The 144,179-nt window shown below is 40.7% G+C and overlaps 6 protein-coding genes across 7 annotated transcripts; 2 read left to right on the top strand and 4 right to left on the bottom strand.

Moving 5' to 3' along the window:
• Positions 1 to 44,299: 44,299 nt before the first annotated feature.
• Positions 44,300 to 98,865, bottom strand: galt (galactose-1-phosphate uridylyltransferase). Its single transcript, XM_035535919.1, has 11 exons — positions 98,643 to 98,865; positions 97,992 to 98,161; positions 97,222 to 97,297; positions 96,827 to 96,875; positions 94,423 to 94,552; positions 92,733 to 92,789; positions 84,655 to 84,777; positions 66,057 to 66,189; positions 62,878 to 62,961; positions 46,946 to 47,100; positions 44,300 to 44,801 (listed from the first exon to the last, which is right to left on the bottom strand). Exons 1-11 carry the CDS (start codon positions 98,677 to 98,679, stop codon positions 44,712 to 44,714), a joined length of 1,104 nt encoding a protein of 367 aa, XP_035391812.1. The 5' UTR covers positions 98,680 to 98,865; the 3' UTR covers positions 44,300 to 44,711.
• A 357-nt stretch (positions 98,866 to 99,222) lies between these two features.
• Positions 99,223 to 101,977, top strand: sigmar1 (sigma non-opioid intracellular receptor 1). The gene is made up of 4 exons (XM_027031129.2): positions 99,223 to 99,569; positions 100,170 to 100,370; positions 101,091 to 101,183; positions 101,384 to 101,977. The coding sequence occupies exons 1-4, from the start codon at positions 99,425 to 99,427 to the stop codon at positions 101,611 to 101,613; spliced, it is 669 nt and encodes a 222-aa protein (XP_026886930.1). The 5' UTR covers positions 99,223 to 99,424; the 3' UTR covers positions 101,614 to 101,977.
• Positions 101,978 to 102,195: 218 nt separating this feature from the next.
• Positions 102,196 to 108,116, top strand: katnal2 (katanin p60 subunit A-like 2). Of its 2 annotated transcripts, XM_027031134.2 has the most exons (16): positions 102,196 to 102,301; positions 103,325 to 103,395; positions 103,496 to 103,662; positions 103,786 to 103,822; positions 103,914 to 104,034; positions 104,178 to 104,276; positions 104,409 to 104,468; positions 104,667 to 104,744; positions 105,008 to 105,106; positions 105,708 to 105,771; positions 106,151 to 106,269; positions 106,615 to 106,706; positions 106,902 to 107,012; positions 107,129 to 107,291; positions 107,379 to 107,481; positions 107,574 to 108,116. In XM_027031134.2, exons 1-16 carry the CDS (start codon positions 102,251 to 102,253, stop codon positions 107,711 to 107,713), a joined length of 1,575 nt encoding a protein of 524 aa, XP_026886935.1. In that variant the 5' UTR covers positions 102,196 to 102,250; the 3' UTR covers positions 107,714 to 108,116. The 2 variants fall into 2 exon arrangements, with proteins under 2 accessions (XP_026886935.1, XP_026886936.1); XM_027031135.2 differs by lacking the exon at positions 103,325 to 103,395 and having other exon boundaries at positions 102,215 to 102,301.
• On the bottom strand, positions 107,867 to 110,952 carry hdhd2 (haloacid dehalogenase-like hydrolase domain containing 2). The gene is made up of 7 exons (XM_027031136.2): positions 110,679 to 110,952; positions 109,997 to 110,104; positions 109,696 to 109,904; positions 109,422 to 109,506; positions 108,861 to 109,077; positions 108,641 to 108,704; positions 107,867 to 108,525 (listed from the first exon to the last, which is right to left on the bottom strand). The coding sequence occupies exons 2-7, from the start codon at positions 110,095 to 110,097 to the stop codon at positions 108,413 to 108,415; spliced, it is 789 nt and encodes a 262-aa protein (XP_026886937.2). The 5' UTR covers positions 110,098 to 110,104; positions 110,679 to 110,952; the 3' UTR covers positions 107,867 to 108,412.
• Positions 110,953 to 111,717: 765 nt separating this feature from the next.
• On the bottom strand, positions 111,718 to 113,551 carry ier3ip1 (immediate early response 3 interacting protein 1). The gene is made up of 3 exons (XM_027031132.2): positions 113,424 to 113,551; positions 112,371 to 112,472; positions 111,718 to 112,263 (listed from the first exon to the last, which is right to left on the bottom strand). The coding sequence occupies exons 1-3, from the start codon at positions 113,512 to 113,514 to the stop codon at positions 112,208 to 112,210; spliced, it is 249 nt and encodes an 82-aa protein (XP_026886933.2). The 5' UTR covers positions 113,515 to 113,551; the 3' UTR covers positions 111,718 to 112,207.
• A 342-nt stretch (positions 113,552 to 113,893) lies between these two features.
• Positions 113,894 to 122,011, bottom strand: skor2 (SKI family transcriptional corepressor 2). Its single transcript, XM_035535780.1, has 9 exons — positions 121,864 to 122,011; positions 118,863 to 120,696; positions 118,181 to 118,244; positions 117,752 to 117,829; positions 116,000 to 116,065; positions 115,716 to 115,814; positions 115,419 to 115,486; positions 114,807 to 114,869; positions 113,894 to 114,458 (listed from the first exon to the last, which is right to left on the bottom strand). The coding sequence occupies exons 2-8, from the start codon at positions 120,660 to 120,662 to the stop codon at positions 114,810 to 114,812; spliced, it is 2,235 nt and encodes a 744-aa protein (XP_035391673.1). The 5' UTR covers positions 120,663 to 120,696; positions 121,864 to 122,011; the 3' UTR covers positions 113,894 to 114,458; positions 114,807 to 114,809.
• Between the last annotated feature and the right edge of the window lie 22,168 nt (positions 122,012 to 144,179).

Here is a 144,179-nt window from a genome sequence, read left to right as displayed (position 1 = left end):
ATTGGGCAACAAGCGCTCTCCAACGGGTCCTATCGGCTGCAGCGTCTCTGGCTTCGTCCAACGAGCCTATGTCAATAGTTTTTAGGTCGGCGATGAATGTTGATCTCCAGGTGGTTTTGGGTCGGCCTTGCTTTCGCTTTCCTCCTGTTGGTGTCCAATAATAGCTATAATAGGTATTTAAATGCAACAAAATGGAGAACAATAAAAAACATTTAATGGCATTTTGCAGACTCTATATTTACAACTCTTCTGTCATGTCCTGATCTAGACATTTCCAGACTATGTGATGAGCCATGTTGATTGATGCCAAAGAGATCTATTAGGTCAGTATTGGGACTATTGAGCTGCTGTGGTTTCTTCTAAGACTGTATGTTGGACACTGTAGGGCTTTTGCTTGGAAATTGCTTCACATCAATATGATGAGTAAATCTCTTCCAAAGAGTTCATTTTTCCCGTAGCAGCGTAAAGCTGTTTTCCAATCTGTTGTCTATGTCTGGAGTGAACCACAGGATGGTCAAGAACCCAAGTGGAGAGACACAGAGACAGACAGAGGGACACAGAGGCAATAAAAGACATGGAGAGCTGTCATTGCTCTGTTGTTGAAGGAAGCAGCCTTGGTGTTGGGTAGAAGGCAATACGGCTCTCTGATTTCGTCTCGTGTTCACATTTCAAAACAGACATGTCCAAGCCTGAGGTGAGAGACTCAATTCACAGCATGAATTGAGCTGTCTGAAGATTCAAGGGTCAACAGAGAGGAAAGAGAAGGGGGCAGTGGGGAGGGGGGTTTGGAGGGGTTGCAGTTGTTGACATTCTTCTGTCAACATTATTTTCTCTTTCACAATGTATTCTTCAAGCCATAAATCAGTTTCACAAATGCTAAATAAAAAGGCACACAATTTTAATGTAAGCATAAATGATTAGTCTCTGAATTGACTCATTAAATGACTGATGAATATGTGAAGCATAAACGCCGACACATAGTTAAGAGCTTTATATCCTCTTAAACCTGCCATGACCACGTTAACAAGAAGTGTAACAAGAACACGTTATTATCCTGCCAGTCGAGAGGACATTTTTAAATGCAAGAGCACGATTCACACAGCACTCACAGATTTCCTTTGTTTGCATGCAAAACATACATGTGCTCACTCATATTTACTCTGCTCTCTCTCAGATTTACTTTGCTACAAAACTACTCATGCACTCATAAAAATAAATATATATATATATATATATATATATATATATATATATATATATATATATATATATATGTTCTCACTTGAACTTGCTCTGCTCTGCACTCAAACTCATCCTGCGTGTTCGCAAATATTTTTATGCTCTTGCATTTTTTAAATGCTACAACATTACCAAAAGTCATCAGCCAATCAGAAAGAAGTAGCAGATTTTGATCAATGAAACTGTTCCTGATTCTCCTCTACATTCACATTAATTGGGAAAGGTATGATGAACACATTTTCAATCTATACCTTGTTTCACCATGGACCGACAGTCAACGGCCCCAAGAAATGTGATGAATTGCTTTGATTAATTAATGTAAGTAAGTAAACAGATATTGTGTTCTAAATACTTTTTGTTTTCTGTAGATGATGTAGATGATGTGGTTTTGGGTTGTTTTTTTTTTTTGGGGGGGGGGGGGGGGGGTTGTACTACAAAAATCAAGAAAAGCTGGTAAGCCAGCCCTATATAAGTAGTCCTCTAGCTAACTATAGTTGAATAACCCATCCATTTAGTTTATGCTGCTTCCTGCAGGTGACTGGGATGTGACATATGGGATACATTTATTTACTGTCACTTCGCATATATATGGCAAAGCCTATATGTCTATGTGGGTGAATTATATTTTGTGATAACTATAAAAAGTACATTAATTTCTGGTTGATATCCAGTATAAATATGATAAATGTAGTTAGTCTCTGTAACATGTACAGGTAATAATTATACTCCTTTAATCCTACAGGGCATACTTAGGCAGCAGGTTTTGGAGGGTTTTGACTATCTTAGCTCCCCTTGACTCCCCTTACAGGTAGAGACTTTCTAAAATAGCACAGAAATGATCAGTGAAATCACAACACAGTGAAAACAGACATGCATTAAACAATTAAAACAAGCCTTTATTTCACTATAGCACAATATTATTTCTGTATAAACTGATGTATCATATGTATCATAAACACCTACATATGTATCATAAACACCTACAATCAGCCATCCGACTATCAAACAATTATGCTTGAAAAATAAGCTTTCTAACTTTGCAATTAACTGAACATAAAATAAGACCACAAGGCAGATGTTACTACAGTATTTTTTCCTAAATATAGATAACCTGTTCATTTCTTGCAGCACTGTACTGCTGCTGTATTGTCGGCTGATGACTACTCATATGTGTCTACTTAAGTAATCAGATGATGTGTTTGTCGTTGGAGTCAGTCTGTTAAAGTATAAAATACATTTTAAATTCACCATAAATTAGGAGCAACCCATGTGTTGGTTCACTTTAATCATATCCTTAGGGCTGCAGCTATGCTCACATTAGTCAAAAATGCATTATATAAATTTTTAAAAATGATCAGAGACAGAGGTTTTTGCTTCCTACATAAATTTTGCATCCTTACATGAGGTATCACCAAAATATCCCGTTTGTTGCAGTGATTAGCTAGATAGCATATTGCCATGCTAATGAAACAATTTTACCAAAACACAAGCTATAGGTGATAGTGGACATAAAATAGGCAACTTTTGCATAATTTTCAGGTCATAAATGTGATATCAACATAGTAATATACATATATATACCTAATTAGTCACATTATTTGGGGCCATTGGCTCTTTCGGTCTATGGTGAACCAAGCTACAGAGTGCAGATGTATTCATAAAGCATTTCCCAACCAATGAGAATGTAGAGGAACAATTTCATATTTTGCATGTAAGCAAAGGAATTCTGTGAGTGCTGAGTGCATCTGGCTTTCGCAATAAAAAAATGGGATCTCGAATACTGGCAAGATAATACTCCATAGATGTGGTTATGTTTGGTGGTTACTGGGCATGCCCCCCAGTTACAGCAGCCCTCCATCACAACGCATAGGATAAGGAAGCAGGCCTTAGATTATCATTTTTATTTTTATGCCGGGCATGTTAAGAATCATTCAGAAACATGGAGTGGAGAACTTTAAGGGGTTGCTTATGGTGCATCTGCTGGTTCACCAACATAATCCTGTTAATGTATGAATCAGGCATATGCTCAGTACTTGAAGTGGTCAGATTCTGTATCAGTATTCAGCCTACTCAAAAAAAAAAAAAACCACCCATAGCTATGTCGAAACTGAATTAATGAGCACCAGCCATTTAAAGGTCTATCAGATATGTTAATTTATACGAGCATTAGTTTGCTAAGTACAGTGCTTATAGCTGTAATATCCCATGTGATGAGATAGATGCATTTCCAATCTACATCATGTGAATAGGGCTTTTTCCCTCAGATGTTTACTCTGTGTCTATTCTACTTTATGTGAACAGGGCTTTGTCACTCAGAGGTTTACCCTTCAAAGTGTAGAGATCTCAGCTCAACTCCAGTGTTTGAACTGCCATAAGAATTAATACGCATTTCAGGCAGCTCTACAAGATGTGCAAGGGTCATTTCACAAAGAAGTCACTATCTCCATAATGGAATGCCTCATAAACCACATTTGGCTTGGTTAGGATGCTCTGGAGAATAGCATATAATTGTTGTAGATTCTAAACTTGTAGAAAATGTATATTCAGTAACCCTCCCCCCCAAATAAATGAAATCTCATGTTCACGTTCTGTTGTAATAACTGCTGCCTAAAAGATAGGTTATTCTTCCACACATTGTCCTGGGAATGACCACAGTGTTTTTCTAGGAGCATAATGGAACAAAATATAAGCCAGGTAATACCACTATGGCATCTAGCTGCCATCTTTTGAAATACATTATATAATCTATGATATTCCTTGCCCCTTTTGCTACTGCAATTTGTCAAATTTGTTTGCACACACAAACTTACACACACACACACACACACACACACGTTTGCACACATATGCACAAAACCACCATTGTAAAAGCTCTGGAGAAATGGTGACAGTTGTGCAACGAAAAGCCACCACCAAGCCCAACCCCCGCCCCTAGATAGCATCGAAGTGCTCTCATTCAGACAGATGGGACACTCAATTAAAGCCTTGCCTTGATCATAACTCCAATTTGAGTAGACTTTTCACTGCTTTCAAGACTTGCCTAGAAAGAAGTGCAGCAGTCTAACTAGGTGGTGGTGGGGGGGTTCTTTACTTTCGACATACTAAACCATGTCCAAATCCAGACAAAGCAAATAGAGTCCTAAACCTGTTATTCCCCGAAATTACTTTATGATGAAATATGTTGAGGGTCGCTGCCACATCACTGAACCTAAATGGCTTCTCTGTAGAAAGTGCAGATGAAACAATGTGCAGTTATAAACACTATAAATATGCCCTGAAAGATAAAGGAATGTTCTACTAGCTTACACTGATCTTTATTTGTGCTGTACATTGAGAAAACACATCCACCATCTTTCTTTTTTTTAAACAGTAGGAAAAAGAGAAATAAGACAGCAGCTAGGACACTTCCACTGAAGAAATTATGCCTTTCTGCCATCCTGCACTTCTGCATAGTCTTAGAAACAAGCCCAGTGCACACAGTGCCACGTCGTAAACCTCCACAACTTTCTCCAACACCAGAGGATCAACATGAATTAATAATATTCAGCTGTTTTCACATGTTCTTAGTTAGCATGACAAGACTCAAACGAATGTCAAGGCTATTTTTAACCATTTGTGCACCACTGTCCTTGGTCTTTTTGTTGTGGGTTTTTATTTCTTCGGGGGCTCAGAGTAAGTAATTACTGAGAAATATACATTTAAGCATGTGCATTGTTCATAATGAGAAGTGCTATGCTCATGTCATTGATTCAGCAAAATTATGAATGGCCTTGACCTTACAGGGCACTGTATTGAAATAAATGGTTGAATCGACTAAAAAATGAGAGTCAGTTCATCACAGAAGCTAAGTGTCACATGCAAGTACTACTGTGGATCTAGGTCAATTAGCATTCTGCAGAAAGGCATTTCATTACATGTAATGAAGTGGATAGACTGTACTCCATTTTTCATTGTATTCTTTATTGGCCAGGTTTCCTGTTTAAGTCTATTCAGACTTGCTGCTCAAGCAATTTAGACTGTCCTTATTCTCTCTCTCTCTCGCTCTCTCTCTCGCTCTCTCTCTCTCTCAAGATGTTATGCAGCAATTCACCCAGCTAGAGCTGTTACAATGAGATATGACCAAACCTGCAAAGTGATTCACACTGTCTATGTACTTTAAAAGGAAAGAATATTTAGAAACATTTAGAACAGGGCCTTTTAGCAGTTTTGAAGGTTCCTGGTGACAGATGGCAAGAGTGTCTGGAAGCAGTTATTACTAACTTCAAGACAATTCATCTCTTCTGTTACAATGTAACACCAGTACAGTGGCAGGTATAAAAGCACTGTGGGGTCTGCTTCATACTTTACAAGGGGGACCGATAAGCAGGTCAAACTAAGTACAGTGACATTTAAATTTTCTGTGTTTAAATGTAATTTTAAAGGAAACTGCTCTTAACTTTCAAATTAATATACCTTTTTGTTTAAAAAAAGTAAAAGACAGAGTGAAGCTCTTCTGAGGTATGCTGAAGTATAGGTAGCTGTGACAAACAGCTGTGGACCCTGTGGGAGGAGATGTGTGCTTCAAATGCAGCAAGTGAAATGTAGCAACACGCCTCTCCTACACATAGGGTGTGCATGACCTTCATGCTTTGCTTCTCTTCACATCTGCAGTGAAAGTACCTGCACCGGTACGCATGCCAGCTGAGCATTGTGTTTGCTAGGCTATATGTCTGGTTATGCTTTTAAACTTTGAATTGTCACATTGTCACCTGTGCAAAGCATGAAGGTAGGTAGCCTAATATAAATCCACTCTTCAATACTCGATTGACTGGTGCACTGTGGCGCAAAGCAGGTGAGCTCTTTCAATGAAGGGCGTAACCTGGATAAATGCAGGAGGTCCCTGGTTTCTTCTGCATGAGATTAAAAAGTCCCTATTGGCGTCTGCTTAGCCCACAAATGCCTTGGCCATCTCTCTGCCACATGCATCACCTTGTGTTTCACTCCTTAGTAAACAAAGCCAGCCGCACACATGACATGGGGAACGAGGCGTGGATGCTTCATAAACACAGTTCAAGCACATGAAATCTCAAAGCGGTTCTAATGAGCAAATATTTACTCCATAATTAGTCAAGCCTGAAACACAGAGATGAGAAGACTGCCAATTTAAGCATGTGTACCCCGAGAAGGCTATAGCAGCCAGAAGCTAAACGGACAGCAATTCTCCATATGAAGTGTAGGCTTGAGATGGCTGATAGTGTTTGATCAGTATCTGCAATGTCAGCAGTGCAAATAAAGTTTGATGCCTCAGGAATGACAGCTGCGAAGCCAAACGTGTCAAGCTTGGTATTAACAATGAAAGAACGGTACTGAAAATGGATCTATGGTGTTGTAAAGGCTGAAGTAGTTTTGAAACAATGAGTATTGGTAATGGAGAGGTTGTCAAGCTGCATATGGTGCGCAGCTACTTTGCTGACTGAGCATAAGAAGCATAGAGTTTATGGCAGGAAAGCTCTAATAACTGTTCTTATTGCAGCCAGCCCACACTTTACATCTGGACATTTTCAGTCCATTTAATATTAGATGCAAATTAGTCACAGAGCAAAGCCTCATCAAATATAAGGAGCTAGCTCAATTCACACTTTCTGAGAAAGTAACATGAATGCACATATGTTTAGTTTTAACAACATATTTAGAACATCTCATTGACTTTTTGATCTCTGGAAGATTTATGCTGAATCCTGTCTCCCCAACAATTTGGGCTTTTTTGTTGTTGTTGTTGGGGGGTTTTTTGGGGGTTTTTTTGGGTCCTAAGCTACTCTCAGAAGTACATGGAGTCGTCCACTCTTTACAGTGTCATTTTGCCCTGGAGCAGATGCTTTCGCTGAGATGAAGCTTACCAGGGGCCCCTAACAACCTACAGAACACAGTGCATGGGCAGTAAATGAAAGCAAATGGTTTTAGCCACTTATGGGGTGATGTCTGCAACGTTTTTCTGGAAAAGGTTAGCTCCGCCTGCTTCAAATCCATGGCTAAATGAACAAATCGATGAACGCCTGTGTGTGTGTGTGCGTGTGTGTGCGTGTGTGTGTGTGCACGCGCGCACAGGCACGATTGCCTAGATTTTAAACGAATCATTAAGCTGTAAACAGGCATGATGACATCTCATCCGTCTTCACTTGTCACAGTTTCAGTCAATTTCATCTGGTTTGGCTGCCACTGTACAGCCATAAGGCTTGGTAGGATCAGTCTGAGCTCTGCATCATTTTCCTAGATATCAATCATCAATCAAGCACCTTAAGCATTATGCGAATGGAACTTAAATTAGCCACTGCAGCTTAACCAATAGCTTACAAAAAGAAATATACACCATTTTTGAATTTGCTTCATCATGGACTTTGACTTCTTCAGTCTTTTTCTTGCATAAAACACATCTCTCTGAGAATATTCAAGAAGCTGCCTATAATAAGAGAATAAAACTGGGAGCACAGCAGACCTTTCAGATTCTTGTATTACTAAAAAACAAAACAACATGATGTTCCTACTGTTGTTCCTGTGATTTCATTCTCTGTTTGCAGAATAATCTATGCTCAAACTTCTTTTCATTCACTAATTAATTAGTCATTTCATTAATATCTGACACATTAATCTTCATTTTTTTTTACATAATTTATATTGATTCAATTACTAACATTACAATATTTTCATAAGCTCTACAGACATGGTTCAGCAAGCCTAACTGGCCCAGAACAGATATTGATAGGCTACTGTTTAACCAGCAATTTGGTACCCACAGTCTATTGTTCTTTCTTTTCTTGCCTAGTTCCCCAGCTGCCAATTTACTCTGACCTCTGGTGAAACCGATATTTGACTCTTCCCTAGAGATGAGCAAGATGTCCCCTGCTCAGGCTCTCTCACATGGGTCTAATGTGAGCAGTCTTTCCCTTTTGGAGTCTGTGCACTTGAAAACACCTGACTGTATGTACCTTGGTATTTCTAAGATACATGTATATAATACAGTATATAATTAACCTTTCATAGCTGAAGGAATGTTCCTTGATGTAGCTGAATCCTTCTTCATGGATGTGTGTCACTGTGAAGTAGATGACACCTCAAAAGAAAAGATCTCTCTGAGGAATTTTCACATGCATTTTCACACGCAGAGATCCTATGTAATGTAATCCCCTGCATGTAATGAGCTGATAAAATCAGCGTTAGGGTCGCTGATGCCATTGCACCTGTTTGCATTTAAACACCATGATATGATCTGAACGCCGTGTTTCCATCAGCTCCTTTCCCTGCTGTAGTCCTCATGTATTCAATGAAGCATGTATTCATCAGGCCTGGCCCACGGGAGGCTGAGAGGGGAGAAACAAGCCAATGGGATTAAAATATGGAATTGGATAATGCTGTGTTTAGAATTACACATGTGGGCCCTGGCAATGTCTGTGCGAGAGACACCACCTGCAGTGGTCTCCACCCCTGAAGAAAGAGTGAGTCTGGTTGTTGTGGGATTTTTTCTTTTTTGCTGCTCAGGTTGTTATGAAAGCGATAGCATGGCTGGAAGCGCCTTGGGGCACGGCTCTGGGTTTAGACTGTGGGAGGAAAAGCGAGGGGGATCGAGGGAGCTTTTGTAAGTGCCTGGGCTAAGCTGACATCCCTGGATAAAGAATATTCCCTTCAGTGGACACTTCAATGGCAAGCGTGATAAAGATCATGAAATGGCTGGGATGCAAGGGAAAAATAAACAGTATGAGAGCAAAGGGAGTGCCTGCTCAAGCATTAAAAGGAATTTTATGCTACTAAAGCCACAAGAAAACAGTACTGAAACTACTAACCCTCAAGATACTGGTCAATTGCCAGCTGGGCTCAATTTTAACTTTACAGAAAATAATAAACATGCCTGCACTTACCTCGTATATATACAGTGTTTATTGAAAATTAAGCAGCCAAGCTAGACTATTTCTGGGTTTTAATTGTGCTACTGTTAATTTTGCTGTCATTACTTGCAAACTGGAAACATAAATGATAAAGTAAACTCTTTTACTATGCCTAGGTGGTACACAACACATCAATTTAAAAGAATTACCCTATACAAAACTATTTTGGGCAGGGAACCTCTTGCTGTGTTGTATAAGATTCTTTGATGGTGAATGTGCATAAAGACTGCAAAAAGTGGCACCGTATGGTTCCAAATGGTTCTCTACACCCAACCTCTCTAAAAGGACATGTTTGTCTGTCTTCCAATGAACAGTGTCTGTCTGCAGTACCCAAACATGGTAAATGGGCAGGAGTGCAAAGCATAATTTCCAAGATATTTTCAACCACATTTGGCTTGCTTGACCTTGCCAATAATTACCAAAAAGAATATAAACTTTTCCACAGGAATCCTTTGAAGTTGTTGTTGTCTTTTGAATCTCTTGTAATTATTTATTGTTAGTACTCTCTGCATGTGGATTTGTGTTTTGTGTAAGAGTAGAATGTCACATTCACTTGTCTCTATTAGGCCACCGGGTCATCACGGTCCTGTCTCTAGCTTAGCCTGAGGGTAAAGTTCACATGTTTCCCACCATTATCTGCATAGGTTGATTTTTACAAGAAGTTGCTGGGATAAGACAAGGCCAAGGGCCAAAGTGGAAGGAGGGTTTTATGGGCAATGTGTTGCTGGTTACTCGTTTAAAAAGAGCACATAAAAATGGTAATACTAGAAGTTATGGAGTTAAAGCATTTGCCTTGTCACACCTTATAATGTGCCAGGGCAATGTTGGCAAAGCAGATCCCTATTTTTTGCTAGCAGTATTTCACAGTTATATTCAAATTTAACCATACCTCCTAGTACTAGCAGTTCAATGTATGTGATATATTGCTCCATAATTCACTGTAACCTTTCTGATTGATTGCTCCCACATTGTGTCTGATTACTTTTGTGTTAAAGCAGACCTTAAACGACTCAGCTTGGCAGCCCATTCACAGCATGAGGCGACAGGCTGTATATATTAATGCAGGTAATTAGCTATCTGTGGTAGTGCACACATTAGTGGCAGCAGGCTTGGAGGTCTTGCACTACGGGAGCTGCCAGTGAGGGGGCCACTGCCAGATGCGTTGTACAGGACATATGCGGGAGCTTTTCTGGTGCCTTAAATCAAGGCGGTTTGTTACCAGCTGCGCTACTCCAGCACTGCTAAGAAGTTAGCCAGCCCATGAAACAAAAAGAGAATGAGTGAGTGAGAGAGAAGGAGGGGGAGGTAAACTGCCACCTGTAACAACACGAGGAACATGAAAAGACCCAGGCATTTTGAGTAGTGACAGACAGCCGCTCGACACTCCTAGGGAGCTGGCACCAGTCCACACTTAAGGTGGAATTTCATCAGCCACCACCACACACGGCAGCCCTTGCCTTATGTGTGGGTGGAGAGCCATCAACACCTTGATGTAATGCCAGTGCCATCACTACCATTCGCTCAGGCTCCCTGCCCAGGAGAACTGCCCTGGCTCCTCTGAGCAGTGGGTTTGAGTAGCCAGTGCAAACCATGGCAAGGACGTTGCTTTACACTGTGTTCCAAAGGAGTAAGTGCATTGCTGGCTTAGCAAACGAGGCATTTACATCAATCAAATTTAGAGCTAAAATAGATTTTTAAGTTAGCATGCCATGATCGAAAAAGGACTTTTTCCCAGCTTGAGCTAATGAAAGTGGTAAATGTATCACTTCTAAAGGTAAACTCTTGCTAAACTGGCACAACAATGAAATTTCATAGCAACAGTGAATAGTTTGGAGGAGCATTGAGGAGCTGAGATTTCATTACTTTCTGAGGTGTTGTTCAAGAAGCTCCTCAGTCATTGACAGAATGGAAAATGGCTCATTAGACATAATTTCTCACTCTTAGTGTGACATCATGAAAAATATTGTTATGGCAGTTTCCTAACTACCATTTTCATCAGTCAACAGTGTTTTCAGAAGAGTGCATTTTTACAAACCCCTCAGCAATTGAAGTTAATACCAAACTGCCTGATGGACATATGGCCAAGTTATAACATTTTGAACTTGCACCTGTGGACTTTTTTAAATTTATAGTTCAAAAGTTAAAGTATAATGATGAAAACCTGGACTCCTGATTATTTTACTTTTGCACCTGGTACTAAATAGTAATTTCAGTAAGTCAGTCTATTTGCAAGCATACTATAGCTTTAATCATGGCCAATAAGAAAAGCCTACTAGTATAACAAGTAGCATAGTATAGGAATTCAAAATTAATACATACTATAGTGCTGTATCCTACAACTTATTCAATCTTTTATCTACCAAGATTTGCCAGGGTGTCTCAGCAACATGTCATAGAGGTCATATTATCATCAGAATCTTCCATGGCCTTCTTTTCTAATAATCTACAAGCCTACTGCCTGTTTAGGCTTAACTCTGGAACATCCTTGGTTCATTTACACTAGGTACACTGCAGCATGCCAGTCCAGGCCTATCCACCTCCAGTCAAGCAGGCATACCACGTGCCACCAGTAGGGCAGCGCTCTCTGAAATCTCACCTGCTTGGGATCCTCTATCAGCAGGGGTTGGGAGTGATGACAAGGAAAGTAGCCAGGCTGCTTTAACCAGCCATCCTCCATCTCCTTCGTCAGTGCGTTTGGAGGCCCCAGGCACGTGCTTTATGAGTGCTGACCTTTGGCCTCATTAACAAGGGACTGCTGACCTTTGGCACTGTGAAGTACTGAGACACATGCACCCTCAAGGTGGTCATATAGTTGTCCGGAGGTCCACTCCAAACCTCCCTCGGCAAATGGCAGGCAGGGATTGTCAAGCTGTAGGAGGAACTTGTCCTCAGCAACTATCCTCAAATGACCAGCATTTTACTCCTTTTTCAGCTTGTCTGACAGACCTCTTACCCTTGTGGGCAAGGAGGAATTTGTGGTATGGGGTGCTGGGTATAAATGAAAGGCAGACATAAGGTTGATGGAGGCTAATGGGTGTTCTACAGTGTGGAGCGGTGCTCTGCCCAGATGTTGTCCATTTTTGGAGCATTGCTCAACATTTGCTATATCGTATTCATAAAACTGATGCATTGTGAAAATGTAACATTTTAAATATACAGAGTGACATAACAGATGGCTAAAGTACTTAATAAATAGGTAAATATTTTTTAAAAATACTATGTAACAGAGGGCTGGTTAGTCTAATTTTGGAATGTATGGTGTGTTGAAAGTACTTGAGTTCTTGAATTTCTTTATTGAGAAAATTAGCACATTAGAGATAACATTAAGAGTATTAACATGACATCAGGCAGCTACCTAGAGTTCAGAACAACCAAGCCAAAAAAGACTCTAGAATCCTTTACACCTATCCAAGAGCCTGAACTTACATCTCTGATCTCATGCTCAAAATCTTCTACTTGCTTACTAGATTCATTGCCCAAATACTTTCTTAAGGAAATCCTACCTGAAGTAACTGAACTTTTACTAAATTTAAGAAACTCCTCCTTGAACCTTGGTTATGTTTCTAAATCATTCAAATTAGCAGTAATCAGTCCACTTATCAAAATATCTAACCTTGACCCATGGCAGCTGTCAAACTACAGGCCGATCTCAAACCTTCCATTTATTTCCAAGATCCAGAAAAAGCTGTAGCTCAGCTGCTAAACTCATATCTGAATCAGAACCAGATTCATGAATGTTTCAGTCAGGGTTTAGGCCTAATCACAGAATGGAAACAGCACTAATAAAAGTAGTTAATGATCTGTTGTTGGCTACTGGCATTGAGAGTTATGGTAAACTGGGATGTTATGATGCTTTCACTTCACCTCTTTTTTTTCACACAAGTTTGTTGACTGGGAGCGGCAGAGTGCTGATGTTCCAGAGTGCCCTCATGCCTCTGTTTTTTTCTGGCTTTATTCTTTTAGCTGTGCTGCCATAGCTAGATCTGCTGGAGTCCATCTTTGCGCACTATAGTTCTCTAATTTACACCCCCTCCCCATACCCAGACATGCATAATAATCTAGTCTCTCTTTCTGCCGAGGTACACCTACCCCTGATGTCATAATGTTACTGAGCCTCAACCCATCCCAGCTGCCATGGTTACTCCCACCACCCCCTGATGTCCCCTGCTGTAGCCCACCACACCTCCATCCTAGCCAACTGCTTCTCTGTTGCCCTCAATGGACATTCTCTTGGACCTCTAGAAAATTGGAATAGACATTAATTGCTCATTTTATTAATAGTTATTTATTTTTCTCTTAAAATTGTTATTATTGTGGTGACCATTGTCAGCCAAAGGAGGATGGGTCCCCCCTTTAAGTCTTGGTTCCTCTCAAGGTTTCTTCTTTATGATCTTTCCTTGCCACTGTCATCCTTGGCTTGCTCACTCTGGGCTTGGACTTGGACAATTGTAAAGCTGCTTTGTGACAACATCTGTCATAAAAAGCGTTATATACATAAATTTTGATTTGATTTGATTTGATTTGCTAAAGCCCAAGCCAGGAATTATAGTATTGTTGTATTGATGCAAGTATTTTTAGTACTAGTACTTTTAGTTGTAGTTATTGTAGTCAAGGTCAAAAACAGAGACAATTCAGACCATCCTGAATCACAGGTCATTAGCATACATTTCACAGTCATTTACATACAATCTACTGTGGCAAAGATTCCAATGACTTTATTTTACCTAAAGTAGTCAGCTGAGACCCATTTAGGGAAGAGTGAATCTTGCCAAACTTAACACTCTTTAGCTGTTATTTTATATTGACAGCCAGCTCCGTCTCATTTGCAAGAAGTCCTGCAAATGATAAGAAGTGCACTGTAAAAATCTCACCGACACAAACCACCCACATGATCATAGCATAAATAAAAATAAATCTGTGTGTTTCATTCCTCTCATTATCACTGGCATGCAGTTTAAAGGAGATAATCTGATGGTAGGGGTGATATAGACCAGAAGTTTTTTGGTCATACAAAGAGTTACTTATTACCATATCCAATTTAGAAAATGAATGGGATTCATGTGTGTCTCCAAGCCACTGAATACAAAAGATAATTAACATTCAGACAATCAGTACTTTAAACACCTCATTGAATAACTGGGGAAGCACACTGTATTAGAAGCAATGATCATATACCAAGAGATCTAGGCCTTATTAACAATAACGATTGGCTCAAAAAGACGGCAGCTGCAGCAAGTGATAATTGAAGTGTAAAAGATGGTCAATTACAAAATGAATAGGAAAAATTTTGGCCCAAAACCCACTAATGATGCACTTGTCAATAATTAGCTTGAGTGAAATTACTTTTCTGGCAAAAGTGAGCTCTTTTGTTCTCAGTGATTCAAAATATCTTATTCACATCACATCCTCCCCAAATCCACAGCTGGAGTAGCTCTGTAAGGCATCTCAGACCAAATAAGCATGGAACAGTTTCAGCAGGTTTTGAGAAGCCTTTTGTAATTGAATGTAGATGAGCACTGCATGCTGGAGGGAAACACAGTCGCAAACAATCTGGGAAATCCAAACTCTCATTTCAGGGTATGTGCGCAATGTTACCCTATTCATACAGCACCCCAGGAAGGCATTACATTAAGAGTCAGTCTGTAAACAACCACTTCTTAAATGTGACAGTAGAGGAGCTGTATCAATTCCAGAGCATTTTTTTTGTAGGGGGGGTTGGGGGGTTAGACTATAAATCATTGTGGTGGGAGAGCACATCCCAAGAAAAGGCTCACCGTGAGTCTGCAGCCATGTGTTTGAGACGGAGCTTTATTTGAACATCTGTGGCTGCAGGTTTTATTTTGGTGACTGCAGTAACTGGGGCTGTTACAGACTGGGGGCTGAAGGAACCGTAGGTCACCAACCACAGTGCCAATGCAGTGTGTTCGAGTCTACTTCACTTTGATTGTGCGGTGGATTGGGAGCTAGTGACTTCAGTGCCACCACCCAAGTCAATTTCATGACTGACTGATCCTCCCCTCAACCATATGCAGTGCTCTGCTTAGCACACTGCCCCACTCTCACACTAACGTCATTGCTTTTCAATTACTGCAGTCACTGGGATGGCATCTCTGCTGTACGCCATTAAGTGCCTAAACTGGAAGAAGAGCCCCACCAGGGAGGAGAGAGTGCCTGGGACCTATTCAGATGTGGAGCCAGCTCTGCCTTTTATGTCTACAGTCAGCCCATCCTCCCAGTAGGAAAACCCAAATGTTCCAGTGACCCTCGAGCACAGGATCAGGGCCCACATGACAGGTGGCCGAGGCGGCTTTACCCAGAGTGCCTGAGCAGGCATCAGGAGTTTAAACTGGCAATTGAGCTGCAAATCAGTGTTTCTTCTGCAAAAGGAGGAATATGTTTAAGGGAAATTAGAAGATCTTTGGAGAATGGATTCCAACATGAGCTGATGTTGGGAACTATGGGAGAAGCAGTCTTGGAATACACGGGATGAAGATAAATCAGCCCCACCTGTTATATAACTGTAATGTCACGAAAGCCCTTTCTTTCAAAAGCACATCTTGAAAATAATAATAGGCCTCCCTGATGCTCAAAGGCAAGGGTTTGGGTGGAAAAAAAAGAGAAAAAATCTAGGATGACAGTGACATATGGCTCCACAGTAATACTTCAATTTAGCAATTAACTCTTATGTGCTTTTGAAGCATCCTCCATGGGGACAGACCCGTCTCACAGTACCCCACTCCATAGCCTGAGCTACATGCTTAAACTCATATATAATTTATGTTATAAAAATTGAGTGTAAATTCATAGGGAGTCAGTTCTTGAGCAACAACAAAACAGCAGTTGGTCTGAATGAATATAATTAGACTTTTGTTCAGCCACAAAATATTTGAATAGTGCAAACATGACTCCCTATGTACTCCTCACATTAATGGCTTCACATCTGTGTTCTTTCCCATGTATAATACAATGGCACAGTGTGTTTACAGCATGTTTCAGGGAACTAGGTTGATGTAACTTTTCCTTTAGGGCCTTATATGTTTATTTTTACTAATTCTTATCACTTCCAGAGAAATCCTCTAGCACATTAGAGGGAAAAAATAAGATTTGCTGCTGGAAACCAGGGGAGGGAAGAATGGAATGGTGTATCTCTCCCAAACTGCTAAGCGGGGCACCAACCAAGCAGTCATTCAAGTAATCAGATTCAAATCCAAGTGCAAAAGCAATTAACTGCTCAAACCATAATTGTTACCATTAGGGGTGAGAACTAAGATTGGGCTAGTGATCTGTGTCACTGACAAAACTAGAAGAATTAATGAACAAAGAAAAAAACATTATTTATTGAATAATACTTCAGTTAGGTAAGTAAGGCTATATGAACCCTACATAAACCCCCAACAGACGTAAACCTACATGAACAGTTATAAAAGATTCCAAGGTGTGAGCTGCTTTAAAGTCCAATTTAGTCAGTTCTGAAAACATTCATATTAAGTGGGTTTTGGGGTGTTGTTTGTTGTTGTTGTTTTTTTGGGGGGGGTAAATAAAGCATGTTAGTTTGTTTAGTAAGTTGTGACATAGCACAGTAACAACTAACTTTGGTATGTGATGCTTCTGGTACCTTACAGTGGCTTAATTCTTATGATGTGATATATCTTGCCAAGGTTTTTATCTATAAAATTAGACAAAAAGTAGAAAAATATTCAAGAAATGTTGTGAAAATCCCTTGTACTTGTCATCTGATGGTAACATAAAAAACTGATGTATAGTATTATGCTTCCACTGGGAATATGTCTTAGCATGACCTTATGTCATCAAAGACCTATGTCACCTGACACAGGTGTTATGTCAGCTAAGCATCAAAATTGACAAAACCAGTTTTTATGACAGAAACTTGTAGGAATCAGCCTTTATAGATCTTACTGTAGGTTGTCAGGTGTTGTGAAGTGCATAAACCAAATTCTGGTTTCTTCTACATTTCTATGGCACTACTGCTGTGCGTAATGTGTTCATAGTGGTAATACAAATACTAACATTTTTGTTAAATTACAATATAACAAAAATTATATGTATTTTTAATTGACTGAACCCCTTTATATCAGATTATAATGGCCATCAAACTAAAGCCTTGGCCAGGCTTCATCTCAACCACATATGTGGCCAGACATATAGGGGTTGAACTTGAGGGCTTAAAAACAGCAAGCTGAAAGTCACACATGTGGACTTTAAGAGCTGCAGTAGTCTGAGCTTCCGACTCCCTTTGCCTGTCCCTGGGTTCCTGCAATCTCCCCCTGCATCCTGGTGATTAATGGTGTGCTGGTGGTGTGAGACAGCTTCTCTTCTACTCCAGGACACCTCTGGCCACCTCCTGCACACCTTAATAGTCACCACAGTAAAACATATTCTGACAATGTGAAGTGCTCAGAGGAAGCTGTCTCGTACCTTATTCTGAATGTAGATATTTCAGCATCTTTTATAAGTGAGAACTAGCAGCAGGGTGTAAAGGTGTCATCATATTTTACTTTGTGTGTGTGTGTGTGTGTGTGTGTGTGTGTGTGTGTGTGTGTGTGTTTGCATCTGTGCATACATATGGTTATATGTTTCCCACATTCTCCCACATGACTCTGTTGAAAAAGGCAACTTGTACAAGTCAATAACTACAGTGAGAAAGAACTAAAGTGTAGGATATATCTAGTGATAGCACTGGGCAGTATCATGATGCGTCGACACATTTGTATATGGACAAGCAATAGTTTTTGGTTTTTTTAATCAAATAGAGTTCCAGTACACTTCTACATTGTAAATATTTACAGAGGCACCCCTTTCAAACTTTTTAACTTGACCTTTCTACACAGTTAACACTGAGTAATGTGGAGTGTTCCAAACTTCAGCCTCTCATATTCCTTTAGCGAGAACCAAAAGCATTCAAACAGCTCAATGGTGCGTGATTTATTTGTCATTTTTTAAAGCTTTCCCCACCTGCAAGCAATAGTCTATTCAGTCTTAAAAACAAGCTGCAGCCAGCTATAAAATTTGCATTCATGACTGTCTGACCCTTTGGATGGTAGGGGTTTTTGTTTTTATTGAACTTGTCCCCAATTGGGACAAGAGCCAGGTGCCTTTGTGGGGTCACAGTCTTTCGCAGATGATCCAATGGTGACCTGATGGTGTTTGGGTTTTGGATGTGGATGAGGGTGTGCAGCTTGGGGCCTGCACTGCTCAGAGCTCTGTGGCTGGGGGTGAATCAGCAGGACTGAACTCACTGGAGCTCAACCTGTTCTCTTAGATTAGGGAACTGTCTGCATATTTTCTGTCTGTTTGAAAAGAGCCCATCCATGACTGAATGTTTTTAAATACCTCATAGGTAGGTAACAATATGCAACAGTGTGTCATAAAGGGTCATGCTTTAAATGGCCCAAGAACATGGTGAATAATCTAGGAATTATGGTGATTAAACTAAAAATAAGAAAAAAAGTAAAATAACTGAATTATGAATTTTAAAAATGACCCTGAATTACCTATGTTAATATCACTAAGATTTTTTAACTTTACAAGCTTTTTTTTAGCTTAACAAGTAGCTAGCCAGTATACAGGCAATCAGAACAAGACTCTTAGGATGGCCCTCTAGAATTTTCAGCTCAACCTCCACACATTTGTCATGCCTTTTCATGTCTTATATTTTTATTTTTTCCTCTGTACATAACATGACTGGCCTGTATCCTACAGATGCTTACAAACAGTAGCAATAGGTCTGTCATTAATAGTTTTTCTATTCCAAGCTAAGCTTTGAAATGTTTGCAAGCATATGCTTTTTACAGGGTATATCACTAATATATGCAAACATGAAATAAGAGCAAAGACAAAAGGTTTTAATATGAATGGAACTTAATATATTCTTTATATATTATAAATGATCTGTAATTAATTGTTTTATATGCATTTCTTAAGATTAACAATGAAGGTTTTATAAAAGCACCAATTTCTCACATGGAACATTTAAATGAAACGTAGTATTTGATTAAGATTTTTAATAATCTAATTCATCAAAAGTGTAAGAACAGTGCACTCTATTAACCCTGGAGTGTGAGAGAATGTTCCAGAATCAGCAATCCTCTCTCCGACACGCCGCAGCCGCTTAGCTCCCAAAGGCTTCTGTTGGAATCTGCCAGAAAAAAACGCTTTCAGGCATTTGCACGTGACACTTTTTTAGGGTGGGATCACAGGGTCATTTTAGAGAGCAATTGCATTCATATTGCTTTGTAAGGAATGTACTACATTTTCTGAACTAGGGGAGTAAAGTGCGGAAGCTGAGTGAAAAAGATGTTTTTTCCTGTTTGAATAAGTGGCATTCACACATATGGAGACACAAATGCCATTTTCTTGGGTTGCATGATGGAAAATTTTGTGGGAAGTGAAAGCTCTGCTACTAATCACCAAACAAGTAAACAAATGTTGCAGCTGGTTTCCCTTGTAGCATAACCCATGTAAACACTGCCCAGGACCCAAATGTACAGTAAACCAGTGGAGGAACATGGGCCACTGGCACAATCTGCTTTTCACTGAAATGTTGCAGTATAATCATTAAACAATCATTACAGCAATCATCACAGAAGTGCAATAACTGAGAAAAGATAAGACTGATTAGGATATGAACAAAAAAAAGACTCTTGCACATCTGTTTTACTTTTTTATTTTACTGATCTGTCCATCTCCCTCTGTCTGTGTGCTTCAGAGCGAATATGGATGCTTCCACAATTTGCAGGCAGCAAGGATTATATTAAAGATTAAAGAGTCATTCATGGGGTAGTTTATACTGGGATCTTTTAGGTTATTTGGATGTGATATGACAGCCCAGAGTGAAATATATTTATTCCAGGTGTATTAACCACAAAATGGTAGCTGGGGTTTTATAAAAGCCCATTGGGTTGCCAATATTGGCTCTATAATTTGAAATGCGGGTGTATTCACATTGAGGTAAAGAAAATTCAAAGAATCAGAACTGAGAGTATTACAAATACATGAGGATATGAGCCAGTATTGACTATTTTCCACTTTCCAGGGTCATAACCATAAAATGTAATTTCTTTCTCAATATGTCGATGGATTCTCAGAAATCTCTTTCAACAAAATGGAGATAGTTCTCTCTAGAGAATTTTGATAATGTCCCAATTGTTTCTGACATTAAACAGAAGTAGTTCCTCATTACTGTGTGCTGCGGTCTTTAAGATGGTGTCTATAAAAAGGTGCATCAAAAGCCTGAGAAAACTGGGCACAGGAGAGAAATGCTGGGTAATGTGTTGAGTGTATTGGAAACATGGCTCTTTCTGATGTGGCTGGACCTGACCTCTACTGTCCGTAGAAAAGATGAAACTCACTGCACACAGTTTAAAAACAATCCTTGCTAGAGTAGGCTGTGGATTTGTGTGGTTAAGGAACAGGCATGTTTTGAGCTCATTTGCTTTGGTAAGGTTTTGTTATGTGACATATGTGAGCCAAAATGTCTCACTTTATTATTTTTCAGCTGGTTAATTGCAGTAACAATATCACTGTTACTGTTATAAAATATACATTAGAGTGGTAATGTACCAGTTTAAAATGGATTCTAAAAGTTTACAAATGTATCAATCTTGTAATATGTTTATTCTGCATTAGACATTGTATAAGTGTTTTAAAAAGTATCTTTAAATTAGTTAGAACTAATCATACGCATATTTAATCATAAATTCTTGTCAAAAGCACTGCCTGTGCTGGTTAAGTCATTGTCGTCCTCAAAAATGTCCTTGGATTGGTTCATGACTACACTCCAAACTGTGTCCAACGTAGCTTGCAGTGATTCTTTGAGCCATAAATAACTACTCCTTATGCACTTTATTTCACATAATAGCAGCCTGTGTATTGGTGTGGGAACACGCAATTAACCCGGGCACTAAAGGGCTGTGTGTCAGTGGAGATTGGTGTGGTGGGTTTGTATGTGTTACACTGCACGAGAGTTAACCACATTTCTTCAGAGAGGCCTCTGCCATTGGGAGAGTTGTGGGAACTGGTTGGGGGTTTGGGGGGATGGTGAGTTGGGGGCCTACTGTAATCTTCACAGAAACCTCACAGCAGTTTCAACTCTCTTGGTAGAAGGACCATGGAACTGACAGGCTAATTGCTCTGAAGGAGGCAATGCGCATTGCAGAGTTCAGATGGTCTCTCCCCACATAGCCACTGTTCTTAATTAGGCATCTACGCCACTATGCCACAGAGCCATTTTATGAATCTGGATTGTCTGTGTGAAAAACTTTTTACCCCTTCTGCTTCTTTTATTTTTGAGGTTAAACTACACATATGAACACACATGCATGCACAGTTAAACAAGCTGCATCATTTCTGGGTCATGAATAAAAACAAAGTACTTATAAAATATAACCCCAAAGAACATCTGCCCGATGCTACGAAAGGGCAAATTCAGCAGTGTCTCTCATGGATTGTTAATGAATTAAACAAAGGGATTCAATTGAAGTTTCTTTAAGCAATAATTCCTGAAAGTGGAACAAATGCTAGTGGACAGAAACTCAGACTGAGATACAGTCAGGCTTTCAGAGACTTACAATTATCGGACTGAGGCTAACTAGTACCTGTACTGCAGACAGTTAGCACAGCACAATATCATCTCTGTGCTCTCTTAAATGGTTTACTTAGGTGGCAGGCTCTGATGACCCAGCAGATGTCCGTTACTTTTTAAGCACTATCTGAGAAATTCAAGCTAAGGCGCTGTTGTTGGTGTTAATAGTTCAACCCTGGACTGCTGAGAGCCCTGTGCTCTGGTTTCCATTTCGGAGTGCTGCCCTTGCCTTATATCTTCCTCTTTCTTTCTGCTTTGAAGTCTGATGGGTTTATTTAGAAGCTTAGGGAGTAATGGACTTTACAATGGCCATGACTTTTGCTTTGCTGAATGAAAAAAAAAATTTTCACCCTTTACTAAATGCCACATATTTGGCCTCATCTCAGAAGCAAAGTGCAAGACAAAAGTGCAAAACCAAGCACTACTGAGTTGGGGGGGGGGGGGGGGGGGGGCAAGAGAGTGAGAGAAACGGCATATTTTGTCCTTATTTGTTTAAAACTGCTGTACCAGAAAGTGTTAAAACACTATTTCCTTTTTTGTCAACAAACATTTTATATTAATTTAATGGCTAGAATTGACTCCATCATACTGCAATTCATCTTGACTACAAAACAAAAACAATATGTTTGCACATAAAAAGGAAAATAATTTCTAGTCATAATGGCAGTTGAGATCCAGTGCCAACTTTTTCTTTCTAAAATTATTAGGCAGCATCATTTGTAATTTTCATCTTCTGTCTTTGATTGTAAAACTTTGTAATAAAATCTAAAACACCAAGGCAGATTGGAACTTTGAGCTTATTCATTCACGGAACTTCAGACTGGAGGCTTGAGTCTCTTTTCTTCTAACTCTGGGCTCCACATTTACAAAGAAGAGTAAGTGCAAGAGAGTTGGGCCAGTTTTGCATTTTTTCACACAATACCAAGATCTATAAAGAATGCAGGGGTGCTGATCTGAGCTCAGCAGTGTTTTCAACTGTTTGAAATGTCCTCCTGAGAGTCAGCCTGATTCTCACCACTCATACACATCAAGGATGCTGGGTTTCAATAGGGACAAGGGGCACCAACACTGCATATAAGAGCAGCTGTTAAACTGGAGATAACTTTCAGTACTATAAACATGCTTTTCATCTAGTGCCTAATCTCTTAGAAGGATTGACTCTTCTGATTTCTTAGTTTGTGAACACAAGTGTGGCACTTAATCATTTGGCACTGTGTAACTAATGATATTACTGTATAGCTGCACAGTACTTGGGTACAAACCACATCAGTCCAACTCAGCCCAAGGATGGCTGAAAAACATTAGTAGTTTAAGCAGGTTTAAGCAAACAATTCAGATGGTCTCACTTAGCTGTTTTTCTTCTTTTTGGGGGGCTCTGGTTTGCACAATCATATAGGAATGAACAAGTAATGTCAGATTGATTAGGTTGATGTATCAGGAGGTCTTGTGGGAAATGAAATGGACAGTAACCACCCTACATTCCAATGTCTTTTCCACATGCATGTGTGTGTGTGTGTGTGTGCGTGTGTGTGTGTGTGTGTGTGTGTGTGTGTGTGTGTGTGTGTGTATTTGTAGGACACGCATTGGTTTCACATTCCTTCATCACACACAGATACATCTTTATGAGAGCTGGATATTGTCAGTAAACCCTGGGTCCTCAGTTCCTCAGTGACTCAGACAGAGAGGCTTACTGGACAATGAAGGAAAGTTATCATTTAGAGGCTGGAACACTGTGTCTGTGAGAGCTTTTAAAAGGGGCATTTCACAGAGGGATTCCTTATTTACTTTCATAAAACAAGTGAGTGGTAACATCCATGAAGGACTAGACAAAGGAAAACAGCACAGCATCAGCTCCAGGGGTCGACAGTCTTTGATCTGAGCTGAAGTTGACAAAGCCTAAAGAGAGTGTGTAAACGTGTGTGTGTGTGTGTGTGTGTGTGTGTGTACACATGTCAAAGTCAATGTTGGGGAGGGTGTTAGTGGAGGAAATCCCGATTCTGCTTCAGAGCAAAACACCTCTCAGACTGCTGTCAGGTGGTGACATCACATCCATCATGGCCCCCAGGTCCTGAGATGGGCTGGAGGCCCAGAGGATGTTGCGGGAGGGCTGCTGTGTCCACAGGGGCTGGCACGGGGCCAGCACAGAGCCAGCACAAAGCCTTAGCCATTCCTATTCAACAGTGCATGTAGCCTATTAGTGTAATTCAGAACTGACACTCACCTCTTTTCTTGAGAGCTCTTGCTCTAAAGAAATATGTGTGCATTGGATATCCCATCAGTGACATACAAAGATTTTTGGACAAGGTGAATGCATTAGTAACTGCAAGGACTGGGGGATGGGGGTGGGGACGTCTATTTACAGAGAAGATAATGTTTTATGTTTTTCCCAGTGCCACCTTAACCGATGCAAGTTAACTTGTTAACTTGCTCTGAAGTGTAGATGTTTCCATGTTCCATTTTACAAACACAAATCCCTTGCCAACTTGACGTTTTATGCAGACGTTTTCACACTGTAATGTTTCGATAACCATGCCTCATTCTTTCTTCAGCAAGATTCTGTCACCTGAGCACAGCTGTCTCCGAGGTATAGCTGCCCTTAATGCATAATTCTCCATGAAGGCAAAAAAGAGGAAGAAAATAAATGAGTGCCTCAGTAAAGTATGCATTGCTCAAAACCATCCAGGATGTGCTTTTTGAGAGCAGGCACTTCACCATCAAGCAGGCTACCACTTTCAGTTAGCAAAATATTGTCTTGGACTTACAGCATCACGCTGATTTTAGAATATGGATAAGAAGATGTAAGAGAAAACAATCACTGCATGCTTGTAGAGGTCTGTAACATCAAATGCTCTTCATATGGTTTCATAAATTTATGGAGCCAGTTCTTTACACACTTGTTTTGTCACATGACCTCCTCATGGAACTGTTAAAAGGTAAAAAAAAAAAAAAAAAAAAAAAAAGTATGATAACCTGTTTTATAGGGACAAGAACGACTGAAACAACTTACAACAATGCCTTGCTTGATCTGGTATGAAGCATGAACTAGGCCATGTCAAGCTTGATAAGCTTGTGCATCTGTGTCTCAGATTTTCCAAGAAAAGCGACACCTATAGAATTAGTGTTCAGGAACTACTCTTGTAAATACACCTCCAAACAGTCTGTTTCCATGTGAGAAAAATGCTGCTTTCCATCATGATGATTTTTAGATCAATGCCTCTTACAAGCAAGCTTACAATGTCCTTTGTGCAACAATGATCTTGGCAAACAGCACAACACATTACATCTTGTAGTCGAGAGCAACTTTGCATGGGGTTTTGAAGGCTGTTGATTTTTACTGTGTTCTAGTCTGACAATGCTTTCAAAATTATCACACTATAAAAAACAAACAAAATACATTGTTAATGGTCTGCAAATGAGTACATTTCTATGAGCTGAAGTACATTGTAAAAGCTATTCTGTTTAAGGAAGGAAAAGCATGTTTTCAGTTAAATTCTCCCATTGTCATCCATTATAGGACCTGACATGATGCAGACTTTTCTGTCCTTCATGAATAGTAGGGAATCTTTCTCTTCTTCTCCTCTCCCATATCTTTGGTCTGAATTCACTAGAACCTGCCTAGTAATCTAGGACACATCTTATGAACAGCTATAAAGCATTAGCCTATGAAAGCTCCTTCCACTGCAGGAAATCAAGATACTCCTAGGATAATACAAGCATCACAAAAAAGAATATAAGGTACATTTACATCAGAAGTGCACAACCATTTTGTTTTGGTGTGTGTGATGATAAATTGGACCCAATTATGAGATTGCATATGAGACAATGGCACCTCCAGTCTGGTTCAATTTTGCTTTCTCACCATCTCCTTCTCTCTTGCCTTCTCTGTCTTCAGAGGTAATTGTACTTTGTATTGCAGATGAGCGGTCAGACTTCTGTGATTTCTCTGGACAGTTAAACGTGATGTGTCAGAGCGAAGACAAAGCCAGGGGGTAATTGTGTGTGAAGCAGAGATGCTTAACTCAGGAACAAAGCCTTCCTGACTGAGGCTCGGGCCCAGACCTAATGAATTGTTCAGTATGTTCACTGTCACAGAGAATCAGATTTGATGGACGGCATCATTCTCTTAGCGTAACGTGGTCGGAAAAGAGGAATACATGAATGGTGATGAGATAAACCCATAACAGCTGCAGTCAGGCTGCAAAGACAGACAAGTATGGTCCTTTGTGTTCATTTAGATAAGCTGGGCTCACAGCCCTTCTGTAGTAAGCTATGCTCTATGAACCAAGAGTTGCATAAAGGCAACTGCTTACTACCTTAGAAAATTGATAACTATAGTACGATGCAGTCTGAAGACCAAATGTTACGTAAAGTTCTGCCAAAGATTTATACAAACACTCCGTTAAGTGATTTCAAGGCTCTTGGTTTCCATGGAACTTACCCCATGTGCTGAACACAATGGAGCCAGTCTTTCCCTTTTGGGGGAAGGAGACAGGTCGTGTCGAGTGGCAGTGAGCTATTTCCTTGCTAACAAATCATGCAGTGGATCAGGCATGACTGGAAATATGAGGGTCGCACGCTGGCACACAGCCCATGAGTGGGCTGCTCTCCCAACATCATCCGACTGAGGAATCGCATTCTTCTTCCCTCACATCAGGTCAGGTGCTGCTCCGGTGCACGGCAGGGTGAAACGGGTGCATATGCTGATGTCACTGCTAAAGGTACTGGCTGCTTTTCACTGACCTTCCCAAGTGATGTTTACACTGTAGCTGTAAAAAATCAAACTGTCTGATTTCATTAGGCTGTTTGCATCAAGAGCAATAATGCATTTGTTGCATTTATTTACAGAGTACATCAGCACAGGCTTTATGTATAAGTTGCCATCAACAGCTATTTAATTATTTTAATAAATTAATAATGAATGTGAAAGTACATGAGTGCATTTCCAACAGGCTGCGAACTGATGGGGTGAGTGCAGAGGTCAGGTTGCATGAAAAAAGGCAATGTATTCAATAGTGTTTCCACCAAATGAGTGGTTAATATTCCATATGAAATAGTCAAGCAAATTGATTTAAGCTGTCTCTGCTATTCTCATGGGGTAGTGAAGCAATGCCTTTATAAGAGTGTACATTTACCAGGGCATAAAACAGACCTTTCATAAAAAATAATCCACAGAAATGTAGGTTTTATTAGAAAACATCTTTTCCAGGGAGTACCAAAAATGCCTTGAGACAGAGCTTGCTCTCTGTGAAATTGAACATGATTCACTGCAGGTTGTGAAGTTGTCTTTAATAGTACTGCAGGGACCAAATTAATCAGTCTCGGACATAGTCTCTCCCTCTCTGTCACTCCTCCCGCTCTCTTTCAGCCTCAAGTAAATCTTTACATGTCCTGCTTTTAATTAACACAAGAGAAGGGGAAAAGAGTTTCCTGGATCACTCTGCCTCATTTCTCCATTTCAGCCAGTCTGCATGGTGGCAGGGAGTGGGCACCAAAGATGAGTCTTCATAGACAGGAAAATTACTAATAAAGCGAAGATGCTTGATTTGGTGAAACGGAAATGTTTGAAGGGTATTTTATTATTCTGTCTGACACAAGCTGATCAAAATGAAATAAACAGACAGGTTTAAAACCTTATACATCAAAATATGAGGACATTTGAATGGAGCTGGCATCATTACATGCCACTGAAGATCATGTTCACAGATCCTTCTCCAAGTTCTTTTCAAGGATGAAAATATCTTATACATACAGCACAGAGAGACACAGACTACACATCACTGTAATAAATTGTGAGTGTAATAAATTGTCCTCTGTGATATACACCCTAAACACTGTCAGCCATTTTCCAGTCAGACTTAGGCAGGGGTGGGGGTAGAGACTTTACTCCATCCACCAATAAATATTGGAAGGAAAATTTGCTTCTTCCTCAGCACACAGGAGACTTTGTACCCCAGGAGGCTGACAGGGGAGGAAGCTTTGGTAACGCTAACCATCTGTGGAGGGAGTCAGTGGCAGCTTACAGTCCCTTGCTAAAATTATGCCCCATTTTGTTTCTGTGGGGAAAAGTTCTAGGGTAGATGCTAAATGAAAGACATGCACCATAAGGGAATTGCTCTCTCATTACTAGCCTATTTTTCTCTTCTTTCTCGTATTCTGACCTCATTCAAAAACAAGATGAACTCCATAAAACTGACTGACTGGATGGCTGGGATGTACAGGTCATAGCACTGGCTTGTACCCGCAATGCCATGCTTATGAGGGGACCAAAATGGTGAGAGCAGGGCCAAGAACAGAAGCATCAGTTATGTGTCCTTCAAAAGAATAAGATGTTTTCATCAATTAATATGTTACAGTCAAGCTGGAAAAAATTGTTTTTGCCTGGTTTCAGACTTCAATACCTATGGACAATATTAATAACACATCATGCACCATGTCATGGTAAGAATGAGGCTTGCTTAAATGTAAACCACTCTAATCCAAGATCAAAGCAGAAAGAAAACAAAAATATAAAAGTAAATGAAGTGTGCACCAATTTCATAAAAATGGTTCAACAATGTTAGAGCAGAAACATGAACTGAAGTACTACTTAAACAACAAACAGATGCACAAACTTTACTCTGCTTTGCAACAGCAGGAAAAGGAGTTTCACAGAAGAAACACATCCTTGCAACAGGGGAAAAAGTCACAAGTTAAAGCTTTGTGAATCTTCCATTCACACCTTATATGTTTACTTCAACCCTTGACTGTAAGTCAAGAGCTGGCAGTGCCTATACACACAGAACCTGGCAACAGATTCGAAATCAGCTCTGAGACTGGTCTTAATAAACAGTAGACACAGTAGATTTCTTAAGCTGGTCTACATGTGTTCTTGGAGCATTCTTTGATGTGAAAAGGAAAGTAATTATGAACTGTATGCTGGAGCATGTGACATTTGTGTGTGTGTGTGTGTGTGTGTGTGTGTGTGTGTGTGTGTGTGTGTGTGTGTGTGTGTGTGTTTTAGCACGACTCTACCCCCTGCAGCTTTTTGGAGTTGCAGTCTCGCTAAGTGTCTGGTGATGCTCACACAAGAGCTAGAACTAAGGGGAACATCAAAAACATGTCTGGTTTGTATTCCTCCTTGCGGCATGCATGAAGGCTTATGATATTGTTCAGAAGCTGTATGGGTTTTGACAGGTATATATCATTTACACCTCCCGCTTTCCACAAACAGCCTGGTAGACATGCCTCTTGTACAGCCAAACACAGATTTTAGCTAAAATAGTAGTAATGCGATTTGTTAATGAAAGAAAGGTCATTTCGGTATAATGCAAAAGAACCATACCAGATCTGTGTGTTGAATATGGCTATCTGTGACAGCTACTTCTCATCTTTCGCCCCAAAATAATCAATGTCTGGCAACCTCATTGGCTGTTTGGCTCCGATGATGTGATTTATCCATACTTCGTTAGGGTCGATCAGTAAGGATGATGAGGAATATGTCGATATGGTTCAGTGGAGCAATATTTCAAACAACAGAGATCTCCAGAGATTGCGCTAACGCAAACAGAAAAGTAAATTGTGTACATTATCTACATCTCAAATGCCAAGGCATACCTATATGCCAGCAGCCTCCCATACAAAGCCTTTCTCCCAGGGTTGCTAATTAGCAATATTAGCACCAAAGCTGTTCTGCGTCTCTTGAAGCAAATGAAAAGCGACTCGGCGACCCAGGAGAGGAATGACTTGCTTTCTCATTACGCTCATCCCAGCTGACTTAATTAACGTGGCCGTAACCAGGTCAAAGCCATACCACATTACGATCTCAATAAACCCGTTTCTGGAATTGTTCCCACGGTGTGCAGCATGATTTTAATCTCCTACAGGACTTCACCACAGACGTGGCGCTGGTTCTTATATTCAACCAGTGCATGTGTGCATCAAATGCTCCTTCATTTCCGGATTGTGAGTGATCGTCGTTCTTCTGCGAAGAGACTCCTTTTTGATTAGCCACGGCTGCTCTCGTGTGCCTTCGTGTACCAGGGTGTGCCAGGGTGGATGTGGAACCGATTTTAGGATTTGTGTCGAATGCTAAAAACCGCAAGCCTCATGCTGCACTAATTACAGAAGAAAGTGTCTCGAGTCCAAATGGGAACAGAAAGGTTTTCAGTTCTAGTTTTTTAATGCAACAGTTTGGTGTCTCACTATAAGCAATAGGCCCACAGTATGGGTGACTTTGTCTAAATGTTTACCAAAAAACGATTCTCAGTTGATCTATTATTTAAGCAAACAGAAGTCATACACCAAGCTATAGTGTAAATATCGGTCTGAATAGACAGTGAATGCTGTACAGGTACAACTTTTTGGCCCACCGAGTCATAGAAAACGAGTGTTCTTGCTGTCTCGAATGCATTATCTGTGCCTTAAAACCTTAATCTTAGCTACTTTCAGGCCAAAAGCCACACGGCCCTACGTGTCCTGAGGTCTGCCTGCCATAAAAATGGCCAGTGACATCACTCTTACAGTACTGTCCTTAGCTATAGGTAAAGAGGTGTACTGAGCAAGCACCCAGTAAGGTCTACATACCTAACAGAATGCAGATGAGACATGCTTTGCATGAAACGAGGCTTGTTCCCATTTGTTCCCATCATGCAATATTTTTTCTCAGTGTTGACACACACACACACCCTTTTTCTCCACCATTTAAAAGTGCTATTTTTGTGCAAATGTCCCACAAACGCTTTGAAGTGGTCAAGTTGGCATGATCTTCAAGCACCACAGCCTGTGCATGTAGTGACCACCACCTCCATGCTCTTTTTCAGTCGATGAAGCAGTAATTGTACACTAAAGCTTAATTGTCTAAGGCTACTTCTAGGATGAGTATAAGGGGACATTTGAGTGGACAGAAACAACATAGTGACAAACTACGTAGGGCTGTTAACCATAGGCATGTTGTAAATGAGAAACTGGCTACCTTAAGCTTCAAAACAACCATTATAGCAAGGGAAGAAGTGTTTCCTGACTTCCAGAAGATTAGATCATATCAAAGGCAAGCCCCCGAAAATCAACTTTCTCAGAAATGCAGATAACAGCATATACGTTTCCTGTGATTTAATGATCTTTCCGAAAGTATCACCCTTAAGCACCACACTCAAAATGAAATATGGTGTGCATATCTGAAAGCCTTTGCAAGACATGCACACATCTGCACACGGATGGCACGCCGCCTCTGAATGGCTCTTTGCCGGACAACAGCAGATGGACGCAGTTCATCTGGATCCATCATAAGGACACAGTAAATGTACAGTACCTGTCAGTCTGGAAGGCTTTTCCACAATCTCAGCCCCATGGCCATGTTTTCATTCCTCTGAAACATGGCATGCATGATGAAACAATAAGCTGCAGAGGGAAATCCAATACTGTGTGAGACACTTGCTGGCGGATTGAAAGGTCTAAGATGATGGGATTTTTGTTCATTTTTTTGTGTGTACTCATAACAGAGCATAAGTAATGCATTTTCATTTTGTCCAGGATTTCATTCAAGACTCTCAACACCTGTTTCAGATTCACCACACGTGCTAAGAGAATAAGAGAAGCAGCCTTTGGAACAGCAATTATTCTGGAAAAAAAATTCCACTTCCTGTAATGAACTTCAGCCAGTTCCCCCCAAAAAGCATGTAAAACATTCACATGATAAATTGAAGAAACCTAACCACAGTAATCCCTCATAGATATTTGTAAGATTCACTACTAGCTGTACAATAATTTATTTTTAATAAAACATAAGTTATGAAATCGAATAAATCTCTGTTCTGTGGCAGTGGCCCATCGTCGTTCACTCCGGGAAAGCTGCAGAAGATTGCTTGACCAGTCATTTCCCTTTGATTAATGTGGCCTTCCTATGAGGTCAAATTGGAGCCATCTTTTACGAAGAAGCATCTTGTCAAAGTCAACAGGAGGGAAAGAAATCATGGTGTTAAGCAATGTCGGGTGGACTGGCGAGACCATCCCTGCCAGCCGGTCTGATAACACTGGCCTGGGTTTGAGTAAATGCACAACACAGGCCAGTAAGAGCCAGCTTAAGAGATACCTTATGTTTTTTATAATTTCTTTCATGAAAACATTTGTCTCCGGTTATGAGGACCTTCATAACTATGCATAATATAGTTAGAGGTAGGTATAAATTTTCCTTTGTGTCCAGCTGATCTCTGAATCTTACGAATAGATCTCGAACAAACATATTGAACCCTGATGATGTTATTGTGTAAGGCTGCTTACAGGTGAACAGATCTGTGAAGTCAAAGGGAGAGCAACTAAGATAAACATAAACGTTGAGATATGGGCCATTAACTGCTAATTACTTACTGTAAGTGCTTTGGTCATGGCAGAGAACACACTGTGGATGAACTGTTTTATTACAGGACGATTATATGAGGGCCTGCCTCCTAAAACAGAGATTTGAGGCCCACTAGCATTGGCCTCCTAATTGAACCAATATTTCCTTTTGTTGTGCAACATTTCCAAAGTCCAGCTAGCAAAGAGAATCATGGGATCATGATATGTCCAGGTGATTGACGAGGAGAAAAGACAGAGGCTTATTGTGCATATTCAAGAGCCAAAAATGACTTAGACCATCACCACATCTTTTCTTTGCACTTTGAGTAACTGACAGAGAAAGAACCAAAACTTTTGCAATTACAGTTGCCAAACCAAACAGCTGTAAGATTTTAACTGAGTGTTCCACTTATTTTTGTTTTCTTACATTTATTTTTGCAATCAAATGTCAAACAGGGGCCAGGGGCCAGGGGTCAGGGGCCAAAAGCTAGCTCACACCTCTCTTCCAGTCCACAAGGAGCCATTTTCATCTCTATCTCACCGGATTGTTTTTCAGTTCGAGATTATAAGGTCAAAAAATTGTTTTAAAAAAACTTCCAAGAAAAGAAACACAAGATATAATCTTCCTCTATAAGCTGTTTCCTCTCCTGTTACACTGCTCTCAAATCTGACACCTATTTGAAGCGCAAGGCTTGGTGGTGGAGGAATGTGTCAGTCTCATGCCATTTAAGACCCCTGCTGGTGAGGTGTGGAAAACAAAACAAAAAAGAGCAGGAGTCTCTCTGATGTGCTGTCACAGCTCTGCCAGCTCAGCCTTTACCTTTGAAAAAAGTGGAGAGGGGAGCACGTACACAAAGTTGAAAAAATATGAGTGAGTGAGGAGGCTTTTAATTCCTATAGGCTGCAAGCCAAACAAAATGCCCTCTCTGGGATGCATCTAAGGCCTGGTTCCTGCTCTTGGAGCAGTGCGGTGGGACTGGCAGAGTGTTCTATCCATCCTGCCTCCTGTCTTCCAACTGACCCTGCAGGAATGCGACCCCTACTCCAACACTGATGTTTATGATCTCAAGTTTTTTTTCCTATTGTCAGGTCGAGTTCAGAAGCGCAACAAGATCCACCTACTCACTCGTCTGGAAACATGGGCTATGGGATTTCCCTCCCTGCTACAGTATACCCCTTTAACTTAATCAACCATCATTGACTCATGGCCTAATTAGGTGATACTAAATACAGAATGAGACGATCACAAAACCCTTCTGGTGAGTCAATTTAATATAATTTATGAACAGGGGACTCACTCCCGAGTCTGGATTCAATTAGCCTGACCTTGGAATTTTGAGTACCAAATCCAGGGAAAAGTAACTTTTTCTTTTTGTTTTACGTGGCAGTGAAACTTTAGCTGAATGATTGCAGGAATGAAAATGAAATGTGCCGTGAGGTGGCAAACAGTACTTCAGCAGGTCTGCACTTGTTTTGATGTGAAGTCTATTGTGCGGTTTGTTACACATGAATGCTCAGGTGGATTTAGGAAAAATAAACAACATGACACACTCCTTAGGAGGAACACAAGAAATATTCTGTGGCAGCACATTCAGCCCTGCTTCTGAAGTTCACTGACTTCTTATGACAAATTCATTCATTCACTATATTCGCTTAACTTAAATGAAGTTGTTCAACCATTTAATAACATAAAAAATAATGTCTTTCTAACTCCTTAAGTTTAAAAAGAGGAACACCTTTGAATTTTCTGAAGAGAAAAGGGAAGTATTTTGTTTTATATTAACAGTATCTAATCATAATCTCATTTAGAACAAAGTAAGAACAGACATGGGATTTTAAGCATGACAAATGAACTACACCAAATGCAGCAAGCTTTCATAGCAGTTCATACATCTTTCTCTCTCAACACCCTCCATACATGCACATACACACACACACACGCACGCACACACACACACACACACACACACACACAAACACACACACACACACACACACACACACACACACACACACAAACAATGAAGTCTTACTAACTAAAAACAGAAAACAAATAAAAAAATTTGCAATCTTTACAGTCCTACACAGCAAAAATCCCAGCACCAAATAAATTTCCTACATGTCCAGCTGGAACCAAATGAATGATTCAACATTACAAGTGTTGGTTCAGCACCACCTGTCAAGAAGGCATTGTTTTTCCAAATGCATATAATCCCCATCCCTATCCCAGTGGCTCTCCATTGGTGTTCATCAAGCGGCACAGTAAATCGTTTCTCATGTACAGCTGGCAAACCTGCCCAGCGCCAATAGGTTTCCCCCTGCCAGGTACTGCCGGCCATGGGTGAGGCTTCATTGTCTGTGTGCTTTAACATACAGAGGCAGGTTTGGGAATGAGAACAGTGTGGCCCATTCCCACCTCCAGCAGCACAGCAACACCGTGGGAGGAGTCAAGGCCAAACCTGCAGGCTGCTCCCAAAAATATCCCTTTCACCTATCAGATGGATCCTCACACATCCATCTGCATGATAAACACCAGATCCACTACCCAGTGACGCTTTCAGATTTATGCACATATAGGAGGATATAATATCAATTTATCAACATGGCAAGCCTGCCATGTGATTGTATTTAGTTTGACAGACAAATGTCTAAAGTCGTATGCGTTTCCAGTAAAATGAGCTATGGTGTGCTGTGTACATAAACACTCTGTTGTCTCCTGTGTTCGGTGTTATTGTAACTCCCCCACAAGACTCGAGTGATGGATGAATTGTCTCCTTTCATATTTAGCACTTATGGCAGACAGAACTGTGTGTTAGCATAACCACAGACCTCTTGTTAAGACTCTCCATGTTTTTTTTCTTACAGTCATGTGCAGAGGGATCTTGCTCAGTTCCCATGCAGAACATCTGACGACAAATGTAAAGACGTCAATAAGCAACAGAGGGATTTCCACCTGCTTTGTTGTTCCGTCATCCAGCTCCATGCGATGGTCTTGACCCCTGTTCATCAGCCACCCAATGTACCTCATTGATCATGAAGCACTTAGCACCTCAAATAACAGCACTTTTGGATGAGGGCCTGAGGATCACTTTAACTGCATGACCTTGAAATCAACCCCATCAAGAAGATAAGTTAATCTGCCTCACAATTTCAGCTAATAACACTCCTACCCCTCCCCACCAGCACTGCAGTGTTGTAAATCAAGACTGGGGTGACATTGATGTTAGATTTAAATTTTGCTAATCCATTTGAGAGCTATAAAAGATATGTATTTCTGGACAAAGGCCAGAGAAGCAAGGAGTTGAGATTGGCACATAAAGGTGAAATTTTGCTTTGGTGGATTAAAGCATTGATGAGATCAGAATCACCTGAATTTTAAGATCCAAAATGGGGGAAGTGTATGACATACAACAAGCCTTTTCATTATTTGTGAGTATTGTTTTAACTGTGGTAACACACAGTGCTCCCGCAATCTCCGGTGGCAGCATAAACAAGTGAGAAAAAGATACTGTTTGAGTGTGTGCTTGTTTGAGTGTGTGTGCAAGGAAATATGAGTATCATTCCCAGTTTGTCATCACACTTGATGGATTCATAGCACAGAAACATGACACCCATTTAACATATCCACTGCGTCAACATCGTTCAAAAGAAAACTACATCTCACCATAATAAACTTGACATTAACTATACTATTGAAAATGAGAAATCCACTGCTAGCAGGCTATCATGTATATTATCATGCCCCAAGCATGCATTTCAGAAAGAAGAGTCCAACCTGCTTGATGAGGTAAAATGAACTGCCTTGCTTTATACCCCAACAGTGCTGGTAGTTCTAATAAATACCCACACTGCCAGAATACTAGAGCAGCCCTCAAGGAAACTCATCCAAAAATGACTTGCTTCCATTAGAATATTATATTTCAATTTCCTTGATTCCATGCCATAATGCCACAATGTGTGCTCTCTAGCTCTATCTCTCCAAACAACCTCAAACTCTAAATTCTACAGAGTTGGTCCACTCCTCTAAATTCTACAGAGTTGGTCCGCTGCTTTAAAGTGGTCAGCACTGGAATGTTGTGAGGGGGGACAAAGCTAGTGCAACAGCAAAAGTACCATAATCAGAGCTAATCAATCTTTCTGACAAACTGCAAAAAAAAAAAAAAAAAAAAACTGTTTTATCTTGGAGCACTGAAAGCCTATGAGAGGAAAACCAATTCAGTAGTGAATTGTTCCAAGACATGTGGGTAACACTAACACAGGGTCACTCGGGAAAAGCAGAAATGTAAATTAGTTTTTGATGAGAAAAAAAATTAGCTATAAACAATAGCCAGATTCAAAAGGCTAATTTTAAGAAATGCACCATTGCAGGCATAGCACTACCAGAAAGCAACAGTTCAGTGTGTGTGTGTGTGTGTACACATAATATAGACACATAATGTGGTATTTTTTACCTCATTAAGCTGAGATAGGACCCATGTGACATATTCACAAAAGCAATATTACCTAAAACCCAAATAGAAGCGCTTTACTTATTAGCATTTAATGTTACTACTGAGAAGGATCGTCCATAAAGTAATAAGCATTGCCCAAACTCTCAGAAGCACTCCTGAGCCAAAAAATTATGCATTGAATATTTCTTGCATTTTTACTCAAAATGATGTTTAAAATAGTACCTCCTAGAAATGCTATAATTGTCACATCTAACTAGTTAATTGTTGGCCCACTGCATGTAATAGCCAATATTTATTCTGTAGACTGGAGGTGATGTTTTAAGGTCTGGCAATGAACATTCTAACTACAGTACACCACACATGCATGCATAGGCACCACACACACTACCTTCTGCTCCATTTTTAATTAGTGGCATGACTGCGCTGGCTAGCACCGGCCCTAGCCATCTGTATCACGAATCAGGAGGCCAACCAACAGGGCTTACTTACCAAATAATCACAAACTGTGTGTGTCTGAGAGAGAGAGAGAGAGAGAGAGAGAGAGAGAGAGAGAGAGAGAGAGAGAGAGAGAGAGAGAGAGAGAGAGAAGGAGCGAGGGAGGGAGAGAGGGAAAGGGAGAGAGATGAGGCATGGTTGTGCTGTACTACTCTTAAATTCTGAGGATGTTTTAGCCTCTACTCGAGTTTCTGGTGTTTTTTTTTATTCTGGAAATGAACGGGGCACCTTCGGTCGAAGCAGTCAGTCAGGAAAAGGCTTCACTGACAACAGTGAGCAGACACATGCGATGTCTAATAAACAACTTCGTTTGCGTATGACTCTCCCCATCGGGAGCTTTACGTTGTGACCATTTTCTCTTCTGCAGTTTTTCACCAGGTTGATATATCACTGGAGTCACAAGGGGAACTACTTACTTCCAAGTAGTTCCAAGTTTCATGTTTTGATTTAATTCTGCCACAAATTAATGTCACTTTTCTTCCCCACACACCTCAGTACTGCACAGGGCCTGCACAGGGCCTGGGTGTCTCTCAATCCTCAGGTCCAAATTGAAGGGATTATGCTTGTTGTTTTTTTACACATTCCTAGATTTTCTTTCGTGACAACATCAATATGTCATGCTGATTTATAACAATACTACTCTGCTGTTTCTATGACTGCTCTTTTAACTGCATCAGCTACTTGACCTCATTCAGAACCCATTAGTTAATGTAACTCATGTTGCCTTAGAAAACGTCATCGTCAAAGTGTTCATTGTAAACTCCATCTATGGCCTGAAACAATATTGGCCCAGAGAATTAAGATGAATTGAATGCCCGACTGATATTGCATTTTATATTTACTCTGCTGCAAAATGCCAGCCTCTTACCATTTTTGCTCCAAACCACTGTACATGAGGTACATAGGTATGTGCATATGCATTCAGCTTCCATTAACATATGGCAGCATTATGCGGGCACAGCCTCTCTGGTCTGCTTCATCAGCCCCTGTGGTCCATGGGGCCAGCAGTGTTGGAGAGGGATCAAAACCCGACGACATTAACACTCCCAGATTTAGCCCGGACCTCCGGGTCTTCCCTCAATCTCTTGAAGGCTGCAATCGGTGCTGCTGGTCCACGCAGATCTCACCAAAGGGAGTGCTCACCACGGCCTCCCACATAGATGAACCACACCAGGACACACGGTGCACAGACACACACACACACTCACAGACCCTTCCACCAGGCTGCTTGTGAGATACCCATTTTGAAAAACATTTATTTACATATGGCTTTAGTTAACCAAAATTCATTCCAGTACCCCCCCATCCCCCTCCTTTAATTCATAAGCTTTGCCTCATGATTTCACCCTTGCACCCTGTACATGACGGACATAGCAGATGGACATGCATATGTGTCATTTATGAGTGAGTTAAATCCCTTTAACCCTGGGAAAACCTTCGTCCGTGGTCGCATGTTTTGCAGGGGTTACCAACAGTTTTTCACACACAAGCATACAAGCCTCCAAAAGTAATAGCTTCATTTCCTGTTGCACATTTATAGCACACTTCAATAGCTCACATTTTAATCAACCCGCCTACACGCAAGCAGTAAAAACCCTTGGTTAAGTGTAAGGAAGTCATGGAAAGGACAGGGCTGAACCATACCGCATTAGATTCTTTAAAGTTTATGAGACATTCCCCAGCTAATCAAACAATCAATGTGGGTAATGGAATATACCCTTGCACATGCACAGTGCTTGGGAAGGTATCTTGTGGCGAATCTTTAGCTGCTGTCGAAGGAGCACTTGGTGAGGGGCATTCATGCTAGCAGCTTGATCAAGTGCTGAAAATCCACTGCAGAAGCAATCAGTGAAGGAGTAAGAAAGTGTAAAGAGATCACTCCAGTCCATTTGAATTCAGTGAAGTAGGTAAACAGCCCAGGTACCAAGCATTGACATGGCAATACTTGCATCAGCTAAGGATTGGTAAGTCTCAGTGGATTCTGGAGAGCAGCTGAAATTCCCCTAGCACATCATGGGGGCCATCCTGCAACCAGACATCCTCCTTGTTTCAGAGAACACCAACTAGTCAGTCCAACTGGAGCAGACAGTTCATTGATAGGATCACTTGAAAAAGGAAATGCACCAAGGTTCAGGGAGCTGGTTAGTAACTGTCTGAAGCAGGGCTAGGTGCCATGTGTGTCTGAGGAAGCAGGCTGCAAGGGGTTTGCTTGTCTTTACAGAGACTACAGCACACTGAGAGTCATAGGGGAGAAGAGAGGACACAACATGGAAGCTACGGTTAGATCTTCTGCATGACTGTGGTCGAAGGGGAGGGAGCCATGAGGCTTTGTGCTGTTTGATCTATGCACCTCAGGCAAAGGCTTTATGATGCCCTGCTGGAGGATGGCCAGTGGAGGGTGTACAACATTGAAAGGCCTGAAATACCCAGTGATCTCAAGAACATCACTGATCACATTTCCAGATGCATCTAGATACTTGTATCAAAAGAAGTCCCAGCAAACTCCCATTTTAGTCAGCCCACACACAGACTCCAAAATCCAATTCTCAAAATCAATATTCCTCTGCAACACACATGCTGTTCCAATGCTTCTGAGAAAACTGTCATTCATATCTGACTTACATGAGTAAATCTATTTCTAAACTTTGTGTAGCTTTTTGACTCTATTGCAACTCCTGTACACACTTGTCCATTGGGATATTATATAGATTCATGACATATTTTCAAGTGTAAAATGTGAAGTTCAAGGCTATAACATTCTGGATTTTGCTTAGTTTCCTGCATGAATTATGGTTTCATTGACAAATCTCTTTATAATTCCATTGCATGCACGTGTATACATGTGTATACATGCACGCACACAACAAAACACACACATGCACACACACGGGCAAACACACACACAGACACACACACACATTCTTCCTTTAGACACAAAGTGGATCATTAAAAAACCTGCACCCTTCTTCACTTGCCACCATGATGCCCCATGTGGCAGCTTATTTAGGTATAAAACAGTGCCTGCTTATCACTATGCAAAAGAGTTCTAGGTGGATCTGATCGATGGGTGTGCCAGCAACCTGCTAATGACAAAGTGGAATGATGAGGTCAAGGGCCACCCTCATCACTATGCTTCACCTCCACCTCTAATGCGCCCCCAGGTTCTGTGCACACCAAACAGACGTGGCGCATCCTTTTACCACTGCCAGCTCAGGCTGAAGAAAAAGCAGCATTTAATTAACGGGGGGCAGAGGACTTGTTGTCAGGAGGCAGTTAAGCTAACGATCAGAGGAAAAGTGCAGCCATCTGCAATAATCCCTTCAGTTATGTTAAGAAGTCGCTATATGGAAGACACTAAGCTCTGCTGCTTAGTCAGTGTATTTACAATAGACAGACGCTTCATCCATATCAAATTGATGCAGGGGCCAGTAGATGCTTCATCCAATCAAATCCATGATGAGCCAGTTAGGCCAATGCAGCCAGTTTAGTCAGATACTTAACTGCGGCTACTAAACATGCAAAAAAGAGAGATGGCTTGCTCACAGGTAAATGCTGCTGATTACTGAGAGAAAAGTCATTCCTTTCACAGGTAAGCGATCTTGTTCTTCTACTTATTGTGTCAGTGGAAAATAAATATTGCTTGTAATGACAGATGAAACAAGCAGCTCACAGAAAGTCAAGGTGGGCCGAGGTGGGTGAGAGCCGACACACAGCCCCTGGCTGGGCTTGCCTTCAGAGCGCTGAAATTATCAATGGCTGAATACATCATGAAGCCTCTTAGCTTGTGAAACCTAAGGCCAGTAAAGCGACAGCCAGACCTGTGTGAGGAGTTTTATGGAGAAGACTGGTTAAATGGATAATGTCAACTTTTAAGCATTTAAGGCAAGAATGAGGCAAAGAACCAGGGAGAGATTGAGAAACTGGCATGGGATGAACCATAAAAAAGGTGAGGGACTTAGTCTGCTGTGAAGTTAGACATGGGTCATGTTGAGTGTATGCCCCAGTGCTGATCAAACAATCCTGTCCTTCCATGTTGATTAAGCCTTACTGGCAGACATACTAGACCTTGACACATGTCTATAAAATCAACACACTGACACTGTGCTGATTATAGACAGAAATACAGAGGCAGGTGAATCCTGAATTCTATTACTCCCCCCAGGGTTACATTTCAAAGTGAGGAGCATAAAAGAGATTTTTTTTTTGCCATGATCATGCTCCACCATGGCTCTCAATCGCTCGTTTTTTTTTTTCAGTTGATGTAGGAACAAACGCACTCCAGTGCAACACTCCAAACAGGAGAAAGAGAGCCGGAGGACAAGGAGAGGAGGCTGAAAGAGAAGAGGAAGAGGTGCAGGGATTGAGGGGGAGGGGGCTCTGTTCTGTGGGGGAGCATTCAATTTCTCGGCTCATTTGCGGCCAGTGCGTGCAGGTGGAGGCTGCTCGCCCACACACACACACACACACACACACACACACACACACACACACACACTGTTAGGGTGGTAGGGGTGAAAGCATCTGCTTGCCAAGGTACAGTTAGCAGTGTGCATTTTCAAGGACGATAGGGCACAGCAAATAAGGAAACACTTTCAGCGGCTTCTAAGTCCTGACCAGATTTTCCCTCTTTGGTGTCCTCATACAAACCAACAGTGTCAATTGTTGCCCAGGCCTTTGTTAACATCTATAGCATTTATGTCAGTACAGCTGGACACAAGAAATGCTGTAAACATTTATTTACTGCTGTTAGTGTTATTTCAGGGTTTGGATTTTTCATGTGAGGAATAAGATTGGTCTTGAGCCCAAAATTGCCCCCCCCCCCTTCATCATGTGAGAGCAGCAGTCCATGTCTGCTCACTGTTTCAAGTCCAATCAGCCATGAGAAGCATGCAGGAGCCCACAGCCAACTGGACCCTGCCTTCCGGATCATTGTGCTTTCACTGGAAAATATTTCTATTGCAACGTGTCCAAAAAGGTCTCACATATAGAGACACACACGCACACGTGCACACAGACATACACAGATGCACATATAAGCTCTCCCTGTTCTGGAATCTTCTGGAATGACTACTGCTATTGCTTGCCAGAATTCCCTTAGCCTTTGGACAGATGTGCTCAGAACAGGCGACTGTGGTCAGACAGACTTATCCTACCACTAGACATGCCTGGGGGGCTATGTAGGCCTGTAAGGCCACTAGAAGTTCACCACTAATCACCTGAGAGTGGAAGGCAAAATCCCAAACCTTCAGACAGTGTCAAGTCCAGTGGGGTGTAATGAATCAACTATGATTCAAATTCCATTAACCACAAAGCCAAATAAAAAGATCTGAGGGGTACCTACATGCAAATGTGATTTGGTTGATGATTTTTGATTTAAAATATTGACACAATATTTTGAACGTGGCGATGGCCTATAACAGCTACACTGAAGTGCTTAAAGTGCATTAACATGTAATTCAGTGGCTCAGTGTTTTGAATAAATAGGATCAGGAGGATCATGGGATGTAGAAAAAGGAAAGAATCCTTGCATACACATTCCCCAGCATAGTGACTTCAGACATCAGCATTTTAGCCATCGTGAATCTATGACAAAGCAGTGCCGGACAGCCATTTGTCAGTGCACTAATTCAAACTCAATAGCAGAAGTAATTCACTGGCTTTCAAACACGGGCGGCATAGCCATAATGCTTGGGACCGCCTTGCAGATATGGATTGTTTAAGTAAGTCTCCTAAAAACAAAATTGATCTGCCATTATCAGCGTCCCTCACTGCCAAGAGAACACACACACCACACCACTGCACAGGAAGATTTTTTTTAAATCTATCGATCGAGAGACAAACTTTTTAATAAACACATATCTCTTTATGGATTACAGAGGGCCCTGGATGCTAATGGCATTCATGACCTATAAATTGTGCTGGAGATGGATGGGCTGCCTGGAGGAGTGGGTTCCGGGTGGATGGGGGGTGGGAATGGGGATGGGGGAGTGCAGCAAGCCTCTTATGGAAATCAGAACGATCGATCAGTATCAATACCACACCTCGGAGCATGCAACCATCCATAATGTGCTGCTTTTAATGAGAAAAGCACGAGGTGTGGAGAAGTTGGGTTCAGGGTTCCAGAAGCAGGTGATCTGATCTGCAGGCAAAGACAAACGACTATCCGGGGTGAAAGAGAACTTTACTGCATGTCCTTTGTTCTCTGCATATCCGCCATTCTTCAGCGGGGTCATGTGGGTGTGCCTGAGACAATATTCTTATGGAAAACTGCAGAACTGTGCACTGTATGGCCACTACAGTTTGAGAGTTCCATAGTGTTTTTTTCCCCCCCCTTTACTGATAAAGTAGGGATTATACCATCCAGTAACATGCTAAAAATGTCTAATACACAGCCTGAAATCACAGAAACTATAATTTCATTGCTGGAAAATAGCATAAAACACTTGTGAAATTATGACAAAATTGACTTATTTAGTTAGACTAAGTTAGACTTTATTTCACTGCTCATACCCACTCCTACTCTGAAAGACTCTGTTTCCCCCCACACCACATATTTCAGCAGGTTTTGTTTATTGATAAACCCACTGTGACACAATGAGCACCACACAGCAGTCTGTTTCAAAACCAGAGCTGAATTGCGGGGGTTTTTGTGAGCTATAACTCCCTTCGTCTGCAACATGCTGCCAAGAGCCCCCACTCATCCACCCCGCCGCCCACCATCTGAAATGGCACGAGACGCTGGAGCAGATGGGCAGGGGCCAAGCTGACCCAAGCCGCTCGCCAGCGCCCCCTGGAGCCATAGAGCACCTGGCGAATGCAGAAGGCCTTCTGCTGGGCCGCTGCTAATTGGCTTGTCTGGGAAAATGTCTCGCTTCTGAATGTCAACCATCCAGGGACGTTAGTTTAAGTGTGGCTGCAGAGAGGCAGGTGTGATTCAAACCGAAGGGACAACCCTCTCGACACGTCCCCTCTCAAACTGCCAGAGCTTTCCATAAATTACACTTTCAAACACCTTTTCTTCTGTAAGCTTGTCATCAGGTTGTAAATCCTATTTTCTTGGTAATTACTTATTGATGAGCAATTTCTAAAGCAGATTAGCAATTAATAAATATTTGAGAAGATAACTTATCATTTTAGGGGTGGCACACAAGGAATAGCAATTTATGAAAATATTATAATGCAAGATAAGCATCAGTTAACAATACCAGTTGAAGGTTTTATGGTAAAATGCTTTTCCTGCAGAAATGAGGAGATCATTGTGTGCATATATAAAACATAAATTCCAGTTTATCAATTGCATCCTTTAATTCAGATTTGTATCATAAGTCTTACTATAAAACATTACAGACTAGTTGTTTTCCCAAAAACTCTTGACTCATGAGTCATTGTAAGTTTTTAATATTACTCCCACACTCTCAAGAACAGGAGTCATATAAAGGAGCCATATAAATGGCTTTATAATTGAGATTCAAGTTCCCTATCAGCATTTCTGACTTAAGCAGTTATCTGGTTTCACATTTCTCCCTAAGATCAAATAGGCCCCTGCGGTGTCTGGAAATACAAAAGCTTTCGAAGTAGCCAGCACTATCTTTATTAGTTTGGATTATCTCACATTTTTAACCCTGCTGTTATCATTTTTTTGTGATGTCCCATCCGTGGGTCTTCATGAATGCATCCTCCTTGTTCCTTATTCTGTGATCACTTTCCTTCCGTCAGCGGACCTGCTCCTCTCTCCGCTCCTCTGCTCCTGTAGTGCTCCTCAGAGAGCTCCCGTAATCGCTCGGCAGCCTGCGGACACACAGTCAGCAAATCAATCGTGCTGGATGGGTCTAAACTCTACGCCGCTTGAAAGGAACCGAGGGCTAACCACATCTCTGTCGGAATGTGGAAAACGATTCCACTCTCTAAAGCTTCACCGTTCGAGCCTGGGGCCTATATTGGACACAAATCTCTCTCAAAGTAGCTGACACGGCAATGTCACCACATGCACAAATGCATGGCCCAGGACCCAACGCTCTCACTGACTCACTGTATTCATATTTATCTCACCACAAGGAATCAAGCTGCAATGGGTTTCAATGTGGAGTAAAGTGAGTATGGTCTTTCATCACCCCCTGACTCATTCTAGGGCATTTCCTGATCCACTTTCTTGGGTGCATCACAACGTTTCCGTGCCACAGTGGCTCTGGCAAAATTTGTAAGCGGCCAGCGGAGATCAGGGGCATAGCCATAGCAGCGCTCTGTATTGCTGCATTCCTCAGGCCATAATCAACTTTACAGCACATTAAACAACCCCAGAGGTGGGCCTCCACTTTCAAAACCCAAACCATTCAATTAGAAAATCTCTGCACTCAAAAGATATAAAAGCACCCAGTCCATTACATTTGGCTCCTGTCCTGAGTCTCCCATAATGGCCAAGTATGACACCCATTGATATGTACTTACTTACTTACTTACTTACTTACTTACTTACTTTCACACACACACACACAAAAAAAACTCTTTGCAGTCCAAATAATCTTTCAGTCCAGTGCCAAACTCAGGTGAAGACATGGGGGTCGACAGATAAGAGTTCATTTTATTGCTGCACAAAATGTTCTCTGACACGAACTGGTCTTGGTGTGACAATGTGGCAAACTCCAAGACAAGGTAGAGACATTGCAGGGTATTACAGAAGTGAAAAACTTTAAAAAACTGCAATTGCTGATTGCTGCACAGTGAGTGGTTTAGTAGTGTGGGGTGGAGTTATGTGTTTGATCAGGTTAGGTTACTGCTATGGCGTTTTTGGGTCTTCTTTAGCATACTTAAAGGAGTGGTGGGTGAAGTAGTTAGTGTGGAGGTTTCAGGCTGGTTCAGGTTACTGGAGTAGAGATGTTATAGTGGCTTAGGTGATAACAGTGAAGGTGCTGGGTAGAGTTGAGTAATTCATGTGACATCGGTCAGGTAATTCAGGTTACTGGAGTGGAGGTGTCAGGTGGGTGAGGTAATTACTGTGGAAGTCTAGGGTTGAGTTCATTAACTAGCATGAATGTGGTGGGCCTGATCAGTGGCAGTGCTGCTGGGGTCAGCCAGGTAATTAGTGCAAAGGTGTCGGGCCACTGCTCAGAGCTCAGTGAGTCGATCAGAGTGCTGGAATAACAGACAGGGACTGACAGCTGGCAGACTGACCGCAGCTGGATGGCACCAACTAATTTGATGAATCTATCAATCAACACGTGCAGATGGACTTTAAACAGCGCCCCCTAGCCCTGCTGCCTGTGGATAGAGAGAAGGAGATGGCAAGATGAAGGAATCAAACTGCAGCTCTCTGTCTGGATGAGACAGTGTCAGCCAGCATGGTGTGTCTGACAGCTGCAGTGCCACATGTCTGGCCATCAGAAAGATGAAAGCTGAAAGCACAAGGTGCGAAAACAGTAAGACTTTATGGGTTATTGCCATGGTATCTTTTTGTGTTGTGGTTGTTTTCTTTTAAAATTGGGGTACTTAAGAAAAACTGTTAAGCAAAAAAATTACTAACAATTAAAGTTCTTAATTTGTCTTGTGCTTTTCAAAATCTTGTATTTGACAAAGAATTGTATGTAATTTCTATTCTAAAAGTATTCCAGTGTTGGAGAAATTGGTGTTAATGATGGTTTGGTCCATACTGCTCAAAATGATAATCATAATGGTCCATTATTCTCCAACAACAGGTGGATGATGACAGTGACAATGACAGTTTAAGTTAGCAAAACACAGTTAGCAATGCAAAATATGAATGCTGTAGTAGTTGAACATGATGCAATAACAAAAACAAATTTGCTATCACCGATTCACAGAATCGTCCAAAATATTACTTTACCTGAAAACCTTGCAGCAGAATGCTAAATCTAGCCTGTCTAAGGCCCGGTCAAGGAGGGCCATGGCTTAAGGGGTTCCGCAGCAGCAGGACTGACCTGTTCAGGAGTGAGATCGCGCTGCTCCTGCGCCAGCATCTCGTAGCCCACCATGAACTTGCGGACAGTGGCTGACCGGAGGAGGGGTGGGTAATAGTGCGCGTGCAGCTGCCAGTGGTTCATGTCTTCCTCCAGGTGAGTTCCTGTCGGGGCCCCTGAGGCAAATGGCAGAAGACGCGTGACTAGTTTTAATGCTAAGCAAAGCACACTGGTGGCTAGAAACTAAACAAAGCTCCTTGAGATAGTCAGTTATAATGGATGAAATCTGACAGCAGTTGGACATGGTGAATAAGGCTGGTAGCTTATCTGTTGAGGGCGCAGAAAACCTATTGACAACCTACTGACAACCTACTGACAGCGAACATACTGAATTTATCAGTGCAGTCTGATGGGTAACATTCACAAAATTTATCAATGTATAGAGAATGGGTAAAAACTTTATAATCTGGTTAGGCAAGAAGACATTAAGTCATTATCAATGATCATAGCATAAAAATGAAATTATTAAAACAAGATGAAATTTATTTGTCATGCATCTGTGCTGCCTATCAAATGCAAACAGCCAAGCGATAGTAGATTGGCCAAAGCTGACACACTGAGGGCTTTGCAGAACAACTTATTTCACCAGAGCTCAGCTAGAGCTCTAATTACCACAGTGTCCATGGCAGTGTCTGCAAACGTCTGGATGTCAGTGGCATGCAAGAAATCTCTTGTAGGTTTTCATGCTGCATATTAAGTTATAAAATGGCTGTGAGAACCAGTGGTTTGGCCCTGGTCCCAGTTCACTTATACACATAATAATGAACGAAAAGCATATCATGCAAGTTAAATCTGATTCATCCTGTCTGCTGCATTGAAATGGCTGTTAATTTCCTCTGCTGACATTTTCAATCTTTTCGGGACGTCTCAAGTTTCGCCATCTCCTGTGTTGATTTTTCCTGGATTACATTTGGCTTTTGTTTTTGAAATTTCTCCATTGTGCAAAATCATAAGGAGACCCCACTGGATGTCAGTCATTTTAATTCAGGCCAAAGAAAATAATTTAGGGTTTAGCTCCACAAAAACAGTGCCTATAGTAAATAATTTCTGAAACTGTAATAATTCTCACAAGGGCCAAGCATAGCAAATGGACGATCTAGCCTTCAGAAGGCTCTGCTCACTGCTGCTTAAACACGGCAGCAATGACATCATCCCTAATACAATTATGAACAATGTATTAATTTTATCACACTGGGAGGTCAAGTAATCCAACAAAGAGCCATGGCCCAAAGCCTTGTGAGCCATGCACTAGAGACTGCTGTAATTAACATGGCAGGTTAATCAACTGTGCTTGTAACATTACTAGAAACTCTCAAGGGCCAACTGGATATAGTAGCTCTACACCCTGGCTAAAGGAAATTCTAGAAATTCTAAATAATTCTAAATATTATCTATGAATGCACACATCTTCTGCATGGCATAATGTACAGTATAACATTATATGCTTGAATATTTTGTCCTGTCATGACTGATAAAAATAAAAATAATAAATAAACAGAATAGACATGATGGGCAAGTAATAATATATTCAAATAGTTCATCCTTCCCAAATGCAGGAGTACACTATGTACATATGTTTGTAAACAACGGAAGCTAGAATTGCCTGGACGCTTTAGTAGACACAGATAGCTGGAGCAGACCAGTGCTGATGAATGGAGACAGGATTCTTTTAACACAGTTTTATTTGTTACCATCCCTACTTTGCTGGGTGTACTTCGATTCATGTCTCATAACTCCACATTCCTGTAGCACTGTTCATTCTGTTTCCAACTAAACAAATGAATTTATATTTCCACATTTCAACATCCTGATTACATTACTGAATGTGAAATGCATTTCATTACTTTGGCAAAAGAGCAGATCTGGGGTTTGTTGTATCAGCCCGGAAACAAGGGCTGAACTATAGACTGCATGGTTCATGTTAGGACCCCTGAGTGTTTACCACCCATAAAACCTGGTCAAGATGCTATATCAGTCCACCTTGACCCAATGTAGTCTGCTTATGCACTAACTTCTTTGGACCTTTCTCCTCCTACATTACCTTAATTTTACAACCTCTGCAACGTTACCAGAACAAGCTGTGCAAAGTTGAATGGGTAAGCAAATGTTGCCAGATCTGCAGGAGGTTAATGCGCTTGTGAAAGCATAGGAGATAAAGCACACCTCTACATGCCCAGGTCTGGCAGGCTGTTCTGGGAGGTCAAATGTGCGGCCCAGCGGAAGGTGCCATTGGCTGAATTTGCTCGTTAGTCAAGACTTTGTTAACGCTCAACAAAGCTTGGAGCTAATTAGCTCACTGCATCCCTGGCTCATCGGGAAGCCTTTGGGGTAACAATTTTTTTTTTCCTTTTTTTCTTTTGGACAAATTAATGAGCTCGAATAAAACAGAAAAACAATGATGTTTTCAGAAGAAGCAACATGTAATGACATCCTTGTAATTGAGACTTTCATGGATCCCAGTGTGTAGTGAAAACTTTCACCCAGACCAATTAAAAGAGTAAGAACTGAAAGGTGATTGTGGGACGTTCATACAGAGAAAGATATATGACTTAATAATAATAAAGGGCAAAGTGTAAAGTGAAAGGTCAGACAGAAGAGGGGAATTGACACAGAGAAATCTGATGAGGACAACGGTGTCAGAAAGCAAAAGGGAAACCCAGCACTGTGAACCCTTCCCATCTTCTTTTGCGATAGAAGCCCCTTGCTCTCTGTTCTTACTGCCCACAGGGCAACATATATGCAGCAAACATGTCCATTCTTTGGTATGCCCATTTCATCTATATCCGACTTTCCATGTAAAGAAGAGTTCACACAATGAAAAAGGTGATGGCCTCACTCCAAACCTAACAGGCTGAATCTTCATACAAGATTTATACTGACCACATACACAATTTGCCCTTAGCCAGAAAGCTGGAGGATAGGCCATAACTAGCCACTGAAAGACAGGTATAATTGTTGTAGAGAGGATAGATTAAAAATTATTCCCCTCATGAAGTTCTAACCTTTTCCATCCCTGGGCCACAGACCAGACCTGGGACACACTGGTGCCTTGAGGATTAGCAACAAAGCCATAAATGGCACCGCTATCAAGATGGCCTGGCTCCTATCCGTCAACCCCCTTCTCTCTAAGGGTCATAAACTGATTGATGGCAAGGTGAAAAGGAAGACCATACATTCCATTAGACTCAAATTCCTACCAGGGCAAGTAACTTTGTTCATCCCACATATTCACAAAGTAATAACTTACCACTGTCAAATAATCAACCAATATTGTATCGTGATTTTAATATAATTTTAAAATAATAGGAGCACACATAATTGTTATATATGCTCTTGTTATTTTATAAATAGCTGTTGTCACATTATTCTGTTCCTTACTTGTCCTTGATTAATTTGTATTTTCCACTCATTTTACCTCATCTGTAAGTTGCTTACCTCATGCATATTGTAAATAAATTGTTACTCATTCCTAGTTGTGCTTACCAGAAATCCTATATTAACCAATTACATAATATTAAAGTTAGTAGTTTGTAACATCTAGAAACCAGGAAAGTAATTAAACTGATTATATAAATGCTCTACCCTCAGTCTAAGACAAGGAGATAGAAATGGATAGGGATATGTGATTTTCTTTATTTCTTAAATTTCTTTATTGTTTACTCTGTTGAGTTGTTGGAGGTTGGGTTGAGCAGTTGAGTTGAGAAGTTGAGAGGTGAGGAGTGGAGTCTGTTGGGGGGGGGGGGGGGGGTATTTTTTTTGTCCTTTCTTAAACAAGTCAGTAACCTCTCAATAAGCAACTAGAAATACTGGGTTGTCTTAGTTTACCATTTTTAATTGGATGTAATTTATTTTCCTTAGTGTGTATTCATTGGAATACAGAATTCCAATACACTGCCAGTAAAGAACCCACTCTAATTTCAGAAATTTCAGAGAGGTCTGCCCACAAAGGTCTATGTGACTCTGACTCGAGCAAGATCCAAAGGTATAATTCCTTGGTCTAAGAACCCTGGTCTCCACCCCATCACTGTATGCCAAGAACGTCAAGGAACAGCGGACTGCTTCAGAATCATCAGACAATCTCACATCAAGGATGCTACAATCATTGCCATTCAGGCTGTTGGATGAAAGACTGATCTTAATATCTGGCACGCTGACCTGATACCCAAAGTCAAATGGACGCTCCCTTGCACTCTCCACACGGATGATCCAATGGAACACACTCGTGCATCTCCAGACTGTTCGCCAGCAAGTCGTAAGAGCCGACATTTCCCTCATATGTTACCAGTTGGTATCATTACTAGCTTTAGTATTTATTAATAAAATTAGATGAGTTAACTCTTTTCCCTCACTTGTGACAGCCTCATAACTCTTAACTAGTTCCCCACTTAACTCTTCACAATGGCTTTCTCTCCTGATCCTCCTATTAGACTATAGGCACACTTATTACAGATTTGTTGATTAATAAGTTTCCTGTTGGTCTTGATCGATAAGTAGATTACTCATTTGATTACTCCCATAGATTATGTAAACCAATCTATTTACTTTGTTTTTCTATTTTTTAAATAGCTTATCTGGGTACCTGTAACCATGAGTTTTTGTGTTAACTTTAATGTGTTTATATTGTTAGACTTGTGATTATAATGATTCTAGTGAACAAGCTACTCCTGGTCATTAATGGAATCTTAGTCAATGATTGTTTTGCATGTTTTTCTTATCTCTGCTTATTCAATAAACATACCTTGGTTATTACGCCTGTGAGTCCTGAGTGATATTATCATGTTTGGTAGACAAGAAATAATCACATATCGAATTGGCGACTTTTATGAGTTAAGACTGAATTATTATTCATTAAAACATGTATTAATATTAATACATTTTCCCCGTTAATCAGAGTGGTGCCCAAATTAAATTTACCAACTGTAACTGACAATTCATTAAAAGTATTAAAATTTACTACATTGTGAATAAGGCTTCACAATATATCTTGGTTAATTGTCAGTGTAATATTGGGCTTAGGCATGCTCACATGTCCCAGTTTAACCTATGTTAATGAGCCCTTTAACATATCACTACATTTTCTGTATGTGCTGAGCATCCTGACTAGCCTCCAAATCAAGACCATTCTCGTGATCCTACAAATGTAAACAATTTTGGTCCAAAAAAATGGGAACAAAATAAAGGCCAGCTTTTATGTTGTCCAATCCTCACACTCTTCCTTTATATCATGTAAACCTAGCAGGACATCTAAATGAGCCCTACCACATAACTGGACTGACTGATATACAGTTAACGTCTCCAGAAATTGGTGCCCAGGGAGAGATAGCGGGAGCCGCTGTAGAAAACCCACTCCTCCTCTCTCCCTTTTCCTGCCTGCAGATGCATAAGTGAAAACAAATAAGATAAACAAATGGACTGTTTCTCAGCATGCCTTTGAGGCACATGGTGATCCAAACTTCTTCTCTTTATTAGCCTTGCACTGGAGGTCAATTACCCAGACATATTGGGAAAATAACTTCTGTTTTAACTTTCCCGATTGTGGCCCGGCAGTGTAAACAGAGGCATAATGAAAATAATTCATATCTTGGGCTGAGAGATGTGCAGCAGCCAGCTCTGAGCCCCCCTGCGTCAGTCTCAAGGCCGGTCAGGAACCCACAGAGCGCAGGGTAGCTGGGACTCAGAGCTTAGGGGACGGAGCAGTCCACACATCCCTGACTTTCATCATTTCAACGATATGCACATCATGCTTTTCTATCACTGCTTCCTTATGGGGGGTTAGTACACATTTCAGCTATTTGCTGTTTTTTTACCAGTTGCTCTAATTTATAAGATAACCAACACTGAATTTGACAACACTGAGGCTTTGTTGTTTAGAATCTTGCACTAGTCAAATTAATGGCTCTGCAATAATCAGGCATACACATGTGCACACACACACACACTCACTCACTGTCTGTACTTTCAAACACATGTCCAATGGGGCAAGTATACTATCTAAAATGCCTATAATGCATTGGTTTCTATCTGCTCTTCTGAGCTCCCTTTAACACCCAGCCAAATCTTTATTCATCCTTGGCTACTGCTTCCATGTTAAACAGCCTGAGTACTCTTCACAGTGAACACCCTACCGTCAAGGGCACCTTGTAGTATTTTTTGTTAGGTACACAGAACATGCAGAATGACCTGTGAGGCATTATGTTGTGCCATCATCTGGCCACACAGCTGGCTTGTGTACATATACAAGACATATGTCAAGATGGGCTCTTGGATGCTCAGCTGAATACATTTCATTTTACATGGAAACTAGAGTCTTTTAATCCGTTCATTTTGACAGGTTCACACTGGGTAAAACACACTGGAAGTCACTTCAAAACCTTCAGGCCCATAAACATGATGTCGTGCACGGCTGAGCGTAGCAGGAACTGAATGAACTCTGCCCCCCCTCCATCCCAATCCCTCACTCCCTACCCTCCACCACCCCCACACTGCCCCAACTCCCCACTGCTGCCACACCTGTTTCCACACTCTCAGAGCGTAGCGAAGCGCAAAGCAGCACGTGAGGCGCCAGGGAGTGTTCAGCTGGGACCGTTCGGTGTCTAAGTTTGCTGCTGTAAGCTCAATCATGGCAGAATGTTTTAAAACGTAAGCATTCATTCTTAGACATCGGACAGTGCGTGGAGGAAACCAGGCTGCAGTGTTGCTTTAAATGCTGGTGAGCGAGATTCTCCTTAATAGCTGTGTAAGACTAATTTTGTATGCCTGGCCGCCTATTTAAATAAGCCTGACCAAGGCCTATTATGGATGTCACCATCACTTTTATGGGGATAATTCATCTGCCAGGGATGAAATGGCCTGTGGATCTAAATGACTGAGGGTTATGGTGGGCAAGAGATGTGACCCTCCATTGGGAAAGGAGATTCGTATCGACAGACCCTGGTATGAGAAAATCGCTTCACATGATTGGGGTGTTCAAGCCTACTAAACTGAAGATAATGGATAGAGGTTACCTTACAGTGGCTGTTCAAAAAAGATGTGCAAAAGGAGATGTTTCGAGTAATGCACTTTAACAGAGGTACCTTAGCTGAATGTAATGACAACCTAGTGAAAAAGCTCAACACAGCTTAGTATCAGTTTTACCAACCATCTCTAATCCCTTTGATCTTCACACATCTTTTTGTATAACTGCTCTTTCGCTGACTCTAAATAAAGATGTACCGTTTACCCTGAACTACAGTTTATGCTATTTTGATCAGTATCTGCAGGATTTGCAGGTTCAGTGAACAGCCTGACTATCTACCTTCAATAATGGTCTGTGGTCTTTGAAGTCAATAAACAAGGAGCATGTCAAACCGATTTGGCGCACTTCCCATGCCCCACCCCCCCACCCCGGAACTCACTAAAGAAATTGAACAGTGAATAATAACGTCCAAAACGACATCTGGGCTATGGCCTCCAACGAGACGATCGCATGTGGCGTCCATGACAACGGCCGCCGTGCCATGCCACACCACGTGACCTCGTGTCCTGCACATGTGCAGCATATTTGCTTAAGCATAAACACATTAAAACTAGAAGTCAAAAGCAATTTCTGCCTATGTATGTCTAGAACCACATATGCAGAGAACCCATTAAGTACACTTCAATAATTATTCTTGCCTTAATTATTAATCATCACAACATCACATATAGCTAACAAAGTATTACCTTTAACCACATCACTGACCCATTATCATCATTTGGCTATTTCTAAATCACCTCTAATGAAGTCTAATAGCAATGCAGCTACTAAGCCTGCAGTTAGGCTAGTGATGTACCGAGGAGCACATCAGGACAAAAGGAGTCCGCAAACCTGCCAGTGGCATCGCTGACGGCACAAATCAGTGCCGCTCAGCTCGGGACCGAGGGCCAGATGGAAATCTTCCACTGCGTGGGCGTGTGGAAGCGGAGATAATGGTCTGAGCAGGCGGGGACGAAGCAGGTCGGAGCAGGGCTTTGCGAGGAGTTATTAATTGCAGCATGGGCTTTGGTTTGAAGACGCTCCAACTCGCCTAAGGCAGGGTGTGTGGCAGGGTGAGAGACTTGGCCAGCAGTGGCCCATGGAGGTGCAGAACGCCTCCATCTTCTCGCTGCTGCTCTGCAAACAGCCCAACAGTCTGTTCAGCAAGTTAGGTAGGCAAGACTGCATGAAGAAGGTCATGCATCTCCACAGTAAAGCCCAATAAATGGTATGTTTACACCCACGGAAAACAGGTTATGGAATTAGAATGCCATGACTAATTTGAGCTACCCTTACATAATTTATGTATGCATTAATTATTACAACATACATAAATTATACTAAAACTACTCTTGACTTTTGGGTTTGTATGATTTTATATCACTGAAGGCAAAGCCAGCAGAGCAGTGTCCAGTCATAATAATTGTCTGTCAGTTGTTAATGAGATTACAGGGAAGAAGTAGTTTAAGTTAGGTAGTGCCATTTAAAGTGCTAGTAGCATGTGAAACAGTGATTAATGAGGTAAAGTAGAAATCCAATACACAGGGTAGAATTACTGTAATTCTGCAGACAGAAATTCTTGTGATTGGCAGCTCTGTGTGCAGGCTAAGGACCAAGACATTGAAGACTGTCACATAAATTATGGACTGCCAGGAGAGCCATGGAGGACGCTAAGGAGGATGTCTAAATCCTGTGCAAACCTTCTCCTGATGATGGAAAACTTATTGACAACATGAGGTTATCATAGTATGGCAGTAGCACAGTGCAGAACTCCCTGATAAGAATGTGACATGCCGATTGGTTTTGCTGGTGGTGTTGCGCTTGAGCCTGGTCTGTCTAGTCACACATTTGGGTTAGTCTTAAGCACTAGGCGAAATGTATTTCGTGAGACCAGTTCAGAACACAGACTATATGAATGAGCACTAAAGTAAAAATAAAATGTATGGCTGGCATTTGTATCTGGTAATGAAATATTGCCAAAATGAAATTATGCTTTTAGTGTTTCTTTGGTTTTGTTTAATTAATTATTCATTAGTGGTAAAGGATAAAAAACTGAAAATTCTGATGTAAAGGTTTTGTGTTGTAAGCCATTCAAGTTATAATTGTAATTTGAATTCAGACTAATGGTCTTGAATTGAACACTTGATATTGAAATTTCCTGGGGTCGGTCTTAACTCAGACTCATCGATTTAGTCTTGGTCTTGGATAGTTAAGATCCTGGTCTTGACCAGTTAAGATGCTTGCAAACAAAACACTAAGATTTGCTTCTATCATGGAGACTTCAGTATAGGAGACTGCACTCCAGGCCCTGGCCCTCCAGGTTCACCTGCTTTGTTCCACCAGCACAGACTCTTTTTTCATCTTCAGTACTGACCCATTGCTCATTTCCAGTATACTGCCAGTATATCCCTATTACTGACCCTTTGCTCATCACCAGCACATCTCCAGTACTGACCCTTTGCCCATCTCTAGTACTAACCCTTTGCTTACCTTGGTGTACATGATTATGAAGCTGCATGCTGTCGGCCTACCTACGTTGTGGACCCTGCTGCCTGTTCTGGCCAACACCTTGTGGATTAGCCACTGTAAATGCACTCAGCACTGGCATCCAGCTGCCTGTGCCTCTCTGTCCTTATGAAGCTTCCAACATTAAACACACTGCCAAAAAATCTTCCCCAAAACTTTTCAGTGGGTTGCTTTCCAAACATTTAATGGATTGATTCTTGCTCATTTCACAGACTTGATTATAGCAATTAAAGTAATTGAAAACCTACACTCCTTTTTTTAAAGGCCATGAGAAATATCTGACAGATGACTGCACCCAACAATTATCTGGCTGTCGAATAAGGCCAAGGAGACTGATGACCAGTCTCACAGGCCTAATCGCCAAAAATTATCTTTAATAATCATGGTGGTCATAAAAAAAGACAAAAGAATATCTGACATTCTGAGGTGAAGTGTCAAAAAGGAGCTGGAAGTCAACACTAGAATGGCATGAATGAACAGAGCTGTGGAATAAAATACAAATCAAATTAAACAAACATTCATATAATGAATGCATTGCAATGATTTATAGGGCTATAAAATGACCACCCCTCCATCATTTCTGAATGAATATTTAATTATTTCTGCTAACAAACTGCACCTTGAGACTAAATGACACTTGGGTATGTATTCCAGATGAACTCTGGATGAGCAGAATAAAGGGTACTTTATTGTGTTTAACTGGCAAAATATCGAGAGATGAAGCTACATTACTGATTTAAGAATATATTGAAGAACAAATTAATTTAGCGTTTCTATGTTTGATGTGAAACTAGTTATCCGATTAATGACTAATTCCCCCGCATTTATTAGTATTCATGAACTGATGAACAAAGACGGCATGATTGTAACTAATTACTAAATAATGACATATAATTTTTCATTTCAGCATCTGTGATTACAAAGCTTCACAGGCATCACAGGAACAAAATGGGTTCTGAGACGCTTTCAAAGCACAGGCCAGCGGGCACACCTGCACCTACAGAGATTAAACACATCAGGGCATACCAAAACAAAACAACAGTGAAAGAGAAATGGGAGCGCACAAGCCTAAGATATTAATCATTCTTTCTGCACATTCATAAGCACCAAGATTTTTAAAAACCCTATGACGACCATGGCATTACAAGCAGCTAAATAATTAACAGCCCAGGGGATCTGTTGTTGTAGATGTTAAATTGGGTTTGGAAAAAGCTCTGAGAGGTGATAACAGCGCGACCACCGCATGTTTTCTTAAATGCAGTCTGGGAAGGGGTCACTTATCTGTGCTTATACTAGACGTGATGGCACTCCCCAGCAGGGGGAGGAAAGGCTGGCAACAGTAGGGCAGACTGGGCTCTGTGCTGCCACGGTCGCTCTCCTGTTTCACCCCTAATACATTAACTCCTGCTCCCGTCAAGCCTTGCAGTATCCTTTTACAAACGCATGAAGGCCAGAGGGTGGAAGAATTAAAATGTAAAACAAGAGCTATCGGAAGTGCCCTTTCTGTCACAATGCAAAAAAAAAAAAAAAGTAACTTGGGGGTAAACTGTTGCTTCCTGGCTTTACAGCAAACACAAACAGAAATGCAAACAAACAAACAAAACAAACAAAAAACAGGGTCATATCTTAACGGAGCGGTAGAATCAGAGATGCGCAGGAAACGGAGTCCCAGTTCCTTCAGTCGCACCACATCAAGCATACACTTGTCAGCAGCTCTCTTAGAAAAGATGAAAAGAATTAAAAAGGTGAAGGAAAAAGGAAACGGCAAGTCTGACTATAAGAAAGCAGCATGAAAGGAAGCATGGACCACGCTCCCAGCCAAAGCTCTAACAGCCGCCACAAGAGCGAGCACACATCCAGGGGATCTTAATATTCTGTTAGCCGCTAGTGCACACTAAAGGCCTGCTCGGTGGACGACGTATTATAGACCCATTAGCCGTAAATGATGAATGTGGCCAAGTCTTTGAGCAAGGTCCTACCTTTCCAAGAGGCCAGACAAATGCAGACCCGCTTTGTCACATACCTCCTGCTTTTAAACGAGATAGCCACGAACGGACATAAGACTACCACCTGCGAACAAGAAGTGTCCTTTTGATAAATCACTTCCCACCTAGAACACACACTGGTATCAGGATAAAAAAAAAAAAAATCAGGCTTGATGGCCTTTCAGGCTGTATAGGCAGGCTAAAAAGTAGAGGCTGAAATGGGCTTTCTGTGCAATTCCCTCTTCTTTCTCCTTTTTTTGAATGTTTGATGAATAAAGCATGGGACTAGCACAAAACGAGACAGGCTGGAAAAATCTAACTGCGGGGCAAATTATGGGAATTTAAAAGGTGAAAACACTTTCTCTGCTGCCATGCCTGGGTCAAGCCACACAGCCGTTTTCTCTTCGCCCAAATAAATGGCTTCAATTTCTCCCCATCCAAGCTCTATGTTCCATAGAGGGCTGGCTCATGTGCAGCAACAACAGTCAAACCGCAGAAAATACGATCTGTCCCTGTCATTCGCATCTTGGCTTCTTTTGGCACTTAATATAAACCCACATGTGCAAAGCATGACTGCGAATTGACTTCAGTTCAAGTATCCTGCCATAGCTTCTAAGTAGATTGCTTTCATTGTCTTCACATCATAAGTAAGAAATAATGGTTGAGCTAGATTTTTCTCCTGGAAACCGAGCAGCTCTCGCTGTGTTGACTATCTGCAGTGTTTAGGGTTGATGTGTATATAAATTAATGCCCTATTATAGAGCTCTACAAGTCACTCCCCCCTACAGATAACCAAAGCAGCTCTCTAAAACTCTGCTCTCTGGAATCCCATTCAAATTAGGCTGTTTATTATGTACAATACAATGATTGTGATGGGGTGGGTATAATAAAATTTCCATGTAACCTCTAGTCCAATAATTTTAAGTAATTTCTAATAGGAGAAATAATATTTTGATTAATCACCTAATATTCCGTGTTTAATCATACAAGCATTTCTCCACTGACAGCAGCATAATATTAATACAATCCTGATTTATTCCCCCGTTCAGCTAGTTCTATTCCCGATTCCTCACAGCATATTTATCATGTTCTAGGTCTCTCTGAGTGCTATATGACCACACCTCCAAGAAAGGATTCTCAGTCCTCAGCATCTTAACGAATTTCCAAGCATCATCAAGCTAGTCTCATATTTAAGGAAAAGAGAAGCAGAAAAAAACACACACACAGGCACTTTCTCTAGCTATTTTTTAGGCTTGTAAGATTTAGGATGTTTGTTTGATTACTGTTTGGAGCTTCCTGACATGCTCACTGGAGTACACTAAGCAGTCACCTATACAGAGGTTCAATCGGCAAGTAGCACACATACAGTGAGGGGTATCCTGTGGACTCTCTCTGCTCCCTGCACACGACAGCAGACTCAGCTGGGAATTTAGTACAAAATGTTGTTGTGGGGTGCACCTCTGCGACCCTGAGCAGGCCTAAAAGGATTTTGTAAATACTTTTCAAGGGCTCAAAGTGTTTTGTACTGCCCAACAGCAATTCACAAGGTGATCATTTAGGCAATGTCAAAGAGGTAGCATGGTATTAAAAATTTTGATGACCATTTTACTATGTATGGAATGATTTTAAAGCCCTTGTAAGGCTCATTTAATTACATCTAAAAAGCCTTTTAAAAGTATCTATGCCATCTCATAAAAGCATATGGTCTGCAGTCCTTCACAGAAGCACTTTTCTGGCTAGTTAAACCACTCATTCCCAAGGACTTTCACATCAGTGCTAATCTGCCTTCAATCTCTCCTGAGCCATCCCATCCTCTCCTGAGCCTTCCCATCCTCTCTGGAGCCATCCCATTCCCTACTGAGCCAGTCCACCCTCTCCTGAGCCATCCCATTCCCTCCTGAGGCATCCTATCCTCTCCTGAGCCATCCCATTCCCTCCTGAGCCAGGCCATATTCTCCTGAGCCAGCTCTCCAACCATGCTAATGAACTCTATGTTCACAGTGATAACTTCTTATCTCTGGCTTCCCTGTTAAATGCGGTGAATCTGATTGCAGGCACTAGAGGATGCCCAACTGGCGCATGGACCCAACTGGCTAGCACGCATCTTGCGTGGAGCAGCACGGATCATCTGCATGACGGTCGCTCTGGGCGATGGCAACCACTGTGTGGAACAACAGCCAAGCGTGTTAGAGGTGTAATTAATCCAACAGGAGAGCTGCACATTATGCCATCAGAGACTAAATGAACATTACAGACAAACATGAATTTGAAGAAACAGGCATTTCAAGCTGTTAGTCAAAAAGAGGGGGAGAGAGTGGGAATTGAGGGGGAACTGAGAGCGGAGAAGGTGGGATAGAGAGGGTGGAGGGAGGGAAAGCATAAGTTGAAATCCTCATATTTAGTTAATTTCATATACCTGCATGGTATTGGCTAATGTCATATGAGGTTATGATGTGTGTGTGTGTGTGTGCTTATGATTAGGGGAGTGTAAATAATGCAGTTGTGCTTCTCACTGCTTTTCCATCAGGTTTAAAAGACCAGGTTTAGCAGACGACAGCTGTCAGATCTGCAGAGCCTGACATGCAAGCTGCCATTCACCTTCTCGCAAGATGGACTGGCCATGCAGTGGCCAGCCATCTGAGGCAGTAACAAGATATGGGATTAAAGCAGCTGCTCCACTCCCACCAACCACACCAGCCCCACCACCGCAGGCCCCGCTGCATGCGACCTGTCAATCACCTTTCACCATCATTCATCCTGCCTGCTCTCAAAGACAGTGACTCGCGACAGGCTTTGCCCGTGGAGGACCACGGACCGACGTGTAGAAAACCGTCGGCCCGCATACCAGCTCCTTCAGTGCGCGGGAGAAGTGTTGTCTTTTCAGTGCTGCTCTAGTCAGGAAGGAGGCTGAAATCGACAGTGCAGCAACCACATTCATGAAAGGAGCAATGGGGGGAGGGGGGCAGCAGGTTTACGGAACACAGAGCCGCACAAGGCACAAAATGCCTTGGGGCTGGCATGGTTACTGGATGTATATCCCTTTACGTTGCTAGAAATAAGCCGTAGAATTCCATCAAGCAGCCCACTTCCTATTCCACAGTGGAGGGAGATAATGAAAGGCGAGGCCACAGGAAAGGCCTCTCATGCCTTGAATTATAGAAACACACAGACATGCACATACACGCACACATATGAGAGGGCATTTAGGCTGTCTCACACACCATCACACACAAATATGCAACATTATACTTCACTTATGCAGTATCAAACTCTTTTTCACATGATATCATACTCCCACACACACTATCACACTCTCATGCATACACCATCATAGTCACACACACACACACACACACACACACACACACACACATACCCACACACACACACTCACACACACCCCATCAATCTCTCCTGCATGCACCATCATACTCCCTTTCATATCACATTAAACTCCCATAAATGCACTACTAAATTTCTCATGCTAACTATTAAGCACTTGCACACACTAGCAAACATGCGCACACACAAATCTAATAATAGTGTGAGGGAAAGTATGCTTATAAGTTCTCACAAGTACACTATCACAGAGAGAGTATGACATCATGCGAAAGAGTTTGATACTGCATGATTGAAGCATAAGGTGTATGAGTGAAGTATGACACAACTGTGTGTACAATAGTGTGTATAATAGTGAGTGAAAGTATGAATAAGGGCCTAAAGAGTCTCTCTCTCACTCACACGCGCACACACACACGCGCACACACACACACACACACAGACGCGCACGCACACACACAAATAAGCACTTATTAAGGCATGCTGCACCTCGGGCACATTTTTAGCGCCTTTTAACAGCAGCACTAACCTACAGCCGTACTGAGAGGCAGTGTCTCATGCTCCGAGCCAGGCAGCGGCTCACAAGAGACAACAGCAATCTATTAACCGTGTTTCTCATGAATAATGCACAAGCCCCAAGCTGGCACTTTGCATTATCAGGCCAAAAGATATTTGAGACATTTCACGATAACAAGAATAGAGCCTTCATGGCGCTTATTCCATGCACAATTTGCCTGAAAGGCACTGACAGCTTTACGCCTGGTGGAGTGTCGTTTTAACCTCCCTTCACTGCTCTGGTACGCCAGGTCCCACAATGACACTGAGACAACAGTCAGCTGACGACGCAGAAGGATATTCACGAGCGTCACCTTCATCGGAGACAGGAGTGCTGGAATGGTGGGGGTGACATATTTAGCCCACCTCTTTCCTTCTCTAAAGTTCTCCATGGAAACCAGACAACTGGCAACACCTGCCATTTGTCAGAAGCCCATGGCTGCCTTTGTCTTCCCCTCCAGACTCATAATTGGCACATCGAATGCATCTCTTACCATGCCAGCCCATCGAATAGGGGAAGGAGACCTCAAAGAGGTTGTCGTATTTCGTCAGGAGCCTTTTCATTATAGATGCCAGACCTGTGGCGAGACAGAGAGAGGGAGAAAGAGAAAGATAAGAAGCTTGAACTGGCCAGAATTGACTTCAATTTTCCTCCAATATTGCCTGGGCTTAGCCTGCTTTGTTTCATTACCCACACATCACACTATACCCCAGACTCTGCCACCACATGCAAGAACGGCATTCATCCTCCCGCACACACATACGCACAATTGCTCTCACACACAGACACGCACTTGCTCTCTCTCACACACACACACACACACACACACACACACACACACACACACACACACACACAGAGACAGACAGACATATACACATGCACACACAGTTATGTATGACCAAACAAAAAAACAACTGAAAAAAGGTTCACCTTGAGAGAGTGGCAGTATGAAAACCAAATCTGTCGTTTAATGGTGAAGGAAGGTTAAAAGGGGATTTGTTTTACTAAAAAGGAAACAGCTGTCCAGATGACAGAAAAAATGCAATAAAACCATGGCTCAAATTTAATGAAGATCAGCCTATAGGAACATCTGGGCAAATGCACTGTAAAACCTCTCGCTCAGATGACTAATTCAAATTGAATTAAAACTGAAAAGGCAAATACACACTTGAGTTATATGATACAAATTCACAGGGTAGATCTTACAATAGGTGAGCTCAAAGACCCAGGCTTTAACCCTATGGTAGTATAGTGTAAAAGGTGCAAGTTTGGGTTTTTATTGAGGTTTTTGTTGTTGTTGTTGTTGTTGTTTTGCACCAAATCCTAGAAAAACAGATTTAACAGAGAGCATTTTACACATGTATCTAGAATAAATAGACAGATACAACTAATTTCAATTCATATTATGTGTGGTGTCTCTTTTATAAAATATACATAAAGCATTTGTAAAGAGGACACAAAGGTAGACAGACGAGCAAAAGGTAAATGCATTTCGAGGACACACTGTGAAACATGACACTAGGGAAATCATGCAGTAATCCATTGCTTGAATCAGTTTAATAATAGAAAACACACAAAAAGATCTATGAGAATGTCACGTCACCATGAAAAATAAGAGTGGAAAGTGAAATACTGCAGCTTTTGAGATTCATGCCCAGAATGTTTTAAACTTAGGAGGGGCAGTGGGTGATCTTCCCCCCAAAAAACCATATCACATTCTTTTTTACACCCAATAATGATACAAGATCTGAATTGCAATCGTAAAACGTACACTAAAACAATAAAATGCAGATAGAACTTTCACCGTGCTTTATTTGAGCAGCCCTCTGTCTTCATTCAGTATTAGTAAAATAATCATACCATGCATCTAGAGTGCATCAGTGTCTTAAATCTCACATTGTACAGCTTTAAACGGCATAATCTAATCTAGATAGAATGCATCTGTCTCAGTCACCCCTTTCTGTCGTTTGCTCATTTAATTGTATTTTTTAATGTTCTAATGTGTACTGTAACTGTTTATGTTTTGGGGCCTCTGAGATATCTGTTTCAGGGCCTCTGTTTCGGGGGCTCTGTTTTTACGACCTGAAACACACTCCGTGTCCCTTTAGATACAGTGGATGAACAGATTTGTTGTGTTACCTCTGAAAATGGAAATCAATGCCGAAACAAGGTTTACAGATCACTTTAATTTGAGAAATATCTAATTGTACACTTTGACACTGCTCAAATCGAGTACCTTTTTTCACCACTCCTTAATTATTGTGATGATCATCATTTTTAAAATGGGTCACAAAAGACCATATATGTTACGTGGTATAATATGCCAATCAGCACAGCCATTTTGTAACCAATCATTCTGTTGGTTTGTCAACGTAGTGTGGATCCACTTTATAACTTTATAAGTATTTTTGAAGTTTTGAAACATTAGTAGGAGAACATAAAATGTCACACTTTCTACAATACGCTTGAAGAGCTGATCAAGCACATCTTCTCATGATCATCCACAATATTATATATATATATATATATATATATATATATATATATATATATATATATATATATATATATATATATATATATATATATATATATATCAGATCGCTCACCCCCACTCAGGAGCCGCTTGCTTCTGCATTTACTCCCACTGTTTATCTTAAAAGTTAACACAAAATCTGCTGTTTACTGTGCAGTAACTCTAACCTTCAGGCAATTACAAAGTCAGTGCCATTTTGTCACTAAGCAGCCTAGAGACCCGCCCTTTCCACCCCTCCCCACCTGGCAACAGCGAATACCAACAGGAACTGCTCTGCTCTGAGCAAATTAACTTTAATTGCCACGCTCGGAGGCGGGTTGTGATCTGCCGTTGCTCTGCGCCACGCTCCCTGACAGTGGCTGACCTGCACACTAATTCGGCTGACATTTATTTACATTGGGGATTATGCCTAAACCACTCAGGCTTGTCACACGTCCCGCCCACGTCATCTAGGAAGGGAAGAGTCGTCCGTTACTGCAGCCTCTGCTCCCCCCTCATCACTTGCACTAACCCCTTTCCCTTTTTTGGCACTGACAGGTTGATGTTAATAACACACGGGATGAGTGGGGTGTTTGTAAAGTCAAGGACATTCCATGATGTGACGGGTAGAAGAAAGATCTTTGCAATTGCAGCTTTGGCAAAAAGGTCAAAAGACAAGACAAAATAAAAAAATAAAAATCAGACGCACAAGTCAAGATCTCACACTTTCGTGCTGCTTGTGGCTGAGACACGTGTGCTTTGACAAAAAATGTTTAGGTACGTAAAAGAGCTTTTCATTCTGGACCTCTCCATAATGGGCAATATCAAAAAATAGACAAGAAATTAAATAAATGATGGATATTGCTCATGTTGTCAGCATCTAAGAACACTTGTTTTCTCTTACAAAATAGAAATGGTATTTCAGAAGCAGCTCAACGATAGACAACTTCAAATACTACAGTCTTTAAAGCCATTCATATTAAATTAGACTTAAATGCAAATAATGACATTTTGTGGGTGTGACACATTTGCACATACACAGTTCACATAAGGAGGACACACACTAAGACTAGAGCAGTATTTGGCTTAACTAAGTAAGCTTGTATAATTAAATGTCTTCCTATAGCATAGGTTGAGGAAGCAGGAAAACTCACTATCTCTCTCCTGGGAAGTGAGGTCAGGAAAGCGTAGAACATGTCGTCGTGGCAACAGCAGAGTCTGAAAAGGCCATGTGGCCCAATAAGGCACAACAACTAGCCAATGCTCATTCTCCACTACCACACGCTCCTGAACGGGAGAAAGAAGTACACACACACACACACACACACACACACACACACACACCTCGTCAATACTTTAACCAAAGGGACAAATGGTAACATAAAGCTATATGCAATCCATGCTTCAGTAATATTTCAAGTAACATTCATTTAATCAACCATACATGTTATAATAATGTCATTAAAGTGCTTTACACAGAGATCCCAGTAGATATTGGTGTTTGATTTTTACATGTCATTTAAAAGAGCAATGCAGCTGAGTGTTTTAAGTCCTTGTCTTTTGAGAGAGGACTTAAACAAATGAAAACAATGGTATGATTTCTAGAATCAATTTGTGATCATCAAACCTGCAAGGACATGCAGAAAACAGCAGACAGTACTTCTTCCTTGACATCAAGCAATTTTCTAAACTTATTAAAGGCACTGAATGTCAAACATTTTGGCAGCAACATAAATAAAAAGCTTTTTGCTGCCAGGTACTGATATACCTGACTTTTGCATCAAAAGTGACAACACAAAAGATCCCAATGCTTTGTAAAAATTACCAATTGTTTCAGACTCCTCATACATATGGTCTTTATAAGTTTAAATACATAGCCGAAGTGTAGCGGTGAAAAGGTGCTAAATCGTTTGGATTTTGGGAACCCTGACATAATAAAGCACAAGTACATTTAATCTGCAATTTCCTTTGGGATCAATAAAGTGTTATCTTAACAGTATACACACATTGTTATAATATTTATTTATTTATTTATTACTTATTTATGTGTAAATTGCTAAACAATTTCTTTAACAATATAATTTATATGATAATAAACAAGCTATTGTCACTTCCAGACATCTGTGTGTGTGTGTGTGTGTTCGTTTGCATGGCCACGCCCTCCCCGTGCATCACACCTGTTCCTCATTTTATGTCATTACTGTGCGTGTTTAAGGGCTTGTTTAGCTGTTGATGTTTGTCAGTGTTTGACCATGTGAGCCTGTGTTCTAAGCTGTCTTCATTGTGTTACATGTGGAAATAAACGTGTCACTGTGTTCAACATGGTTCGTTCCTGCATCCTTCTTAGCCTCCCACATTACAGCTATATTCATGAAGTAGTGCAGACTATAAAATATAAACTAAAATGAAAGGCCAAATTAACTACACATAGGCCTGTCTAAGCAAGATTTTTTTTAATTATGATTTAAACACACAGAGCTTTTTACAGAGACTTTTCCGGATATTCTCTGGACTACTATTTCTGACTTTATGATCAATATAAGAAATATATCTTCCTCAAATCAATTTATAAGTTATCCTAGGATTAACAGTAGGAGCCAAGTGCCTAAGATGGACTAAGATAGAGCTCCAGGAGCACTGTAATATATGCCAAAGCTAAGCCCTTAAACAGCTTCAGGCATCTTAACTAAGACATGGTAATCAGTGCAAAACTTAAAAGGAAGCCAATGTAAATTGAGTAAGATCAACATGATATGTTCTGGCTTTCTTTTTTCCATTGTTAATTTGTACCAGTTATGAACACGCTATACCATCAAAAAGTTCGAAGTGAGAGACACAACCATACTCTTGTGTCAGGGCCCTGACTCAGTGAGTTTTGCTGCAGTCCTTCCTCATCTACTTCATTCAACTCTATTTAAAACCAACTCGGGGAGGAGAAAATGGGGCTTCAGGCCATCATAAAGGGCCAACTTAGAGGAATTTAACCCCCATAAAGCAAGCCATAGTCTGATTAAAGCTACCTGACTTGCTGCTGCTCTTCTCCTGTACTCTAGTTTCCTTAGACTCCCAAGGACGAGACTGGGGAGGCAGTTCTGCAACATGACAGCTGATGATGGATTACAAAATGGCTGAAGGTGACGGCGGCTGCTACAGCAGGCCGGGTTCTGATGAGGAGGCATTTGACAAAGAGCAGCTCCACGAGGCAGTGAGTGATGGGAGCTGATTAGAACCTTGGCTCGCGACAATCTTCACATGCACTGACTGCAGTGCGAGAGAGAGAGAGAGAGAGAGAGAGAAAACCTGGGCCAGACAGTAAGATGATGGTACGTGTGTGTTGAGGTGGGGGAGGATTGTAAATTAGTCCTGGATGCAAGAATGGAACACAGGAAAGACACAAGATGCAGCAGAAATGTGATTTCCAGAATGTGTTATTTGTTTTTACATGTTGGGTTTGATGAACAAAAGTGTGTACTATTGTCTCCTTTCCACAAAAACACATGATGCAATATTGTAGGATTCTTGGGCTCACAGTTCTAACTTCAAATGAACAGAAGCCCATCCCACTCCTTGGCCCACTTTTCCAATGTCTTCCAAACCCATTATTTAATTACCTTATCTTTCAACATGCTCTAAATGTCCTCAGCTGATATCATAATCCGAGTATGTCTTAATGCCTCAGTGAGTTTCTGTGTGCCAGTACCATTTGGACCTGGATGGTACAAATGTATTCAATCCACCATTCAAATGTCTCATGAAGCCTATGAAGGAACAAAAAAAGCCTAGCATAACTGAGAGGCCAGTGATTGCAACAAGGCTGTGTTTTGGTACAAATTCAGCTTATACCATGATAACAATCTGAGAGCAATATCCCCTACAAAGCCTTGCTTATTTACATCCAGTCTTATTGTTTACACTTCACATATCAGCGGTAATGTCAATGTAACTTTGTGCTGTTTGAAAGGCAGCTTATATCATGTTATGATATATAGATGTGTAAAAAAAACAAAAAAAAAACACATTCTGACTTTACAGAGTTCTGAGGATGTTCTGGAAAAGTCTTCTTTCCCTCCATGCTGTCACAGACAGAGAGCATAAGAATGCTGGGCCTGCAGATAAGGAAGCTTCATTGCATAGCCGCTTTGTTACAAAACGTGACTACACAACCATAGGTTATTAAATCTGCAATTAGGCACCATTTACAAGTGAATTATTTAACAATTTCTGGAGCAGGCACAACAGCAGTTGCCATGGAGACAGCACTTCCAGGGGAGGGGGGAGTGGTCTACCTCAGAACACTCTTTTATCATTCCCTTCTCTTCTATTTCTCCCTGTACTATCCCTGCATGTGAACGATGAGTAATCTGATGAATAAGTTATTATAATTTGAGTTATTAAACATTTTGCACCCTCTACCTGAAGAAAATGTTTGACCTTAGCACATGACAGTAGCTCGATCTACTGAGACTGGTTGAAATGATTACGGGCATGCAGTGTGGCTCAGTGGTCCCATTCGTCTGTGAGAGAGCACGCTTGGGAGAGGCCATAACCGACATGCCAGCGTCTCACAACAGCAGCAATTTCTCGCCTGGCCCCCGGAACGATGGGACCACATTACAAACGGCTCATGTTAATCTCCTCTCAGGCGGCAAGATAAATTCATGAAAGGGTCCGGTGTGCGAGGAGCACCTGGTGTTATGCTAGAGATGCTAAACGGTGCTTGGCTTTCCCAGCCTGAGTGATTTGTGTTTTGAAAATAGATGCAGAATGTTGGGCAAAAAATGGGAAGTTGTCAGAAATGAGAGCTCATGCAAGGACAGAGGCCTTCAGGGATGGCCAGATGCCAGGGGAGGCTGTGATAAGCAGCATTCCACTGTAAATGAGATATGGCTATATAAACACACACAAACCTTGATTAACCCCTGCTGTGTGCATGTATGTGTGTATCAAAGAGGCTGATGTCTTATTTCAATATATTAATCATTAACCAATTTAAACCAATTCTGAGTCTTGTTCAACAGCTCATATTAAAAACAGTGAACTCCTAATTACGCAGTGTTCATTTGTTTTCTGTTAGTACGGAAGACCTGTGATGACACTTTCAGCAAGACAGAGAATTCTGCAGTGATCGTCTCTGGGGAGTAATGCCCATTTAAGGAATCACTGACAGTAAGATATGTCAGTGATTCTTTTAATGCACTGTCTTCATCTTTGAATCTCATAAGCTGTGCAGCCCAATGAGGAATTCTCAAGCCCTTACCACCAAAGAACACCACAATTATAGGCCTAATTACAGAGTCATAAGGTCCAACTCAGTCAGGCAGACAGAGAAAGGGATCCATATGGATTATACGACAAGTAGTGAGTGCATTTGGAACACAAATAGCAGAACGCAATTAATGAACATAGCGCCTCTTTACACTCCGAGAAACACAAAATATCAAAATATCTCCAATAGCCTATTCATAGCTTATATATATAAAAAATATTCCCCATTCATCCTCCTCTGGGCAGTCTCCTTTTCCTTCAAGCTCTGGTTGTCTACGAGGCCTGGGAGCTTGAGGGTCTTGCGTAGAATCTTAGCTGTCCCAGGATTGCACTTCTCTGGACGGAGAGATCTCGGATGTCATTCCTGGGATCTCCTGGAGCTACTTTCCGAGTTTGGGGTTCACAGCCTGTAGTGCTCCGGTTAGTACTGGAACCATTGTTGTCTTCACCTTTTCCAGCTTTTCTCTCAGCCCTTGATATTTGAGCTTTTTGTGTTCCTTGGTGCTGATGCAATTACTTGGAATTGCTACATCCATCACTACAGCCCTCTTCTGCTCTTTGTCCATCACTACTATGTCTCTGGTTGGTTAGCCATTACTATTTTATCAGTCTGGATCTCAAAGTTTCATTGGATCTTAGCTTGGTTAGTCTTCTCCACCTTCAATGTCCCACTTTGACCTCAGAATTTCCAACCTGTACTCGCCACAGATATTTCTGTATACTATGCCAGCCACTTGGTTATGGTGTTCCATGTGCGCTCTACCTGCTGGCATCTCGAATCCAGCTGTTATGTGCTGGATTGTCTCAGGGGCATTTTTGTGCTGTATTTATATCAAAATTACAATAGTAGTAGTAGTAGTCTCCATTAGCCATCACAAAGTATAAACCTTGGAAGTGACTGCACTGTAGGCTTCAGTTCCATTTCTGAAGATTAGGACAAATTGCATGAGATTAGGCTTGGTAAGAGGGTATTCATCCTACAGCACAACTATTGATGCCTACTTTAATAAGTGTGATGGTTATTTCTGCTCAGCTTGAATCATGTTTCTGTGCTTCCAGGCAGTAAAACCACTGAGGAGTCTGCCACTGTTTTTGAGCTCCAGGCACTCTAGCAATGCATGTTATTTGTGCTAAGGAGGATGAATTCTCAAACTTCATAACATCATAAGCAAACATTGCAAGGGTCTCTCAGTGACCTCGACTGTTTTCAGATAAAGTTTTAAAGTGTCTCTGTAAAACATAAATGGCTGAGGGCTTAAGATGTAGCCAATTATTGCATTAACTTCAGTTTGATCAATACGGAGAATTAAAGCCATAAACTGAAAAATGAAAATTAAAAAAAAATGATTTGGATCAAACAAGAAGAAAACTATGAACAAGACTACCAGGAGAGCAAGTGAAAAACAAAATCTACTGCTACAGATGTTCTAAACTTTTATTACATTTTGATCTGAATGCTGACAGTGTGTCTACTTTCTGTGAAAGCAGACTGCACAAACATGCATAGCTACAAGTTGCAAGTTAAAGAGGTTCAGGACTGCAGCCAAGTGCGAGCACAGCTGACACTAAGAGAGGTGAAAGGCCAGAAAGCTTTAGCTACAAGCTATGCTTCAGCCAAATCCAATCTAGCTAAACAGCTCGGATAGCAGAGTGAGAGTCGCAGTGATGGGTCTCTACCTCAGCTCTTTTGTGCTGGTGGCTGTTTGGGAAAATGCCAACACTTGTTTCAAAGTTTGACTCCAAACAGCAGCATACTGGGACAGCACAGTTCTCCCTCATCCAAGCAGAACTGATTCACTGATTTCGGGGGGGGGGGGGGGCACAAGTCTCTAATCTCTGCAACTTTGCTCCATTCCCCTGTACTTTCTTTCAACCGCATATCATTTACCTAGTCACTTTTCTTTTATAGGAATCTGGCCTCAGTGAGTGACCATGCAGTGACTAGAAGTGAGCTGCGATAGATGCACAGGCAAAATCCTTAAGAAAGCAAGGTTGGCTTTGATCACGGCCGTCGCGTGCATTCCAAGGCGAGCTGCTCAGCAGACAGCTCGGGCTCACAGACATTTGCCTTTGGCTGCTGCTGCTTCTTGTGGCTTCAACATCTCTCACTCTTTTTCTCCCCTGAGTGAAGAGTATGTCTGGTCTTAGAATCTCAGTTAAAAAAGAGAAAGAAAGAAAAAAAAATATTTTTTTGTCTTGCATTTTTCTAAGGGAGCTACATGGCCTGCATGTGTGTGAGGCAGCATTGAACTGGAGCCTAATGAGTTTGGCTGGGGATGCAAATCAGAGTCCAATGGGATTTCGAATAGTACACTGCATCAAATTTGCATAACATAGAAGAGAGCTGCATAGAGACAATGGTGATTATTTTTGATTGGTGTTACTACAATAATCAGGCTTCCTGTCATATCACACCTTTTGTTGAGTCTGATTTCTTTTGAATGTGTGAACATTAATATTTTAATAAACTGCAAACAAAAACAACAACAATAAGCAGAGTTAAACATCACTGAGAGGTATGGTAAGTTTAAATTCTCCAGACAGCTGCCCTGGAAAGGCAGCTAGAACACGTATTTGCATAATAAACAAAAGCCCAGAAAAAGTGTTGTCCTTTCTTTAATTCCTATGACTGGATCGCAAATAGCCTAGAAGCTTGAAAAAAAGGCCTAAAGTTTGTGAACCTCCTGCATCATTCCTTGAGACTACTTGATGGATGACATGTGCTTTCATGTCCAAAGGCATACAGTTTTGGCCATCTATTGATAATTAGAAATGTAAGATTGTGTGTTGCTTTCCCCAAAACTGGGACCTGCCTGCTGGGGCGATTTCTGACCTCAGGCTAAAATCAAACTAGACTACAGCCACTCCTGCAGAGAGATTGCAAAACTAACCATCAAAAACAAATATTTATTAACTAATCATTACATTCTTCTTAAGCAGAAGCAAGACATCAGTACCAATCCTTGCATGCTAAAGAAATACAACACTAGCTTTTAGCAGACATATTCAGCCAAACATTCTAGTGCTCAATGTGGACCAGCATCCCACATAGTACAGTGACCCTCTTTCTGAACCTTCTTTGGTTATCCGAATCAGCATGAACACCACACATATTGGGTTCTCTGGGCTGAAACACATTTAAATTGCTGACTGATCAGACCATGTTACATAATGCATGACAACATGCGGCAGCTATGAGGTGTAATGCCATGGGTATTAGCGCTACACCTCCCTTCACTTTCCATTTTGATGTCTCAAGTTCCTTGATACAACAAATTCTGTGCAATGCCTACAACAATGCAGAAGATCATGAAACACACTAATCTTATTCCCCTGATCTACCCTTATTGAACATATTCAGTGGATGCAGAAAGTATTCACACTCCTTACTTGATTCTGAATAGATATAATTGCCATTTTTATTTTGCCCATCAATCTACACTTAATGACCCATAATGATAACGTGAAAACATGTTTTAGAGCATTCAGAACATTTACTAAATATCAAAAACTGAAATCTCTTATTCACAAAAGTATCCAGACCATATAGCATTCCAAATTATGTTCATGCATATCCTGTTTAATTTCCCTTGAGATATGTTTTGAACTCATTTGGAGTCTGTTGCAATTTGAATTGATTCTAAACTATGTCCAAAGGCACATGCCTAGATCTATAAAGGTCCTACAATTTACACTGCACTATCAGCTCAAAAATCAAGCCATGAAGTCCAAGAACTGTCTGTTGATCTCCACAATTAAACTGTGGCAATGCATAGATCAAGGCAAATAGATAAAACAATATGTAAGTGTACACACAGTAGTTTCAATAAATATGAAAAGGAAGAAGCTTGGCACAACCTTGAGCCTTCCTAGAGTTGGCTATCGGGCCAAATTGGGCTTTCAGGAAACAAGGGCTTTGGTCAAAGAGGTAGAATTGAACCCAACGGTCACTCTTAAAAAGCTCCAAAAGTCCTATGAAGAAATAGGAGCCCCTATTGGTTGGACATCCATAAATCAGGTAAATGTATAAATGCATTCCATAAATCAGTCCTTTATGGTTGAGTGACAAGAAGGAAACCACTGTTGAGTAAAAGACATATGATGGCTGGCTTGGACTTGGAAAGTAATGGACTCTGGTTACCTATGGAAAAAGAGTCTCTGGCCTGATGAGATGAAAATTTGAACTCTATGGGCAGAATAGCAAGCAACTTTCTCTGGCAAAAAACAGGCACCACACATCACCTGGCTAATACAAGCTCTATACTGAAGCAAGGTGGTGACAGCATCATGCTATGGAGATGCTTCTGTGGGGCAGGAATAGGGAGATTGGTAAAAACCAAGGGATAGATGAATGCAGCCAAATCCAGGAACATCATTAAAGAAAACCTCTTCCAAGAGCGCACAAAAACAGCCTGGGGAGACAGTTCACCTTTCAATACAATAATGACATACAGCCAAAACAATACTGGAGAGACTGGAAAGTCTCTAAAACTCTTTGAGTGGCCCAGCCAAAGCCCATCAATCAGTGGAGAGACCAGAAGATGGCAGTTCATAGACCCTTGACATCCAGTGTGACAGACACTGAAAGGATCTGCCATGAATAATGGGATGAACTGCTCAAATCCACGAGACCAATAGCTTGTAAAACAAAGAAGACTTGCAGCTGTAATTGCTGCACATGTTATTAGTTCATTATTGTGTTTAATTAAGTATAAGCCAATGAATAAAAATGGCAATTTTATCCATTCAAAGTCAAACCTACAACACAATAAAGCCTGGAATAAGTGAAGGGGTCCGAATACTTTCTGAATTCACTACATTTCGCTTAAACTTTCACAAAGCACAACTCCTTGTTAAGCTTCTTTACACATAAAATCCTCTTTACTCCATAGATTGGATAGCTAAAGTGACTTAAACAAAATGAAAAGGGTCTAAAACAACTAAACTGTGTTCAACAAAAGGATGAGATACTTTATTTAGCACCAAGCTGCTACAGTCAAATGCACAATGCTGAACTGCATACAACTATAGATAAATAGCTTCTAAACAGCAAAAAAAAAAAAAAAGAGATTGTTTGCAAAAACTATTTCTGTTCTCTCATGGAGAACATTAGAGGTCAAGAATGCTAAGGTATTCATTCTACATCACTGAGAGAGATGGAGAGTATTTCCCTCTGCCTGACAAGAGCTGGCAGGAAAATGGTTGGTTAACACCTGGCAAAGTGGACATCCTCCTCGGGCAGAGAGGTACTAGCACTAGAGTGCAGCTCTAAATGGAGGCATGGTCTTAGAGGGAAACCTGGTTCTAAGGAACATGATAAACACATGATAATCTCCCACACAGTCCACAGGAGGAAAGCCAGTGGGGCATATCGGACAGCTTGAGTTTAAATAAGCCTGAAACAAACTGAAACAGCTGGTCAATAAGATGGCAGTCATGGTAAAAATGGCCAAAACCTTGTCAGAGTCTATGAATTTACTGCAAATTATCACAACTACCCATTACTTGAATAAGTTAAAATTTATATCCAAAAAAGATTCAATTTCTTAAAAGCAAAAAGGAAACCCATGCTATGACTTTGTGAAATAAATAAATAAAAAACAAAAAAACAAACAAACAAAAAAAAAACATGGCATGTGAGACCATAGGATCCATCTTTCAGAGTCCTGAAGTGTCATTTAACATATTGCCAGTGACCTTTTATTGTCTTATGGGTAACATGAAATTACTTACCCGGGCTGGAGAATCCAGAAGTGCATTAAAGCATGGCATGTTAAGCCTTTTGGCATTTACATCCTCTCATTTCCATGTGAAAGAAGGAAACACCTGGTTAACATGAAAGGAGTGTTTACCCAAACTTGGCAAACATGCCCCATTAAACAGCAAGCCTTGCCGCTTTCAAATGCTTCTTAGTGTCAATGTTGTATTTTGTCTCAAAACCCAAGTCAGCATTACAAAACACTCACACAAGTGCACACACACAGACCTACACCCAGGTTTCCCACTAATGAACACACAGGCTCTGCTGAATGAGAAAAAAAAATATACAGTGAGCAGTAGCATTTTTTTTCCACTCAGTCAGAAAGTGGCAGATGGCTATTCACTAACTGTGGAACATGTATAGAATGAATTTCACACCTGTGTGTCCTTTGGATGAATCATTGTGAAGTTTACTGCATCCTTCCCTGTGCTGAGATATGTCAGGTTTTCATCTGAGGGTCACATAATATTCTGCCGTATTAGGGAGAGAGATGGTGCAGAATACTGATGTGAGCAGATACATTATGCCTGGATGCATCTGTTGTAACTGTAGAGATAGAACTACCATATGGAAAAAATTCTGACTGCATTAGTAACGAGTGAAACTACATCAGGCAATAAGATCTCATCTGTTTCATTGGCAAAATGTGAGAACAAAATCATATCATGTGCTAAACAGCACCAGCATTCAATGTATTTGCATTTGCAAAGTTAATTATCTTATTACAACAAAAAGCCCACTCAAATCTGGACCTAAGATACAAGAAAAGGCAATAATTGTTCTAATTTTAAGGCAAAATGGGGGATCCAGGGACATTATAGGAACAAAGCAATATCACAGAACAGCGTTTAAGGTATCTTGTCCAGTCTATTAGGGTACTGTGATGATCCCCACTGCAGGAGCGGAGTCACTTTGACCAGGACACTGATTCAGGGTTGGGAACACAGACTCAGACAGCCCAAGAGGAACAACTGAGCTTTATTAACTTATGATTTCAGAGAAATGTGATCACAAGTGAAAATGATCCTTTCACTTGTTAGAGACTTGTATAAACAGAACCAGCAGACTCATCTCTCCAGCCAGTTTTGCTCCAATGAACTAACTCATACCTGTTCCCCAGTGGGGATGACTAATTACGAGCAACATAATTACAATATCAAACTGTATAGAACAACAAAAAACATTTGGAGCTCATACAAAAATAAAGAATAAACAAATCATGTGACAAATCATAATTTCAGAAAACCTTATACATGAAAACACATGTCCCAGAAGAATCACTATCTATGAGAGAGTGATCTGCGATTGAATCCCCCTATCTCTTCCTCGGGCTCTTGTACGATTGGAGTCTTCTCTAGCAGAGGAGGGTCAATCAATCACAGTAGGAGCACAATACGGCTAGAAGAGCAAATGGGCCCAGACACCTCCCTTCTTGAACTTCCAACTTCTCAGAGCCGTTGTCGTGACAACTCGTGTGAAAGTCACAGTCGAGTCCAACTAGTCCAGCTGGCAAGTCCAGGATTAGCGAGAGGTCCAGCACTCTCTAGTCTAACTTCTCTTTCAGTAAGAAGTGATACAGATGGTTCATCTTTTTTTTTTTACCCACAGCCCCATAAGCTGGCACAGGAGGAAAGACGGGAAGAAAAAAGGAAAAAGAGCCAGTGAGATGCTGTCATTATCATCAAAAGAAGCATCCCAGGTGCCCTTTTCAAGCTGAAGGCCTTTTTTTTTCTCACTCTGAGAGACGTAGCCACAAGAAGCTGTGGAGTGGACATGTGAGAGCGTATGATTAACTCATCACACAGCGCTATAAAAAGTGCCTCTTTATTCCCACGCCATGGCACAGATGCTAACTGTATCTTCTCTCAGTCTTCTTATCCCAGCCATTAGACGCTTGATTTACAACAGCAGGGGAAGATAAACTTTCGGGCACACAAGATGACAGTTGTGAAAAGCTGTTTTTTCTAAATCCATTTCTTCTGACTGAGCACTGATAAAGCATTTAAAGTTGTATTCAAGTGGTGCTCAACACTTCAGTGTCTCACTGCTCTCTTAATGCAGCACAATACTGGCAAAATTAGGACAAGGCCCCAATCAGGAACATGTCATCATCAACAAAGGTTTTTAAAAAGCTTTGAGTAACTTACATATCCAAAATTCCAAACGTCTTGCAGCAACCTGGGCAAGAATGTTTTCATGCACTGTCTGCTGTTTACTGTACAGGATTATCCTACCTAGGATCATGCCCTACAACAAAGTACCCTACTTATTCCTGCACTAAAACTACACGGGCCTTTGTCCAAGGTCTTTTGCTCTCTTGACCTCTTTTGAGGGTCATAGCTTTTATTGTCATTAGAAACATTTTCCCTTTCTAAAGACTACTCTAGGCATAGGATCAGAGTATATATTTGAGGATTTAGCACTTCAGACAGGTTGAATGTTGCCTGAAATTCTTCAAACCAAACGCTTGTGAAAACTGAACAGATTAAGTGATGTCAGCAACACTAAAATAAAACAATCAAGCATTTGTAGTACTAAATATTTTGTTTCTGAAGGTCATTTTCTGCAGTGCTAAACTACAATCAGTGGAGGAATTTATATCCCTGGTCAGTATTTTCATTTAGCATGCAATCTGAATGAAGACCTGGTACTGAATCTCTGAGTAGCTCTGGCATGTTTAGTGTTTTGTTGTTTTTTCTTTACCACTCAAAATTTGTTTGTGAGCAGTTTATAAAGGTTTTATTTTATGCACCTGTTCCTCTCCACATGTCAAAATCACTATAAAACACTATGTTGCAATTATCGTGGCACCTTGTGTGCATTTAAGAAAAAAGAATTCTTGTAAAGTGAAAATAGCATTGTTAACAAGCTCATGGTGCTAAACTCCTGCTGTAACCTATTACCTCAACATATTGTGGAGTTAATATTCTGCAGATGCCTTGCAAAGACCCTGTGTGCCACAACGGTAACTCACCATGATCAACCTAATGGATCATAATCAATATGATTAGGCATTGAAGGGGTTATGCTCATGCGGCTTCACACCTATTGTGTGTATCTGACACAACACAGACCTGCGTAATATCATAATTTCACATGGTAAATAGAAGCACAAATGTGGTATCAATTGTTCTCATATAAAAGGTCAGTCTGTCCATTCTTCTTCCAGCCTTTTTCTGTCCTTTACCAAATCAGCAAATGAAGCAGCTAACTGTCATTAGACCTTGAACTGAATTCTGGCTTGACTTAAAATGTTACCATGCATCACTGACTATCAGGAGTTATCGTGGCTCATCAATTTCTGCCTTAATTAGTTCTTCACGCCAGTGAGGGTTTAAAATACAAAACACACCATATGTGGGAGTGTGCTTTTGGTACACTTGGCAAGACATGTCACAGGAGTGTTTTTAACCTTGAACTCTGCTTTCCTTAGCAATCATTAGAAAAATCCCCTGGTCTTAGGAACTGCAAGTGAAAGAAGTTTTGTCTGATGAACAAAGTCATCAAGAAAATTGATTTTACAGTGTTCTCTTCTTTCCTGGTTCCACAAAGCCTTTAGCTTTCACAGATGGAGATATTTCAAATCACATTAAACTGTCGCTTGTGGTCACACTCCAAACACAATAAAGACAGGAATGTGACAAAACCTCCACAATAAAGCATCAACACAGATATTCCTCTTACTAATCGAATTGTTTCCATTACTACACTGAGCAATAAAAGGCATTTCCTTCCTTTACTTTTCTAAGTCTGTCTTAAATTATGGGGTATACAGAATAAACAAGTGGTATAGTTATTACTTATTTGTGTTCTGCATAGAACAGTGAAGGTGAAATTCTGCAGATCTATTCAAAGCCATGGCACAGATAAAAAAGTGAGGAAGAATTTCCTCATTTCCTCAGCTTAAAGCAGGGGTTATGTTTGGGCCGTCTTCTGTCAGTTATATTCAAATGCTCATTAACCTGCAGTCACCCCAAGTAGTCCTGCTGCAACGGCCTATCCCTTCAGAGATGCAGCCCCAGCCAATCAGCCATGGCTTTATTCCACACAGACTGCTGGGAGATATTCAGAATTGAGAAAGGCTTACTGCCCAACAATAGATGAACTCCTAGGTAGTTAACTTTCACCAAACTTTCTTTTTTCTCTTGTCTTTCAGTAAGGTGCTTTTTATAGTCCTGTGACAGCTTTTGGTAGGAAACATCACCATAGCAGATTAATTTGGACCCATGTCCCTCAATGAAAGCTTAGTTGAAAGGTGAGCAAAGACTGGTTTCAGACATTTTGAGAAGAACTTAACAGTGGAAACTGTCAAAAGTAGGCCTTGCCCCAGAAACCAGACATAACTATACAGTCTGGCATAATCTCACCTGCACATATATGCCACATGATGGCTACAGTACTAGTATATTTCCTCTGGAAAATTGCTTTTGTCAATCTTTTGCATAACAAAGACATTTAATTTGCATTGCGACATGCAGTGTGTTTATGCAAGGTAAAATCACAATTTACACGCAGTGTCCGCAGCAAGGCATGGTACTCTTGGAAGCTGGCTTTGAGCCAGAGGGTCATATGTTTTAACCTCCCTGTCACGCACGCACGCACGCAGGCACGCACAGACCCAGCTCCTGTAATACTGCAATACGGTAGCCTATCACCAAATCTCCCCTGCCAGGGCATGCTTGTCAAACACAACGTGGTTCTTTTCAATATACTATTCAACACTGACAAGAGTAAGCGAAATCTAATAACGTGTTGCTGATAAATGTGCACAGTTTGTGCTGTCGATTCTTTCTATGGCCATATATTAAATAAATGTATTTGGTTCTTCATTTCTATATATGGAGGTATGGTACATCAGACTGCACAACACTCATACAACGACTGCTGCAACACTCCTTTCACAAAAAGAGATAACTACCGTACATCAGCAGCCGAAAAACACAGTAACAACAGTAAAATGGCAGCAGGGTGGGTGTGATGCATCCAATATCTCCAAACACCTCATTCAATATCGCCAAATTCTTTACGCAATTTATGAACTTAAAGACCATCTCCAATCAGGAGCTGTGGCAATTATTTCTATGAACACCGTTAGTGCCTTCATGGTCATTTACACTGGAACATCCAGAATAAAGCCAGAGTAACTGTTTGATTCATTTTATTATTAACAGAAAAAAGAAATGTTGAGGGGAAACATTCGGGGGGTGGAGCTAGGCTGTGTTCTGGCCACCTCTCTTTTCAGGAGTAGTGACAGATCGCTGAGGTTCCCACGCTGGAGCAAGCACAATGAGCTGCAATGGGCCACAGCATGGCCCTGTCTTTCACCCTTCACCATTCCCCATGCCCTGTCAAAGCTGGTTTGGGAGCTGGCCTTGGGCTTGCAACAGTGACACTGCTAGGAGAGCTTAAACCAGCCTGATCTTGAGGGGGTTCCTCTCTTTGTGTTTGAAAAATTAACTGAAGGGAAACTAAATGAGCACCAACACTGCTAAAGAACATCCTGCCTGCTTCTGCTCTTAATCATACCATAGCTGACCCTGCCTCTAGCAGTGATGTTAATGGAAGATGAGATCAACCAGAAAGGAGACGACTTTCAGTTCAAAAGTTCTCAAAAGTGTACTTAGATGGTGAAGTTTGAGAAATAGTTCAAGCTAAAAGCTAATGTTGTCATTAACATGTGAACATGGAAAACCATTATGCATAATAGTAACTGGTGAGTACAAAGCTTTTAATCAGTATCTACATTTAAAGTAACACATTTGGTAAGTTTTACAAATCCTGTGGGAAATTTTAGATGGGTCACAGGTAGAGGAGCTTCAAAGTCTTTCCAGAGTTCTGCAGATGGTCAGTGATGACAGGCTAATCTCATCTTGGTGGAAAAGTGCACACTTGGGCCAAAAAAAGGGACTGGCAGATTGCAGCCGGACAAAAGGCTAGGTGAGCGTGTGAAAGAGGCACCGGTGAGACTGCGGGGAAATTAGCCACACTCACGACAAGAGAGCGGACAACATCCATCTCATGATGGGATGGCCAGAAGGACCTCTGTGAAAGCCATCCAAAATATCTTAAGCCATGAGTTTCAGCCATTTACCTTTTGACAGCAACAGTTACATAAAACATTTTTAATGACAGAAATGTGTCCATTTTATTAAAACAAACAAACTATTTTTGCTATAACCAAAATCTAATTATTTTCAGGAAAGGTTTTCCATTTAATTTAAAAATTATCTAATTAACAATAAATCAAAGCTCTCACTGAATTTGATAAATCATAAAGACAACAAAACATGCTGTAGCATTAGCTAGCCCATAATTACAAACACAGAGAAAAGGGGAAGTGCTCCCAATTTGCAGGTGGTGAGGAAGAGAGACAGCGTGGCGCTTCCAGCTGGTCAGCACTTTTTCCCCTGACCCCCTGCTGCCCGGACATGAGAGACTAAATGCAGCCCCTGCAGCCATAGCAACTCAGTGATAATAGGAACTCCCAGGTCGGGGTAAACCATAGGGCGCAAGCGACACGAGTCATCTCCATTTTCTTCAGTCGCTCTGTGACTGAACTAAAGTTCCCATCCAAAATAGCATCGAACATACAAGCAAAATGAAATGCACCAGTTTAAAGCTTTCTGGCATATTAACAGACACTCCTAAAAAGTTGATTTAATGATTTAAGTTTAATGATAAGTCAAATGGAATGACTGCAAACTTTTTTTCCATTCCACACACATTAATACCATGAAAGCAGGCTATGTAAAATAATTATTTGATTCATTAGTATACTACTTAGTGCTTTTATTAGACTGGCGTTAACATCTTAGAACTGTTCCCATCTCTAATCAAGAAACTGCATCCTTAAAACGCTAACGGCTCCTATTTTATTAATGACTATGCCTCAGCCTTTTAGGTCTCAGAGCAGGAATTTGAGCACTGGCATCCAGAGGCAACAGCAGCACAACACAGATGAAAGGGAGAGGGAATATGAGTGAGGAGATGGCCTAAGGGGAAAATGCACTGCCTGACTGGCAGAGCAAACAGTGGGAAATATCTAAAGGGGAATAAACAAGTGGTGACAACCCCAATGTTCATGCCAGCAGAGGTAATTCATAAGCTAGAGTAACCTACATCAATATAAAACTGATACTAGGAAGGCAGGGTGTTGTTTGTTAACCATTATTTTAATAATGGCCTCTACACTATAACACAGGTGAACAAGACGAGGAAACAAGTGAGCTAATGAATCATAGAAATTTCCCATAAGCATAATGTCAAATGAGCAGATGGTCCTGATAAGTGTTCTGCAAGCACTCCGATATTCACATGGTCTGTAAATGTGCATCTGAAGAAAATTGTGTGACCCATGTCTTTAACCATGTGCATGAAATTATCCACCATTTAAAGATTTATTTTGGCATCACTTTGAACCATTAACTGTGCAAAGATTTGTTTTGGCACTTTACAATCAAAGCATCTAGTGATATGACATGCTGTCCACTTTCTGCTGCCCTGCCAGTGCCGCCTACCGTGTACACTCTGCCAACATGTCAGGATCTGCCATCATTTAAGTCACTCAAGAATTAGTGAAAGGCTTCCAGTAAGAAGCCCCTCACTTCTAATACGAAACCCATTGTGTTTTTTGAGTCATATAAAGGAAGCAAATCAACCAGCTGTCCTGGTATTAATCAGCTAATTTAAGCATAAATAATCCAAAGCGTTAGACAGTTGGTTAATTCAGTTATCACATATAAAAACACAGGCTTGGTGCTAACTTGCTTACTTTGTTAGCTGCTAGTAGAAACATGGACAACAATAGCTGAGTAACCCATATATGAAAACTGGCTGTTACAGGAATGTCTAAAACTGCAGGTCTCCTATTAGTCATATTAGTCCAATTTGATAACTATTAGCCAACATGGGGACAGTCCTTTACACATCCTATCTTGCGGTTTTATTAACGATATGGTATTAGTATGTTGAAGTAATGCTAAATAAACCAATATTTGTGCCTTTCAAAACACACCATGCACCAAATCATTTTATAATCCAAACTCCCTATTTGCATCTTGATATAAGTATGTTTGCCTCTTATTTACCTCTCTTTTCCGAGCAATGTAACCAAGCCAATAATAATTTCTCCACCATTATGGTAATTGCTGGCTTTTTCTTGTTGACTCCCATGTGCAAATCAGAATCAAACCCCCTGCTCCATCCAACCCAACCAAGCACCACCCTGTCCCACTACAGAGGCAGTGGGCCCGGTCAGTATGTGCACCAAGCATCGCGTTGGCGAGCAACCAGGTAAGGCTGCCGACATTTGCTGGTGCATCACCAGCTCAGATGTGCATGCTAATGCCTCCCAGTACCCCTGCAGACCTCAACGGAGATAAGGAGGTGGGAAGGCAAAGGATGAAAAGCAGCTGTTTCTGGGAGGTGAGGAATGAACACCTACTCTCAGAGCAGCAGTGGTGGTCTAGGATTAGATTGGTCTGTTTAAAGTGAGATTTGGAAACTGAGCCGTTAAAACTTGGTCTGTCAATACCATCTTTTTTCATTCCTGTAGTAAACCGAATAACATCGAAAGGTGCATAATCCATATTACAAAAATGAAATAATCACTGCTATTTATTTATTTATCCAGCATAATTTTGATAATATGAGATCTCTGATACAGTCAGAGCAAAGGAGTAGATTACAGTAAGGAGGTTAACCTCCACGTTTGGGTGGCCATCTACCTGTGCCTGAGCCTCCATACGAGCATACCGCAACAGCATGGCCTCTCCGTGCTTCCGTAGATACTCTCTCTGACAGCGTTCAGCCAGGGCTGGCTCATTAGGCAGGAAACTGCTGGCCCAAATCTAGAGAGAGATAGAGAGAGTGACAACAAAGGGAGACATGGAGTCAGTGTAGTTATTCTTCATCACATTCACCAAACAGCAAAGACCTTGAGCGCAGCACTGTAGAAACAACACAATCTGTGCCACCCCCAATAACAAACAATGATGTGCTTAGTCTCCTTCCCAGTCACAAAAATAACTACAGTCCCAGCGAAACCCTGCACTCCCACACGCAAATGGATGAAGAGAGACACTGCGGAGCATGGAAGTCCCAATTATCCTGCATGACCACTGGAGTTAATAAGCACTTGTGAAGATAGCATCTATTCCATCTGCTGCCCCACAGAGAAGGTTTAGGTGAATCAGCAGCAGATACTGACTAGGGCTACACTTCCTAGCACAAGGACCTGCTACAAAGTGTGTGGCTTTGGAGTGTTTCATGAGATGTGCATGGAGCCAGTGGGAAAAATCTGTCCACTTTGTGATTGAGATTCTCTCTTCCCCACTGTGTCTGCACCAAGAGACTTTCATCCTAGCATTATCACCTCAGGCCCTGACACTGAGCACAGACGGACCTGAAGTAGAGGAACTCCGACATAGCCCATACATAAGACAGCAAGGTATTCTTGTACACCCTGTTAACAAATGAACAAAATTACAGTCCAATCACTACCTCTCAATGGTTTCATAGTTTTAGCACATCATTTATTTTCCAGCATTTCCTATATACTGAGAATCACATTTGAATCAAGAGAAATGTGGCATAGAATCCAAAATCAGAATCCACAGCTTCCATTAAATCGCAACGGATGAAAAACAAGGTTAACGTTCAACCAAGGCACTGCTGTTGTATAAAATATATTATTAATACCTTTCCTACAGCTTATTTCAGCTTAATGATTGAAAAAGGACTAAAGGAGAGATAGGGGAAAACAAGAAAGAACAGTGATAAGAGAGTTTGCACTTTATATAAGGAAACTATGAAAAGCACATTAGAAGTAGGAATCCCAAGAAGTAGGAATCCCAAGGCTTCATTTGCAGTGACACTGAGCTATTTAAGATCTTCTGAGGTGGGTAATCAATCAACAGGCATCATCACCTAACAGAATATTGTTTTCAACTGGCCTGTGTGAAGGTAGCAAAAGAACCACACCAATGATGTGACCCCCTTCTCAATTCTTTTACAAAGCTGATGCCAATGCACGTGCTATGTTTCAACATTCTGGACTCGCTGATTAATGCCTAATAAAGTTTAACTGGTCTTGATTGTCCTGGTCAGACTTTCAGAAAAAGTGCCCGGTTTCCTTCATCACCACATTAAGTGGAGAACATTCTTGTAATCTCAGTTCAAACATAGTGCGGCAACTCTTCCAAGACGTCTGTTATAACTGGAATGAAGAGTTGCAATCAGGATTTATTCATTAAATTTTAAGCACCACCATAAACTCAGCATCTGTTTTCAGGGATATGTGAGTGATGACTACACCACATACAGAAAGACAAAATCTCCTAGGACAAAAAAAAGTCAAGATTTAAGACTTATATAAGCCTGACAGAGTAAGTTCTATTAAAAATAATGTTTTAACTAAATGGTCAGAGGCTCGTGAAATTCAGGAATGTTTTGATTAAACGGTCAAATTAATTTGAGCATTTTTTGACCCACAACATACTGCTAAAATGTCATACATTATGGGCAATTTACTATTGTCATAGATCATAAACAAGCAGAGGAGCTGAACTGCTAAAATTTGTGTGCTGCTATAATTACAAGGCAAAACTACTGGACTATCAAAGGTGATTAAATTGAATAAAGATAAAATTAACTAAGTGATGGAACAGAAAATACTGCAGGGTCTAACTAAAGACTATTTGCTTAGACAGGTCTGTTTTCAAAAGCAACTAATTCAGCAACACACTCACCATAGCTCCTTTTCCTAATTCAATTTCTGCACTCCAATTCATAACCCTGAGAGATTTTTAGGCTTTGATTAGAGAGGCACTTTGGCTCGGGTTCGTTGTAGAAATTCACCTAGAGTGTAAAACAGTAAATAAGGTTTTGAATAAAGTCTCATGTCAAGCATACATCCGTTTGACCATGATCTCAACTCTTCTCCATTTTCCTCATACGTCATGACAAAACCGCTCACACTGCTGCAAGGTTCTAGCATATTCCCGTGTGGAAACTTCTCTTTGATAGAGGGAGACATTACATCAAAATTACCAATAACAGTCAGCCCAAATGGTACAAATCTCCAAAATGTCTTCCACAACTAGTTTTTCATATCAAGTGTCCCAGGGCCAAGCCACAGAGTAAAACCAAATGGGAGACCAGAGTGAACTTTACAGCACTGTTATTCATGGAATGTAATCCCTGAAAACGTGCTAGCAGTAAAACTAGACAGAAGTCTTGTCATCAGAATGGAGGCCTGCAATGGTGAAAACACAATGAAGGGGAAAAATGGTCAGCTGGTGTTCTCTTTCAGCATTACATTAAGCAGTGTGGATTAATTTTAGGATAAAAGCATGTTTCTCTTCCATCAAACTGTTATACAGCAATAAAAATTAAATAACACTCGAGAAAAAATAATCGTCTCTTCTGAAGGCACGGGCAGTCGGTCTTGCTCACTTTCATAACATCTGGATCGGAGCCTCTCTTTGTTTGTTCGTGTTTATACTGCGTTCAAGGCTGCGCACCAAAATGTCTGTGCTCGTGAGGATTTCTCAAAATGAAGGATTACGTAAAAGAAAATGACTCATTACTAGTAGTCCTGGCGTCCAACAGCCCCCCCAAACCCCCACCCTCCCCATCTTTTTTGTGGGTGATTTTTACAGGCCTGCGCAGCAGTGGCCAGTGCTTATATTAAAAGCAGATGAACTTCAGAAGGATTACCCCAGTCTGAAGCTGATCTCTTCCAGAACATGAATCACAGTTGAACAGAGTTTTTTGAAGACTTTTCAAGCTATTGTTTTGAGAGACATTATAACAGAGCACCTGTGGTGAGCCCAGGAAGATGGAAAAGAAGCAGTGCCTTACGTAGGAGTCTGACCAAAGGGGCGAGAAAGTGATATATCATCTACCATTTGTACTGTGAGACAGCCAGTTGAAAGAGCCCTCACACCATCATCATTCTCTTAATTGTTTTCAAGGCACAGGCATAAAGTGCTCTATTTATGCACAGTGGATGACAGCATAACTTCCTGTGAGGTGGGCAAGGGTCAACCAGGTAATCTCATCCAGAATTCATTCAAAAAGAACATGCTGTGCTCATGCATTAAACATCAGGTCTCTCGACATACATGCATGCGCATGCAAGCGTGCACGCGCACACACACACACGGCCTTAGCTGACCAAAAATCAATTAGTCATCATAAACTGATAATGTTTTATGCCAAAGAGTTTGTGCACACAGTCTCAGCCCTCTTTATTTTAAAAGCTCTTCTCATCTAGGTGGAGGGTGGAAGCCGCGTGGACCTCTGGCTGCCTGTGTGCAACAGAGGCAGGAGACACAGCACAAACACAGACAGTTCATCCACACTGCAGCTGCCTATTTGAATGTCAGCAGTGATAAAGGAGGCATTTGGGGAGAAGAGGAGAGAGGGGCTGGGGGGTAGGGTGTGGAGCAGCAGGGAGGACAGCTAATCGCAGGCTCTCTGCCTGTCTGCCTGCCGACACTGCAGGCCACGTCAGCCTGTGAACCTGCATGAGCCGCCAGACACCAGTCATCCATCGCCCCGCCATCTCTCCCTTGTGCAAAACAAGTATAAGAATGGCTAAAGATAAATGAATGGCAGGAGCACTGTCTCTTCTGCCATTAAATAGAACCTAGCAGTAATGCCATTGGAGGCACAAAAACCGAGACGGTCCAGTGTTTGGATTACTACCTGCAGGCAAGGTTTGGAACATGGGCAGGGCCGAGTATTAATATTTTCCCTGCTGCAGGATTTCTGGATGATTGACGTTTTCGCTGCCATATGCACCGTGCTATTTCTTTCTTTCTCGCGTCGCAGCCCACCACGTGCTCCAGACTGACTTCCCATCTAGAAAGCCATCAGCCAAAGTTTACCTGGAGAATGTCAATCTCCTATCAGTCCTTTCCCGGTGTGTCCTCTATCTCTCACTTTGTAAATGGATAAGTAAAATTACACATTTATACATGACCTCATGCATTTATTCATGGAAGGCTGAAACAGTGATAGAGCCATCTGGGTTAGGCTAGAGAAAACATCATCTTATATTTACTTACTGGCTGTGATAAGTCTATGATAAATGACCAGGGAGATGATGCTAAATGGAACGGAATCAGTCTGGAGTTCACTGTGCAAACTTTGAGTAAAGGACAGAGGAGAGATCATGGGAACATATTAATAGTGTGGACCTTCTCAAGATCGAGAAGTATGGTATCACACAGATGTCTGATCAAACACAAGTCTTCTGCTCTGATATATGAAAGAAAATGGACAGACATTGAATTAAAAAAGAATGCACAACAGCCATGATTCCACTGCCAGAACTGAAACACAAATAACCCAAAACTGCATTTCACAAGTCTGTAACTGCACTCCAAATTATTCAAACAAACAAAAAACATAGATCTGAGGGTAGGTTTGCTATAACACAACCCCCTGCCAAAACTAACCTTTGGGACTTCACTTAACTCCAGCAGACATTTACTTAACATGTTAGTGAAGCCTGGTAATGGGCATCCTTTGTGCTTCCAGGCCAAACACACAACAGGTCATACACATGTAGAATGAAACATTCCAGTACCCCTGTTCTGTCTGATAAAGGTGCAGACACGAGTGCCGCAGATTTCCCACATGGTCCGAGGCAGACAGGATCAGTGTCTAAACAGCTGGGCCACAGCTAAAACTGCCTGGGAGATTTTTTATACGGTTGCACCGACCTAGTGAGCAGGTCCCTCTCTGCACTCAGAGAAAATGAAGCTCTTCGGTCTGCCCTCCATGGACTCCACACTGCCTGGATAGTACTTCAAAAGCCTAGTGGTATTCACAGCAAATATCTCCACATGGGAATTTTGGAATTATGCCTAATGCATTTTTAAGTGATTTCAGCAGAGTTCTCCCCCAACTTTTTATTTATATATACACACACACACACATATACACACACATATATACACACACATACACACATTTTATTTTAAATCCACAGAGCACATAGAGAGAGAGAGAGAGAGAATATGCAGGATCATATTCATATCACCAATTCTCCAATTCTTTATTGCCCCCTGGCATGCAGTATAACCCAATTCCTCCACTGATTCTTGAGCACCCCTCTGCCATGCTCTGGTCTGGAGTCTTCTGTGAGCAGTTCTCCACTTTGCCATGCTGTTTGGGCTGCTGCCTTTGTTATGTTTCATTTATAACCGAATCACACACACTTTGACTATGTCGGAAACACACAAGCGTTTACAGTCAGAAGTTCAGGTCTGGGGCATAAAGGCACATCTTAAAATATATATATTTTTAATTAATCTCTTTAGTAAAACACAGCCATTGTTAGCTGTTTATAAAGTCTCCACGAGTCTGTAGAGATTGAAGGAGATTGAAGACTTGACGACAGGTTTTGCAGCACAAATGGCAAAAAGACACTGGTGATTTTGATAAACAGACTTTGCTTGCTACCTCTAGAATGATTGCTGAATAACTGTTGAAACAAGCTAAAAAAAGTTACACAAATTAAGCACCCAAACATAAAAGAAACATACTGTCAGATTATGATAGAGATAGACAAATAACTAAATTAAACAAAAAAGAGAAAAAAGCGATGCTAATCACCTGGTTGTGTTTGCATTGCAATTTTGGCTGATTTCCAGGACCAACAGTTACCTTCCCTCATTTCATTTTCACTAAACAACTTAAATCTGCTCCAGCCCACCAAGTATGAAAAGTACAGCACTACTCAAACACACACAGCGTGCCGAGGACATCACACAAACCGAATGAGCACCCCTAAGCCAGACTAGTGCTTGCACAACCTCCCTTATGAGGAGGCAGACGTGCCTCCGGGCCATTTCTGGAACTGTACGCAAGTCTCACAAAGGTGAAAGTCTGGGTGCGTATGATAAGAGGAGGGAGAGGAAGAAGTCAGAGATATCCGGAGCTGTATCAGCACAGCTGTCCTACTGTATAACTCCTGATGCAAGCACGCCTGTTCTCTCTTTCCATCCATTGCCCTCTTTCCTCCTTTCATTTTCATCTCTACCAATGTGCTTCTCCCATTCCTTCGCCATCTCCTCTCTCTCTCTCTCTCATGCTGTACACACCTTGTCCCCGACCGGCTCCTGAACTGAAGTCCACCTTGCTCAGCCCCTCTTTTCACTGGGGAAGGTGAGCTGGTGAGCTTCTCCAGCCCTGGCAGGGTGCTCATTGGCAGAGCCAGTGTCCTCCACTGGGGCACGGAGGGCTGCTAGCTCTCCAAAGGGGCAGGCATGTGAAGGAAGATTTGTCAGTCTATATTTAGCTCAGCCCATTGATAGAAGCCATGGGGCCCAGCACTAAAAAGCTGTCAGGCTTAGCATGAGCTCGATGCAATCTGGACTGTGAACCACAGCCCCAGACCCAGGCAGACGAGAAAGCAGGCATGGTCTGGGTGACTGGCTTGCAAGGGAACTGTCACGGTGAGTTCATGATGTATAGATAAAGTGTTGCCAGGGAAACTGCATTGAAGATGACAGGAAGGAGTCTATTAGGTCTAAGGAGGAGGCGTCATTTGATGAGGCACACAGTGTCTATGAAAGGCACAGGGATGCATCTGTATCTCCTTTGTTTTAGTATGTACAAAGTCACAAAATAGTGAAGACTTCCCAGATCACTTTAAGCAGACACTTGTACTGAACAGGTATCCCTTGTCTTTGGAAAAAATTAACTGACTTCCCGTGCGAGAGAGAAAAAAACGTTTTTCTAGACACAATTAAGACCTCATGTAAGACTTTTAAAGGAGTTTTAACAAAAAACTCAGTTAACAGTATAACTCCAAAATGAGTCTCATTCTGTGTCTAGATAGCCATCCCAATAAACCGTCCCACTAACAAGTCTGAACTGACTGAGCTCAGTGACAGTCAGTGACATACTATGAAAACATTACCATACAAGTAGCCTTAGCCTGCTTTCCCACAGAGAGGCATTTGAATGGAAAAACAAGAACAGGTGGCTGCTAAGATTTCTTTCACAGTTCACTCAACTTACTCAAGGTCCTCTATTGCCCCCTAGTGATTGGTGGATCTCAGCCCAACATGGTGTTCCTGCACACTAGGGTTATGAGCAAGCAGTAGAGTCACTGTGGAGGTGAGGTGGAGAGCCTGGAGGAATGCTCGACTTGCTCCACCGTCACGGCACTATGATGACAGCCTGCCTGCATCTGGAGACAAGGAGGGCGAGACAGACACCCAAGCGAGGACAGGAGAGGACAAGACAGGAGAGGCAAACTGAGAGATGATGTTGCTAACATGCCGTGCTGAGTTCCATCAGGCGCAGCGAGGTACCAACTCCACCTGCTTCCATAGTCACCCTTTGGCTGCATTTTTTTTTTTTTTTATAGCTGCCCTACAAGCGCACATGCCCAAGTACACACACACACACACACACACACACACACACACACGAATGCAGTTCAAACCCAGACGTAGGAGAACCTCATCGGATCCCAAAATAGAGGAAGACAGTTCCAGGGGTGTATGCTGCCGGAACATCCTTTTCACCCTCTAATTGGAGTCCAAGGAGCAGTTAAGTGGCCCTCTACATAAGCCCTGTCTCATCAGTGCACTCTGTGCCAGAGTGACAGTTAAAGCCCTATTGTAGGTGCATTCCAGATGGCCACTTAATCCACAAGAAGAAAGAAAATCCACAAGAAGAAAGAAAAAACAACACTGCATATCTGAGTGAGGTAGCAAGCATGAGTGCTAATGGGTAGGAAGCTGAATGGCCAGGCTCAAGGGCTGAGATAGCACCATACCTGACAGTGAGGATGAGGGTTGGAGCAGCCCATCATGGCACCTCTATTCTCAAAGATCTGAAAGGTGAGAGAGCGAGAGAGAGAGAGAGAGAGAAGGAAAGAAATTAATGATTAAATTTAGAGTAGAGCTATGATGCGCTGTCACAAGGACACACTATGCATGCAGAGCTACACACTAACAGTGTGTGCAGCCACTACTGTAAATGGAACCATACAACTATACGCCAGGTCTGTCTACACACAACCACAGCAAAGAAACACACACACACACACACACACACACACACACACACACACACACACACACACACACACACACACACACACACACACACACACACACACACACACACACACACACACAAAGTGTAAACACACAAATATGCTAGGTCAAAGCCCAGCAGTGTGCGCAGGACCGTGGCAGAGGAAACCTCCTGTCGGGGAGAGTTTTAAGACTTCCTCAGGCCTCCCTCAGGGGCAATATGAAAGGATTTGCGCAGGATCTGCCCTTGTCTACTCTGCTTGATAAATATTGACTTGTCTAACGTCGTTGTTCGTCAGGGTCTGTAAATCTTAGGGTGGGGGGGGGGGGGGGGTAACCACACGCTCTGATGCCTTTAGCAGAGAGCAGATAACCACCCGGCTTTATCTGAAGGGTTGCTAGAGTGATCCTCTCCAGCAGACAAACAACATGAGAGGCTTGGAGAGTGCGCTCAAGAGGTTAGAGGCGCAGGGCTCCTTGAGGCTTCCCAGACTAGTCCACATTAAAGACCAGCCTGACGTATAGGCAGGCTGACCTTTAACAAGTTTGCTAACTGCTCTTGAAGCCTCAAAAAGTCCTTGACAAAAAGTTGAAAGTGCTAAGTGCTCCTTAATGCCTGCCTCTGATACCACAGTGGCCTTTGGTGTGAACCCAGCAAGTGTCCAGAGCAAAGTCATAACTCAGTAATAAAACAAACACACACACACACACACAATTAAAAGAGAAATGGATATCCTTTGTTCCTGCCATACAACCCTTTAATAAAGCCATGTTTTCACAAGCTGATGAACCTTCCGATTGTCATCGAGACCTTATCAACCATTTTAGCCCTTAACGGTCTGTAAGCTTATGCTGGAGTTCCTGCTCCAACCTGACACAGCTCAGCTCAGTTCTGGACACTTACAAGCGCTGGCAGGCTCTGAGGTGCACGGCCATTCTGTTTAGAGGCTTTAATACGCTGACGGAGGCCAGAGAAACACATTGCACTGCTTCACATTGATTAAGCCTGAGAAGCCCTCACTGAGGAAGCCCGCTCCCAATTGATCCAATTAGCAAAGACTGTGGAAGACTGTCATGAGAGCCAAAGCTAATGTTGTCCCCAGCTCAGGCTGGCTGCTTTAAAACATGGACTGTTACATGATATGGAGAAAGAGAATAATCCATGTCCGGCTGGGAGAGAATGTCTTTTGATACAAACGTTTCAGTACAATGTTCGCAACTCCCAGTGTGCTTAGATGTCACTTATTTAAAACTGAGTTGCTGTAATATGCACAACACTTGTTTGTTTGTTAACTAGTGCAGGAGAAACTGAGTGTGGTCCACAACTCGAAGCATCTGAAAATACTGCTTTTAGACCAGCTTCTGTGTCTAACATCACCAGAAAATGGGAAGGAATCTGATACTAGGTCACTCTCCAGAATGTCTTACCTGCACCCATGGATAGGTGGACCCTAGCTCCTCTATCAACTCAGCCCACTTGTCAATCACCTTGCGGATCTCCCCTGGTTGCATTAAGGGAAGGGTGATGTCCGACCAGGGGTGAAAGCACATGACCTTACTGAGGGAAAACAAGCATTAGATAAGTCATATCCATTTGAATGTAACATCAAAACATTCCTATAACCCAATTTCCCCTTCTACCAAAAAAACTAAAGAATCATTTTGTTTTCCCTTAGTCACTTCAAAGTAATCTTCACAGATCTGCATCTGCTAGTGGCATGTCCAATGCAAAGGCCACAGGGTACAAGTCGCAGATTGCATGTTATCAAATTAAATGTGTGCCGCACTGCATGTAGGACTGATTCCCTCTACACACTGACACCTTTGATCCTGACCGCTGCATAATAAAAAGGGCAACCTCCCTACGTGCGCGCTAGTTCCCCATTCCACACACCGCGGTGGGAGTTCGTAGGCACTCTATGCACTGCGCTGCGCTAGTCGACACTGACCCCAGACTTCCCAGCAGTCTTTCACCCAGGCCGAGACGGTAGGACATGGCTAGCTTCAAAGGGCACACAGCAGCCCTCTCCAAAGCAGAGCCCCCCTCTGATCTACTCCTTAGCTCCTCATCTGCGGCCAGGACTTAGCAGTCCGCTGCGCGCGACTTGTCGGCACCTCAAGCGGCGCGTTCGGTAACTCAAGCAAAACAACATGAGCTGCCCATGTGAGGAAGGAAGACCTGAGGGAAGGTCACAGGAGACTTTCCTATGCTAGCCTTTGCTGAGGCTGGAGCACTAATTGGCTTCCTACACGCACACAAACACACACATCACTACTTCAGACAGGTCAGTGGAGTCTGAGTGCTTTAGTGGAGTTTTCATTTTCAAGCCAGTGTAGTAAAAGGGATGGAGCCAGGGAAGATAAAAATTATATGACTTAACACTGCTGGCTGACTTTTTTTTTTTTTTTTTTTTTTTAAAGAATAAAGTTTAACTTTGACTTTTTTATGCTGGTAAATCGAAAATGTGCACAGCTGTTCGACTAAAGGTCATAACAGATCACAGATCAACTTGAGCATAACATCTCACCACACTAGAATTTCATCAGTTACACAGTCTTGATGACAGCACCACCTAGTGTTCGTAAGAGATGTCAGCTAGCACTTCAGTTCCTGACATCAAAAAAACAATCAGGCTTGTGTTGTCCACTCAGTGCTAATCATATATTTCAGTCCGGAAACACATCCTGTATACATGCTCTGTTTTAGTTAGCCAAATTGTATGTCTGCATAGGTCATATTCAAAAAGATGTGAGCCAGACCCGGACACACAATACATCACTTTAAAATAAATGACATTTAGGCTTTCTTTAGTCAAACAGAAAATTCTCTTCTCTGATCTGATTTTGTACCTTAAGCCTAAAACATCACATGACTACAGCAACAGATCTTTCCCACATTCACTTACCAACAGAGTGCTGCTCTTGAAGATTTTAGGCCAGAACATGACTAAACTATCCATAAGCTCCCTAAAGTCTGTGCATTCCTTTTCAAAGTAAGAACCCTACACAACACCACATGACAGTCACATACAGCACTGTGCACACCAATAAATCAACCTGCAACACAGAAAGTGAACAGATGCAGAGGAAACTTTGGTAGCATGAAAACAGCCCACAAAAGGCATGTTCCACCTCATTAAGGAACTACACCAGTGCTGATAGAAGCCCTGACCCAGCACCCCCACCCCGCCCCCCACTTATTGATTTAACTTCAATTTGCCACAAGTTTGAATACAAAAATCATTCGGCTTTGCCCTTTCTCCTCGAATAGCAGCTTCTCTGGAGAGGACACAAAGCATTAGTGTTCCAGCACTGGGCACTAATAAGCTAAGGGAAAGCGCTTCCTTAGACTGTGTAGCCAGGAGCCAAATGTACAGTGCTCAGAAAATGTAAGGGACCTCGATTCCCTCAAAGCAAAATGGCCATTGTTTACAATTTATCTGACAGGAAGGGAGAACTAGAGTCTTACTTCTCATAGTTACAGCGGTCTCCTTTACTATGGGTACCTTCCAAAAATACATCCAACATAGTATATTGGATACAATAATAAAAACACTCAGACAAGTTATTTTCACTTCTGATATGTCTGAATGAACAATGCATGCACACAGCTTCCTAAATAGCTCAAGAATGTCTCCTGTAGATCATGTGTTCATTATTCAGTCAATGCACATGCAGACAAATCCTACTGTGAAAGTCTAATGGAAATTGAGACAGGAGGCTTGGCTGAGCATGTGCCTGTGGAATGAATGGGGAAGACTGTTGCACGTTTGGTCTGAGGGAGCATAATAGGCCTCTGGGTATTCTACAGAAAAGGATGAAGTTTTCTCACCAAATCCCCCTTGCAGCTTTGGCCTGGAACAGAGGGTGATAATTTGAACCTATGACACATAAGGAACATATGGTCTTTGGGAAACAATGTTTCCATACACAAAATTGGAAGCAATAAAATGTAACAAGTACATATATACCCTTCTTTGCAGGTCTGCCCATTCAACAATTACTGTATCCAACTCTTGACCGAGATATTCTTCATCTATCATTTATGTATGCCCAGAGATTTCTCAGAGATATTCAGCAAAATGCTGGCTATAGCATAAAACAAATACATATTTGTGACCCACAACAAGTGACTGTCTGGGATGCCCAGGAAACTTCTCCTGGATGGATGGCAAGGTGACAGGACCCTGCTTGAGTGCTTGGAGCAATAAAACCTGCTGCTCTTACCAGGGTCTGGAGCATCTGGCTGCAGCGCAGGGAAGTCATTATCAAAGAGAAAAGTGCTGTCATACTCAGGATTCACCTGAAACAGCAGGTAAAATTGAAAGATTACGGTAGACTGAAGATTACATTCAAATTGTAGATTTTGCTAATAAAATGATCAAAATCTCCCTTGAAGGAAATTTGTTACAATTTGGAACTCATTAAAAATAGCATTAGTTCATAGCTGCATAAATTATCATTTCTTTTGCTTAGTCACATAAGATATAATGAATGAAGGCACCAGTTTCTGCAGCGAGCAAGGTTTTACCAGAGACTATAAAAAAAAGAAAAAAAATGAAAAATCAGCACCCACAATGCAGGATTACACTTTCAGGCACTCAAGGACATACTGAAAGTTGCTCAAATAAGACAATTTTAAGGCTACACACCATTACATGGACTCAGAGGACAACACAGAAAAAACGGACCATTATGTCTATGTGTACGACTGATAGTCTCCTAGAGCAAATAACTCACCACAGGTCTGTGTGTAACAACAGGAAATGACCTAGTGTGGTTATTCAGCACAAATTATTCAGGCCTTAAGACTTTGTAAATGAAATACTTTTGCCAAAACATATACACAACAAAGGTTGTCTGCAATAAAGGTAGAAATGTTTGCTGACTCCTGTTTCCACATGGCATATGAAAAACTAGAACGTGATTTCAGGGCCTAGGTCGGCACTGGTGACAAGTGACGAGTAGGCCTACATTCTATGGAGTTAACATATTACCTCCCCATTGGCCCTGGTGCTTAAAGGACAGAGGGGGTTGTTTGGGTCATGTCGCGGGATGTTTTCTTCAGGCGGTTTTTCTACTTGTCCTTTCCAGGGACGCTTCATCCGATGGGCTGAGACCAGAACCCAGGAGTCCCGCAGAGGATTATACCTTAGATGCTGGTGCTCTAATGAAACAAGGTAATGAGAGATGGTGTAAAAATAAACGTAAAAAACAGTGAGCCCAACGTAATGATAGATAGATATCAAATGGTGTAAAAGCTGGATGTATAAGACTGCCTACACGTTAAATAGTTCTCTCATCTATGCGTAGCCTACATTCATTTGAAATTCAGATGTAACTGAATGTAGAGGAAGTTGCAACTATGACAGTAATGGACGATCCAGGAGACCGATCACGAGTTAGCAGTGTGAAACAAAAGGCTACGGTATCTTCCGATAGTTTGGCTTGCGGTATAACTGTTTGTTAAATCCGTATATTCTCGCATAAACTGTCAGCCTCTTGAACAGAAAATATATGGGAAAATATAATGGGAGAACAATGACTTCGTATACTGCAGCCTAAGATAAAATTAGCCTGTGCCGACAAAATACCGAAGACAGAATGACATGTATGATTAGTCAGGGGTTATGAAGCCATTAACCTACCTCTGGGATCGAACCTGAGTTTGCTCTCACTATCCATGGTGCACTATGGTTTCAGTCTCCTCTAAAGGTAGAGTAACAGTGCACACAGAGAAAGTAGACCACTGTCCACAATGAAAATGGGTAACGACGCGCCAAGTCAATTATTTTAAAAGTGCTTAGAGAGTGCAATAGACAAGCTTCTAGATATGTCATCTCGTAGTCAGCTGGGGTCGTAGTGTCTTCCTTTGGGAAGTTTCTTGTCTTTTCCTGTAGACTTTAGTGGGTGCTTTTGCGTTAAAATAGCGCAAAATAAAAAAGCGATGCTGCTAGGTTCCAAATCAGTGTCATAAGATGAAATAAGTAAGTTCTATACAACTAAAGCGGTATTGTTGCATGTTCTGTAGTTTTACCTGTAACTAACGTTAAGGTATTTTTTATTATGCACTTAATTATTTGCGTATTTATGTACTATGTTGATGTTCGTAATTACACAGACACAGCGCGCGCTTCCTAGTAGCTATTTTGCAATATTTAATTGGTCGAAAGCAACTTAAGTTGACTGATGATTGGTCAAAAATGCATGTCAGGGTTCTCGTCACGTCGACCAACATCAGGTGTTTACAATGCTGGCTAGCTAGCTAGCTAGCCTGTCTGTCTGTTAGTTTTGTGAAATGATCTGTTTGGTAGAATGAAAGTGTGTCAAATGTTTTAAAGCCTTAGATTTTGATATACAGGTGTGGTGTTTGCGCTAACGTGTTTAATATTGCACTATAGCTGCGTCAGCAGTCGTATTCCTAATTACAATGTCCGTAACTACAAAATTTCTCAAACTCGTGGTGGCCGTTGGTGTGTTGGTCTTAGTGATCCAGTTCTTACAGTACTGGATGACACATAAGCGATATGTCTTTACAAAAGAGGAGGTTGCCAAATTGGCCAAACAGTACGCAGGTAAGCTCAGGTGTAAACTAGTGTAACAGGCTAGCAATTTTTTATTATTTATTTTTTATTGTACTTTGCTTGTGAGTTTAATCAAATTAGCTGGCTATTCGCGAGAATTCTAACCAAGCTAGTGTTAGTTAACCTAGTGATCTTATCTGGCTAAGTAGCAAGTTCTATTTGCCGGATACGATTATACCTAGCTGTTGTGCATAACCTGGCACATGATACGTTATCTAAATTAATTGATAGTAGACAAATTACTGCGTGACCATATAATTTCCAGTCTGACGTGTAAGGGAACATTGCTCTGCAGTTCCCACTTTCGCTATTCTGAATAGTTATTTGAAAGGTGACTATCTGGTATGGGTCATATTCACTACACACAACTGAGAGCCAGCCATACAGGACCTTAAGTTTTTTTAAACATTTGTAGGTTAATTCTCATCTTAAGTTGATTTGTTATCTGTTTTGATAATGATTGCATATTTTCCCCCCTTTTTAGATATAGACTAAAATTTATGCAGTACTTATTAGACGTTTTCAATAACTACTAATTAAGCTAATTTGTCAGACTTCCATGCAACAACAATACCGTGTATGTGTGTCTAGGTCAGGATCATGAACAGGCTTTCTCTAAAGTGGTCGTGGAGTTGCGGAAGCGGTACCCAGGACACATACTACCTGACGAGCACTTGCAGTGGGTGTTTGTGAATGCGGGTGGATGGATGGGTTCCATGTGCCTGCTCCATGCCTCTCTCACAGAGTATGTGCTGCTCTTTGGGACTGCGATCGACACAAGCGGACACTCAGGTGACTTAATCTTGCAGTACTGCGCAAAGGTTATAGACCAACTAAGAAGTTATTAGCTATTTATTTTAGTTATAAGTGTTTATTTGCATTTAAAAAACACTGTATAACACAAGCAAACAATAATATGCTACACCATTAAAGCACAAAAACTAATACAATAAAAAGTGCCAAGACATCATCAAAAGTCCTCGAGATCCTGTGAAAGGACTATAAAACACAAGTTTCTCTCTGAGGTTTAACTTGGAAAAAATATTTCCTAATGATGATATTTGTTAACTGATGGAATACAGTTAAATGACAGAACTCTTGCAGACTCAGCAGAAGTACAGAAGAACTTAACGGAAGCTATGTGGAAAAGAAGAAAATGTAGCCAAATCAAAGTAGTAAACTTTGTCAAATTTACCATTGGCTTACTTTTCTTTCTGGATCAAATATATACTTACTGCCCTGATAAATGGCTTTAGACAGAATTTTTATGGGTAGACTAATATGTTTTCACAATACTATAGATCAAGAAACTCTCACTGGACTTGGCTTTGCCTTAGCTTATGACTGGTATAACACATTTGTGAGCATGTTGCTTGGGTTGCTGTTTCAGACACATGTATTTTATAGCAAAACTAGTGCCTTATACAGCATTGAGTAAATGAAGTTCCTAGCTGTAAGGATAATCTCCATTTTGAAAGAGATGTGCTTATTTATTATTAATGTCTTCTTCAGGGCGTTATTGGGCAGAAATATCAGACACTATAATTTCTGGAACCTTCAGGCAGTGGAAAGAAGGAACAACTAAAAGTGAGACTTACTACCCAGGTATGACAGTAATGGTATATTTTTTCATAAGCTCCATATGCATATTGCATTTCTAGGCTTATTGTCCAACAGCATTGTGATCATCATTATATGTATCCAAAATATTTATGCACGTAGGATGCAAAGGTTTCAGGAAGTGACGTGTGTGTGTGTGTGTGTGTGTGTGTGTGTGTGTGTGTGTGTGTGTGTGATTTTGACAGGTGACACAATTGTTCACACAGTGGGAGAGGCTACCTCAGTGCAATGGAGTGCAGGGACCTGGATGGTGGAGTATGGCAGAGGGTTCATTCCCTCCACACTGGGCTTTGCTCTGGCAGACACGGTCTTCAGCACACAGGATTTCATAACATTGTACTACACTGTGTGTGTGTACATCAAGGGGATGCTACTGGAGGCCAATACCTTCCTGACTGAAGCTGGAATCTTCTGAAGATTACTTTGTTCTCTAGTGCCATACTGTATTTTCCAATGAGGCATGTTGTCCTAAATCAGATTGATATGGCTGTGGTGGTGTTTTCTACATGGACAGCTAAAAACTGTGAACTGCACTTTTACAAGGCACTCACCGTCAACCTGATGATGGAATGTAACTCATTTGAATTAAAAAAAGTGTGGAATGACTAAGTGTTGAAGGTAGAACAGTTTCATGTGTTAGTCCCTTACTGTCTGCACCGTCAGGTGTGAATATTATTAATAGTTATTATATCTACTGTTCCTTCATGTTCCCTGGGAAATACTTTACTTTCAAATTGATACTGATTTGTTCTTCAAAATAAAACTAGCTTGTACTGTTCTGTGCTGTAAGCTTTCTTGTGAGAAAATTACCTGATAGAAATAATTCCATTTACTGAATACAAAACTGAAAAAAAAGGGAAAAAAAATTACTTTTTTTTTTTTTTTGGTCTATCTGATGCCTCTGGTTTGCCAGCGTCGTCTCAGAGGTAGCCGATGAACGAATATCTAGGATACAAGATCATTTGCGTGGAACACTAGCTAGCAGTTCTGTGCCAGGTCTGTACGTGGGTGGTTGGCTGCGTTGCTCCTCTACGTAGCTAGCTATCAACAGTATGGAGCTATCTTTTCAAGCTATGAAAACTGCAACTCAAGCAAGGGAAGCTGTAAGTAAACTAAATGGTTAGTTAGCTAGCTATCATTTTTATTTTTTGTATCACGTACATCTCTTTTAGCTATGTAACGGCTAGCTAGCTGGCTAACCTAGTCAGCTGCTATTGGTTAGCTAGCCTAGCTCTAAAGTGATTCCTTGCATCTACCTACCTAGTATGTTTTAGTGAATACGTTTTTGGTTTTTTTTAAGAACATTAGGAAGGTCATTTTAATTTGTTCGTTCATTCTGTGTGGGAGGTTGTTTAATTTGGTATTAGTGCGGTAAAGTTAATTGTCTACTTTTGCTCTGTTAATTGTATTAAGCTCTATGGAGTCCTGCGTTTCCTAGGCAACCCGTCACATGGTTATTATTGCATATTCTTCATTTCGAAGATTTGGCGTCATCTTGTGGAAATTTATTTCATAGTCCTCGGGGTGTCATAGAAGATTGGGGCGTCTTCTCCAATCCCGTTTGATGATTTCCCTGCGTAAAAAACACCTGTTCTTAACCCGTCTTCGTCTCCAGAAAATAATCCATAACATTTCTAGAAAATATATTTGACAAAGATTTTGACACATCACCCATTTTTTATTTGTAGAATTTAACTCTGATGCCCTTGACGTAAATACTATCTATGCTTTAATCATATTTACCTGCCTGCCCCCCCACCCCGCTCAAAAATATATATATATATATATATATATTACAGTTGAAGAAAAATTAGAAAAATGACTTGCATCATAAAAACTAATGTGACTAATGTAGCAAGTGTTATAGTTTTCACCTAAATTGTTATATTGGATATGTGTTGTTTTTTATTCTTCTTTGCTCTTGTCTTTTCTTTTCTCTGTGCCATGCCCTTTTCCTTTGTATTGAAAAGATAGCAACATAGCGACTGAACTTGATGAACACTGATTCTTAGTGTAACCCTGCAAAAACCTGATAGAAACACACACACCTGTGTAGTCAATAGTGAATTCTCATGTTTTAGGTCATTTTAAACAGTGGAAACATCAGTGACTTTATGTTATTTTAGGATGAACTGAGAACAGAGACAAGAAAAAGAAAATTGCTTGTTTTAATTTATCATCATTTAATGGAGGAGGGGTGAGTTTCTTCTTTCATAATGAACCTGCTTTATTCTTGGTAAGTATTTAGATTCAGAGAACAGCGCTCAGTCTAATCTTCTTTTTTCACAACTGTGAAGATATTTAGATGCTGCTAATGCACTGGAACAAGAGACCAGTTTTGGACTGCGCCGGTTTGAAGTGTGTGACAATGTTGACTTGGACACAATTCTCATGGAGTATGAAAGCTTTTATTTTGTTAAGTTTCAGAAATACCCCAAGATAACTAAGAAACTGCCAGAGCAAGGTAGGTGTGATTATGACACACTGACTTTGTTCATTTTGTCTTATGCATAATAGAATATGCACCAGAGAACGACATGCTAGTTTAGTCTTCAGTCTTCAATCTATTGCATCTTATACCACACAGGGGAGAAAAGATTTGTTAGAAGCTGTGGTAAAAAGAGGTGAGTATGCTTGATGTATTTACCAAGAATGCATAATGCACACAATAAACAATTATCTTCTTTTAAGCTAATTTGTATTTATGTTTTAAAGGACACCATGCATAACTCAAACACTGCCCAAAATCACCTCTGTCCAGCGACCCCTTTCCAGGACCGGGATTAAAAAGTTAGAATGTCAAGCAGTAGCCAAGGACTCCACTAAATCTGCCTGTGTGAGCGTCTTCATTCTCCTTCTCTGTATCGGCCATTTAAAGGGCAAATATACAAAGTGGTGAGATACCAAATATTGCCCTGCTTGTAGGCTTTCCTCTGTCATGGTCTGAGTGCACCAACGGCACATCTGTTCCCATTTCAGGAGAACGGAGTCTCGTCTCTGGCAGAGAGCACAGAACTTCACTTAAATGTGTCTTCCATAATCAGGAACGGAGGAGGTGAAGGGATCCAGATGAAAAAGGTGACTCCATTATGATAAACTGTCTGGTGAAACATCTGCTCCTAAATTACAGTTAATTTCACAAAATATGTGTTAAAGACAGATGTGAAAATTATGGTTAATGCAATTTCTCCTCTTTATCCTTTAATCCAGGATTCAATTAAAGGAACTTTTAATGAGATGGCTGCAAACAACTGCAATCTAGAACCCTCAGTAAATTTCACTGCCTTCTAACAAACACATTAAGAAAATTCCTACATGTTTTGTCCACTATTAGTACACAAGTGGTTTGATAAGACAAGATCTATGTGTATTTTATTGGTGGTCTTATCCATGGTGATAGCATTGCTGATGATTGTGCTATGAACAGCTGATTGGGAAATGCATGGTTTCTCTCTCACCTTGGGGCAGGAGAGGCTGCTCAAACCCATCAGTACCTTTTGTGGTACAAGCAATGAGATGAAAGAGCTAGCAGCTGTCATTAGTAGGGTAGGTGCAGTCTGCACATCTTACATTTCAATAGTTTTGCACTTAAGAAAAAAAAGACAACTAGTGCAGTGTGGCATTTAATCATAGATTCAGTACAGTCCTATTTAATTATAATCTATAATCAAATTGATCTAGTCTTTCGCAGTCTATGCTAGGTAATGTCTTTCAACAGAGTATATGTGAGTTTGTATATGTGAACCCACATAGCCGAATAGATATTAATGAATTGCTGTGTTTCATCTTCATCCTGTCTTTCCCTAAAGGATATCTATTTACACAACCCCAACGTGTGCTGGGATGACATTATAGGCCTGGAGGCAGCCAAGCGATTACTCAAAGAGGCTGTCGTCTACCCCATTAAGGTGCCAGTCTGCTAAACAGTGTGGTATTTCTCAAGTTGCCACTGCCCTTCGATTCTGAATATCTCACTAAAGGCTACAGGAGAGTGCTGCACAGGCGCTTATAGCTTCAGCTGACATTAAATCCATACTTGAATACCATCCAGTCTTGACACTCTCCATCTCTTAGTCATTCCTGCCTCCTCTGCTGGTGACAAATTTGCGTCAGGGTCCTGACACACAGGACACAGGAACGATACCGCTTCCTCTCTTTCTTATATAAAGGCAGAGTGGTATGTTTGTGAAGGGATTGTGATGTAAAAAGTTGCTCCGAAATTTACACATAATAAGGCCTGAAATGCAAAATAGGTATAGAAAGTCGCTGTTATGTGGATTATCAGGACTACCATCATAGCCATTCTAGTGTATTAAAGCAGCTCAGTGAATGTAGTTTGTCAATACAAAGAGGCTCCCCTGGGCTTCAGCTAAGACTGCCTGCCAATAAGCCCCTCAATAATGTGCAGTTTTTAAGAGGCCACTATACTTATATGTATAAGTTAAAATGGTATTAGTGAAATCAATGTGTAATGTTAATTACGACCTGTATATCTTTCTTCCTGTCCAGTACCCCCAACTGTTCACTGGTATTCTCTCCCCATGGAAGGGTCTGCTGCTCTACGGGCCTCCAGGTTAGTGTTCATAAGCAATATGTCAGCTTTTATAATTGGACTTAATGAAATATTGCATAACAGACATCATTTGCTGCTAATTTGTAATGAATCTGGCTCATGATGAAGGCTTACTGCAATGAGGCAGTGCCAGGATTTTCTGCGGCAGACGTCCAACATGCATTGCTCCTGCTATTTTGAGGTTGTAACAAGCAGTTTCAGCAAGGACTGGAAAAATATAACAATCCTAAAAACAGCTCTTCTTACAGGTCCTTGCAATACTCGATGCCTAGTCCCCTACTCACCTAGTCCACATTACTACAACAGCCTGTTATTTACATGATATGGACAGGACCTGGGCCGAGGCTGTCACTTTTTATTATGATCTTGTAAATCTCAGGTACAGGCAAAACAATGTTGGCCAAAGCCGTAGCCACCGAGTGCAGCACCACGTTCTTTAACATCTCTGCCTCCAGCATTGTCAGCAAATGGAGAGGAGACTCTGAGAAGCTGGTTCGGGTCAGTGTCTCCTCCAGTATTGCATTTACATTTAGCTGATGCTTTTATCCAAAGCAACTTACAATTATGACCGAACACAATTCAAGCAATTTAGGGTTAAGGGCCTTGCTCAGGCAACACCAGGAAACTTGGCAGTAGTGTGGCTTGAACCAGCAACCTTCTGAATTCTAGTCAAGTACCTTAACCACTGATCCACCACTACACCTGTAGGATTGAAGAATATTCTTCACTGGAGGGGCTTAATGTCATTCCACAGTTACACAGTGAAATGAAATTAGCACTTACAGCCCCTCCAGGTGGAGCTCAGTTATTGTGATTTGATCCATTCTTATGTGTCTTCGACAGGTTCTGTTTGAACTGGCGAGGTACCATGCCCCATCCACCATCTTTCTGGATGAACTGGAATCAGTGATGGGCCAGAGAGGTGTTGGACATGGGTACGAGCCAAAACCCTCCCCCAAAACTCTACTGGACTGTTCTGTCTTCAAAGGCATACATCAGATATTAAACATTTGTATTTTGTTCAAGTGATAAATGTATGGGATGAATATGGTATAAGTATACAGTACAATAAATAGGTATCTAGGACTCCAGTCCTTTGGTGTGAATTACTCCTTGTCCGTTCTACTAAGAGGTGAGCATGAAGGCAGCAGACGGATGAAAACCGAGTTGCTGGTGCAGATGGATGGACTTGCACGCTCCAACGACCTGGTGTTTGTGCTGGCTGCCTCAAACCTACCCTGGTGAGTAGGTACAAACATGCTGTGTTTGGAAGAAAGCTATAGCACACTGTAGTGTGATAGTGATGAGTGCCATAGTGCGAGTCTCCTGATGTCTCTTTGCTCTCACTTGATTTCAGGGAGCTGGACTATGCTATGCTGCGGCGACTAGAGAAGAGGATACTAGTGGGTCTTCCATCTGGGCCAGCAAGGCAGGCCATGATCAACCATTGGCTTCCTCCAGTCAGCAACACAGGAGGGGTGGAGCTTCGAACCCAGCTAGCATATGATGTGCTGGCAGAGGTGGGTCATACAAGCAAGCCTCCCTCAACAATGGCACAAGAAGTACATTGAATAATAGGTACTAGTAACAGAGGGTTTCTCTTTAAGGAGACAGAGGGTTATTCCGGCTCAGATATCAGACTTGTGTGTAAAGAGGCTGCAATGAGGCCTGTCCGGAAGATTTTTGACACCCTGGAAAATGACAGTGAGGGTAAGATGCAAGTTGCCTCTCACCTCCAAACTACATATTCCTTCTACTTCTTCCTTCAAAATGTCCTCTACTGCCCTCCCTCATCTCCACAGGTCACTGTGATGTACCACATATTGAGCTAGAAATGGTGACCACAGAGGATTTCCTGGAGGTAATCGCTCACACCAAACCGTCAGCCAGGAGCCTATCTGACAGATTCTCTGCCTGGGAGAGAGAGTACGAGTCTGTTTGAGGTGACAACCTAGATGGTTCTCACGATGATAGTGGCATTATCAGTTGTTTTTTTTGTGATTCATCACATCTGCCTACGTTTGCAATTTGATCATATGATTACTATAACATAAAATACAAATACAGAGTTGGCCCACAAATTTACATAAAAATCTCAAAAATAAAATGCTTTATTTTATCTTATGTACTTTTATTTAGGAAAGGTAGTTTTGCTTAACTTCTGTATTTTATGGGGGGTTTTTTTATATAATGACTACATGTACAGTTCCCCTGGTCTGGAGTGAATATTCATTGCATTCTAAAGCATGGGAAAATGGATGTCTTTTTAGGTTGGGGAAACACTAGTTTTGCATTTACAGCAATGGCAAATGTTCTTATCTAGAACAACTTATGTTTATGATTATGACAGTACATGTACTCTCTGGGAATTGAACCCATGACTTTGGTGTTGTTAGAATGTTGCTCTACATCCTCTAACAGGTGAGCTACAAGTTTATTACCAGTTCCATCTTGTGATTAATGATGTGATTAAGTCAGTTGAACCCTACTGTATCAAAAACATGCATGACAGGAGATTACTGGAGCACATTCTGTTTCCTATGTGTTACATGCAAGGTAATCTTTTCCTCCAACCAAAACTCCTGCTCATGTCCCACCATGTACCCAGACATCACCAAATTTTCAAACAGCATCAGCAGACTCATTTAGCTTCAAGCAGATGTTGAAGGATATAATTTACAGCCTCTGGAAAGCTGTCACAAGTCAGATGAGGCGAAGGGTTTATTTTGCCTTCATCACCTGCTCTATATTTACCTAAGAACAAGAAAAAACATATGGGTTATGTATTATGAGTATCTCATAATACAGTGTACTGAAGTGAGCTGAGATTATCAAACAATAATTAATTTCAAATAATGTAATATTTTACCAGTTTTGACTAATATTCCCAGCATTCCTGTGTTCTGAGCTCCACCAACGTCATCCCTAGCATCCTGTAAAGGCAAACACCACAGCAGTATTTCAATTTGAAACATTACTTAAATGTCTATTGTTTACACATATACAATATTTCTTTCTCACCAATGCAGTCAAACCATACAACACGTGACCCAAAGCATCCAACGTTGCAAATGCAAAATCATGCTTACATCTCCGATCATCACGGCCTCCTCTGGGCTGCAGTTCAGGTCACGCAGGGCCTCCAGGAAGAAGGTTTTCTCAGGTTTGCCCACCACGATGGCCTGCGTGTCGGTGGCATACTCCAGTCCATTCACAAATGGACCGGGCCCCAGTGCTAGGCCGTCCTTCCGCTTATAGTAGCGGGCTTTGTGAATGGCAATGAGAGGAGCACCCTCCAGAATAAGCCTAATGCAGACCCAAGACGAGCATGATGCCATCACTAGCTGATACAAATGCTTGCTTGCAATGCATCCTTAACTGCGGTTACATGTGCTTAAATATGGTTTTATTCTGTGGACTCTATGGTTTTTTATAGCTACACACAGACATGGGATGAAATTTGGCATTTTAGCTAAAAGTGGGAATGTTCACTGTCCTTTTAATTAAACATGTAGTACAAAGCTTAAGGGACAGTGCATACTTAGAACAAGTAGATAGAGTGGGCAGTGGAGTATTGCAATTTTGCTCAGAATTGGATCAGAACATGTAAATATTTCTGCACCAAAATGTCACTTAATTTGAGTCCTCACCTGAAGGCCTTATTAAGCATTTGATAATTAAAGTGGTCTGGGGCTAAGCCTATCACAACAGCGTTAGGATTGTTGGTTTCGATTCCTGTGACAAGAACAAAGAAATTCTCACTTGAGAAAGCATGACAGTGTGTGCAACTGCCAATTTAAAAAATGCTAATAGAAACTACAAATAAGTAGAATCTTATGTCCTTATTAAGCCCTTTGTGAGATCAGGATCTAGCAGAAAGAACACTAAATTGTCATGCTATTCTGGACAGTACCCTCAGCTCACCCATGAAGTCCTCCAATGCACTGTCCTCTACCAGCAATAGGGGACGCACCATCTTCTGCTCCAGCAGATTACGAGCTGCAGTGAGTGAGGTAAATATCTCATGCTCTTCGATGTTAAACCGGAGCCGGCGTAGTCGTTCCAGCAGGGTTCTCTTACACTCCTTTGTTGTGTTAGTTACAAATTTCACAGACACTGGAGCATGTCGTAACCTTAGCAAATGAATATAGATACATTTTAAATAGTTACTGTATTCATTTAATTTGAAGGTCTTTGCCATCAATCCCATTGTATGTTGACTAACCTTGCAAGGGCTTCCTGGGCCCCTGGTACTGCAGTGTCCTCAATGTGAAGGGTTCCACTTAAGTCAATGAGCACTGTCTTCAGTGCGCGGCGAGATGTCATGACTTGCCTATCAAACCGCAAGAAACTAAAGTCACCCTGAGTAAGTCGCAGCCCTCTTGGGAGGGCCTATAACAGACTAGATTTCGTATTTCTTTTGGCCTGCTGGACTATGCTGAAACGCAATTTATAAATAAAAAGATTAAAATACTATAGCAACATAGTAGTCAAATATGTCTTTAATTGTTGTGTAACCAATAAAAATAAATGTTATTTATGCTATATTATGGATTATTAAAACAGCTCAACATATAAGAGGCATTGACTAACTTGTATTATTTATAAATATTAGCTACTTAGTGCAATGAAATCCCTAACGCTGAATTAACAATTAATGTTTTTTAAAACTCTGTATTAAACAAGCCCGCCAGGCTGTGTTTCGGCACCTGATCTGCATTTACCTGAACAGTTCAGGATTTGGAAAATCCTGCTAAAATACGTTTTTGTAAAATGCGGCCATTATACGCATCATAAGTCAAGGGAGTGATTTAGATAGACAGCAATAATCAGACTGCCAAAAAATCACACAAAGTTAATATCACAGCCAAATAAAAACATATAAATTAGGAAACTGTAGAATATACCGTTCGTGAATATCAGTGTGTAGGCTGTATTTATGCAGCTAAAAATTCGCGAAGAATCCCGTCTACTCCTAAAGTCGGCCCACATAGGGTTCAATAATCCCTTTAACTGGGCAATAAAACAAACTCATTTTTTTCACCCCTAAAGGCAAGATGATTTTATCTGAAACAGGCTGTAAAATAATAAGGCACTCGAAATTTAAGATTAAATCGGGAAAAGCCAAAAGAACCCTCATTTAGCTATCCCACGTGAGCTTTTTTTTTTTTTTTACGCACGCTTCCGTGTGGGGTCCTTCGTTTTGCTGTCCTGGTATATGCCTGTTTGGTTGATCATTTCGAAGTCATTTAATGGGGGTGAAATCAACGTTTTTGTTGTAATGGGATCAACATTTCACGAATAACCTGCAGTAAATTAGTCTCCATCTCTGATCCACTAAATCAATCATATTTTTACTTCAAAGTACATGTAATAGCTCAGATATAATGAGCATGTAACCATTTAAGAGGGTTAGTTAACTATGGGACAGAGTACTCATTCGCTAGAAGGAAAAGTATGTGGTTTACTTTTCCATCAACTAGAGATATTTTATTTATTTAAAACGCATTTTTGTGCAAATCGATTTAAAAGTGTCATCACTTATTGAAAAGTTGCTCATCAACATGAAAACTACCATTTTAGATTGAAAACTTTTCTTAAAATCCCGAATTAGAAACATTTTATATAAGGTTCGTAACTTCTTAACTGATTGGCCAACAATGAACTTTTAAAATTAACCTTAGTTAATTTTGACCTTAGAATCTTTGCAAAAGTACATAAAAAAGCAAATAAATTAATTTTAAATAGAAGTTCACTAAAATGTCCAGATCCCCCCCTCCACCACACACACCTTAAATAAATATTTATGCATTATGCAACGCTACGTGACTCCACTAAGATGTTAATAAATGGTCTTTACATATTTTTGTAATTTGTTAATAGCGATAGATTTCAATTTCAAACAAATATTAACTGCCTGTTCGTACATGGTACACCACAAATGCAGAAATGAAATATGAGATTTATTGAAATCATAAATATTCTAACTAGCTCACAGAGGTATAAGCTAATTGTACTAAACATTTTGGACACTTTGGGGCATTTTAAAATTTTAACTTGTGGTTTAAGAGTTTTATGATTAACAGATGACATGCCCACACGTGTTCAGAAATACATGATACCAGGGACAATGCAAGTGAACAAGAACTTTTATATTGTATATTAAAAGTGAATTGTGTAAACAGCAGTTAGAAGAGCTCTCCTAAAAGCCATATTTCTATTGAGCAAAAGCATACAAAATAATATTGGATGTACTGATGGAGATATAAAACTTTGGAGTAGTAAACAAGAGTAGGAAACAATCACCTGATGAATCCCAGAAACATTTGGGATACAACAGTGAGACATAAAAGCAACAAATACATAAATCACATGTACAAAAAACAGTCCATTTCCTTTTGCCAGATCTTGTTCCACGTTGAATGTCCATCTTTCTTCATCCAAATAGCAACAGTAACAAGATGCACACCGAATTTACTATTATTAAAGGCACTGTGGACAGGAAGAGATCAACTGAAGTTAAAGCATGATACAGGCTATTGCTAAATGATGCTCAATGATGCTCAGAGTAAGAGAGCAAGTAAGCGTTAGCCACTTACCCCTCATGACTGTTCTGACCGATCGGATGAGGTTTAGAAGTTGTGCTTTAATTCCTGGGTCATCTCCAAAACCACCAATGCCCTGTTCTGCTCCCCACCCAACTAGAATTGAATATGAATATATATATATATATATATATATATATATATATATATATATATATATATATATATATACATACATATACATATATATATATATATATATATATATATATATATATATATATATACACACACACACACACACACACACACATACACACATACAGACACACACGCACGCACGTACACCATACAGTCTTCATCTAAACACTCGAATAATTGTTCTCAAACTAACATACAAATCCCTAAAAATATATCCAAAATCCATTTAGGTTCTCTGGAACTATAGGCGAAAGTCACCCCAAATACCTTTTCGCTGGTACTGTACATTACCAGAATAACTACAATGCTGTAAATTAGAGTGTACATCCCCCCCCCCCCCCCGCCCCCGCCAAAAAAAAACAAACAAAAACAAACAAACCTCACATATATTATTTTAGCCATTACGCGACAGATAATAGATAATTAAGATAGGGTTAGCAAGCTAGCGGTGTTAGGAAGAACCATGTACATGTTAATCTGTACACGAAGTTACTTAGCTACGGTCACCTAGATAGCTACGAGATAGTTGCCTAACTAGTTATCGAGCTACCCTACCTAGCTGCAACACTCAGTTAGCTAGTAACATGGTGAAACATAGGTTAAGTTAGTTAGCTAGATAGCAGTTAATACGATAGCAAGCTTCCATCATACATTGTATAAAATAACCATGTGGTCACGGTATGCAGTCCCACACAAAAAAGCATACATGCATTAATCAGATTAGAATCTCAGGTATCACAAGACACAATCTATTTTGCGAGGTTAACTAGCTAACTAGCTAGCTAGCTAGCTAGGACAGATTACTTCTTGCTCATTGGCTGGCAGATGGGTCAATGTAGTCTAACAATGGTTTTCTAATCAGTGGATTCTCTATCACGAAAGACAAATATATAACGGAATACTTACTTTTACTTAGAAACCTTTCTTCGTGTAGTACAGCAATCGCATTTGTAAACAAAACTGCCGTTTGAATCAGTGCATACAAGGTAAACGCCATGTTGGCACTTCAATTTCACCGCAATGACGTTTTACGCAACTACGAAGTCCTTACCGTTGATGTGCGTCTTTGCCTGCCACGCCATATGTTTCAAGTGATTTGATTGGCTGGAGATTAACGAATGTAAATGAAATTAGCCAAAATACTCTTTAAGAAGGCTAATCGTTTTGTCAAATTGGCTTCAGTTATTTTTCTTTATATGTTCGTCATAGTCATCTATTTGATTTCCAGAATACTTTACATTGGTATTAAATCACATATGTGATGTAAGATTTAATATGGGTAAAGTTCAGGAATTCTGACGATGTTATTTTTGATGTAAATGGGAAATCAAGAAATGCATCATTTGTTTTTAATGTTATAGACTTTTATTATCCACATAAATAGTAGAGAAACTACAAGAACATATTTAAATACATTTGCATTAACAATAATAACATTCTTAATTTTATGTAAACAAGCAAGCTGCCTAAAGAAGATTGCTTGCTTGTGCAACTGACCTTAGGCATAAATTTCAGTAAAGAGCAAATGTCCTGTGTGTTTTCCCCAGACATCATTCTTGTATATGTATGGTATTTCTGTAGCCAGTATATTTATACACTGTTCAGGTTTTACAAATAAATAAATACATAAAAGAATACACAAAATGAGCTCACTGTACAGGAAGTATCTGATGAAAGATGTGTTAAGTAGCACTAGTGGAGAAGACAGACTTCTCGCAGTGTAAATATGCATTTTGGTTTCTCATTGTTTAGGAAAATGTACATAGTTCAGTATCTTCAGATCATCAGCATGTGATGAGGGCATGATGAGAGTGCATCTTCTGACAAAAGACAACATTAGTTGCATTTGTCATATTGTTAGAGTCATCATGATAGATGTGTTCAGTGTGTTTAACTGAGGTTGAGAACAGCCTGTTCCATTTGAAATAGCACTATCCAAAACTGAAAGCAAAGAGAAACAATACAAAAGTAATTGTTTAATTTTATCAGAGGCAATAACATACAGCATATTATTAATGTATTGGCAACATATTTAATATTTAGTATTTGGTAGGAAGCCTAAAAGACCTTGATGCTCAAAGTAACCTGTGCATTATAGCCATTAAAGACATTTCTCAGAATATATTTTACATGGATTTGCAATACATACTGTATTAAAGGAACACACAGGAAATGAGATAAAGAATAACATGACATGCAACAAAGCAAACAAATACAATAACCCCCAAACATCATGTGACCCATATTACCCATATATAGTCCACAAAGGAAGAAATAGGTAATACTTACCATTTAGCTTTTGTTTAGATGTGTACTAACTTTTTCTTTTCTGATAATGTTTGCATAGGGAATCTAAAAACAAATATATGGTCATAAGTGTTCAAACCTTCTACAACCTCATCTGATTTTCAGGTAATCATTATAGGTACAAGCTATACAACAACCATGAATATCATACTCAGAAGGTAAGGTACTTAGTGAAGGTATCGCTAAGTCTCAAACATCTTCTTGACACTTTGTATTTAAGTATTTGTATTTGTATCTCAGTAGCTATATTATCTTTACTGAAAATCCCAATATGACTAACCTAACAAACGTGTTCCGCTACTATTAGCAGAACTTTTCTACTCAGGTGCAAAATTGAATAATTTAGGCTTATGAAACAGTCAGTCACTTATAGATAGCAGTATACCATGCATGATTCTTCCTCTTTGAATTTTCTCATCACAAGCTAATATAATTAGATGAAAGGTAGAAATTCAGGTGCATCAGAAGCAGCCTATTTTTAAGGCACCATTGAATTAAATTTCTGAGCAATAACTGACTACTCATTTTGACCCACAGGTGATGCAATTGTAGGGGTGATTTTACTGCAAGTATTAATAAGAAAAGAATCCTCACCATCTGTAGCTGCTGAACCATCTCCTCTCGGTATGCCAGTTCCCTTTTCATTTGGTCCTGAAAGTTGTCTAAAAGAGAAAATGATTTTGTGAAAATGAGGCACTGGTCGAGTAGATAATGAGTCTCCTTCTCCCTCACAGACTGTTACTGTTGCATACTGTTACTCATCCCATTCCTATTAACAAAAATGTACTTGTTAAAGTGGCAGCTTGTAAAATACGCTTACGTAAAATTTCATTTGCTGAGTACAGAGAAGTGTTCGGAGGTCGCTTTTCGAATGCTAATAAGGTAACTTACGGAAAACAGGGAATGCTGAGCTGCCTTTGAGGGCATGAAATTCCTGCTCCAGTCGTCTCCGTAAATCTATCTGCTCGAGTAGAACTTTTTGGAGCTCCTCTGAAAGAAAATCGACACTAATTAATATCACAGTATGCCAAGGCATGGCTAGGTTACACTGTTAATGTTAAAAAAGAACAACTCTTGTGTGAAGGTCTAAAGTCAAAAGCCTTTAAAATAAATACAGAATGTTCTTTCTAAGAGTAATCTTTTTTATTGTTTTGAGATTATTTTCTTGACCTCACCTTTTTCCATGTTTTCAACATCCTTCTTAAGTGAGGCAGGTGAATGTGTATCTTGATTTTGATCTGCTGCAGAAAACCATGATTCAAATGAATGTTAAAAATATAAATGTAGAATTTATAAAACGTCACGTAATAATTTATATCTCACGTTTGAATTTTATAGTAATGGCAAAATATTTCATCCAATGCAATTTAATAAATTACCGGTAGGTGTCAGTCTAATAACAAGATAAATGTTCAGGTACAGTGTATTGTAGGAATTCTGTGCCACAATCACAATACTTCTATGCTGCAGTCACAATATTCCAACAGTAACTAGAACTAATCAAATCAAATAGTTGGATTTTTTTAAATGAAATTAGTACACTAATAATTATTATTGTCATTATAAATAAGATAAGTAAACTTTCATTAGCACATTTTAAACTATTATTATGAAAATTGTGAAAAACAAGTGATCGGGTGTCAATGTTTTTAGATAATGAGATGTGCTTGGCTCAGTTAAAAGGATAGCTATTCTATTATTATAAATTTCTAATCAAATCCTCATGCTTATCAATGTGCCTACAATGCATCAGCATTCATCTGCCTATACATTTGAAAATGAAAGCAATTTCATTTAAGGTGAGAAGTTGTTCTGAAGATACGGTTCTTCATGTTATTGATTTTATTGTTGTTATTCCACTAAAATATCAAATTATTATAACCTGCATGTCCTCAGGAGTTGCCATATTAAGCATATTGCACCTATGTAGTATATTGACAATGCGGGGGTGTCTGCTTTCCGTGTGCTGTGTTGCAAATCAAATGCCTTAAATGAAGCAATCCCGCACATTTTTGTATATAATCCCTCTCTCTCTCTCTCTCTCTCTCTCTCTCTCTCTCTCTCTCTCTCTCTCTTACACACATACACACACACACGCGCACGCGCGCGCGTCTTGCCTCCTTAAGTCTTACAATGCTTTCCTCATTTGGAAAGCGGGCTTGTTCTCACTCTCCTCCTCTCTCTGTCTCATTTGACAAGCAAATTTGCAGACACTGCCTGAGGATAACAACCTCGTTTGACAGTCAATTAACCGTGAATAGTCAAAGCCAAGGCAGTTTGCATTACATAAATGGAAAATTAGATTATTTTTTTTCTCCCAAGAAACAGAGCTCTCTTTAAGACACTGCCTTTAGACTCGCAAATCAGAACTTCTAATCACGTACCCCACTAGCCCCTTGGAGACATTTAGCAATCAGGCAAAGGTGGTTTCATTTAATTTGTTTCATGTAATTTTTTTCAAACATATTATACATTATGTGAGGAGATCATTATCGGCTCGATAATATAAATGTTGGCATAGATGTCATAAAACACTTTTAATGTCTCCCTGACAGATAAGAGGCAATAAGCTATGATCTTTGTAATGGAAGATTTTGCCAGGCAAAACGCAATTATATCCATTTGATATTGTTCAAATGGTGATTGTCACCTTCCCTCCATAGAGCTGATTGTCTTCTTGAACTGTTATGGCTCCCCACTGAACACATTTTCCCAATGACATTGTACAGAGAACTGCTCCATTTTAAGTGTGTGGCTGTAGTTGAATACATATTCCATTTCATCTTTTATATTTAGTCTAATCCCACTATCCTTGCAGGATATTTATCCTAGTTGTGCTGTACAAATTATTTTGTTGCTCTCTTGCTGTAAATGCCAGTTTGTTTATTTATTTATTTAAACTAAAATGACAGTGATGAAGGTATTACCTGTGCTGTCCCTCCAGTACTCTGGTGCTGATGTTTCAGTCTCTGAGATAAAGAAATTGCCCTGTTCTTTGTTTTCTTCTGAAAGAGCACAGAGAGTTGTTAATGCCATAAATGCAGAATATACATCCAGACTCAAGCCTGCAAAAATAAACACACTCCAGTATGTATACTTAATGCCAGGATGTGTACTTATAGTTAAAGTATACTTAACTGCTCCAAACCCATCTTAATCCAGCCCTCGGTGTTTACTCAAAACAACTTACATCATTAATTTCACGAGTGTTTTAAACAAATAAATAATCAAAAACTCTTTGCCACCTAACTTGCATTTTATTACACATGCCAATACTGGATTAGGTCACATACATCTTAAGGCAAGAAGCCATTATTAGTGCATAATTTGATGTGCTGTTATGGACTGGCACTCACCTGCACGTGTTGTTTTGTCTTTGGTTGCATATGCTGGGAGTCCATCCTCTCTGCCCTTGTGTGACTGTAAACCCAAAGCACCAAAGAGCTCTGATTAGACCTGATTCATGCCTCCAGGCCAAAAGCTGTGCATGCGACACTATGCGAATGTATCAGCCAGCCAAAAGCACACACTAGATTAGCCTTGAGGATGACAGTGTTGTCACCAGCACTTTGTTTAAATGTCTTTGCCAGATAGGCCAGATTGTTTAGCAACCAAGTCATTAATTGGGCAGTGTACGTTGTCACCGTGTGTGTGTGTGTGTGTGTGTGTGTGTGTGTGTGTGTGTGTGTGTGTGTGTGTGTGTGTGTGTGTGTGCTCTATTCGCTACTGCATTGCTAAGCAGCTCCCTCTCTTCCCCCTTGGCAGCTGCGAGTGACTCTGCCAGCTCCCTCGGTTAATGTAGTGTCGGCAGGTTAAAGACTGAGAGGGCTAATAGACAAGAGTGACAAAAGGAGAGCAAACATAATGTCGCCATTAAACAAAACACGCCTGGGCTTATTAGGAGGGATCAGAGCACTCGGAATATTTCATTTCTGGAGGGAGCATGGCACTATCAATCTCGTTATGCATGCAGATCCCGCCAGTCTGTGGCCCGCATTTAAATAATAATTAGTTTAAGGGCCTGCGGGGAATATTTACGTTTTTGTATACGGCGGTGTCCTCCAGCGAGGCGTGAACAGGGCTGGGGACTCTGAGAGAGGCAGGCGGGCTGGCGGACAGCCGGGACTTGTCTTCAGCGCTGCTTTCAGGGGGGATGGTGGGGAAGGGGGTGGCGTCTTTATCCCGATCACTGGCATCATTGTCGGTGAGCCCATGCAAGTGCAGGGTGCATGCCTGCGTAGGCAGTGCTGGGTGAGCACTGAAGACCTCGTGTTCCTCATCCTGCTTGGTCTCCACATCTACCTCCTGCTCTTCATCACTCTCACCACTCTCGCTCTGATAGCTGCAGCTGGTGCCGGGCGAGGGGTGCCGGTCGGTGCTGAAGTCCTCCACGCCACCATGCAGCTTGGCGATGCTCTCAGCATCCTTCACCACAGGCCGGAAGGCAGAGTGGTAGCTGGCCTTGCGCGCCTGCAGGGCAGGTGTGTCCAACAGCTTGAGCCAGCCCTCTGGGGTGGGCCGCAGGTCAGGGGCAACGGGCGGGCACTCACTCTCGAAGAGCCCTGCCCTTTGGTTGGCTCCCATGCCAGTGCCGGTGCCAGCATCTCCCTGCTCAGAAAGGTCCAGGAAGGCCTGTCGCAGGGAGGGGGCTTCTGTTAGTGAAGAGAGGGTGTTGGGCTGGGGCTGCAGGTATGTGGGCACCGGGATACCACCCGCTGCCCTCGGAGGCCACCACATGCAGAAAGGTGGGTAAAAGGTGTCCTTGCGCCCTGGCCACAGCAGGCCTGACAGGCCGGCATTTTTCTGCCCACCAGGTGCCTCACCATCATCCTTTTTCTGCTGGCACAAGCCAAAAGCTGGAAACGGGTAAGGGCCCGGGAACAGCGATGTGGGCGGGAACTTCTGCAACATGCCGAAGCCCTTGCTGGGTACGGGAATGACTGGGTAGCTGCGTGGGTTCTTGCGGGGTGAGAGGCTGCCGGCATCCAACTCCTCCTCCTCCTCATACCTCCCGCGCTTCTGGCCCAGCTCCGAGGAGATCATGTGCGGTAGCACTGATCCAACTGCCTTCACTGAGTCCATGGGCGGGCATTGGGACGATGGAAGCGCCCTCTTGCGGCTGCCCCCATTGAACATGGCTTTCACGTCCTCCCAAGCGAACACCAGGTCGTCTGCTGGCGACTTGTCCGTGAGCTTGAGATGCCGGCGCCACGAGTTGAAGTTGGCGGCATCTGGCTGTGTGTACTTGGCCTCAGGCATGCGATGCGAGTGGAAGATGAACTTGTTGGGTGAGAAGTACATGTTGCAGTAAGAGCACTTGATGCACTTGGCTCGGGAGCTGTTGTAGCGTGCAGGGATGAAGCTGCCCCGGCAGCCCCATGCACACTCATGTGTCACATCAAACGCAAAGTTGTCAGGCAGCTTGGGTGGCGTGTTCTCACCCAGGAACGACTTGCACAGCCGCTCTGCCTCCCGCTTTGTGATCATGCCACACCGGCGGGAAGAAATGGGCATGGCGCCTGCTCGCCGCAGGATCTCCAGCTGCACGGGCGTGCACTGCACACAGGTGATGCCTAGCGCCACGCGCCGGTTGTGGATCTCGTTGTAGCTGTAGTTCTTCAGCAAGGTGTTGGAGATCTGAGCCAGGCACAGGCGCTCCTGGTGATCAATGACCAAGGAGACGATGGGCACTCCATATAGGATGACCTGACCCACCTGATTGGGCTTCAGGGAGGAGGAGTGGTTGGATCTGGGTGGGGTGAGAGGTTCTTGCTGGAACGAGCTGGGTGGAGAAGTCATGACTATGTCGCTAGGTCCAGGAAGTAGACTCTTGTCCATCCTGCAGAGACCTTAAATGAGAAACTGGTTGTAACTGTGAATAAAAAAGAGGAAAACATTGTAATTACAATCCGAAGCACTGCAAGAATGCAAGGTATGCATTAGATTTGTGAGTGTAATATAATCTGTGTAATTGTATTTACTTAATCTAGTTATTTAATTAAACTACCATATAATGGCTGGTTAGAAGTATAAACACTAATAAATAGCGAAAGGGATAAAATGTTTTTATTTGCACAAATGTATATGGCAAAATAGTTTAATCGCATTAGAAATATAATATTTTCCGCTGTTTTCAGCCTGGTAGGCTGCATAGAAAACTCTCTAGCAAAAACTGTGAAAGGAAACTCATAGAAATCACGAGCATGCGAATTGCTTTGAAAGAAAAAATCAACAAATTTTTCTAAACTTTAATCCTGTATTTGCAGTGCATTATCTTTAAATTAAATTGAAACATTAAATCGAAATATAAATACGTTATGTTCTAATATGACACTTTTTAATCTGATGTTACGATTTTTTAAAACACTTATTCGAACATATAATTTTAATAAAATATCTACTCATGAAAATATTTTAAATACAGTCGTGGTGTAAGCTAACGGAACTGGCAATGCGCCATTTTTTTAGACATTTACTTTGAGCCGTATAGTAAACTCGGTCTTACGATCGCCTCAAAACAAAACCTGACAGTGACAGATTTACCGACCCGGGATCAAGGCTACATTCTATGCATAATCTTTCGGCTCTGGGGTCTGTTTACAAGTTTGGTGTCATGCTTAATTATAGTCTTGCTTGCATATACTACTACTACTACTACTACTACTAATAATAATAATATTATTATTATTATTATTATTATTATTATTATTATTATTATTATTATTATTATTATTATTATTATTATTATTATTATTATTATATTGTTATTATTGTTATTATTATTATAACAATAATATAATATAATATAATATAATATAATATAATAACTGTTAATAATTATCATTTATTATTATTACTATTATTATTATTATTTGTAGTAGTAGTAGTAGCAGTAGTAGTACTAGAAGAATTAGGCTATGATTACGGATTAAACAAAAAGAGTTCCAATTTCACAATGCAACAGCGGATCACATATAATAGACACAAGACGTACATCAATACGTTTTGTTAAAATAAAGTTTTAGTTTCCGCGCCTCACCTCCGCGTTTGTCGGAGATATCCAAGCGCTACAAAATGTAAACCATGTCCGTATTCCCTTCACAAATTAGCGTAGGCCTAAATACGACTAAACTAAATAAACATTGCAATAAAAAAAAAATTCACTGTAACAACACGTTCCTTTTTAGCTGGCGTTAACAGGAGCGAATGAGCGAATGACTGCGCTTCAGTAGTTGGGTTATTCCCTCTAAACGCCGTCGCTCCAGCGTTGCTGGGTCTGAGTTGATTGGCGTAGCTCTGCCCCTCTGCTGCCTTCTCGCCTCAAAAGACTTTGCGCGAGGAACCAATGACGTTTCACTAACTGCCACTCAACACGCTAAAGAGAGGCTAAGGCACGAGCCGCGCCTCAGGCTATTCCGAGCTTGTGTAGCTGATATTTGAATGAGGAAAAGCAGCAATCGACGCGGTCCATATGTACTGTTTGTTTAACGTGTAGAACAAAACGGTCGTTTTCTTTTATGTTGCCTATGTAACATATGCCTACAGTTAACGCATTTTAAAAGAGGCATACATAGGCTCGTTGTGATTAGTTCTAGGTTAGACCGTCCTTGTATGACAAAAGTAATATTTAGCCTTTGGCCAAAAACTGACAACGCAGTGATAAGCACCGTTCTGCGTTCATTTTACTTGGCAGTAATTCTGGCAACAAGCTAGCCTATTTAGCCACAGCGAAACCTGATAGGCCTGCTAACACTTCAGGCTAACTTCGGGACCCTATATTTCGCAAATCACTCATGAGAAACAGCATGACTGTGATTGTGACTAATAAAAAATAATAATAATAATAATTATATATATATATATATATATATATCTGCCGTGCCGTCTATAGGATCGAATGCTTTTTTTCTCTAATAAATCTCTATCTGCTTTGAACTTAGGCAGGTCTTGTGAGAGGCATACAGCTAGCCTACATACTGTGCTGTAGGTACAATTTACTAGCCTACTAATTTATGGGACTAGATTATAATTGGCCTATAATGCCTAATCAGCCTTCTTTATTAATAATAACAATAATGAATTCTCCTTATCCGGTACGACATGAGGGCTACCTGTAACATATTCGATTTGCCTGAACTGTACACCTAAAATGATGGAGGATACATCTTATTAATAGTGCCCTCTTATTAATCTTAACCCCGCTAAAGAAGACAGAGAATGGACAGTGAACAAATCCTGAACTGTCATTTTTTCATCATTATGAGAGCAATAAAGCTACACCCACGATCGACCACAATCAAGAGCAAAAGGCTAAGTGATTATTTGAAACAGATGACATCTTGCGTCTCAGTACAACTCATCAATAATATTATACTATAATATAGTCTGTTGGGCTATTGATTTATTTAAGTTTTTTTTTAAATGATCTTGGTCCAAAATGCCTTAAAGCGACAAAATCATAAAGAGCGTTCTATCTTTAATTCATTTCAATTAAGGACTATTCGGTAAAAATGTTATCATGTTTAAGTTAAACATTGATCACCCTGATAACAAGTAGATTGTTATTGTTATTTTTCGGGTATTTTCGCCATGATTAATAGAATATTAGAGGTTAACTGTTTTTGAAGCGACGACCTATACTGACAGCGCGGATGGGGTCCCATCTGCTGGGTTCTAAAACTAATTTAGATCCCATCCTGTTCGCCTTTGTCTCCGTCTCAGCCGCGCACGGAGCAGGCATCACCGCGCAGCGGAGCAGGAGTCTGGCAGAGTACCTCCGAGACACGTTATCCCTGGAATAAGACACGTAAATTCACGAACCTAAAATCTAAATTATTTTTGATATATGGACATGGAGTTATAAAATTGCATGCTGTATAAATGCATTTGGAATAAATATCTGAAGCATAAATAAATGGTCTACTAAATAGCTAGGCTACGTCTTCCTCAAATAGGTTACTGACACTCTCTTCAACTATAACAACTAAATTGTCTGCTGTTAGTGTACATAAATCAGCCCTGGATTGCTGGGATAGAGCAGCTATCAAACAGCAACAGACGTTACACTGAGCTGATCATGGTGAACAGTAAACTGCCTAAAAATTTAGGTATCAATAAATTATGAGCTTCCTTGATGCATTGAACGTCATCTATGTGTGCGGAAACCCTACTGTGAAATTAATCATGCGCTTAAAAAGAATTGCTTACGTGACCTACAGGGGTCAATGTATGAGGAGAGATACTACAGAAATTAATAGCTACAAGAGTAAAACATTACACACCAAATCAGTCAACAAATCAAACATGCCTGGAGCAAATTAGTCTCATTTTTAAACAAATGAAACACATCATATTTCTACAAAGGGCCATTTCTTAGGCTAATGTCCCCGTATGAATTTAACTTTTCAAAATAGACTTATGAAGAGGAAAACAGGGCCTTTTCATTGTATTCGTGACCAAAAATGACGAGGATGTTCACGACCAGAAATGTTCTTTAAATAGGTATACTTCTCTATATTATACTAATCCTTGATTAATTCTGCAAGCTTCTCAGGAAATTACAAAACAAGACTAAGTGTTTCTTCATCTGTCTCTTCATCAGATTTTTGTAATATAATACATTCCATCTCATTAAAACGTATTTCTATTTTTAAAGCATACTCCTGATTACTTGCAGACAGTAACGGAGATGTTAAGCTTTCCTGCTTCTAGTCAATCACTCTGACGTCATCGGACTCACCGGATACGCGCCCTCGGTGTCTTCAAATTCAAGAAGTATGCAAACAATACATATAATGCAAGATAAAGAGGTTTTTTTTGTGCTGAGAGTTTTCAGTTAGTCTATAATGAAGACCTGATGTGTTCAAATTAAAAGCTTTTCGTTTCTTTGTCATTGCGCCCTGGAAATCATATTTTTATTCAACATGGTGCAATACGTTTTATGAATGCTTAACATGTTGCTCTTCATGTAACGTCCAAAAGCAGTTATATAGGCCATGGTGTGCATTATGGCGATTGATCCTCCAAGATCTTTAGCTGCAAGTCCAGAAGCACCACCTTCACTACAGATAGTTTCATATCACAATGTTTTTACTAAAAATGTGATTATCCATTGTTCAGCATATAAATATCTTAAAGTACTTTGAACAAAAAAACGTAAATGTGCTTATTGAAACTCGCACAAATTTCTAACCAACCACAGAAAACGTACAGTAAACTGAAAACAGAGTTTAATGAAGAGAGTTGCTAAATTACTTTACAATCTGTGAAGCTTGGTAAAGAATGACTGTTGACAACAAACTGTTGCTTTAAAAAGGCTTTAAGTTTTACTTAAAAATAACATTTACATACCTTAGCAGCAGGTATTTAAAAGTATTTTAAATATTGCTGTGCAGTCCAGTCAAGCTGCAGCATCAGATGAATTCTGAAAAGGTGAATTGACATTTCCACATATGTTAAAAACTCGCTTCCGCAATAAAACATCTGCAGATTAAATATTCTATGCTATTTCAGGAATTTCTGGGTGGCAAAGGCCTATTACACTGGTCGCAAGACACCAGTTATGTTTGAAGCAACTACCCTTCTTCCAGTAGATAATATAAAAAGTGCAAACATATTAGGTACAGTATAAAAGGCCTAATTATATATACGAAGGTTTTCATTATTACTTTCAAAGAATTAATCAAAATGTTAAATTTTAAAAATAAGCCTGCATAACTCAACAAAAGTAATGTAGGAGTACACAAGCTTTATTAATATTTTTTTATTAACGGTAAAATTAGGCTCTGCTAGGGGAGAGTACTTTGTTCATCTTTTATAAAAGCTATAACTTTATCGCGTATCTTAACCCTATCATAGCCTATCTTCACGAAACGATTGCGAACAGTTCCTTTCACAAATATAAAAATGAGAAAACCTAGAAAACTTGAATGCAATTTCTTTGAAACACTGGTCAATGTACTGGACAATCTTCTGCTTGCGCAAAAAGCATTTTCTGTTATCAGTGCACAGTAGCATGCATGTAATGAACAAAAATGACAAACCATACGTTGAACAGTGCATTGATTCGTCTACCTCGTGAGCTCATCGCCTGTGTGAAAGCACTTCAACCTTGCTGAACCTTGATTGCGAAGTATTGTTTTAGAGTCGCCTACAAAAAACTTTTTGACAGTTGAAGCACTGTACACGTTATCAAAAACATCTTACCTTATTTACCATGTAAAAGCGACGTGCATTTCACTTGCGGAAAACTGTCAGCGGAGACGTGCTGCCCCCTGCCCACTCCTCAACACGCTGTTCTGTCGCGCTTCTGTTTTACAGATAGGCGGTATTCCACCCTGAGCTTTTCAAATGCACCGCTAACCTACCACGAGAAGTGATTGCTACCGGTAAAATGACTGTGGTATAGCCTCAATGCTTCTTTGGACTGTTGAGCCAAACAGATGAGGCATGAAGCCATACCAAATAGAACTCCGCATGCTCTCGTAGACTACAATGGGGATAAGACTGAAAAAATACGCTCATTTCAGCCAATGCTATCACTTCCCATCTCAGGACTGAACGGGGACAAATCGTAAGGATCTTCGCATCGCGGGCGGGCTTTTTACTGGATAATAAAATGGATAATGGCAAATCACTTTTCATCTTTGCTACCTTAAACTTCTGAGGGAAATTTGAAACTGGGTTTACCGACTGATGCCACTGTTTATGCATAGGTTGTCACAATTTCGTCACTTTGCAGATTTTAACCTAATTTTGTATATCTTTGATACGTTGATAAAGAAATAATTTTCTTTAAATAGTGTTCGCTTGAGGAGGATGAACAAATATGAATAATGTTATATAGAATAAAAATCCTGAACAACATTAACTTTCTTTAAAAATGTCATTATAATTTGTATAGAAACATGTTTATAATAATAAAACCTAAGGAGTCAGTTTACGGTGGAATTTTAAAAAGAAGTTTAAGAAGTAAGTTTAAAAAGAACATCATTACGTCTGTATCGTTCGTATTGGGAATATGAAAATAATGTATCCGTTAAATTAAAAAAAAATGCACCCAAATGAACTTTATCGTTGAACATCTGTCATTTATCGTTGAACATCTGTGTAAAGGAATGATAGTGAAGACTCAGTAGCAGCAAATGGTTTTTAGAAACAAGTTGCAAGGTACAAATCCATTCCAGAAGAGTTTGGTGAAGGATAGTGGGCATGGTTTATTTCCAGAATTCCAGAAACTTCCAGAAACCTGTCAGAGCTACATTTTGGAAAATAACTCTAAAGTCAAAGAACAAAGTGAGATGCAGACATCATTCAAAATTCTTCTTCAAATTCTAATTAAATATTAAACACTTTCCTCTGCCTCAGTGGTACTTGGAGAACATGGGAAAACATATATGCTATAGAAATGATTTCTAAGGAGGAGCACTTGTGTATGTATTTTCTTTACATCATGTACATTGGTATGTACATAACTAACTCCTTTCATCAACGCATAGATTAATTGTAAACATTCATGATATTTAAGCTGCTGTCCTCTGACAAAAGGCCTCTAATAGCCTTCTCCTGTATCAGTACAGTAGAAGACACCACAGTTTCCACTTAAACTACATCCTTCTCCATCTACCATAAGCATAAGCTCATTTAACTTGGTGTCATCTTACATCTTGGGGTTCAAAACACAGGGCTGTGGCCTGCATCTCATATGGGTATTACACTATAAATGGGCCACTCGGTTCGATGTGTCTCGAAATGACATGAACGCATGTCAAATGTCAAATGTGCATGAAACAGTTAACAGTTCCATGCAATCACAGAAACCAATTGGGAAGCCAAGCAAGAAGTACACACCAGAATCACCTCAAGAAATGGTCATGATCATCACTCAACAATGCACAGATGGCAGATGACAGAAAATTCATATAGTCTGTGCATGTAAAAGATTTACAACTTACAGAGTATTTATGACCAGAGGTTTATGACCAGCAGTGCACCTTGGTTGTTCATAGCTAATCAACCTTCAAATGTTACAGCTGGCTGCTTGAGCATTGAGCATTGAGCACTGATATCTTCAACTTAAAAGACAGATAGCAAAATCATTGGCCAGTGTCAACTGCCTAGTTGACTTCTGACTCATCTTAGTATTGGGCATGTTTGTCAATGTTATTTGGTTAGACTCCTCACCTACTAAGTTTAGTAGTGTGTTGTACCAATGGTGTTATACGAGTGGGTTGTATTTGATGATGAAATTGAGCATTTTAATGATTTACTCTGCCCAGTTAGCAGACTGCTGGGTATCGCTGTGAACTAGGATTTATCTCTTTGCTCAAGCACAAGGAACTTTGACACAATAAGCAGAGTAGCATGTAAATGAAAAAGTTTCTAACATTTGTTTATGTTGGGCTAAGATTTGCAAATGAGTTACCAGACAAGTTCATAAGGAAGAATATTGATCCCAATACTAAAGAGTCTTTGTTAACATGAGAAGCTTCGCATATAAAGAATTCAAGGGTCCTATGCATTGCACTGGGTGAATAAGGATCACAGATCACAGTTCTTCTAACTTTCACTTCCTTAATTACTATGCAGATCTGGAGCCAGGCCCTTTATGGTCTTCATAATGAGGCACTTTCCAGCAGCTCGGCCAGTACTGGCTGCCTTCAAGACCCTCCTTCAATAACTTAATTGATTAGTTGGCATCTCTCACTCCACAGGAATAAAACATGCAAGTGAGATCTCCCTCTTTCTCCCTCACTCACCCCTTTCCTCTCTTCTTTCTTTCTTTCTTTCTTTCTTTCTTTCTTTCTTTCTTTCTTTCTCTTTCTCAAACATGCCATCAGAATTGTATCAGGAAGAAATTCAGATCTTTGCCATAAATGTACACACAGAACTATAGCTCTATAGCTCTCTCTTTCTTTCTCTCTCTCTCTCTCACTTTCCCTCTTCCTCCCCCTCCCTTTCTGTGGCTCATTAAGGGCTCTCTTAGTTCCTCTCACCACTGACTTGTAAACAGCTTTTAATGTGGCTATTAGAAGAAGAGGACAGGAAGCAGGGAAAAAAAGCTCTTCATTATTCATGAGGAGGTTTAATCCATTGCTTAATCACCATTGTTTACATGGTGTAGGCCTTCGGTGGGCCTCTTCTGGAGACAGGAAGTCCATTATCCATTTATGAGCCCTCTAATTTTATCATTTAATTCATTTACACAGTACCTGAAATTAAACAAATATATATTCCAGAACATGGGATAATAGGATTGTAGCTATTATGTGTTACTTTGCTGTTTAGCTTTATAAAGGTGACAGCTACTGTCCTGGCTTTTTATTAAACCTTTTATTAAACAAATTAAACTTTCTGAAATACTGGAGATTATCGTGTCGTGTCTAATGGGTCTTGAGTCTTCTAAGATAATGTATTGTCACTTGTTACCAGTCTGAATTGAGTCATTTAGTAATCTTACTATGTATACCTAGGTCTCACAGTTCAGAGGAGATTGCTTGTTGGAGACATATTATTTACACAGTCCTCTGCATCCATAGATGACCATTAATTGAACACTCTCTTAATCCGACTTGCGATCCCTAGATATATAGGATAGCAAATAAGGGCATTAAACTGTTTACTGTTCTTTGCATATGTGGACTAATAAAACAGACATGTTTTTAGACTAACTAGGCGCTGTCCCATGAGGCTTGATGTCTCAGGGTCTCATGTGAAAGGCTTGTCATGCTGATTAGTCAGCTTTTATGGAATGACTTCTGTTTTTATTGGTACATCTCAGAGAGGTTCAGTGTTATAAAATGCTTTTGATGCTGAGTCAAACAAAAAAACGATCTTCAAAAGTAAGGAAAAGAGAATTAAATTGAATAGAAATAAAAGTTCTATGTAATAATATTTTCAAACTTAATTATGCAATGTATAGTGTTTCAACAGACAAGGAAGAAACTTGTCAAAGGGCAATATCTGTTCATGTGTTGTATATTTTTAACACATATACAACTAAACCTCTGTAATGAGAGCAGAGGAGAGCTGTTTGTGAGCTTATTTTCACCAAAACAACTAAAACAATTTAATGCAATCATTAAATGCTGAGACACTTGAGTGAAATATTCTACCTGGGAGACACCACAGGGCAAATGCACACAAACAGAACCAATTAACACACATAATTATTTTTAAGACAACAGCCCACAAATCTCTTTCTGTGTTTTAAATAACAGTTGTCATTAGATGTGTTACACAAGCAGTGATGGCAATCAAAAAATGTTAAAGTAATCTCTATTTAAACCTGAATACTAGGCATAACAAACAAGAGCACACCACAACAGGACATGTCATAACAGCTCATGCCTTACATGGAAAGAGAAACACTGTTACTAACAGAATCATATGTGCCACATAGTGATTTCATTTTAAATCCACCATGGTCATCCAACAGTATCGCAGTATCAGAACAGGTTTTGGACTGTAAACAAGAGGTCATTAATGCTGGGGGATTAAACATATGAACCTTAGTATCATGACTTTAAGTGCACTGGTGCTTGTTGATGATATTAACCAAAAGCAAGCTTACATGATACATTATGTTTGTCCTTTATTAAGGAGATTAAACCATGTATAATCAAAGTGATTAGTGGAGAATGAGGTAAAGAACTGATGCATATTGAAACAACAAAAACAATCATGCTTTTATGGTAAGTTAGACTGATGTATCTTTAACACAGTCTTTGAATTTTGAAAATGAAAGTTACACAACAGTTCACAAAGAAAGTAGCAAAACCAGAGAGATAACATGAACATAAAAATCATTCACACCAACACAGAATCTGGCGTGCCTGCACTAGGAGGCTCTTTTTAAAAGTATGAGTGCAAAGAGCCTGCAATACCTGCCTCTGTTTGAGAGGCACTAACCCATAGAGGCAACGTCTGAACTGACTCTAAAGGAGCAGTAAAATAGGCTTAAAGGATTTATAATGTGGTGTTATCAAGGCTAGAGGAAAATGAGGTTAGAGCTATGGTCATGCCATGCTATTCACAGCAGAAAGCAGAGAAATCTTATATGAATTTTATTTTGAAAACATGAAACATAACTTCAGGGTACACTTGATACAGGTGATATCTGTAATCCTTCAAATATAAGAATGTATGAAGGCATGGCAAATAATCATAAACAAACAAACCAAAAAAATTCTATACAATTATAAAAATGTAAAATAAATTTAAGAAATAGAAATACATACATACATTAAACATACAACTATGCACTACATAAAAGGAAAAGAAAGGTTAACATTATATTTGGTTTTATGAAAATGTTTCTTTTTCCCTTTAAAAGCGACATAAACATGTGCACTTTGTCCTTCAATCTTAGCATGCATGCTTACTAAGAACTAAACTGACACATGCTTCATTTTTTCCTTACTTAAGTGCTTTTGAATATGTTTTATGTTGTCACAACTGCTACAAGTCATGACAAGAGATTTAAACATGTGGATTGTGGAAGTCTTTCTAAGGAGGGTTGAAGCATGCTTTATCACTGTTAAGTGAAAGTGTGGCACAGAGAGAGGGAGAAAAACATGATTAAACATTAGACCTTAAAAAAACATAAGCAGCACTTTAGTGGGGCTCCAAATGTTAATGTGGTAATATAATGTAGTGTACTTTGATTGGCCAGAAATTTCTGAATAAGATGTTAATTACAATGCTTTCTTGTTCATAGTGAGTGCAAGATGGGAAATTTGAGATTCTTAAATAGTTTAAAGTGTAGCAGTTTTTGACCTTTCAGTCCTTTGTGGGCTTTAAATGGATGCATGTTACTTTCAAAATCCTCAGGAAAAAAAAAAAAAGTTTTTGCATAAGTACAAGAGGATTAATGGGAGTAGACAGGTTAACATTTTAATGTTTTACAGGTAATTAAATACAAAAACAAACAGACTGTTGAAATGTCTTATAAAATTAACTTATTGAAATATAAATACATCGAAAAAAATGCAGTCACAGTAGTTAGTATTTCAGCACCATGGACAGACCCATCAGTTTACATAACTCACTTCACTAATTAAAGGTGTTGCCACTCACTGTTGCAATTATATTACACTAATGTAAGTAATTACACTACAAGCTTTTAAAATGTTGTGATAACTCCACAGTGCACTGCTGACACAGGCTCTAGTCCTGCAGTGTTTCTCACCTGAATCACAAAAGTGAGTGATTTGGAAATACAAATCATATCACATTTCATGTCATCCATTTACAAAAGTGCAATAAATAAACATGTTTTAAATGCCTATCTGCGGTATGTTAAAATTAATTTTAAAAAGTCCTGTTTATGAATAAAGACTTCTGTGACCTAAAGTGTATGTATGAGTGTTACAGTCAGGATGGACAGTGGATAAGTACACTGGCAATCCTGAGAGTTGCGCTGAACAGTAGTCAATCTTAGCAGCCTCAGAGCACTTACCATTTATTTTTACAGTTGGCCCTTTTCTTATCTTCTGCCTGTATGTGTGAATCCATGCAAATAATGGAGTAAGCAGAGTGGAATAGTGTTCTGAACACTGTATGAACCCAACAAATGAATAATTTCTCCTTTCTTGTGGTTAGACATTTGGTTAGTGCACAAAGTTATATATCTGATTTCTATGCTTGTCCTTACAACTGTTCAGTCTCTCTCTCTCTCTCTCTCTCTCTCTCTCTCTCTCTCTCTCTCTCACACACACACACACACACACACACACACACACACACACACACACACACACACACACACACACACACACACACATACACACATGCCACATTTGTCTTTGATAATTGCCTGATGAGTGGTATGACTGTAAGAGAATCACAGGGAGCCTGTGTCCCACAAGCCTTCATCTCTTTTGATCTCCACTGGAGACGAGGACCCCAGGCTCTCTGCTTTCTCCCAGCATACGTGCCTCATGCTCCAAGAACATGCCCCTCCAGAACATACACATTTTTCACCTGTCAGTCAAGTGCAAGCATTTTCAAACATGTACAGTACAGATAAAGCATCAAGTAAGAATAAAAGACTATGACACGTTATAATTTCTTCACAGGTATACATCAGTAGGGGCTATACCAGAAAGAATATGAGCCTTTGTGAAAAATGTACAGAGAGAACTAATTTAGAGAAAACCACAGCTCTATTGCTTTTACTATCTCTCTCTCTCTCTCTCTCTCTCTCTCTCTCTCTCTCTCTCATACACACGCAAATACTATCTCTCTCTTTCACTCTTTCACTCTCACTATCTCCCTCCCCCCTCACTCTTTTTTTTGTTATTGTGACTGGCTTTCCAGGGCCTTGGTGAGTGAATGTGCTATCACCACATGCTTTTCTTTTGGCATTGTTAAAACTAAATGAAACAAGGTAATTAGCTTGTTACAATTAAAGTGACTCGACTGGATAAATTGTAATCACCCGAAATGAAGTTAGGCTTCCCTGCAGGATCGGCCAGCCAGCTGAGCAGCCTCATTTGCATAATTAAAATATACAAATGATAATGGATTTTGTACTCAATATCCAGCGGCTGTAAATCCAGAGAAATATGAATATTACAATAACAACAGGCTTGCCTTGAGGAAAACACAGGATGATCTTCCCTGTCCCTTCTTTTTCTCTCCCCCCCGCCCCCCCACACACAAACACACACACACACAAACACACACACACTCTTGATGTCTGTCTCTCTCTATCACTAGATCTCTCTCTCTCTCCGTAAGGTTCGAAGAAGAGTTGGAATCTGTGAATAGAAGTGCCATTTAAAAAAAGACAAATAAAATAGATGAAAAACATTAAAAGATGTTGTTAATATTAGTTAATAATGCCTGTGGTGGAACACAAACATGGAGGGAGAGTGATTGAGAGTGTGAGAGAGAGGAAAAGAAGGAGAGAAAGAGAAAAGGGTGGACCAATTACATTTGCAAATTGTGAGCTGCTGGTCCTCATAGCTTTGCTCTACCTCAGGGGAAGCCTTTCGCCTGATTACACGAAAATGGGATTGAATTAAACATCCAAAGGGTTGTCCTAAGACAAACTGAAATGAAATTAGACTCACTCTTTTAGCTGCAAGCATGAGGAAGCTGGCAGAAAGAGAAAAACCAGAAGAAAAAAAAATCGCTGAAGGAATTTCACAATTAGGTGTGGGACAATGTTATGAAATTAGGCTTTAGAGCTCCCCCTCCTTTTAACATTTCAGGAGTAACCCCTTCACCCCCCCCCCCCCCCCAAAAAAAATGGGGATTTGCTGTAATGGATGGATTTTCCTTATGGATAGCAGCCTCATTTAAAGTGCAAGAATGCCAAACTGAACAGAATACAGAAAACTCCAGGCCATGGAATGATCACAACAGGCAGAATGAGATATGTCTCACACAAAAGCATGCCTGATGGCCTTCACAGCCTGTCACCATCAATGGCATCCTCTTCATATTGTTGGAAATTACCATTGGACATGTGCGTGTCACAAACAGAGAGATAAATAGGATAGGCTTCCTTCCCAAGCCTGAGAGTGCTTTGGGCTCGCATTTCGGTGAGTGTATGTGATGGTGATATGCCCGGAGCACCACAGAGCAAAGTCGACTCTCAAAGTAGACGGTCTCAGAGAGAGGCAGAGGACACCACAATGTGGACACATTTAGGACAGGCTAGGACATTAACCTGGCTCACTTAGCCATGAGGACACACTGTTGCCACTCAGAGCATTATCTCTCATTTCATAAGACCATGTCACCTAGTTCACATGTGCAAGCAATTACTGACACAAAATGGAGAGCTAACTACTGGCTGCCTGCCTGTGTGTACGAGCACACGCTTACATCATGGTGCTGGATCTGAAACACATGGGTGCACTACTGCTGCACAGTGAGTGACTTCCCCAATGCCTGCCAGTGCAATAACGTGTACCAAAGCTGTAAGTAAATAATTTGCAGTAATCAAAGCTAATGGAACCCAATGGGAGAGGCTTACTGTATTGCAATAATCTCATTTAGGAGACAGCAGATTTAGTGGATAATTGGACATAAGTAAAATTGAATTCCCCAGCTCAATTACAGAACTGCTTCCCTCTAAATCAGCAAACACAGGTTATGTTCCATGAACTAGCAGCAAATTGGACAGGAGATAAAGAAATGTGCATGTGCATTTGTAATGTGTGCATGCCGCTATCTACAAATTGCAGTGGGCCATCTTCAGAACTCTATGCACTGGATGTATTTTTTACACAGATCACCTGCCAAGGCAATAATATAGGTTTTATTATCCACAAGATAATGAGGCTTTTATATTCAAAAAGGAGTTAGTTCTAATTAAAAATATATTATTTTGCATCATTACAATAGAAAATATGGGTTTAGACATTTCCTCTAGTGGCTGCGTAAGCAAGAAGTAAATTACAGCAGTGTAAGACAGCGATTGTACCATTTGAGGTCACTGGAACCATAAACACATGTTTTTTTCAGGGGATGTGCCCTGACCAGCCAAGATTCACACTAGCCTGGGAATGAAGAGGGAATCTAAATGAATTTGACAACACCGTGTCCCTGCTTCCTGTGCTTGGTTTACCCCCAGCTGTAGAAGCCACATGGCCAGCACAGGTAAGCCTGGTGCACGCCTCCAACCCGGGATGGGCCGTGCTGCCGGCCAGCCTTCACTCTGAGTACCAAGCACTAAACCACAGCCAGCTGTAATGCTGGATGGTGATCTGTGTGTACACTGGTATTTGTATCTCATTTTATTTACCAATTAAATAAAAATGGTAAAAAAAATAATAATAATAATAATTTGGTAGGAAATGGACAAATGGACAAAGTCTCTCCCTCATTATCATTCTATTTCTCTCTATCAATGTTGCCTCCTCTTTTCTGAACTGATGTCAATTCCATGATGAAAATTTGATTCCTTAAACTGTAAGAGTATTTGGAGCATTCACTATATTCAATAAGTAAATGTGCTTAAATCATAATTTAGAGTAATGTCTTCTGCCCTCTAAAGCTCAGACTTCTTTAGAAGGCTTAAAGCCAGATGCTGGGGGAAGGGCAAAGCTGACTCCAGCTGACTTATTTGTGATGGTCATGGGCCTAAAACAATGTGTTTAATCTTAAGATATTAGTGGTTATTTTTACTTACCATCACACAGTATTAAAATAGACAGTTACATTTGCTTAAAGATTTTACCATATTTGGCTGAACAAAATCAAAATGAGAGTGGCTCTCTTAAATCAGGGCTTACCCTCATCCAAGGGGTTTGGTCACAAGGGCATCACAAGTATAAAAGAAAGATAAATGGTATTTACAGGAGTGGCAGGTGTAAGGCTCCTCCCCCGCATCACCTCACTTCCACTTCTTCAGACAAAAAGTAAAAGCTTCCTCAGCCTCCATTCTTGCCTTCACCCCTCTCAGCAGGAAATGGGAACGATAAGTGTACAATAAGCTGTCATTACTCTCTCTCTCCCTTCTTCCCTCTCTCTCTTTCTCCCTCCCTGCCTCCCTCCTTTTCACACACCAAGTGCTTCATTTAAATAACTTACAGGTCCAATTAGACAGAAAATTAAATTGTCATTATTTAAGTGGGTGACAGCAAGAAAAAGTGACAGGAAGCAGAAGTGGCTTTTGTCCCTTGGGGCCTCCTGTAGTTACAGCTAGGAACACAGGGAGAACCAAATCTGGCAATGGCAGGCACCTCAAGGTAAAACTCATGTCCATGTGAAAACTGGAAAAGTGGAGCATATCACGGTGTGCTAAAACACCTATTTAAGTCAATTAATGAAATGTATAAAAACTATATGAATGGAGCCTTCAAAAACATTTGTTACAGTATTACAATTAATCAAAGCCTTTTATCAGGACTCTATGTCTGATCTCTCCATATGTCATCTATACCTCAACATTCATCCATTCATTTATTCACACACTCATCTCTCTCATGCTCACTATTCGTCTTTATGCAAGAAGCAGCCTGATCCTCTGACCCTGATCCGCAGGCTGGTGGAGAGGATGGTCATGCAGACCGGGTCCCTGTGGGTTCCCTCGCATGTATGCCTGGACTGACGCACCCTGACCATAAAGCTGATGGATGGAGTGAAATCAAAGATTCACAGGTGATCTCTGACCCCCAGCCACAGCAAATGGAGCCCAGCATCTGTGCAGTGGCTGTAAACGGGCCAGGGGGCTTACCCTTAGTGGCCACTTCTGAGGACTGGGCTTATGCAGTCTGCTCAGTCTCACCAGTAGCCAGCCAAACACTTCATTACACAACTCAATTTGTTTGTTTGTTTGTTGTTTCAAATTTGGACTGGAACTTTGATTATGCATTAGATTATGCTGACACTGGTGATTATTTCCAGTGTTCTGATTTGCATAGCTGTTGTGACATTTTTCAAAAAGTCCCCTGCAGGGACTTCCAGCTTGAGAGTTCTGGTAGCACCACAACAGCCCTGGCATGAGAAGGACATTCTTTGTGTCCTCTCCTGTAAATGCTTTGGCGGCTTGGCATCACAGCCATTTTTGCTTCAGTGAGAGGAAGCCTTCACATATATTTCCAAAAGAGAAAAGCTTTTAAACTGAGTCAACAACTGAGATCCAAACCTTAATAAGGAGATGGGAGCCAGACATTCCAAACCTTCTTGCCCGCCACACCCTCTTCGTCCCGAAAGCTCTGGGTGATTTTTCTTGTTGCCCATGAAAAGAAACATCTCCACAGGAAAAAAAACAAAAACAAAAAAGTGGCCACAACCAGCAAAAGTGGCCACAACCAGCAAATCCATTTGTTGAGCAAGTACCTTTCACTTCCAAAAAAAGAAAAAAAAGACCAGAGATCTGGTCAGGAGTAATATGACGTGTGCTAATAGCATGCTTTCCATATTGCCATCTGTCTAAAGAAAAGGTCAGGGGAAGATGGCAGGAACATGGCAGGTGATGGAGGGAGCGAGGGAAGCTGAGGAGCGAGAGAGAGATAGCTCATGGGGGGGGGGGTGTAATCCACAGTGACAGACCATGGAGACTGTGACATCATATGAATACCATAATTGAGCGGCAGTAAATTGAGAGGGCCGCTTTCGATGTGTCAATAAACAAGTTCAAGGTGACATGGCGGATCAATACAGCGCGACAAGAACCATCCGACAAATTTACTGCAGTGTAATTGGGTGCAAAATGACTCGACTCAACCTTCATGCTGCAGAAAAAAAGCAAAGGAAAAAAACCAAGAGCAAAAAATCAAAGTGGCTGTCGTCGCCCTCTGGCAACAGTTTGTACATGTCACATATGGCTTGAGGTGGCATTGGCAGACAATAATGGATTTTGTTTTTCTGTTGTTGTCATTGTTGGGTGTGTGTGTGTGGTATGCATGTGCTAGTGTGTGTGTGTGTGTGTGTGTGTGTGTGTGTGTGTGTATAAGATGGTGAAAAGAAAGAAGAAAGAATAGACTTGGTGTGTGTGTGTGTGTGAGAGAGAGAGAGAGAGAGAGCAAGAGAGACAGAGAGAGAGAGAGAGAGTGAGAGAGAAAGAGAGAGAGAAAGAGAGAGAGGACAGAATGCATGTTTTTCATGGTTATGAAAAAAAAAAATTATCCATTTAATATACAACAACCAGAGATGCAGGTGACATATATGAAAAGTAATTGCATTATAAAAATTCAAACACTCCACAACAGATCCATAATGGTATTGACAAAAGTCATCCATGTGGCATGAGGAAATCATAATTTCTCATTCATGGTGTTGCTATCAATTGAAACAGGTACATTGTTGGAACACTAACAAGATGATCCTAATTGATTTTGGGGCATGCAGTCATTAACCTCAAATGTCAGCACCTCCTTTTCAATTGCTGAGTTATCGATCTACTAATGGGAGTCCAATAGAGGCTGATGGTTAAACGGAGGCATAAACATGATTTTGACTCGGGCAGTAAATGGATCACTGTCTTTTTAAGGCATGAGGCAAAATGAGAGAAGAGGACTGTGGAAAAAGTGAAGGGGGGTTGAATTTCTCATTAGCTTTAGCATTTTGATGTATATTTGCAGAGCTAAACATTTCAGATACCACTACCCAACTCTTCAGACTACAGTTCCCTTAATCCTGGCCACCCAGAAGAAACAGACTTAATTCATATCTGGGAATCTGGATAGAGAGTCAGAGGCAGCCTGGCTGAGGGGAAGTAATGGCGGTCAGAAATGTTTACACACAGTAATATTTACATAACATTTAAGTACTGCTGGATGCTTAGGGTGATTTTCTTGAACTATATTTTTGAATATGCTAAACAGAATCAATGGATAAAGCAACTTAAAATCTTAAATACTGTTTTTTTAAAAAGGTGGAATCAAAAGTGAAATATGAAATGTAATGTTTCATCGCAAGGCAGGCCCCCTAAAAAGAATGCTAAATAAGGCAGTAACCGATAAAGTGAAATCTGATATCAGTACTGAGAAAGGTGGTTTACTTGGTGGTTAAGCCCAATTACACAGTTCAAAAAAACTTTCCCCTTTTATGGATCACATCACTGATGCTCAACCTCAAACACTATACAAACATCCTTGGAGAACATGGGGAGTGGATGTGAACCTTCGCCTTTTGATGGATTAGTGGCATTCCCAGTGTAATGCACATCTGAGCTTACCCTCACCATGAGGCCCGTGTGGGTTTAAACTCAAGCTGGAGGAAACGTGTAACTGATATCTTTGTGTCACGGAGCATATCCGGCATGTGGCGCGCTGACAGCCTGCGAGTGATGGCTGCCGCTTCTCTGTGTGTATGTGTGTGTGTGTGTGAGTGTGTGTATGTATGTGGTGTTTCATTGTCTTAGTGGCATCCCCCTCCGTCTGATAGTCGAAGAGGCCTGGGGCAGCCCAGAGGTGCAGAGTACAATCAAAAGTCCTGTGACACCGCTGAGAATCATCACAGCTTGATGATAACCTGCCTACCTTCAGGAGATCCTTCACCATCCCTCAGAAGTAATAGGAGCTATTTTGACACAAACTTTGCCAGTGCTGAGAGATATTCAATCAGGCCTGTCCACATGGCTTAAATACTACTACTCTTTGATAGATGGGCAGATTTTTACATTTTTTTTTCTATTTCCCACTTTCATTGTTGTCAAGTCTCAAACACATTGTGAGCTTTCGTTTTTACACATCCTGTACTGAAATGGGCCTACAGTAGTGCAGTAGTACTACAGTTTTACACTATCAACTTGAGCTTTCAATCAGAATGCTTTTTTAATATATATATTTTCAGAATAAACTTTATAGTGAATGTGCTGACCTACAGAGGCTGTCATCACCCTTAAGGCTAATTTATAAGCCAGTAGACAAGGGTCTCTCAGCAAACAATTACGTCATAAAAGTACTGGCCGGGGGTTGCAGACTGTGTTGACCACCTTCTCGAGATGCAGTGCCCAGCAACAACCATGAATACTTTTAACACCTGAACTTGAATACCTGACAGGTTTCATCCACCCAAGTAAAGCTAATACAATATTTATAGAGGTTTGTTTTGGGGCTGGAAGTGAAGCTTTAGTGAGTTGTAGAGTGGAGGAGGGAGAGGTAGAATCTGCTAAGGGCAAAAATTGTAAATGTATAATGGCTTGAAATGTGTGGACCATCTCTCTCCCTTAAGCAACTACCCCCCAAACACAAATACACACACACACACACACACACACACACACACATACACACACACAAACACTTTTTAGCTCCCCTCCCAAGCAAAACTACTGGTGTGTGAAATATGAAAGAGACATGTTGTCGTTCAATTTGTCCAATATAGCTCACAGGTGGGCTGCAGGTATGCGCCCCCTCAGTGCCTGAAAAATGAGTGGAGGAGAGCAGGGTGACTTTGATGAACCTCGCCACTCCGGGCCCTATCATTCTTTTCCATCTGGCTTCCTCGGCTGCCGTGTGGACTACACGCCACAAATTTGTCTTATTGAAGTGAAGCCGCGCTCCGATTCCTGCCAACAACAGCGGCTAATGAACAGACAGTTTGGGCCACGCAGAGTTCATTCCTGTGTCCCGCCAAGCCAGGCATAACCACGCCCCCGACCTGAGCCCCCGCCCTGAGCCCCCGCCCTGAGCCCACACCTCCTCCAGCTTACCAGCATGCAGTGTCTATCACTGGATGCCTTATTGGTCATCTGATTATGCGGATAATGCGTCTGATTATGTATTGATGCCAAAGACGCCAGCAGAGGAAACCTATACACTCACACTCAGGTGATTTTAGATATATCTAATCTTTGAATGAGCAATACTGGCTCTTAGCAACAGATAGCAATATTTAGCATTCAATATTTGTTTTCCCCTGACATAAACTGAGACATAACCCCATTATAATATGCCAACTATTAAATCCCAACTATGACCAAACTATAAAAGTAGGGAAAAGAGAAAAAATTGGAGTCATTTTCAATAGCCACTTTTCCTAGTCATGTCATCACAAATGGAAACTAAATCACTTCAAGGATAAGCAGAGTAAATGTGCTGAAGCTCAGGTGATGTTATCTTAGCCTTCATGGATCCGGCTGGTCATACAGGATTAGGCCAGGCCTTTTTAAAGCTGGCCCCAGTGTGCCCAGGCAAATCAGCCATGGATGCTGTGTGGGTGAGATTAAGTTGGAGCGGTCTCCAACAGGGACACGCCTAAGATGAATAAGACTGCTAATCCGTGCAAGCAACGATTGACCCCATGGAGTCCGGCCCCCTTTTGACAAGTCAAGGTGGTGAAAAGCTCCACCTCACTTTACCCCCAAAAGTAATCACTCATTAAGGGTTCATGTCAAGTCGCCTGCTTCATCAGTGCAGGGTTTTGTGGGGGACGTGCCACCATGCTGCCCTAATTGGAAAGCGAGGCTGCCTCTTAGAGTGGATTCACAGTGCGGTTTGCACACTGTTGTCGCTCATTATCAGCTGATTGAATGGGGAAGTGAAAGGTTCTCATTAACATCATCTCTGGGGTTAAATGCTTATACTTGTTTTCACTAATCAAACACTTATTGGAAATTAATACAAATTAGTGTTCTCAGCAGTCAAGAAATATATCTGTCAATTACATTATACTTTTTGCACATTTTTATATTTTTATATGATTTGTAACAATTTTAAATTACCCTATTTTGCTGTTTGTAATATATACTATTAAATTATCACTCTATAAATTATTATACACATTATACTAGTTTACTTTTTTTTAACATATATTTGTGTAGTGTATTCATCAATTCATTCATCTACCATCCTCCTTGACTGTCTGACCAATTTGTTGTTTTTATTTTATGGTATTTGTTACCAGTCCAAATTTTTTACAAGTCAAAACAACTATCACCTCATTATAGAAAGAGTGCTTGGAAAATCCTCTGAATCATTTACAGGTAATCAAAGCTCACGTGGCCACTAACTTCAGCTGAGTCCGTTGCTAGTTATCAGACAGACATCAACAGAGCAGCAAGATCCCCCCAAGCTGACTGCTTAATTAGGCTGGCAGACTCCAAGAGATCATCTGTGCACAGCAGGTGACCTGGAAAACATTCAGAGTACACGACTTGACAGTTTAACTCCAAACCCATGAGAGGAAGCTTGGCAGACACAGGCAAAACTGATCCTGAAAACTGACCTGAGACCAGTAATAACCATCTTCAATAATTGGTTATTATTAATAAAAAGAAAAGGTGTGGATTACACTGGGAGCCTTGGCTGGTTATTTGGCATTGTAAAATTTATGAAAAGATACCTAAGATTTCATTAAAAGATTGCATTTTTACTTCCAGAAGGCATTTGATGTTCAAAATTAACTAGCCATAATCCTCATGAGACAGGCTTTGACATTCTGAAGAGCCTGTGAGGAGCCAATGGTGCACCTGCTGTAGTTTCAAAAGCAGATTTCCCTTCAGACTGTGTGCTGTCATAGTTGTAAAAAAAGAGGACTCAAGAAACAAATAAATGAACAGCCTGATTATGACCAAGATAACACCCATGCACCATCTGGGCAGCTTTCTTAAGCCCTTTAAGGACAGTTTTAACAGCCTTTGATCTGAACTGGAAGCTGTGAGGTTTCCTCATTTGCTGTGGTGCATATGTTCTCATATTCAACAAGGACAAAACCGACTCTGGTGAGGATATTTAAAAGTAGGACATTAACAGAGCACTTGCCAAATGCCGGGCCTAACCTTTCGCCCTTCTTCAGCTTTCACTGCCTCTGACATGTGGTCTGGCAGAGGGCACCCACCCTTTGTAATTACTGCCCTCTACACAACTAAACTATGGAAGCCTGTCCATTAATCCCAGAGCCATCTCTAAAACAACCCAGTGCATTACACAAATGAAGCAGAGAGAGACAGAGTGAGTGAGATAGAGAGAGAGAGAGAGAGAGAGAGAGAGAGAGAGAGAGAGAAAAACACACACAAGGAGGAGGGCAAGAGTACTGGATATTATTTAAGTGTTCTTGTAAGCCATCTAAGATATTAATGTTGCAAAGCTTCTTATGAATATTTAAGAACATAAAAGGGAGATAGACTTGCGCGGCCTGTCTGACCACAACTCAGTGGGGAGCGCATCCCTTGGACATTCATGATGGATTTTAAACACGATAAAAACAATCAGAGTGTTTATGGCATTAAAGTAGAAAATGGAAAAAAGCGAAGCTCCTAAAAGCCTGCGGCTCTATGTACCACTGGCCAGTGTAAGCAAAGCTGACCGCTCACTGACCACAACACATCCGGATGAGTTATCGACTCCAGCAATTAAAAGCCTGAACAAAGCACGGCTCTTAAGAAAAGGACCAGGTGATGATTCCAGCATGGGCATTAACAAGTAAAGGAACCGATGAGTTAGCTGATCTTGATCAAAATTGGGTGAAAAACTATTTGGTTTCATGGCATAAAATAAGCAACACTACAAACTTGACATCCTGTAGTTTTGTGCTAAGATGATTTTTTGGTGAAGAATATTCAAACATTTTTAAATAGAATGTTTGTGTTTCACAGCTCAATGCACTTCAGTCTGGATGTACAAATAAAAATGTACAGAAAACACTACCGCTTACATTCAAAATACTGTACATCACTTTCTCATACTCTTTTACTCACAAATAAATTGAACCTTGAAGCACAACCACCCACGCAATTTACTGCACGTGACAACTGAGAGAGAAAGAAAGGTGCGCTTCATCAGGTTTTACTATGACAAATATATATTTATTTCACCTTTATTTAACCAGGGAAAATTCACATTGTGATAATGAATCTATAATAATAATAATGATAATAATAATTATTATTATAATAATAATAATCAGAAGAGAAGTAAGCATGAGTAAGTTTTATTAGGCTGCTTCCAATAA

Source organism: Electrophorus electricus, chromosome 17 (assembly GCF_013358815.1).
Source record: "Electrophorus electricus isolate fEleEle1 chromosome 17, fEleEle1.pri, whole genome shotgun sequence".
NCBI classification, from domain to species: Eukaryota; Metazoa; Chordata; class Actinopteri; order Gymnotiformes; family Gymnotidae; genus Electrophorus; species Electrophorus electricus.
The sequence above is the reverse complement of the archived record's forward strand: the minus strand, read 5'-3'. Positions and strand labels throughout refer to the sequence as shown.

Excerpts from the sequence above, each read along its gene's own strand:
- skor2 (XM_035535780.1), bottom strand. The coding sequence starts at position 120,662 with ATGGACAAGAGTCTACTTCCTGGACCTAGCGACATAGTCATGACTTCT. Across the intron at positions 118,245-118,862 it reads ACACCGCCGTATACAAAAAC|TCACACAAGGGCAGAGAGGA; the intron begins GTAAATATTCCC and ends TTGGGTTTACAG. Across the intron at positions 117,830-118,180 it reads AGACAAAACAACACGTGCAG|AAGAAAACAAAGAACAGGGC; the intron begins GTGAGTGCCAGT and ends GTGCTCTTTCAG.
- hdhd2 (XM_027031136.2), bottom strand. The coding sequence starts at position 110,097 with ATGACATCTCGCCGCGCACTGAAGACAGTGCTCATTGACTTAAGTGGA. Across the intron at positions 109,078-109,421 it reads ATGCTTAATAAGGCCTTCAG|GCTTATTCTGGAGGGTGCTC; the intron begins GTGAGGACTCAA and ends GGTCTGCATTAG. Across the intron at positions 108,705-108,860 it reads AGGCCGTGATGATCGGAGAT|GATGCTAGGGATGACGTTGG; the intron begins GTAAGCATGATT and ends TTGCCTTTACAG.
- sigmar1 (XM_027031129.2), top strand. The coding sequence starts at position 99,425 with ATGTCCGTAACTACAAAATTTCTCAAACTCGTGGTGGCCGTTGGTGTG. Across the intron at positions 99,570-100,169 it reads ATTGGCCAAACAGTACGCAG|GTCAGGATCATGAACAGGCT; the intron begins GTAAGCTCAGGT and ends ATGTGTGTCTAG. Across the intron at positions 100,371-101,090 it reads CGACACAAGCGGACACTCAG|GGCGTTATTGGGCAGAAATA; the intron begins GTGACTTAATCT and ends TGTCTTCTTCAG.
- ier3ip1 (XM_027031132.2), bottom strand. The coding sequence starts at position 113,514 with ATGGCGTTTACCTTGTATGCACTGATTCAAACGGCAGTTTTGTTTACA. Across the intron at positions 112,473-113,423 it reads AGAAAGGTTTCTAAGTAAAA|TTGGGTGGGGAGCAGAACAG; the intron begins GTAAGTATTCCG and ends ATTCAATTCTAG. Across the intron at positions 112,264-112,370 it reads GGTCAGAACAGTCATGAGGG|TGCCTTTAATAATAGTAAAT; the intron begins GTAAGTGGCTAA and ends TCCTGTCCACAG.
- galt (XM_035535919.1), bottom strand. The coding sequence starts at position 98,679 with ATGGATAGTGAGAGCAAACTCAGGTTCGATCCCAGAG. Across the intron at positions 97,298-97,991 it reads GCACCAGGGCCAATGGGGAG|GTGAATCCTGAGTATGACAG; the intron begins GTAATATGTTAA and ends CTGCTGTTTCAG. Across the intron at positions 44,802-46,945 it reads GCGATCTCACTCCTGAACAG|GCTGCCGAGCGATTACGGGA; the intron begins GTCAGTCCTGCT and ends GTGTGTCCGCAG.
- katnal2 (XM_027031134.2), top strand. The coding sequence starts at position 102,251 with ATGGAGCTATCTTTTCAAGCTATGAAAACTGCAACTCAAGCAAGGGAA. Across the intron at positions 103,396-103,495 it reads CATCATTTAATGGAGGAGGG|ATATTTAGATGCTGCTAATG; the intron begins GTGAGTTTCTTC and ends ACAACTGTGAAG. Across the intron at positions 105,772-106,150 it reads GCTGCTCTACGGGCCTCCAG|GTACAGGCAAAACAATGTTG; the intron begins GTTAGTGTTCAT and ends TGTAAATCTCAG.